The sequence below is a fragment of the Panulirus ornatus genome, chromosome 40, assembly GCF_036320965.1.
Source record: "Panulirus ornatus isolate Po-2019 chromosome 40, ASM3632096v1, whole genome shotgun sequence".
NCBI classification, from domain to species: domain Eukaryota; kingdom Metazoa; phylum Arthropoda; class Malacostraca; order Decapoda; family Palinuridae; genus Panulirus; species Panulirus ornatus.
This window is the reverse complement of record NC_092263.1, coordinates 15,148,748-15,273,747: the sequence shown is the minus strand read 5'-3', so window position 1 is coordinate 15,273,747 and position 125,000 is coordinate 15,148,748. Positions and strand designations below refer to the sequence as shown.

At 39.3% G+C, this 125,000-nt stretch overlaps 5 protein-coding genes and 11 long non-coding RNA genes across 17 annotated transcripts; 10 read left to right on the top strand and 6 right to left on the bottom strand.

Annotated features, from left to right (window-relative positions):
• The first annotated feature begins 18,673 nt into the window (after positions 1–18,673).
• Positions 18,674–24,085, top strand: LOC139761456 (uncharacterized). Its single transcript, XM_071685683.1, has 2 exons — positions 18,674–18,772; positions 22,589–24,085. The coding sequence occupies exons 1-2, from the start codon at positions 18,770–18,772 to the stop codon at positions 23,951–23,953; spliced, it is 1,368 nt and encodes a 455-aa protein (XP_071541784.1). The 5' UTR covers positions 18,674–18,769; the 3' UTR covers positions 23,954–24,085.
• A 4,581-nt stretch (positions 24,086–28,666) lies between these two features.
• Positions 28,667–29,814, top strand: LOC139761570 (uncharacterized). Its single transcript, XM_071685832.1, has 2 exons — positions 28,667–28,706; positions 28,851–29,814. The coding sequence occupies exons 1-2, from the start codon at positions 28,704–28,706 to the stop codon at positions 29,664–29,666; spliced, it is 819 nt and encodes a 272-aa protein (XP_071541933.1). The 5' UTR covers positions 28,667–28,703; the 3' UTR covers positions 29,667–29,814.
• Positions 29,815–30,474: 660 nt separating this feature from the next.
• On the top strand, positions 30,475–31,202 carry LOC139761569 (uncharacterized). The gene is made up of 2 exons (XR_011715551.1): positions 30,475–30,581; positions 30,743–31,202. It is a non-coding gene; the product is annotated as an uncharacterized lncRNA (long non-coding RNA).
• Positions 31,203–33,586: 2,384 nt separating this feature from the next.
• Positions 33,587–34,309, bottom strand: LOC139761568 (uncharacterized). The gene is made up of 2 exons (XR_011715550.1): positions 34,212–34,309; positions 33,587–34,071 (listed from the first exon to the last, which is right to left on the bottom strand). It is a non-coding gene; the product is annotated as an uncharacterized lncRNA (long non-coding RNA).
• Positions 34,310–36,090: 1,781 nt separating this feature from the next.
• Positions 36,091–36,855, bottom strand: LOC139761567 (uncharacterized). Its single transcript, XR_011715549.1, has 2 exons — positions 36,723–36,855; positions 36,091–36,582 (listed from the first exon to the last, which is right to left on the bottom strand). It is a non-coding gene; the product is annotated as an uncharacterized lncRNA (long non-coding RNA).
• Positions 36,856–38,602: 1,747 nt separating this feature from the next.
• LOC139761566 (uncharacterized) lies at positions 38,603–39,361 on the bottom strand. Its single transcript, XR_011715548.1, has 2 exons — positions 39,235–39,361; positions 38,603–39,094 (listed from the first exon to the last, which is right to left on the bottom strand). It is a non-coding gene; the product is annotated as an uncharacterized lncRNA (long non-coding RNA).
• Positions 39,362–39,364: 3 nt separating this feature from the next.
• LOC139761565 (uncharacterized) lies at positions 39,365–40,136 on the top strand. Its single transcript, XR_011715547.1, has 2 exons — positions 39,365–39,512; positions 39,653–40,136. It is a non-coding gene; the product is annotated as an uncharacterized lncRNA (long non-coding RNA).
• Positions 40,137–41,991: 1,855 nt separating this feature from the next.
• LOC139761564 (uncharacterized) lies at positions 41,992–42,749 on the top strand. Its single transcript, XR_011715546.1, has 2 exons — positions 41,992–42,117; positions 42,258–42,749. It is a non-coding gene; the product is annotated as an uncharacterized lncRNA (long non-coding RNA).
• Positions 42,750–44,591: 1,842 nt separating this feature from the next.
• Positions 44,592–45,321, top strand: LOC139761563 (uncharacterized). Its single transcript, XR_011715545.1, has 2 exons — positions 44,592–44,689; positions 44,830–45,321. It is a non-coding gene; the product is annotated as an uncharacterized lncRNA (long non-coding RNA).
• Positions 45,322–47,077: 1,756 nt separating this feature from the next.
• LOC139761562 (uncharacterized) lies at positions 47,078–47,826 on the top strand. Its single transcript, XR_011715544.1, has 2 exons — positions 47,078–47,201; positions 47,342–47,826. It is a non-coding gene; the product is annotated as an uncharacterized lncRNA (long non-coding RNA).
• A 1,687-nt stretch (positions 47,827–49,513) lies between these two features.
• LOC139761561 (uncharacterized) lies at positions 49,514–50,269 on the bottom strand. The gene is made up of 2 exons (XR_011715543.1): positions 50,136–50,269; positions 49,514–50,005 (listed from the first exon to the last, which is right to left on the bottom strand). It is a non-coding gene; the product is annotated as an uncharacterized lncRNA (long non-coding RNA).
• Positions 50,270–58,216: 7,947 nt separating this feature from the next.
• Positions 58,217–67,848, bottom strand: LOC139761513 (uncharacterized). Its single transcript, XM_071685778.1, has 4 exons — positions 67,802–67,848; positions 66,022–67,604; positions 65,246–65,342; positions 58,217–58,973 (listed from the first exon to the last, which is right to left on the bottom strand). The coding sequence occupies exons 1-4, from the start codon at positions 67,802–67,804 to the stop codon at positions 58,359–58,361; spliced, it is 2,298 nt and encodes a 765-aa protein (XP_071541879.1). The 5' UTR covers positions 67,805–67,848; the 3' UTR covers positions 58,217–58,358.
• Positions 67,849–69,812: 1,964 nt separating this feature from the next.
• On the bottom strand, positions 69,813–72,288 carry LOC139761560 (uncharacterized). Its single transcript, XM_071685830.1, has 2 exons — positions 72,185–72,288; positions 69,813–71,698 (listed from the first exon to the last, which is right to left on the bottom strand). Exons 1-2 carry the CDS (start codon positions 72,242–72,244, stop codon positions 70,205–70,207), a joined length of 1,554 nt encoding a protein of 517 aa, XP_071541931.1. The 5' UTR covers positions 72,245–72,288; the 3' UTR covers positions 69,813–70,204.
• Positions 72,289–102,351: 30,063 nt separating this feature from the next.
• Positions 102,352–106,475, top strand: LOC139761559 (uncharacterized). Of its 2 annotated transcripts, none has more exons than XM_071685828.1 (3): positions 102,352–102,628; positions 103,702–103,798; positions 104,363–106,475. In XM_071685828.1, exons 2-3 carry the CDS (start codon positions 103,739–103,741, stop codon positions 106,016–106,018), a joined length of 1,716 nt encoding a protein of 571 aa, XP_071541929.1. In that variant the 5' UTR covers positions 102,352–102,628; positions 103,702–103,738; the 3' UTR covers positions 106,019–106,475. The 2 variants fall into 2 exon arrangements, with proteins under 2 accessions (XP_071541929.1, XP_071541930.1); XM_071685829.1 differs by having other exon boundaries at positions 102,353–102,628; positions 103,702–103,780; positions 104,363–106,474.
• Positions 106,476–109,228: 2,753 nt separating this feature from the next.
• On the top strand, positions 109,229–110,217 carry LOC139761558 (uncharacterized). Its single transcript, XR_011715542.1, has 3 exons — positions 109,229–109,271; positions 109,671–109,758; positions 109,789–110,217. It is a non-coding gene; the product is annotated as an uncharacterized lncRNA (long non-coding RNA).
• Positions 110,218–112,496: 2,279 nt separating this feature from the next.
• LOC139761557 (uncharacterized) lies at positions 112,497–113,531 on the top strand. Its single transcript, XR_011715541.1, has 2 exons — positions 112,497–112,619; positions 113,019–113,531. It is a non-coding gene; the product is annotated as an uncharacterized lncRNA (long non-coding RNA).
• Positions 113,532–125,000: the final 11,469 nt, after the last annotated feature.

Below are 125,000 nucleotides of genomic sequence, written 5' to 3'. Positions count from 1 at the left end.
ATTATCATTATTATTACTACTACTACTTTATCACCAACATTACTTTAACTACCAAACTTATTATACTTTATGATACAACCATAATTTCAAGTTCTTCTGACACATTTTTTTTTTCTTCTCTGGAATACTCGTTCAGTGTGATTAGGGCCTTCACTAGGTGTGGTAAGATCCGATGTTTTGCATGTGTAAGAATGAAATCATAATAACTTATATTTCTTCTCAAAGATTTATATTGTTGTGAGTCATTTCTGATCTTGCACAGAAAACTTGGTGTTGAAACTCCACAATATACTATTCAAGTGACTTGTATAACTATCTGTCATGCTTCCAACCTGTACACAGATTCTTTCTACATTTAATATCTGGTGTTAGAGTCTAACTGACAGCATTGTTAGTTACATTGAGAGTATGGAAGGAGCAGGGACGAACACGTCAGGCGAAGATTGCGATTCTCAAGACGGCATAATACGTCACAGGTACATTCATCCTTTGATAAGTAGGGAGAAGAAATATAATTTCTCTTGAGAAACCATAATATGTAAGCACTTCTAGCTGGTGAACTCGACGAGGTTTGAATCATTCTACCTTTACCTTCGCAAATGCCGTGTTTATGTTTATCTAAAAGAGATATATCAGAACCACCAATAAAGCAACATCGTCATAAGATATCTAAATATTCACGAATATCCATCATTTATTGAGGGTTTGAATAAACAAGGAAAACTTTTCGAGTGATTTCCATTAAGACATTGTTTTGATAGCTATTGCACAGTTCTCTTCCTTTTCCACATTATCAAGTGGGATACACATCTATATCTATAGCTGTTCCTTAAAGTCTATTAGCAAGTTTTCAAGTTGACAATCATAGATTGTGAAATTGCTTAAGCTATTACGAGATCAAGGAAACTGTTCAAGACTATAGTTCCTGAAATATGCATACTTCTGCTTTTTTTTTTTTAGTAATTAGACTTTACGAAACATAAGTGCATCACTCAGAAAAGTAAACAATAGTACATACAAGGAAGCGACATTCTTTGTAGTATTAACCAACTCAAAGCGTCATAGAGAAAGGGAGAAAATCTAAAGATCTCTTTACTCCCTAATGTTCCAGTTTCCAGGAAAATTTTAGACTTGGAGCTTTTCCAGCCACGATAGAAGGAAGATGATGTGACACTTCTCCAGCTACGGCGGAAGGAAGATCACGTGACATTTAATGAATCACAACATAATTAAAGATTCTGAGTGAGTGGTGTCCCAAGAATGTGGTACGAGAAGAAAGATTTTGATCCTCTTGTGTCAGGTCACTATGCCAGTTGTTGACAAACACATACCAGGACAAGAAGGAGTTAATGTCTAGTTCTTATACTTAGCCTAAAGTTAGAAACCCGAAGGAAGGAATTAAGGAAGAGAATATAGTCATAAATGAATATCAAACTGTTACATATGTTAGATTTTCAGTCATTCTAATAACGAGTAATCCGTCATCAAATACAAAGATTTAAAGAGCTTTTAGTCATATACATGGCTAGAGAATTTGGTAAAAAGATCAGTTTCCAAGCATGAATCACAAACAAGTGCTGATCTATTGTTTTCCTGTGAGTCTTTTCATCTATTACATCAATTCATAACTTGTAAACTGTTAGGTATAGCATCTGACATATATTGATCTCCATCAGTCTATTCGGTCTATTCTTCAACAATCTTTTTAAAGTCATATTTTGCATAGTTTTCGTATTTCTTATATATCTTGAACCATTTCCTCATATCTTGCAATATTGTCAATGACTATATCTGATATTATATACATATATATCGTACAGATTCGTCACTATGTTTTTCTATGTTCTGATGTTCTTCATACATATGTTACACTGGTTTTCGATCGATGTTTTTACCCCTGTACACCGTTCTAGCAGGGAAGCAACTCTACCTTTTGGAATTTAGCGTAATTGCTCTTTGCCAGGCCACGAGATGTGAAGTTTGCCAATCGGGAGATCTTTACAGACGAGACATTGATCGTTTGATTAAGTCCATTGGTGACGAGAGGGCAGACACAAGACCATATACCTTGGCCTGATTAGTATTCATATGGTTGACTTCTCATCTGACGGTGATTTAATTGCGCCTTACGTGATGTACTTACATAACCAGGTAGCTTCAGCTATCATCTTGGTCGTGTATATAAAGAGAACAAAGCGATGAATAATATAGAATTTTCGACAGGCAGAAAACCAAAACTAAATTCAAAGAAAGAAATGACGATGAAGTATTAAGGATCTGTAGGCTGAAGCTGCAGAATCACTTTCATGAGCTGCAAGGAGTTGCAGAGGAGGAAAAGATGAAGGAAGACTGAGTGAATAACTATAAGTGAATGAAGTGACAGGATATGTGAAACAAAGACTTGAGTGCATGATATTCGTATCGTGTTATGGGAGCCATCGAGAACATACGACTATAAATTTTGACAACAACTAGATCAAGAAGGAAATTAATTCTATCTAAGAGACAGCTGAGCAACTCGACCTGGGTGTGACACAGAGGTGAGCCAGTTTCTGGTCAGTGTGCAATGTGCGAGAATTAACAAAGCAGTCCATATTACGATCATTGCTAAGTCATGTAACCACGGACCTCATGTCACCTGATCGGAAGGACGTAACAAAAGTGTAGCCTACTTGAGTGAAGAAAAATGGAGTGCGGGGAAGAGTGAAGGGGAAACGTCCCTCTTGGAGACCTGGATAAAAGTTGATAGACAGCATTAATGAAGTCAGGCACCTGGAGGCTGGAAGTCTCTATAGACAGATGAAGTGAACAACACGTAGGGAGACGAGAAGCTGCGCCTTCAGGACGAAGATGAACCCCTTCGGCCACCACAGTGAACGTAAGTGTTGTGAAAATGACCAACAGTTCAATACATTCATACCTTCAGACTGGATGTGGACCTTGGACATCACTGACAGTAACTTGTACCTTACGGTCACTAATGTGAATCTGTCTTTTGGGATAGTCTGAAACGGTTTTATGTTATGCTTGCATACTGATGTATTTTGTATATTAGAGTCTGCCGCAGTGCTAAGTAGTAGATCTTACGTCGAGCAATTGGGTCATTTAGTCTGTCTCGAGAGTCGGGAGTGATGGGTTGAATTCATCATTTAACTTTAGTCTTACAGATGTTCACACTCCACACTTTGAACTTCCATTGCCATACCCATAAGTAAAGAGAGCTCTTGGGTATGTGGATTAAATTTATGGTGTGGAATTGGGACATTTGTCAGTGTAAATAGAAGAGGTAAACTCCACCTTTTTGAGTACGAACTTTTAAGATACTCTATGTAGTAACAATAGTCATGTGCGTGTCTGATAATCAATAAACTACACTACTCCGAATATCTGATCACTTCCTTATCAATGCAACACACATGAAATACCAGCATATAAACTACAACACTCTCTGAATTACGGTATATACGCCAACTCGAAATCTGTAGGTGAACTTAATCAAATCAACATAAAACGATACTATATGTGGCCTCCATCCCTACCATAGGCATATACGATACAATCAATCTGGTGCTGATATATATCTTACATTAGGCGTTGCTACGCAGATATTATGTACAACGGTATGATTGCATTGGGAATCTACTTTCTCCTTGCTCGTCAAGATCTGTATAAGTTCAGAAAGAGATGATAATAAGATGAACAATAATCCAAACTGCCTCACAGAAGAACTGAAGAAATCGAGATTTTACAGAAGAAATTAAACAGAATCTACACGTAGCAGATTTTCATCTTTCTGTTGCAAAATCTAACTGGTCACCTATTCAATGTGCTGAGTTACTGGATATTTGTTTTTCAAAGAAACTATTAGACAGCTTCTTCGTCTGCCATAGCCCATCTTCGGGCAATGTGGGTCGAGTGGTTATAACACTCGCCTTCGAAACTTTTGGTCACTGCTTCGAGCTTACATCCCAGTATAATCATTCAGGACTTACTGCCACAGCTGCTCCCATCAACACTACACCTTGTCGACCGAGCTTTGAGAGGATGATAATGACCAGATAGGGAGGTGTCACCTGTATCACGACCCAATATTGTTGGCAACACACTGTTGAAGACAGATGTTCGGAGCTTGAGAGGTTAAAGTGACAATGACCTTGAGAAATGGAGGTTATTGACGAGATCATTCCACCTGATGAACGTCACAAGTAGTGCTATGTTAGGAGTAAAGTATTTCAGAATGATAACTTGATAACCAAGAACCGAAGAAGCAATGCTAAAGAGTCTGGCAATCGTTAACCTTCCATTTAATATCATGCCAATAGATTACAGATAAATTCTACTTTGATAAATGTAGCAGAGAACTATATTAGAATAATGATAATGATAGAAAAATAATGATAATGATAAAGAAATAATGATAATGATGAAAATAATTAAGGTGTAAGTCAGATGCCAAACAGTGGTGAGGAGTGTGGATGCTATCTATATAAACATCTGGTGATGATGATCAGCATTACATGACGAGAATTTCCATTGTTCTAAGCACGGCTCATTCTACCTACGTCTGCCCACAGCAAGTACCACAGTGAAGCTGGGGGGGAGCTCTAAGGGTGTCTATCCAGCGAGAACAAAGGCAGACTCCAGAGCAACACTTCCAGCTTGGCTGCGTGAAGTAAGCAGTATCTGCAGCAAGGTCACAGTGATGATGACGACAAAAGGCAGCCGGGTAACTGAGGGTGGAGGAAACGAGATAGTATGTGTGAGTTTGTGTGTGGTGAGCAACATGCCTTGTGGTCTTATTGATGGTGCGATCTTTCGAGCCGATATGCAGCTAAGGACGGTGTAGGGGGTCAAAGCTGTCGGTATGCAAGACAGTAGAGGTATTGCTCCAGGGTGGAAACTGGAAGGACCAGGGAGTTCTACATTCTCACGTCCGGAATCAAATTGGAGTTTCAAATTCGCGTTGAGAGGACAAAGTAAATCAGGTAAGGAGTCCTGTTCCTGTGAATAGACCTTCGTCTTGACGCAGCTGGAGTGGAAGTCGAGTGATTGTATCTGGTTCTCGAAGCTCCACATTGTAGATCCAGCATCGACCAATATCTCTCCGAACAGAGATACGCTATCGGCGTCTTCTACAACTATGGAAACATGCTGGAGTAAACTCCTCACTTAATCTCGAAGAGAAATAGAGTCGGAACTAAATAGCAGCCTTGCATCACACCATCGCAGGACTCCTAGAAGAACCTCGATCTTAGCCTTCTCATATTTACTGAGCTTGGGTTACAGAGCTTTGACAAGTTATGTCACATGCCAACTGGGGTAGTTAGAAGGGTATGAGGGTGTGAATCATATGCCACTTATATTGACTAATCCACAAATGTTCATACTCAGTGAGGAAAAATATTCACCTTTCTTCAGATTGCATCAGCGTCATAAATCCCCTTAGGAATGGAGCGCGAGGACTGTCTCAGGTGGGAATCATTAGCAATCATGAAACACCTGAGAAAGGTACAAGATTATCATGCTGAAGATTCAGTAAACGATTCATCTGACATCTAAAAAAAATTAGACTCGAGTAGAAAGAGATGATCGATTTATCATAAATTCAAGAACACTTGGAAAAAATATAGACTGAACTGTCTTCGTCGTTGGAAATAATATAGATAAATGAATCTGAATCTTTAGTTGTCTAAAGTGGTTAAGAGCTAGAATGTATAAGTCTACATTACCAGAGAGATCTCTGTATTGTATTACAATGAATGACAGAAACTGATACAATAATCCCTTCAAATAGTTACATTTTGTATACACTCTGATCACTTCCCAAACAAAAAGAAGTTGAACGTGTTGTCGATATTAATGGCAGAGGGTTAGACAAAGTCCTCCTACATCAGAGACCATAATTGCTCATGACAAGGAACTTTTAAGTCAATAATTGATGTATATATTTTTTTTTCATATTCTAGTTTAACATTATGGTGAAACAGTGAAATTTACGAGGCTGTGAACAGCGGCATAGAAACTGGGACTACTTGTTCCTATGAACCAAAATCTTGCATCCATAATTTATCAGTAACTTCAAAAGGTTCGCTGCTGTGTTATCAGCCACGTATGATATGCAGTTCAGGTAATGGTTACTCTCTAGTGTTACCTGGTGTGATCTATGATAGTAGCACTGGCTCTTAAAACTCCAGATGAGTGAGCTAAACTTGCTGTGAGGCAGGTAGGTACACAGCTTCAGTGGTATAGTATTATTTTTCGTATCAAAATAAAGTGTGTGACTGTCAGAAGTCACCCTCTATATCATCATTGTTATTGAGTCTTAATTGTTTAAGTGGACGCTGAAATTTCTCGCTAATTCAAAGCTTGTCTGTGGTGCTTTTAATCGATTAACTCACTGACATGAGATTTAGTGCGTTTCTTCATTAATAAATATCTTGATATTTTTGATATTCTTGAGGACTTTCTTAAAATGAAGCTCGAGACCATTTCTCTCAATATCCTAACCATTTGTAAACCAGTTTTGATCTTAAGGTTTGCATGACTGGCAGGTGGTGTGAGTTTGGTTTCACAAAATCTAATTACAGCAAGTGAAGGCAACGTTTCTAGACATGTACACAAAAACTGATCGAATCTCTTCCGCAAATTGTAATTGCTAACGCCTAATACAGTCACGTGATTTGCACCGGAGTCGTTTTCGAACACAGCAAACGAGGTGTTTGGCTGTTAACTCAGACACCATAAAAACATGAACCTGAGTGGAAAATATAATATATGAATCAAATCTACATCATCTTATGAGAGGTTAGGAAAGTTTGTGATGAAATTCCTATCCTCCAGATGGGAAAGACAATTCATTATCTCTCGAATTACATCCACTGCAAGCTTTTAGTCGGATGGGGAAAGTACAAGTCATTATGTATGTATAAGGACTCGAATCCATATTGGTTGTCAAGTGGGTAGACTTACACAAACTAACACGTCATATTTCATTGATAGATCGACGCGCCATTCCTTTTTCTGACCGCATTTTGGGTATATGGGAGACGTAGTGTGGGAGACGTGGTGTGGGAGACATGGTGTGGGAGACGTCGTGTGTGAGACGTCGTGAGGGAGACGTCGTGTGTGAGACGTCGTGAGGGAGACGTCGTGAGGGAGACGTCGTGAGGGAGACGTCGTGTGGGAGACGTCGTGTAGGTGACGTCGTGTGGGAGACGTCGTGTAGGAGACGTCGTGAGGGAGACGTCGTGAGGGAGACGTCGTGTTGTGGGAGACGTGGTATAGGAGACGTCGTGTGTGAGACGTCGTGTGTGAGACGTCGTGTGGGTGTGAGACGAGACCTTTGTTTCCTCATGAACAAGAAGGAAGGAGACGCTTCGCTGTCGTGACCTTCACCTGTTGTTGAGGATGGAGTCACAGGCTGACCTCGATACTGACAGAGGTAGAGCAAGAACTGGAGCGATCTGTCAGGAGGGAGAGTCAATAGCGTCGCCCATGTTAGGGTAGAAGTTGGGGAAAGCTGGTTCAGACTGTGTGGGATGCCTGAGACATCTGTCTTGATTAGTCTGTGGTCATAAAAAAAAAAAGAAAACTGCATCCATTTTTTTTTTTTTTCCAGATTGTCTGAGTTCCGTCTGTTGTTGCTGAGTGTGGATGCCTTCATGACAGAGGTCCTTGTTTAGGAACATTTGCTTCCCCCCCCTCTCTCTCTCTCTCTCTCTCTCTCTCTCTCTCTCTCTCTCTCTCTCTCTCTCTCTCTCTAACAGTCTCTCCATCCTGAAAATGAGTCTATCTGGGGAACGCTGGGTTGAAGACCATGCTGACTTCATATGAACCGAAGGTGATCAATCAGGCGTATCTCATCTTTCTGACGTGCATATTCTTAAGACTTTCCTGTCTTCTCATCCATGATATTTGGTTACACTGCTGAGCTTCATGAAGGATTACCATAACTGGTGTATGTTTCTGCTCGATTCGTCGTTCTCCGATGCAGGGTCAACGTCCAAGTTTACTCAGGGACTTCTCATTTCCTTCCTTTTCGCAAGATTTCACTTAATACTTTAGTTTGCCGAGTCAAACTGTTTATGTGGTCCTTTAAGTCTACTTGTCATTCCTCTGAGATAATGAGACAAAAATACGTAGGTCATAAACTATTTTCCTTATCAATAGATTAGCTGTGTTCACTCACAAGGATACTGAACACTATCTTTAAAGCTGTTTCTTTCATTTCTGAGGCTGAGGACATACTGAAGGTCAGAACCTTGGGCTGAGGACATAGCGAAGGTCAGTATCTGTGGCTTAGGATGCACTGAAGGTCAGTTTCTTAGGGTGAGGACATAATGAAGGTCAGTATCTGGGGCTGGGAGCGTAGTGAAGGTCATAGTTTTGCTGCGTCATCGTTAAAAAGGAGTCAGTGGGCCTGACCTCAAAGGCTATACCCAGAGGTGGGGGCTCTGGCGAAGGAGGAGTGGGGTGGGAAGTCCTCGAGGCCAGAGGCAGTGATTATGTAAGGCTGGCTGTGCCTCGCTCCTCCTCAGGATTTACACCTGTATAGGTGGACACGCTCGCGCTTGCACACAAACACATACACGCAGACATACAAACTCATACACACACAAACACAGACATACGATGATGATCATATACACAAACACAGACATACGATGATGATCATATACACAAACACAGACATACGATGATGATCATATACACAAACACAGACATACGATGATGATCATATACACAAACACAGACATACGATGATGATCATATACACAGACTCACAAGCAAGAACATGAAAGCAGACAGAAAAGGAGAGAGAGAGAGAGAGAGAGAGAGAGAGAGAGAGAGAGAGAGAGAGAGAGAGAGAGAGAGAGAGAGAGAGAGAGAGAGAGAGAGAGAGAGAGAGAGAACGTACAATCTTATCTGATTCTCATTTTTCCTATGATTGAAACTCAATCATCTTCATGTTTAGAAGTGAAAAATCACCTCACTGACTTACCATTACCCTGCCAACACCTTAATCCACACTGGAGACCATCCCAGTACATTTTCTCGCGGGTCGTTACTCAGCAAACTACTATTCTCTGGCAGTAGTCATTATACAATAAGCTAACAGGTTATATTGAAGAGATTCATGCGCTTGATAAAGGCTTTTATGTGGGCTAATTGAATTCAGGAAGTTCAGAAAAATCATTCTAATTTCTGAATTTTCATGCATGATGATTTTTGCTACTATTTGTTAGCTCTTTGCTTTAGGCTTCAGCAACATGTAAGTGAAAGCACTCAATACAACGCTTGCTTCTGGGATGGTGAAATCAAAGTTTGGTTCCAGTTTCGAGATTTAGATTATTCATTTTTCTTTTGTTTTTCTTTGTGAACTGATAATTGCTTTTGGGGAAATGATCATAGAGAACAGATTGGTGTTGTCCCATTCCTCCTCGTTATGATTTCTGGCAATATATCTTCTTAACCCTTAGAAGTTTTCATCAGCTTTCTAGACGTTCACTCAGCTGTTTAGATATTTCCTCAGCCTTTTGGATGATTCTTCAGTCCTTTGAATATTCCATCAGCATTTTGTGGGTATTCCTCGGCTCTTTAAATGTCCCTTTAGCCCTATGGATGTTCAGCCATTCCTCTGGATGTTCATCCAATCCTGTGGATACTGTCTCATTCGACTCTGAAGTGTCTTGTGGATGACCACCCAGATCTGCTTCATAAGTTATCTGTTTCTTCTTCAGTAATCATCATTATCGTAATGTCAGCATAGCAGTTCCTTCCTCATGCCGCAGCCGAAGAAGAGGCGTCGCCAGCATTGACCTTGCGGATGTAAACACCACAGCTCATTGACCTCCTAACAACACTGTTTGATACCATGATTGGCCATCTTCCTGCGCAATGCCGGGACGAGATACCAGATAGTTTGTGAGGAGTACCAGTCCTTCATGGTATGTGATTACTTGAGGCTATATTCATTTTTGAACTGGGAGGCTCCACCGACATGAAAGTACAGGGACAGACTTGGTATCAAGTGAGGATATTCCCTCTAAGGCTCAGTCCTCTGTTCTTAACGCTACCTCGCTAACGCGGGAAATGGTGAATATATATGGGGGAAAAAGAGAGAGAAAAAAATATATAGATAGATAGATAGATAGATAGATAGATAGTGTGATAGTGTGTGTGTGTGTGTGTGTGTGTGTGTGTGTGTGTGTGTGTGTGGAGCAGGTAATTGTAAACAGCTTGACTAGTAAGGTGATCATCTAGTTCGTGTATGATGACATCCTGGACAGCACAGCAGGATTCCTGTGTTGCTGCTTTCGGTCGTAAGAACGAGACAGGTGAATCGTGGAATCGTTCTCTTAAACCTACGTATGCAAGATCATTATATCCACCCAAGAGATTGTCGACAGCTGATCTACAATGATGCCAGGTACTTGCTACTACTTTCACTAGGAAGAAAACTCTCTGACTGGTGTACCCACGCGTTCCAGGACCATTGTTATCAACGCATTGTTATCATTCTACATGATATGGTGGAAGAACCAAAAAAGATGTGAAGATAGAATGAACACCACAAGTGTCCTTCTCCTTTTTAAGTGTGGTTTAACCTCACCTTCTACCCACTTCCTCACGACTTCACCTTTCAGCACTGAAAGGCTCAGGCGTATTGGAAGTTCAGGAAGCCCTTGAACCTTCGTTTCAATAAATCCCAGTCGAGACAACCAATTCCCTCTGTTCGAGTAGACGGTACTGGGATCCACATTGCCTCCTAAATATCTATTCTCTCTTCTCCCACAACAGCATCCGGCAAACCAGTGTCTAACATGCCACCAGAAGCACTGCCGAACTCCGTAGATGAATATAATCGTGATGTCTTCTGTGCAGCCGAGGCTTGGCATAACTCAGCGGATGAATGAGCCAGAAGCACTTTTCCGTGGACTCACAAGGGATAGACTCATCCTGAATATACGGCCTCAGCCATGATGAAGAAAACCTCAGCCGTGTTGGACCCGACTTCTACTCGCATGAAAGACTGGCTCACAAACCATTAAGTAAGTACCTCTTCTTGACGGAGTTTCTACTCGATCTCCCACGCTCTTCCCTTGGTACTCTCTTGACCCATAGGCTTTTCGTATTTGGATAATCCAGCCGCCTCTGTCGACTCTCAATATCAATGCATATGCGGCAGTTTAATGGCCGAACTATGATATGACCGACATGCTCAGAGTTGTCATAGTCTGCATAAACAATCAGGATCATTTTCACTCGATCCTTTCATCTCCAAATCGGCTTCTCCAACTTCTCCTTGTTCTCTCTCCACATCTAACATATATAGATCCTCTTTCTCAAACGTTTCCCACTCATTCTGTCCATAAGGCTATACCACTGCAGCACACCCTCTTTAACTCCCTCAACCATACTCTTCTCGTTACCTCACTTCCCTCTTACACAATCATTTCCTACTCCATCAACGCTCATAAGACCACATATTGTCCTCAATCATTTCATTTCAGTCACATTCACGCCTCGCACTTTGATATCGAAATGTTCACTCCTCGCATCCACACAACACCGTTGGTACTATTATAATTTCAAACAAGTATACCGTTGCCTTCGCAAACAGTGACTTCTTCCTCCACGCATTTCTCAGTACGCTCAGTTTCTCACTCGCTCTGCTGTCGCGTCATCAGCAAACAGTGAATCACCTCCTAGTTCCCCCAACCCGTGACAGACTACAGACCTGCTCCTCTCTCAAAGACCCTCACATTCACCTCCTCCACGCCGTAGACCCACCCACCTTCACCTGAAACCACTTGTCATCCTCTTTTGCTATTTTAGCACACACCTTACTCTCTGGGTATAAACTCCTCACTGTTCGTGATAACTTTCCTCACACAACAAACACACACACATATATATATATATATATATATATATATATATATATATATATATATATATATATATATATATATATATATACATATATATATATATATATATATATATATATATATATATATATATATATATATATATATATATATATATATATATATATATATATAAGTGAATGAAGGGGTAATCGCACTTCAGCAGGGGTTCTAAGAGTTTACTGTAATTACACTACACGTTTCATGGAAAAATAAATCGTCTAAAGTATTAAGAAAAGTACATGACTCGTGTTTAAAAGGACAAACTTTTCTTCAAAAAGTAAACCATGCACTTTTGGACTACCTGACCGCCCTCGGAACCTCATTTAGTCTACATAAAAACTCATCCAGTTGATTTCTTTTACATTAATAGCATTGTTCTACAGACAACTATCGAGGCGTAATTTACGTCGAAAGATATTTATTTTCTCTAAGAATAAAGATTTGAATATCAGTTTATCTAACTTTTTGGTAAAGATATGATTTAGAAGACTTTTTTTTTTCTTTCTAAACGAGTTACGAAAATATTGACACCTCTTCGTTTCGTTAGTGACGAGTGATCGGTGTACTGACATCAGTGAACGGGTTTATTGGCTGAGTCATGAGTGAAACTTGCGTTTTGCTCTAAATAAATGTTAACAAGTACTAGCAGATTCTGGCCCTCCAGGCCCCAGTCAGATCGCTCCTGCGGACCGACTTATCATAGATGAAATATATCATGATATTTTCCCTGAAATACACCCTAGCAGTCAGAGATTCCAATACTGCTAAGTAAAGGGATGAATTATTGATAAAACTGTATGGGGGTTAGTCATCGTGTCTAGCACCTTCCTCGGCTCATATTACCTGTTCCTTGATTCATATGCCGACCCCGCCCGGTGGCGGATGGTGAATTATATACTGGTTCTTCCTACCTGAACTCCTCTAGTGATGCCACTCAACATAAAAGAAACAAGTGTGCATCAACACATAGATTACGAGCCACGAGCAAGATAATCTGATAGGCTGTCAGGAATATACTGCGTCAGCATCATCAACGAATCAGCAATAACCGTACTTAGACATGACGATGTATTCGTACCGACACGCTTGACACTTCGCATTTTCCGTTTCATGTGGTTTTGCACATACTGCGTAATTGGGTAGCAAGTGTAGCCAAGGGAACCGGATGACCTGCCCTTTACCAACTTGTGGAATTGAGGTTGTGGGTCTCACTGTTAGCAAGATTTGATCTTCACAAAGGTTCATGTCTCTATACCCTTGAACCACAATATGTATACATATTTGTATATATATATATATATATATATATATATATATATATATATATATATATATATTCATGAGTTGGGGTATGATGTGGAAAATATAGCAGCTACGATTATCAAAAGATTCATACGCATTTCTTTCATTGGCAGAAGTTTCAGGAATTTACAAAATCAATTATCAGTATATCAGCAAATATATATATACATGTGTGCAGATAAAACGTAATCAATACATAACTTATACGAGATATCAATCATATGAAATAAACGAAAGTAATCTAAAGATGCATTAAATTCAGTGTGTAAAATGATGAACGTGGAAAATGCAACATACACATCTGACTTCATACGAAAGTAATAACTGCTTTTGTTCATACAACGAAAAATAGTGAACCCAGAACAGTCAGTTGCTGCTGCTGCCTGGCAACTACAGAAACCTAACAATTTCGCATTGAAACATAAATCCTCACTGTACATTCCCACCTCAACACGCTAGGCACTCATTTCCACACAACAGCACCAGGCAACTCCCACCCAAACCACTCTATAAACGAATCAACAAGTAGCTATAAAGATCTTACTCACACGTCTGAATCCTCTACTCACATCTCCCACCCCACACCCAACATGTACATACTACTGACACAATACATACACACTAGAATAACCAAACAACTACTAAACGACCGACTTCCCAGTTCAGTCTGAAAGCTCCAGCTAACCAGACATCCACCCACCACATACTCCCCAGTTAAACAAGAGTGAAAATGTCCCGTCTATGCTCTGGATCATCGACCAACGCTGCAACTCCACAAAACACTGTTTTAACATATCACATGACCCTTCATGCCCACGATGTGACTGCTACAAAGAAGACACCGAACGCGTGTTCCTCAACTGCCCTACACTCAGTCTCATACACATAGACGCACACACATCACAGCACTCTATGGCCTGAGAGACAGACAGACCGACACAATTGTATATTGGCAAGAAATACGTGGCAGCGCATTGATACATTGCCCTATATAGTGGCCTCTTGGAGCTGCGTGGGGGCGACAGGAACACAGAGCGTCCTAGGAGAAAATCTTGCTCGGCTGCTTCTCCTGTTTCTATTTGCAGGAAGGTATTCTCCAGGAAGACAGATTGGCTTTCCAGACCTCAGGTTTTGCCTTTCTCTTTGTCGCTTTCTGAGACACACGGTAAAGACATGGATAGTGTTTCCTTATTTCTTAACCGGTCTCCAAAATTATACACACACTCACACACACACACACACACATATATATATATATATATATATATATATATATATATATATATATATATATATATATATATATATATATATACCAGCAGTTAATGTCGGATTTGGGAGGCGTATCTTAGATATACATAGCACGACCAAGGATAAATTACCATAGGTATATAAATCATTCATTAAATCTAGCTATGCGTTTCAAACATCTTCAAGAATCTGCCGAAAACAAAATTTTCATATAGTGAAAACTACATATAGAACTATACGTTATAGCTGAGTAAAAGTATTCTAAAACGTAGTTGAATGACATGAGGTTATACGATACAGAGTGAATTAGACTTAGAAATTTCTAAGTGGATTCAAGTAACACAGAATACGACACGTTCGCTAGGATTTGAAGGGAATCCTCTCAATTATATATAGAATATGATTAAAAGTTTTCTATACCTTATCTAAATGAACTACGATGAAAAGATTACGAGAAAAATTCACTTACAAACCTCCAAAATAGGACAAGACAATTATAATTTGTGTAAGTCTTGAGAGAAGAGATGTGTTCGCTCACCCTGGCGTCTGTTTCAGTACTGCTTCATATTTCTTGGTCATTATTTGAAACTGAGATTCGTTAAGATGTTTCGCTAAAATTTTGCAGGGCTGGTAAAAAAAATCACAGATACACTTCAGATTTCGTAAAAGAGATTTACTAATAACAACAAATTGGTATTTATCTGTAAAGAATAAATTTAGTTAGAAGTGGATTAGCTTTTATGTTAGAATGATAGGAAACGCTCTGTTGCCATGGGAAATCTAATGTAACTCAGGGTAATCTTATTGTGTATAAAAGTAAGGCAATGTTACTTCTATTTAGCACAGATGGAAATTGTTTTATACGTAATGATTGAAAGTAATCAGGTTTGAGATTAATTGTTACCATGACCAAAGTGCTCAATAAATGCAAAGTGCCTAACTACCCTTCCAATATTTCCTACATTGCAGTCATGTTATGAGAATCTATACTAAATATTATAGTATTACATCCTTGTAAGGATAATTCATATATCTTTGTATAACCTTAGTTGGTTTAGAAAATATTTCATCAACTTTGGTATATGATTATATATTTCTATCATACTATACAGATTTTTTTTAATAAACTCCTGAAGATGTCAGAAAGATAGAGGTGAATAAAATGAATCATTCATACATCTATATCACTTTGGCCTGTGTGTGGTGTGTGCGTGTGTATGTGTGTGTGTGTGTGTGTGTGTGGTGTGTGTATGTGTGTGTGTGTGTGTGTGTGTGTGTGTGTGTGTGTGTGTGTGTCCAGTCCGTGCAAAATGGTAATAAATGGGGTTCTGATCACCTCGCCATATTTCCTTCCTTTTTTTCATAACTGTATGACAAATATTCGTGTCATAATGACACTGGTTAGACCACGCCCCTCTAACTCCGTCTCCAGCACTTGACCATACATGACCTCACTGTCGTGTGTGTCAACACTACCTCTCCTACAGCGTTCCCTTCCGTAGCTACTGGTACGAACAACTTTGCACGACACATCGCTCCATATAAAGTACCCTGTTAACACCTCCTCTGGCTGTGTTCCTTCTCCTTTTGCTTCCTGTACAGTGTTGACCTTCTATCAGTACTATATCCGCTCCTGACCCTTGTGCTGTCGGGGATAATAGTATCTAAACTATCACAACTACCTCCCATGGTCTATGCCTCCACTACTCGTGGAAGTATGGTGTTAGCTCTAACCTATTTTATTTAAGTTCTGTCCAATGATATTCTACTTGCGGGAGACTAAACCTCCGGTTGTTGCGACCTGTATCGGGCCTACAGCTGCCAGAACAATTCCTCTTCCTTGTATTGCCTTGTGAAACACCAATATCACATCTACATTTTAAACTAGTTACGTTACAGTATGATACGCTCAGGATATCGTTGTCCTGATGACCCTCTCTCTCTCTCTCTCTCTCTCTCTCTCTCTCTCTCTCTCTCTCTCTCTCTCTCTCTCTCTCTCTCTCTCTCTCTCTCTCTCTCTCTCTCTCTCTCTCTCTCTCTCTCTCTAACCCTCCACTTGTGTTAGAACTATACAACCACTAATCCCCCCCCCACATACTCAGACGATCGCGTACCCTAGCGACCATCAACAGCACCCCAAACCCATCTTCCTGACACTGCCATCATCCCTGACTCTCCTAATACCCACTGTGATATATCCTGTCAACTCCTCTTCATTCATCTTCCGTCATTTACCCTTTGATTTGGTTCTTATTTCACCCCTAAACTCCATAAACATTTAAGCCAAAGCCTTGACTATATCTCCCATGTTAAAGTTGTAGCGTAAAAATTACATTGATCTATGTATTTATATTTTTCTTTCATACTATTCGCCATTTCCCGCATTAGCGACGTAGCGTTAAGAACAGAGGACCTTTGAGGGAATATCCTCACCTGGCCCCCTTCTCTGTTCCTTTTTTTTGGAAGAAAAAAAAAATGAGAGGGGAGGATTTCCAGCCCCCCGCTCCCTTCCCTTTCAGTCGCCTTCTACGACACGCAGGGAATACGTGGGAAGTATTCTTTCTCCCCTATCCCCAGGGATAATATATATATATATATATATATATATATATATATATATATATATATATATATGTATATATATTGTGTGTTGTAAGTAGTGTGTATAGTGTCTCCTGCTCTCGTCTCTCCCGCTCTCAGGAAAGGCGCGGGAAAGATCTTGCTTTTACTTTCAAACAGGTTTTCTTTCTCCACCTTTCCCTGAGGGTGTGGGCCGGCCTTCTCCTCCGTGCACCTCACCCTTGACTGGCGTAACCCACACACACACACTACATAGTTTTCTTCCTCTTTTTTCCCCCCTTCTTCCATATAAGTCGCTCATGGAAGATTCGAAACCAGTTTATATTAATCCTTCCTCCGGGCACTGACTCCAGGTGTCAGCATTTGCTATGAGTCCAGAGTTGCTAAGCATTTCTGAAATGAAAGTTTAGACTACTTTTGTTAATTCTTAGATATCACGTAATAAATTCAGAAGTCATTACACATAGTCCTCAAATGAGAATAAAAAAGGAACTATTTCTTACAGTGAAAGGATAACCTAATGAATATCTCACAACGGTATCACATTACAGATATGATCACATAAAAGAATAACCTACTGTGCAAAATATGAGACAACGTAGCGTGAGGTAAAGCAAGATATATTTGCGTCAGATTCGCGAGGAAGTTATTGAGGCAAATGCTTCAGTCATGAGGCAACAAGAGATCGTCCACAGGCTAAGAACATTGGTTAACCCAGGGTCAGGCACATCGCCAAACCTCACCCAGATGGTGGATGCTGAAGCGATCCTCTCGTCTAAGCATCTTAGCATCGACCTTCGTTTAATATCATTTGTATTCATATCTAGTCCTACATAAGGTAGGTATTTCATGTCAACTTTTTTCCAGCAAGCACACAATCGAACCGTCTTTTTTGGGGGGCGGGCACTTTCCCTCTCACCAAGTGGACAGTCATCATGAAAGCAAAAAAAGAAAAAAGGAAAAAAAAAGAAAGAGAAAAAGAAGACCTGTTTGCTTGCTTCCACGTAAGCCCAAATACCCAGACCAGGTTTGCAAGGGGTAACTACACTAATCTAGTTCACTCACTATGAAATAACTCGATGAAATTTCCACATGTCAAATACCCGATAGTCACTAATGGATCGTCGTCTGCAATCATCATATCAACTCAGGTGGGAAGCCTTAAGAAAGGAGTAAGATTAATGTGCCAGGAACTTTCTCAAGTGATCGAACGCTTGAGCAGCGCAATGTCATATTACAACTCTCTCTCTCTCCTCTTCCTACCTTTGCCCCTAACCATATCACCCTTATACAACCATTTGCCTCTAGTTGGTCGGAATAGTGCAGATCTGACGAATGAGATACGATGGTCCTTGTCTGATGCAAAGAGTCATTAAGAATAGGATGATCAAGGACAACTGAACTCATCTGCAATCATCATTCCTCCAATAACAATAAAAAGATAATTGTATTGATGATCGTAATATTAATCTTCAGGTCTATGTAATGAAAAAAAAAAGGCGGTGTTGTGTGGGGGCCTCGCCACTTTCTAAAAACATGGAAAATATCAAATTAAAGAGACAGAAATGACTAATTGTCATCTCGCGCTGTTCTACATTCGACATCCCCGAGAAGCGAGTCGTGGCGTCTACAGGTTCGCGCGATATATATATGAGAGGGTGTTCGGGTGTTGAGCAGTGAGAAGTTCTGCAGACATCGCCATGGTAAGGATCTTGGTGGCTGCAGTATTATTGTTGAGACAACACTTACATTACGGTGTTTCGTCCGCTGGGATTAACATACAATTCCCTATGCACATGAGGAACTCTTCTTAGAACGTAGTAAAGCTTATTATTATGATTCTCAATTCGGTTGTAATGTATCCAGTTTATCTTTAGAAATGTTTTCGTAATGATTTTCATTTGCAGGTCAAAAAATTACCTGTAATCTAAGGGTTTCTGAATATGAGTACATGCTTGTCTTTCCACATACTTATTTTGTACGTATGTATGTGTCCGTTTGTTTCCATATACTGATTAACTTCAGCGTTTGGTTTTCTGTGTATCTGATTAAATTTCCAGTTATTTGCTCTTTCCAAGTTTCTCTAACTAAACTTGCAAAGTCTGGTGCCCAAGTTCAGCGTTGGCTTTCCAATTTATCATCGTGTTCATGATATATTTATATATATACTGAAGACATCAAACAAACATGAAGGTGCATTGATGTGTGACAATATTAAGTGAACGTATTCAATATGTATGATATAGTTTCTGATGATCTTTTTACTTTTAGAAAACTTAGAATATACTTTCATGCTTTTTATCCTGCACTATATCTCTATCATGTTCCATGCATGCTAATAATTCCCTCCTTCCCCCAACCCATCTATCTTTTTACGAATATGTTTTTGAACATGGCACTGAACTCAGTCAGTGCCACACACCAGCATTAGTTTGCAAAGAAAGGTATCATTACGAACTTGGAGGTCCATGAGAGACGAGCTCGTCTCCATAAACAGAAAAAGATTTTTATTTGCAGAATTCTTTTTTCCTTTCTGTAATGCATATTATCACCAGATTATCGTCACTCCAGCTAATAGATTCTTAGGGCAGGATTATTACTCAAGAAGATGGTAAGGAATCAAATTCTATTTGGACCATCATTACAAAATACGGTGTATATTCTAATGTGGTTTATCATGAGAACCAGATATGTCTTTAAGCTTATCACAAGGGATTACGTCTGCTTAAGAGCATTTACAGATAATGCAAATCAGTGTTGTTAATACCTGGAGAAAAAGAAAAGGTCAGAATTTTCAGTACCTTCTGGGAATGAAATGCCAGGATGACAACATAGTTTTCATCTTTCAAGATAAACCTATTGTTCTTTTAAATATTTGTACTGCTTGCTTGCTGATCCTTGGCTAATCTGATTTGTCTGATGCTTGCATTTATATTCTTCCTCTCTGATTCAAGTATGATTTAATTCATCTCTCGATCTCCCATTAAGTCAAATCACATCAAACATGAGAGAAGAGCGAAGGAAAATCGCAATGATATTGTATTCCAAAGAGATGATCGGAAACTCTTCATCATATTCGCCTTTGCAATGTCGTGAGGTTTATCTTCGAAGCGGCTTTTTGTGTCATCATCTTCAGAACTGTGGTGGTGTTTGAGAGAAATCGGAGACGGCGTTCACAATGATGGCTATTATTTTACTAATTCGTCTTGCAAGCTCAGTAAACTTTTACTTTCAGAATCTTCGTTTTTCAATTAGAAAAAAAAAGGGAACAGGAAAATCTCGAGGTTTACCTTTCCAATACATGTCAAAATGACGTTAATTGGTAAATTAAGTTATCTATTGGCAGTTGCTTTATAAACAGATACCCAAAGCTTTAATATACTTTTGTTTCACAGTTCTGATGAGACATATTGTTGCTCATCACTGTTACAAAACGACTAACGACTCGGTGAAATACGTTTTTAGTCTCCTCTGGTCAGCGTGGGTGTGCGCTCCGGAAGGGGGGGCAATAGAAATGGCCTCTGTTCCTTCATCTGCAAGTCCGTGACTACATAGACTCGTAATTCCGTGACCACGTAATTTATTTTTTCGCATCCGAAACAGGTTTGAGGGGCTGTCGAGCACGACTGCATCATGATCTCTTTGCAATGATATATATCTCTTTGACATTTTGGGCCAACGAAGCCACTTTCATTATGAACATTGACGATGGTAGTCCATATATATATATATATATATATATATATATATATATATATATATATATATATATATATATATATATATATATATATATATACGTGATGTCTATCAAAGTTGTAAAAGTAATCTAATCATTATATACTCAATGATCGTCTCTTCACTCTAGTGATACCACAAAAACATGCCATTTAATCTTGTTACCAGGCAGGGTGGTGATCCATACGGAGGTAGGAACGTTACATAATGGCTTGAAAGTAAGGAACTCGCCAACTGTGGAGCGAAGGTGTCGTTTTTCGAAAGGTCATATGACCCTCACTCAACACTGTGTGTGTGTGTGTGTGTGTGTGTGTGTGTGTGTACCTGTCGTGTTCTGAGAAAGTCAAGTCGTTGCGCCAATGAGAATATGGCAAGTACAAGCAGATGTTCTGGGTTCCTAGCCAGTCGACCTGTGGACAGTTGGGAACGAGAACACTGGATGTTATGTCGACAGTTGTTCACTGTCTTGCTACTGAACCCCCCCCCCTCATTTTACAGACAGAGGTGGGTCTTTCCTGTGTGTGTGTGTATGTGTGTGTGTGTGTGGCGCGGTTCCAAGATCATGAAAGTGAAAATTCTTGTCGACCGGGAATGTCCTCCTGGCTGTTAACTGCCTAAAAAGATTCTCAGAGTAGGTAAAGCTCAAAGAGCCCTTGGTAAAGCCATCTTTGTATCACTCCATCTCTTCGCTAGAGATCATGACGACATTCAGAGAGAGAGAGAGAGAGAGAGAGTCTTGATAATGATTCATTTTCTCACTTATCACCTGTCATTAAGAGCTGAAGCAGTGTCTCACACAGGCTAACTGCACAAGTTCCCACGATCATACTTCCTCTCGAATGCATTGTGACATTTCGATCTTTTCATCTACCTTACAATTGATCATACTCAGCGACGCGTGTCAAGCTCTTCATCCTGTTCCACATATCAAAATACTTTTTGACTTTACCATCCAGTATTCTTTATGTTCTGCTTTTATGCCTCATCTAACTTTCCTCCCGGGCAAGTATTTCAAAAGGAAAAGCACGTTATATCTTATCTAGTGAAGATGCTTGTGATTTGACCTGTAAGGGCCTAGTTGATGTCTACTTGTGTCAAGAGTACAGTGAAGACGTCTACTTGTGTCAAGAGTATAGTGAAGATGTCTAGTTGTGTCAAGAGTATAGTGAAGATGTCTAGTTGTGTCAAGAGTATAGCGGAGATAAGGGTACAATGAAGGTAGCTTTTCATATGACCCACAGGGATAAGGTCAAATGCAATTAATGAGGAGGTAGTGAAGATGCATTTAACCTGGCCCAGAAGGGGTATGTCAATGACCAGTAATGCTGTTTATATCGAGATGAAAACGATGTAAAGATGACTTCAAACCTTACCCATACAGGATAGGTCATTGACAAGTGGGGTTGAAGATGGAATTCGGAAACATTTGACTTATCCTCTAAAAATCAGATGAAAGGCCGAGTGTAGTAAAGATGAGACCACAGTTCAGATGAAGGTGCATTGAAAATAAGTGTATTATATGAATAGTTCTTGATAGTAGCTACAAGGATGTACTGTTATAAGGTTGCTCTGAGATTATTGTCACTAAACGAGAGGATAGATCAAAACTCTTACTACACAAAGTCCGAGAATACCGAATACTTGACATGAAACAACTTAGTGAGGAAATAGGAAACGCACGAATTCTGGAGACATTCTGTAGGAACTAATTCTGAATACTTTAAACCGTATATTTTTGTGGTCACTCAATCACTAACCACTGTTTATCTTCCTGCATACAGATGTCCGTCACTCACATAGTGAGCTTCACTTTGCTACTCGCCGTCACCTCTGCCCAATTCCAGTCAATAGAATTCCAGTCATTGGAGTTCTATGATCAAGACACCGATTCATTTGAGAATAGTGGACATGGCGGCAGCAGTGGACTCAGCAGCGGGATCTTCCGTGATCATGACTCAGTCTTTAGCAGCAGCCTCACCGGTGGACAAGGTGGACTCGTCTCTGTAGGACGTTCTGGAGGATATGGTGCTTTGGTCAGCGGAGGAGGAGGAGGAGGAGGAGGCGCCGGCGGCAGCATATTCACTGCTGGTGGTAGCGGTGGAGGACTTGGCGGCGGTGTCGGTGGAGGAATAAACGGCGGTGGATACGGCGGTGGCTTCGGCGGTGGCTCCGCCGGTGGCTCCAGCGCTGGATTAGGTGCCGTTGTCAGCAGCCTAATCCACGGAGGTGGAGCTGGTGGAGCTGGTGGAGCAGTTGGCGGAGGTGGATACGGTGGTGGCTTCAGCGGTGGCTTCGGCGGTGGCTTCGGCGGTGGCCACAGCGGTGGCTCCGGCGGTGCCGTTGTCAGCAGCATAATCCAAGGAGGCGGAGGTGGTGGAGCAGTTGGCGGAGGTGCTGGTGGATATGGTGGGGGTTTCGGCGGTGGGGCGGGTGCCCACGGCGGTGGGGCGGGTGCCCTTGGTGGTAACGGAGGTGGCGCGGCCACTGCCTCGTTGAACCACGGACTTTATCCTGATGAATTCGTGACAGGTATTTCCTCCGCCTACCTAGTGAATGCCTACCACGATGACAACCCCGGGTATGGACCGGATAATGGCTTCCTTCTCTCCCAACTGGGTGGGGGCTTCAGTTCTCTTGGTGCAGGAGGCGCAGCTGCTGTGGGTGGTGGTGGTGCTGCCGCAGGAGGTGCTGGAATATACGGGGGTGGCCCCGTTGGAGGAGTTGTAGTCGGCGGTGGTCCTGTGATAGGCGGTGGCTCTGCTGTAGCAGGAGGCTTCGGCGCTGGGGGTGGTGGTGGCTCTGGACTGTACGGTGGCCCTGCTGGAGGAGGTATTTCCTCAGGAGGTGGTGGCCTTGTGATACACGGTGGTTCTAGTGGAGGATCCTTCAACGCAGGGGGTGGTGGAGCTTCCTTCGGTGGCGGCGCAGGGAGTGGTGCCTCTGGACTGTACTTAGGCCCCAGTGGAGGAGCCGCTAGCTCAGTATCGGTCGGCGGTCCTGTACTGAACGGTGGAGTAATTGGAGGCAACGGTGGTGCTGCCAGCGGAGGATTTAGTGTTGGGCCATCACTCTCTACGACTTACGGAGCCCCTACCCTGAGCGTTGGAGGCGGAGGAGCTCCCGGTGGTGTAACCTACCTCAAGTGAAGATGTTGTAAAGTATAAAACAGATGAAGTCTCTACGAATAAAGAATTTACGAATAGTATTTCAACTGCAGTTATAGTTATCTGCAATATTTTTATGAAAAAGTTGTTCCATAATAAATATTTTGTTGTGTACCTCATTTGTATATATTTACTTTGACCTTTGACTTGCATTAGCTAGTTCATCAGAATAAAACACTTGCATACTAGTCAATAAAGATGTGGAAAATAGATCTGGACTTTCTTATCAATTGATAACAAATAGAATATATATATATATATATATATATATATATATATATATATATATATATATATATATATATATATATATATATATATATATTGAAGATCTAATAGGTATTTGGAGAATTATATCCTGAGTAAAGCATGGTTATTTATAATGTTCATTGTCACTTGTTAACAAAGACTATGTTTATGAACATATGCAAGAAGAGACTTATATATGGTGGAGGTACAAAGCTGAAACAAAGGAAATAATGATTGCTATTCTTTTTTGATAAGGTTCTCAATTGGCATCTTACTTCAGCATATCCAATCAAAATGGTCAGATGAATCATGATAGATAAATAGTCGCTGGTATGGTATAACTAGAAGGATGGTACATCTAGATACTCAATCTAGAAGAATACCCCTTTCTTCCACTCACCGTAATCAGCAATTTCGTTCATCGTATATTAAATGATACTACTCTTAGCTTGCCCGCATTCATCCATGGTAAAATAGGCAAGTTTCTCCCAAATCACATGTTTTCCTAGTATAAGTTATAGAAAACAGTAAGCTGGGAGGTTGTAGTATCAGGTAGACTATATCAAACAACAGTTTTCATTTGTGAGATTTACTTAACCTTTGATTCTCGAATATACATATGTATTTACGTTTGAATACATCGTCTTCCTTTCCCTTTACCTATATACATGTCTGTTAGGTCATCAGTATCTGTATACATACATATTTATTCGTCTATTGTGCGTGTATTTGTTATTTTTAAGGAAGAGAGAATGTTTACTTGTGTTTATTAGTGGATGTACCTTAAGGTTGGTGGCCTTAATGACCCTGGCAGTTAATAAGCCTGGAATCTAATAATGGAACTTAGATTAGTGGCGGATGAGCAAGACACCATAGCAGGCATTGCCTCCATCATGCCATCTCAATGTTTTCCTTTACGATGAAGTACTCTGAGTTCCAGGGATCTCGGTATTTTCCATGCAGTTTCATGCGTTGAGTACCTGGCTGTTTGGGGGATCTTGAGGAATAAGACGAAAACGTCGTTAGTGATCTTCTGTTAGAGTATATGACGTATGTTCTTCGGTAGTTCTAAGTGGCGTCCATAATCACCATGGCCCAGATGATGCCTACATCCCTCACAATTCTCCTGTGTTTATTTCCGCTAGCCAAGACTATCCCTCAGTGGCGGCGTTCCTTACGTTACGGTACAATGTAATCATCGTTAAAGCAACATGACGTAGTGAGGACTAGGTTCTCTCACTCAATACATCATGTAATAGTTCCCAGTAATATGAGACCGTCATGTCTCCTTAGGACTTAATATAGATGACATGGGCGTTGTCTGACTACGCATGCTTGTAGTTATGCCACAAGGTTGTATTCTGATTGTAGTGCAGTCCTTGGAGATGAAGGAATGCCTGGAGCGTGAGCCCCGGTGTTACACAGTAATAATGATGATAATAATAATGATAATAATGATAATGATAATAATGATAATGATAATGATAATAATAATAATAATAATAATAATAATAATAATAATAATAATTATAATGATAATAATAATACTAATAATGATTATAATAATAATAATAATAATAATAATAATAATAATAATAATAATAATAATAATGATGATAATAATAATAACAATAATAATAATAATGATAATAATAATAATAATAATAGTAATAATGATCATAATAATAATAATGATAATAATAATAATAATAATAATAATGATAATGATAATAATAATAATAATAATAATAATAATAATAATAATAATAATAATAATAATAATAGTAATAACAATAATGATAATTATAATGATAATGATGATAATGATAATGATAATAACAATGACAGTAATGATAGTGATTATAATGAAAATAATAAAAATGATAAATAATGATAATAATAATGATAAAACTACTACTACTACTAATACTAATAATTATAATGATAATGATAATAATCGCTGACATATACATTTACGTATCATTCTTCAAATGATAAATAAAGGCTGAAATGGAATTGAAAGATTTTGATTACCTTTACCAAGCTTGGGGCTAAATGCCACATTTTTCCTATATTAATGGTTCAGCAGAAACCAAAAATAGCATCACTCTCAGTTGTAGACACAGTCAAATGATCTGAATGCTATTAAAAAGAGTCTTGTTGTCAATGACGTATAACATTTCCCTTTTGATTTTTCTTAATACAAAGAAAGCGTTATTATATACGATTACAAAGTTATCATTATCACATACTGATGCAAAGTAATCATTACCACATGCTGATGCAAAGTAATCATTATCACTCACTGATGCAAGATAATCATTAGTATAATTAAGTGTTCCTACAAATTATTTAGATCTCGCTCCTACAGCTGCATAAGATTTTCCATATAAACTCCACTTGTCAATCCCATTGTAGTCATGATGACACTGATGATGACCGTCGAGGAAATAGCATAAACAAAAAGAGAAGCGAGGAGTGTAGTAGAGTCAAACACCTTAACATTAAGAACCTGATACACTTACGAGTCCTTTTACGCAGAACTACGCGAGTTATGGAATACCTTTCTCTATGCCTAGCATGTCGTCGGATGTGGTTATTACTTTATCGGTATTTTTTTATTTGAAAGATATCAAGCCTTTGTTATGTCTACATTTTAGGTGAGAACCAAGGGATGACATGTTAGTGTTTGAGAATGTTTAGTTAATGATGTTTCTGAAGTGTGTGTGTGTGTGTGTGTGTGTGTGTGTGTGTGTGTGTGTGTGTGTGTGTGTGCGTGTGTGTGTGTGTATGTGTAGGGTTAATAATGAACGTGAATCATAATATATATGAATGATTATTACATGCAGTTAAACTATATCGGGATCCCAGCCTGATCTCTCAAAAGTATTCTATTTATCCTTATGATTCATGGCTGGGTTATGTTATGTCTCCTAATTTCTCGGAGCGTTGAACCAAGACGAGACTTGAACCCCAGTCTGGTCTGGAGAGACAATATCCTGGTATGGTGAAGCCTTGGAAAATCTGAATCCGAGACCATGAAACCACAGCTCGAGCCGCCGCCACCTAACTCACCTCTATCTTGGCCAGATTCTTATCGTGTGAGTATTGTTAGATAATATCCAACCTCTCCTCTAACGCCCTGTGCTTAATGGTGTTTATGTGAAGATTATAATCCGTATAGGAGAACGTCCGCATGTTGACAGCTTTACTTCTGCGTGTCTGTGTCCTTGGATCTGAAACGTGTCAGAGTCGAAATTACAACAGGGATTCATTTTTTCCTTTTCCACCCAAACATCACCGGTGCTAACTCTTCGGTGTCAGAAAATAAAGAAATGTTGTAAAGGCAATGCAAGACCGGAAAACGTCCTCTTTGACAAGACGCAAATGAACAAGTACTTAATGAGACGACACCTCGTGCAATGATGATGAGGTTTCGAACGAAAATGATACGGAACACTGAGCACTAAACATAAGGTAAGTGCTGTGGTCTCATCGTGTGACTATTTGAACTGATTCAAGTAGTAAGTGACTTTGTGGCTTGAGTGAAATGAATGTATGAGTGCTGATAGTGATGAAGAGATCAATATATGGTTGGTAGTGGAAGTAGGCACGTTATGTAATGAACAACCAGCATTCTGGATAAAGAAATAATAAAAAGCCTCTTCCCGTAGTTTGTGTGGGAAGACTTACCAGACGAAGAATGACCTTTATAATGCTTTTTTCTTCCACCGAACAGGGAAGCTGTGGAACTCTCTTCTTTCTTATATCTTCTTCTCTTCCTATATATCATAACCTCTCCAACCTCACTTGGCAAGTGCCCATGCAAGTGAGATCAAATCTTCTTCTTGGAATCATATATTTCTTCTCATTTAAGATGGCCACAATTGCGTTACGTTTTGACGAGTGTTATGTAGGTTACAACCTTTCTCTCTCCCTGTCTATATATATATATATATATATATATATATATATATATATATATATATATATATATATATATATATATATATATATATATATATATATATATATGTATATATATATATATATATATATATATATATATATATATATATATATATATATATATATATATATATATATATATATAATATATATATATATAAATTTTGTATACATCCCTTCATCCACTTCTTCATTCAAATCATTATCAACACCTGAGCAACACACAAGGTGAAAAATTAACGTGAATGATGGAATGGCAATCATCATTTTCAAGTGGCGTAAATAATAACAGGAGAAAGAGAATTACGATCTGGTTATTATTTGCTGTAAGTTACTCATATTCATTTCGGCAAAAGATATGAGTAGGGACAAAGCAACTGAGACTTGAGAGATGATTACTGTATCCTTGAGAGTACTTTGAGCCTCATTATGAACAATGCAGGTTGTCATATAAATGGCTGGTTGCAGAACCCTTAAAGGTAGTCGGTGTTTAGCCTCCCTTATTGCATGAGCCATGGTCAGCTCCTGTCGTCTGACTGACTGTTCTATACACTGACCAATATCAACATGGAACATTCATTATGTACGTGTTACATTATACGTGAGAAGTCATACCCTGGTAAAATGTATATAGCAAGTCGATCTTTTTCTCTCTTTCCAGAGTCTGCTGCTGGTGAGGTTAGGTGCTGTTCTAGTGGTCTCCTGTACGACTGCTCGTATTCTCAGCCAAGGTACACCTGGCGGCGACCTTCACCAACCTGTCTCCGGTGAGCCGGATCGAGTACACGGAGGATCCTCAAACATCATAGATCATGGCGGTTTCGATGCTTCGTTTGCAGGATCTGAAGCTTTTTCCAGTGGATTCTATGATGATCATAGTGGCACCTCTACCGTCTACTCTGGTTATTTACCCCCGAAAAGAAGTCCAGATCATCAGTTCAATGAGGACGCAGGTGGGGACGATCAAGACCTAGGGGCTGGTGTTTTAATTGCCTCGTCAAGTACTGGATCACCTGGCGATGGGAGTGGCCAGGGTAAAGGCATAGCGGGGGATGATGAGGACTCCGTGCATGAACATCCCGAGGGTGTCAGCGATCTACCGAGCAGTTCAAGCTTTGGTGATGGTACTCTCTTTCGTGGCGACACGGATTCCTTCGATATCCGCAGCATCGCCTTCCCAGACCAAGGTGATCCATTTGATGTCCGTGGCAAATCCCTTGATCAACCTGAGGACTCCTTCAGCGAGGATCGTGCCTCCTCCGGTGGACGGGATGGGTCCTTAGGCCTCCGGAACACCACCGTTCATGGCGAGGGGGAAGTCTCCGGCAGCAGCGGCGGCGACGGATTCCTCTTCGTCCGTGATAGGTATCCTGGTATCTATGGTGGCTTCCTCAGTGGCCGTGCCCTCCCTCTGTGGTACGGGTCTTCCTGGGTACTAACCGCACCAGCTGTAACTACGGCAGATACGTACGCGTAGGGCAAGCGGCTGCAATCCACTCAACCACCTGGACATTCCCCCCTCACCATCTCCTCCCTCATGCAAGAGAGAAGAGATGGTGTTGATAGTGACACTGTAACAACTGTACGAGTGACTGAATGTTATCTTTTATCAGAAATAAATCAGCATTCCAAACTTACCTTCTTCCTGCTCCATATCCAGCATCATGTTTGATTTGTTTACCTGTTTTCCAATGTGCTTTCTAAAGAGTAATATATATATATATATATATATATATATATATATATATATATATATATATATATATATATATATATATATATATATGTATATATATATATTTATATATATTTATATATATATATATATATATATATATATATATATATATGTATATATATATATATATATATATATATATATATATATATATATATATATATATATATATATATATATATATATATATATATATATATATGTGTGTGTGCGTGTGTGTGTGTACTGATTACCAAGTAGTTGAGACGTAAAAGAATTTTCCACATGGATTATCGTATTCAAAAATGATACGGAAAACGCTATTAGTCACTGATGAACAAATACAGTTCAGAACGACATTCAACTTTACTGTTACAATGTCTCATTGTAACCCTTGCCTTCATTTCTACATACATACTCAAGTGCATGAAAGATACGTAGAGACTTTGTTTCTGCTAGTGTAGGGGAACTGCACCGAATACTTTTTACTACAGTTCTTGAAGAAGGGAAATGATGATTTGTACCACACCCAGCTCACGGTCAACAGGTGGGTTACCATCTAACCTTGGTATGGTAGAGGTAGAAGTGATGGGGACGCTCAGCAGTATATAAGGCAACTGCAACACCTCAGTGGCAGTCCAGCCCCCTGACTACAATCCTTCTGAACCAACCATGGTAAATCATAATGGCAACACTATCAGTGAAGTAACTGGTATTGAAGTACAACAAAGTACAATGTTATACAGTAGCAAATACTTCGTAAATCCTATGTGGTACATATATTTGACGGTTCAGAATGTATGTGAATGGGATTTAATATTTTTCTTTACTTTCAGAAGCTGTTGCTGATCACCGTAAGCGTCGCCCTCCTGGTGGGTTCCTGCACAGGAGGTTTTTTGCCACACCATCACTCCCTTGACGGAGATTTCTCAGGCGAGGTTCATGGTGTTTCTGGTGGCTACGTGTCATCAGGAATCGCTCACGGTCACGTTGGCGGAGGACACGGATCTGTCATTGTTCCTGGTCAGGGTCGGTTTATTGGCTCACGCACCATCTCAGGTGGCTACAGCTCCGGCCATCACCACGGCAGTGTCCATCATGGCCGCGTCAACAGGCCAGTCGTCTCTGTCACCAGCCATGGACGTGGTTATGGATATGGGAAATAAGTTCACCAATAAGTTCTTCAAGGTCATCCTATGAAGATTAGAGTTTTGGATTAGAATCTCATTCCTGTTCAGTTTGAAAACTTTGGTTTCAGAGACTAAAGTATTAGATGAATAAAGTTTGGAATGCATACATAGGACCTATCATTATCCCTTGATAACTTTTAGCTATGCCTATATAGAAATGTGTAAACTTTCAGATACCCTTTGGATGAAAACAGATTAATTTCTGTTGTAAACAGGATTTTCGTATATGCATTTGGTGAATACATAATGCAGTAACTTTGCAACCTTTTTTTTAGAACGATGTCATGATAAACTTTGCTTTCATGATCACCATTCCATCAATGTTCAACCAGCAAAATTCTTGTGTAAACATCCAAAGAAAAAAAAAAGTCAATAAAACTTGGATTACTAAGAGAAAATGTTGCAATATTCCTCTTCGATCGTCCTAGGTGGATTACCTCATACTCTAGGCAATGGTAGAAAGCTCGTGAACACTGATCTCCTCCACTACGGTTATGACCATCTTCATGAGTGTAATCAGACGACACACACACCTTCTCTAGAAACATGACTGGTGATCTTTCCGTTCCGTTGAGTAACGAGGTTAGGATTAGAAATGTTTTCGTCTAATTTTCATTCACTGCGTTCGAGTCTGGCATCAAGCGTATCATAAATATATTACGTGGACAAGAAGGGAAATTGTTAACAAATCTTATTAACAATAAAGCTATCCAATTGTACAGACATTCATTAATATTAGTGTTACAATTCTTTGTGTATTTGATGATAAAAGATTCAATGATATTTCTCGTGGTACTTGAGTTAGAGTCAATACATAATACGGCATCACTCCAGTCAGTACAATAGTCATCATTTTTAACATGATTAAACAAGGCATTCGATTCTTGCCCTGTTCTTATACTATATTCTTTTAGCTTAAATCTAACAAAAAGATCCTCATCAGTCCGTCCAACATATAACTTATCACAATTTCTACATGGTACTCTATAGATGAATCCTGCAGAACTTTCTAACGAGTTCTTGATTGAGATATTCGTGATAGTATTGTAGTTGCTAAAGGCAACATTTACATTATATGATTTAAGCAACATAGGAAATAAACCAAATTATTATCAAAAGGGAGAACTAAAAGAGCATTTTGGTTGTCCAGTTTAATAATAATTTTACTTTACTTCCTATGTAGCTTAAATCATTCAATGAAGATGCTGAATTCAGCAACAACAATAATATAAAGAATATCTTAAATAGGAATTCCCCTATCCCTGGGGATAGGGGAGAAAGAATACTTCCCATGTATTCCCTGCATTTCGTAGAAGGCGACTAAAAGGGGAGGGACCGGGGGGCTAGGAATCCTCCCATCAGAGGCCAAGTAATGTTATTCCCTCTAAGGCTCAGTCCTCTCTTCTTAACGCTATCTCGTTAACGCGGGAATTGACGAATATGTGGAAGGGGAGCTGTGTTTTCGGGCATTATTGCATGACAGCTAGAGACTGAGTGTGAACAAATGGTGCCTTTGTTGTCTTTTCCAAGCGCTAGGCTATGGGACTGTAGCGGTTAGCATGCCTGCCTCTTGCACAGGGGGTCTCGGGTTCGATCCTGGCTGTTGGAGGTTTGTATGTTCTATAAAGGTGCGCGTTCATATGCACTTTATTCGTATTCATATACCTCCGCGTTGTACAGTTAGGTTTGGTAAAACGCTATCAGCTGGCTATGTGCGTCTGTTCGGAAATAACCGGTATAGACCCCGTTGCTCACCATTGTGAGACGAAGGGTATTCGAGTACTTAGTATTTCGAATAGTTGTTTCCTATTATACAGTCCCATAGCCTAGCGGTTACATGCCTGCCTCTTGCACAGGGGTCCCGGGTTCGATAGTGGCTGTTGGAGGTTTGTATGTTCTATGAAGGTGCGCGTTCATATGCACTTTATTCGTATATATATATATATATATGTGTGTGTGTGTGTGTATACGAGTAAATAAGAACTTTTGGCAAAAGAAATACTTATTTCTCGAAGCATATGGCCAATTCTTTATAGAATTCATGTAACTGAGTAATGTTTTCAGACAGTTCCATTTTATTCTTATTCAGAAATCATAACTACTTATGTTATTTGTGTTTCTTGCGTCAAAATACGTAACTAGCTCAGTAAACCTGTACGTGGACATGGGAGCAACATTGTCTTCGATATGGACAGATCTTACCTACATTTGACGTCTCTCCTCAGATTTAATGTCACTTCAGATACCTTTATGAAGATTTGTTTATGTTTTCTCTATTTGACTGACAACCATAGTTTTACCAAAGCAATATCTAACACATACGCTGAGCTTGAATTGTTTCGTAGGAATAGAAAGTAATGTAAAATCTATATAACATTTACCGTTTTCGAAGAGAGAATTTGCTGTCCTAAAAGGACAGATATGTGTTTGCTTAAGAACTTTCAGTATTACACAAGGAAAAAGTATTAAGGTTTATTAATAGTTTTTGAATATGATTTCAAGTTTATTGATATGGGAATTTTTACTTTCATACAAAGATCTTGTATTTTTTATATTTTTTTCAGAAAAGGAATTCAATATCTTATTAAGAAATTCAACTCCTTTTCATATGCAACGCGAAGGTGGTAAAGTTAGTGCCCATATCCGTAGCTAACTTGAGGATGGCTGACGATGTTACGATGGCCAACAATGGGGACACGGTTGGATCCGTAACCACCGCCTGAGACTACGTGTGAAGCAACAAGCCCACCCCTGGCGGGAGTAATGATGGTTCCTTGACCATAGCTCGAGTGACCATGACCAGATGAGTGGATGCCCGATGAAACGACACCAAGAGATGAGCCAGCCCCGATACCACCAGAAACACCATGGACGTTTCCTGCGAAACCTCCGCCATAAGACTGATGACGATTGATGAATCCTGCTCTGCAAGAACCCACCAAGAGGAGAGCACTTACGGCGATCAACAGCAGCTTCTGTAGGGAAAAATTAACATTATGATACATTTTGAATTATGTAGTGATTCACCTTCTCATACAAAACATTCAAATTATCATAATGCAAAATTTTATACTAAACAACTTATTTCATTTAAGTAGAATAGAGGATAACTTACCATGGTTGATTCAGGAGGATTGTAGTCAGGGACTGGACTGCCACTGAGTTGTTGCCGCTGCCTTATATACTGCCCTGCTTCCTCGTCACCTCTACTCTCCACCACAAGGCCACAGTGTTACCCACTTGTTAACCATGAAAAACATGTAATACAGATCACTATGTGTCTACTTCATGTTTCAGGTAATGCCATGAATATTTGTGTTTCTCCCTACACATGCACAAGCACTGCATATACATACCCCTCAGGGAGGTGATAATGCAGCCATAATTAACTGATCTAAAATGAAACGTTATAAATGGAAACTTTAAGGTCAATGTGAATATTACACACCAAGGAGAATAGACTCTTTCGGTAAAACTACTTCTAAATTCGACAGTATGACTAAGTCAAAACATAATTGTCATTCAATTTTTATACAGAGCTTTGTAAACTAATTATTTCATTTTTCCTTTTACTTAGATCTACTTAAGTGAGTCAATGAAAACTGAATCTGGCAAGAGAATGTATCAAATTTCCTATGAGAGAAATACGATATATATGTTCAGCTCTATTCTGTTCATTTCTGTGTAAAAGAAACAATCATGTAAAATGCTCGTTCTTCTTCTTTGACTGCTAAACAGGAATTATATACTGATATTTACAAACAGCGACAATAAACCTTAGATTTTGCAATGGTTAAAGTTACGACTTCCATATGGGAATGGGAACTTCCACACTCTTCTGAAACATACACTTAAATACCACAAAGTTCCCTCCTGCAACAAAGACGTAATTGGCAAACGACTTTCACACTGACATGATTCGAAGAGCAAATTACCTTTTATCATTTATGACTGCATAAAGAAGGAAACCTTCGCCGTATTCTAAAGTATTATTTTCATATTAGAATACATGAGAAATACAAAGCTAAGTACATACACCACGGGTCGGATTCGAACCCTAAACTGTGCGCCTCGGGCACACTGAAGTTTGATGACTTACCTCCGCGTGACCAAGGTATATAAGATATGTAGGCCACTGGATCTACTGCAAACTGTTTGTTGTAGTAGATGAGCTTCCAGTCACATATCTTAGTATGGAGAGAGAATCAAAGCCTAAAAGTAACCTATATTCTTCCACAATAAGCAAGTGTTAAACGGTTGGCAGTCTTCCTTCGCTCTCACCTGACACACAGTAACTTTAAAAAGATATGTTTCTTGAGTGTAAGGTGATCAGAAACAAGTGGCATCACTATGAACCAACGCGTAACCCAGACGTTGACAAAAAGTCATGACACTGACCTACTTCACCTGGGCAAACTTATCATGATGAGCGTGACTGGACACAGCATCTCCAGATGTTTGACTGATGGCCTTTATTCTACATACATATATATATGTATATATCATGAGTATACAGATAATTTCTTTCAAAATTCATGTGACGAAGTAATGTTCTCAGGCAATTTCATTTTATTCTTATTCAGAAATCATAACTACTTGTGTTATTTATGTTTCTTGCGTCAAAGTACGTAACTAGCTCAGTAAACCTGTACGTGGACATGGGAGCAACATTGTCTTCGATATGGACAGATTTTACCTACATTTGACGTCTCTCCTCAGACTTAATGTCACTTCAGATACCTTTATGAAGATTTGTTTATGTTTCTCACATTTGGTAGACAACCATAGCTTCACCAAAGCAATATCAAGCATGTATGCTGAGTTTGAGATTTTTTTTTAGGATTAAAAAATAATTTAGAATTAATATAACATTCACAGCTTTTGAAGAAAGAACAGTGTATAAGAAAGGATGTGCTGTCCTAAAAGGACAGATATGTGTTTGCTTAAGCACTTTCAGTATTACACAAGGAAAAAATATCAAGGTTTATTGACAGTTTTTAGATATGATTTCAAGTTTATTGATATGGGAATTTTTAGTTTTGTAGAAAGATCTTGTATTTTCTATATTTTTTCAGAAAAGGAATTCAATATCTTATTAAGAAATTCAACTCCTTTTCATATGCAACGCGAAGGTGGTAAAGTTAGTGCCCATATCCGTAGCTAACTTGAGGATGGCTGACGATGTTACGATGGCCAACAATGGGGACACGGTTGGATCCGTAACCACCGCCTGAGACTACGTGTGAAGCAACAAGCCCACCCCTGGCGGGAGTAATGATGGTTCCTTGACCATAGCTCGAGTGACCATGACCAGATGAGTGGATGCCCGATGAAACGACACCAAGAGATGAGCCAGCCCCGATACCACCAGAAACACCATGGACGTTTCCTGCGAAACCTCCGCCATAAGACTGATGACGATTGATGAATCCTGCTCTGCAAGAACCCACCAAGAGGAGAGCACTTACGGCGATCAACAGCAGCTTCTGTAGGGAAAAATTAACATTATGATACATTTTGAATTATGTAGTGATTCACCTTCTCATACAAAACATTCAAATTATCATATTAGGAAATCTTATACTAAACAACTTATTTCATTTAAGTAGAATAGAGGATAACTTACCATGGTTGATTCAGGAGGATTGTAGTCAGGGACTGGACTGCCACTGAGGTGTTGCCGCTGCCTTATATACTGCCCTGCTTCCTCGTCACCTCTGCTCTCCACCACAAGGTCACAGTGTTACCCACTTGTTAACCATGAAAAACATGTAATACAGATCACTATGTGTCTACTTCATGTTTCAGGTAATGCCATGAATATTTGTGGTTCTCCCTACACTTGCACAAGCACTGCATATACATACCTCTCAGGGAGGTGATAATGCAGCCATCATTAACTCATCTAAAATGAAACGTTATAAATGGAAACTTTAAGGTCATGTGAATATTACACACCAAGGAGAATAGACTCTTTCGGTAAAACTACTTCTAAATTCGACAGTATGACTAAGTCAAAACATAATTGTCATTCAATTTTTATACAGAGCTTTGTAAACTAATTATTTCATTTTTTCTTTTTCTTAGATGTACTTAAGTGAGTCAATGAAAACTGGATCTAGCAAGAGAATGTATCAAATTTCCTATGAGAGAAATACGATATATACGTTCAGCTCTGTTGTGTTCATTTCTGTGTTAAAGAAACAATCATGTAAAATGCTCGTTCTTCTTCTTTGACTGCTAAACAGGAATTATATACTGATATCTACAAACAGCGGACAATAAACCTTAGATTTTGCAATGGTTAAAGTTACGACTTACATATGGGAATGGGAACTTCCACACTCTTCTGAAACATACACTTAAATACCACAAAGTTCCCTCCTGCAACAAAGACCTAATTGGAAAACGACTTTCACACTGACATGATTCGAAGAGCAAATTACCTTTTATGATTTATGACTGCATAAAGAAGGAAACCTTCGCCGTATTCTAAAGTCTTATTTTCATATTAGAATACATGAGAAATACAATGCTAAGTACATACACCACGGGTCGGATTCGAACCCTAAACTGTGCGCCTCGGGCACACTGAAGTTTGATGACTTACCTCCGCGTGACCAAGGTATATAAGATATGTAGGCCACTGGATCTACTGCAAACTGTTTGTTGTAGTAGATGAGCTTCCAGTCACATATCTTAGTATGGAGAAAGAATTAAAGCCTAAAAGTAACCTATATTCTTCCACAATAAGCAAGTGTTAAACGGTTGGCATTCTTCCTTTGCTCTCACCTGACACACAGTAACTTTAAAAAGGATATGTTTCTTGAGTGTAAGGTGATCAGAAACAAGTGGCATCACTATGAACCAACGCGTAACCCAGACGTTGACAAAAAGTCATGACACTGACCTACTTCACCTGGGCAAACTTATCATGATGAGCGTGACTGGACACAGCATCTCCAGATGTTTGACTGATGGCCTTTATTCTACATACATATATATATGTATATATCATGAGTATACAGATAATTTCTTTCAAAATTCATGTGACGAAGTAATGTTCTCAGGCAATTTCATTTTATTCTTATTCAGAAATCATAACTACTTGTGTTATTTGTGTTTCTTGCGTCAAAGTACGTAACTAGCTCAGTAAACCTGTACGTGGACATGGGAGCAACATTGTCTTCGATATGGACAGATTTTACCTACATTTGACGTCTCTCCTCAGATTTAATGTCACTTCAGATACCTTTATGAAGATTTGTTTATGTTTCTCACATTTGGTAGACAACCATAGCTTTACCAAAGCAATATCAAGCATGTATGCTGAGTTTGAGATTTTTTTTTAGGATTAAAAAATAATTTAGAATTAATATAACATTCACAGCTTTTGAAGAAAGAACAGTGTATAAGAAAGGATGTGCTGTCCTAAAAGGACAGATATGTGTTTGCTTAAGCACTTTCAGTATTACACAAGGAAAAAATATCAAGGTTTATTGACAGTTTTTAGATATGATTTCAAGTTTATTGATATGGGAATTTTTAGTTTTGTACAAAGATCTTGTATCTTTTATATTTTTTCAGAAAAGGAATTCAATATCTTATTAAGAAATTCAACTCCTTTTCATATGCAACACGAAGGTGGTAAAGTTAGTGCCCATATCCGTAGCTAACTTGAGGATGGCTGACGATGTTACGATGGCCAACACTGGGGACACGGTTGGATCCGTAACCACCGCCTGAGACTACGTGTGAAGCAACAAGCCCACCCCTGGCGGGAGTAATGATGGTTCCTTGACCATAGCTCGAGTGACCATGACCAGATGAGTGGATGCCCGATGAAACGACACCAAGAGATGAGCCAGCCCCGATACCACCAGAAACACCATGGACGTTTCCTGCGAAACCTCCGCCATAAGACTGATGACGATTGATGAATCCTGCTCTGCAAGAACCCACCAAGAGGAGAGCACTTACGGCGATCAACAGCAGCTTCTGTAGGGAAAAATTAACATTATGATACATTTTGAATTATGTAGTGATTCACCTTCTCATACAAAACATTCAAATTATCATATTAGGAAATCTTATACTAAACAACTTATTTCATTTAAGTAGAATAGAGGATAACTTACCATGGTTGATTCAGGAGGATTGTAGTCAGGGACTGGACTGCCACTAAGGTGTTGCCGCTGCCTTATATACTGCCCTGCTTCCTCGTCACCTCTGCTCTCCACCAACACAAGGCCACAGTGTTACCCACTTGCTGACCATGAATAACATGTAATACAGATCACTATCCTTTGTGTTGGTGGAGAGCAGAGGTAACGAGGAAGCAGGGCAGTATATAAGGCAGCGGCAACACCTTAGTGGCAGTCCAGTCCCTGACTACAATCCTCCTGAATCAACCATGGTAAGTTATCCTCTATTCTACTTAAATGAAATAAGTTGTTTAGTATAAAATTTTGCATTATGATAATTTGAATGTTTTGTATGAGAAGGTGAATCACTACATAATTCAAAATCTATCATAATGTTAATTTTTCCCTACAGAAGCTGCTGTTGATCGCCGTAAGTGCTCTCCTCTTGGTGGGTTCTTGCAGAGCAGGATTCATCAATCGTCATCAGTCTTATGGCGGAGGTTTCGCAGGAAACGTCCATGGTGTTTCTGGTGGTATCGGGGCTGGCTCATCTCTTGGTGTCGTTTCATCGGGCATCCACTCATCTGGTCATGGTCACTCGAGCTATGGTCAAGGAACCATCATTACTCCCGCCAGGGGTGGGCTTGTTGCTTCACACGTAGTCTCAGGCGGTGGTTACGGATCCAACCGTGTCCCCATTGTTGGCCATCGTAACATCGTCAGCCATCCTCAAGTTAGCTACGGATATGGGCACTAACTTTACCACCTTCGTGTTGGATATGAGAAGGAGTTGAATTTCTTAATAAGATATTGAATTCCTTTTCTGAAAAAATATAAAAAATACAAGATCTTTGTACAAAACTAAAAATTCCCATATCAATAAACTTGAAATCATATCTAAAAACTGTCAATAAACCTTGATATTTTTTCCTTGTGTAATACTGAAAGTGCTTAAGCAAACACATATCTGTCCTTTTAGGACAGCACATCCTTTCTTATACACTGTTCTTTCTTCAAAAGCTGTGAATGTTATATTAATTCTAAATTATTTTTTAATCCTAAAAAAAAATCTCAAACTCAGCATACATGCTTGATATTGCTTTGGTAAAGCTATGATTGTCTACCAAATGTGAGAAACATAAACAAATCTTCATAAAGGTATCTGAAGTGACATTAAGTCTGAGGAGAGACGTCAAATGTAGGTAAAATCTGTCCATATCGAAGACAATGTTGCTCCCATGTCCACGTACAGGTTTACTGAGCTAGTTACGTACTTTGACGCAAGAAACATAAATAACACAAGTAGTTATGATTTCTGAATAAGAATAAAATGAAATTGCCTGAGAACATTACTTCGTCACATGAATTTTGAAAGAGATTATCTGTATACTCATGATACATATATATATATATATATATATATATATATATATATATATATATATATATATATATATATATATATATATATATATATATATATATATATATATATATATATCGTAAGTATGTAGAATAAAGGCCATCAGTCAAACATCTGGAGATGCTGTGTCCAGTCACGCTCATCATGATAAGGTTGCCCAGGTGAAGTAGGTCAGTGTCATGACTTTTTGTCAACGTCTGGGTTACGCGTTGGTTCATAGTGATGCCACTTGTTTCTGATCACCTTACACTCAAGAAACATATCCCTTTTAAAGTTACTGTGTGTCAGGTGAGAGCGAAGGAAGAATGCCAACCGTTTAACACTTGCTTAATGTGGAAGAATATAGGTTACTTTTAGGCTTTGATTCTTTCTCCATACTAAGATATGTGACTGGAAGCTCATCTACTACAACAAACAGTTTGCAGTAGATCCAGTGACCTACATATCTTATATACCTTGGTCACGCGGAGGTAAGTCATCTAACTTCAGTGTGCCCGAGGCGCACAGTTTAGGGTTCGAATCCGACCCGTGGTGTATGTACTTAGCTTTGTATTTCTCATGTATTCTAATATGAAAATAATACTTTAGAATACGGCGAAGGTTTCCTTCTTTATGCAGTCATAAATCATAAAAGGTAATTTGCTCTTCGAATCATGTCAGTGTGAAAGTCGTTTGCCAGTTACGTCTTTGATGCAGGAGGGAACTTTGTGGTATTTAAGTGTATGTTTCAGAAGAGTGTGGAAGTTCCCATTCCCATATGTAAGTCGTAACTTTAACCATTGCAAAATCTAAGGTCTATTGTCCGCTGTTTGTAAATATCAGTATATAATTCCTGTTTAGCAGTCAAAGAAGAAGAACGAGCATTTTACATGATTGTTTCTTTAACACAGAAATGAACACAACAGAGCTGAACGTATATATCGTATTTCTCTCATAGGAAATTTGATACATTCTCTTGCCAGAACCAGTTTTCATTGACTCACTTAAGTACATCTAAGAAAAAGAAAAAATGAAATAATTAGTTTACAAAGCTCTGTATAAAAATTGAATGACAATTATGTTTTGACTTAGTCATACTGTCGAATTTAGAAGTAGTTTTCCCGAAAGAGTCTATTCTCCTTGGTGTGTAATATTCACATGACCTTAAAGTTTCCATTTATAACGTTTCATTTTAGATCAGTTAATGATGGCTGCATTATCACCTCCCTGAGAGGTTTGTATATGCAGTGCTTGTGCATGTGCAGGGAGAACCACAAATATTCATGGCATTACCTGAAATATGAAGTAGAGACATAGAGATCTGTATTACATGTTTTTCATGGTTAACAAGTGGGTAACACTGTGGCCTTGTGGTGGAGAGTAGAGGTGACGAGGAAGCAGGGCAGTATATAAGGCAGCGGCAACACCCCTGTGGCAGTCCAGTCCCTGACTACAATCCTCCTGAATCAACCATGGTAAGTTATCCTGTATTCTACTTAAATGAAATAAGTTGTTTAGTATAAAATTTTGAATTATGATAATTTGAATGTTTTGTATGAGAAGGTGAATCACTACATAATTCAAAATCTATCATAATGTTAATTTTTCCCTACAGAAGCTGCTGTTGATCGCCGTAAGTGCTCTCCTCTTGGTGGGTTCTTGCAGAGCAGGATTCATCAATCGTCATCAGTCTTATGGCGGAGGTTTCGCAGGAAACGTCCATGGTGTTTCTGGTGGTATCGGGGCTGGCTCATCTCTTGGTGTCGTTTCATCGGGCATCCACTCATCTGGTCATGGTCACTCGAGCTATGGTCAAGGAACCATCATTACTCCCGCCAGGGGTGGGCTTGTTGCTTCACACGTAGTCTCAGGCGGTGGTTACGGATCCAACCGTGTCCCCATTGTTGGCCATCGTAACATCGTCAGCCATCCTCAAGTTAGCTACGGATATGGGCACTAACTTTACCACCTTCGTGTTGGATATGAGAAGGAGTTGAATTTCTTAATAAGATATTGAATTCCTTTTCTGAAAAAATATAAATAATACAAGATCTTTGTACAAAACTAAAAATTCCCATATCAATAAACTTGAAATCATATCTAAAAACTGTCAATAAACCTTGATATTTTTTCCTTGTGTAATACTGAAAGTGCTTAAGCAAACACATATCTGTCCTTTTAGGACAGCACATCCTTTCTTATACACTGTTCTTTCTTCAAAAGCTGTGAATGTTATATTAATTCTAAATTATTTTTTAATCCTAAAAAAAAATCTCAAACTCAGCATACATGCTTGATATTGCTTTGGTAAAGCTATGGTTGTCTACCAAATGTGAGAAACATAAACAAATCTTCATAAAGGTATCTGAAGTGACATTAAATCTGAGGAGAGACGTCAAATGTAGGTAAAATCTGTCCATATCGAAGACAATGTTGCTCCCATGTCCACGTACAGGTTTACTGAGCTAGTTACGTACTTTGACGCAAGAAACATAAATAACACAAGTAGTTATGATTTCTGAATAAGAATAAAATGAAATTGCCTGAGAACATTACTTCGTCACATGAATTTTGAAAGAAATTATCTGTATACTCATGATATATATATATATATATATATATATATATATATATATATATATATATATATATATATATATATATATATATATCGTAAGTATGTAGAATAAAGGCCACCAGTCAAACATCTGGAGATGCTGTGTCCAGTCACGCTCATCATGATAAGGTTGCCCAGGTGAAGTAGGTCAGTGTCATGACTTTTTGTCAACGTTTGGGTTACGCGTTGGTTCATAGTGATGCCACTTGTTTCTGATCACCTTACACTCAAGAAACATATCCTTTTTAAAGTTAATGTGTGTCAGGTGAGAGCGAAGGAAGAATGCCAACCGTTTAACACTTGCTTATTGTGGAAGAATATAGGTTACTTTAGGCTTTGATTCTTTCTCCATACTAAGATATGTGACTGGAAGCTCATCTACTACAACAAACAGTTTGCAGTAGATCCAGTGGCCTACATATCTTATATACCTTGGTCACGCGGAGGTAAGTCATCTAACTTCAGTGTGCCCGAGGCGCACAGTTTAGGGTTCGAATCCGACCCGTGGTGTATGTACTTAGCTTTGTATTTCTCATGTATTCTAATATGAAAATAATACTTTAGAATACGGCGAAGGTTTCCTTCTTTATGCAGTCATAAATCATAAAAGGTAATTTGCTCTTCGAATCATGTCAGTGTGAAAGTCGTTTGCCAATTACGTCTTTGTTGCAGGAGGGAACTTTGTGGTATTTAAGTGTATGTTTCAGAAGAGTATGGAAGTTCCCATTCCCATATGGAAGTCGTAACTTTAACCATTGCAAAATCTAAGGTTTATTGTCCGCTGTTTGTAAATATCAGTATATAATTCCTGTTTAGCAGTCAAAGAAGAAGAACGAGCATTTTACATGATTGTTTCTTTAACACAGAAATGAACACAACAGAGCTGAACGTATATATCGTATTTCTCTCATAGGAAATTTGATACATTCTCTTGCCAGATCCAGTTTTCATTGACTCACTTAAGTACATCTAAGAAAAAGAAAAAATGAAATAATTAGTTTACAAAGCTCTGTATAAAAATTGAATGACAATTATGTTTTGACTTAGTCATACTGTCGAATTTAGAAGTAGTTTTACCGAAAGAGTCTATTCTCCTTGGTGTGTAATATACACATGACCTTAAAGTTTCCATTTATAACGTTTAATTTTAGATCAGTTAATGATGGCTGCATTATCACTTCCCTGAGAGGTATGTATATGCAGTGCTTGTGCATGTGCAGGGGGAACCACAAATATTCATGGCATTACCTGAAACATGAAGTAGAGACATAGTGATCTGTATTACATGTTTTTCATGGTCAACAAGTGGGTAACACTGTGGCCTTGTGGTGGAGAGTAGAGGTGACGAGGAAGCAGGGCAGTATATAAGGCAGCGGCAACAACTCAGTGGCAGTCCAGTCCCTGACTACAATCCTCCTGAATCAACCATGGTAAGTTATCCTCTATTCTACTTAAATGAAATAAGTTGTTTAGTATCAGATTTCCTAATATAATAATTTGAATGTTTTGTATGAGGAGGTGAATCACTACATAATTCAAAATGTATCATAATGTTAATTTTTCCCTACAGAAGCTGCTGTTGATCGCCGTAAGTGCTCTCCTCTTGGTGGGTTCTTGCAGAGCAGGATTCATCAATCGTCATCAGTCTTATGGCGGAGGTTTCGCAGGAAACGTCCATGGTGTTTCTGGTGGTATCGGGGCTGGCTCATCTCTTGGTGTCGTTTCATCGGGCATCCACTCATCTGGTCATGGTCACTCGAGCTATGGTCAAGGAACCATCATTACTCCCGCCAGGGGTGGGCTTGTTGCTTCACACGTAGTCTCAGGCGGTGGTTACGGATCCAACCGTGTCCCCATTGTTGGCCATCGTAACATCGTCAGCCATCCTCAAGTTAGCTACGGATATGGGCACTAACTTTACCACCTTCGTGTTGGATATGAAAAGGAGTTGAATTTCTTAATAAGATATTGAATTCCTTTTCTGAAAAAATATAAAAAATACAAGATCTTTGTACAAAACTAAAAATTCCCATATCAATAAACTTGAAATCATATCTAAAAACTGTCAATAAACCTTGATATTTTTTCCTTGTGTAATACTGAAAGTGCTTAAGCAAACACATATCTGTCCTTTTAGGACAGCACATCCTTTCTTATACACTGTTCTTTCTTCAAAAGCTGTGAATGTTATATTAATTCTAAATTATTTTTTAATCCTAAAAAAAAATCTCAAACTCAGCATACATGCTTGATATTGCTTTGGTAAAGCTATGGTTGTCTACCAAATGTGAGAAACATAAATAAATCTTCATAAAGGTATCTGAAGTGACATTAAATCTGAGGAGAGACGTCAAATGTAGGTAAAATCTGTCCATATCGACGACACTGTTGCTCCCATGTCCACGTACAGGTTTGCTGAGCTAGTTACGTACTTTGACGCAAGAAACATAAATAACACAAGTAGTTATGATTTCTGAATAAGAATAAAATGAAATTGCCTGAGAACATTACTTCGTCACATGAATTTTGAAAGAAATTATCTGTATACTCATGATATATACATATATATATGTATGTAGAATAAAGGCCATCAGTCAAACATCTGGAGATGCTGTGTCCAGTCACGCTCATCATGATAAGTTTGCCCAGGTGAAGTAGGTCAGTGTCATGACTTTTTGTCAACGTCTGGGTTACGCGTTGGTTCATAGTGATGCCACTTGTTTCTGATCGCCTTACACTCAAGAAACATATCCTTTTTAAAGTTACTGTGTGTCAAGTGAGAGCGAAGGAAGAATGCCAACCGTTTAACACTTGCTTATTGTGGAAGAATATAGGTTACTTTTAGGCTTTGATTCTTTCTCCATACTAAGATATGTGACTGGAAGCTCATCTACTACAACAAACAGTTTGCAGTAGATCCAGTGGCCTACATATCTTATTTACCTTGGTCACGCGGAGGTAAGTCATCTAACTTCAGTGTGCCCGAGGCGCACAGTTTAGGGTTCGAATCCGACCCGTGGTGTATGTACTTAGCTTTGTATTTCTCATGTATTCTAATATGAAAATAATACTTTAGAATACGGCGAAGGTTTCCTTCTTTATGCAGTCATAAATCATAAAAGGTAATTTGCTCTTCGAATCATGTCAGTGTGAAAGTCGTTTGCCAATTACGTCTTTGTTGCAGGAGGGAACTTTGTGGTATTTAAGTGTATGTTTCAGAAGAGTGTGGAAGTTCCCATTCCCATATGTAAGTTGTAACTTTAACCATTGCAAAATCTAAGGTTTATTGTCCGCTGTTTGTAAATATCAGTATATAATTCCTGTTTAGCAGTCAAAGAAGAAGAACGAGCATTTTACATGATTGTTTCTTTAACACAGAAATGAACACAACAGAGCTGAACGTATATATCGTATTTCTCTCATAGGAAATTTGATACATTCTCTTGCCAGATCCAGTTTTCATTGACTCACTTAAGTACATCTAAGAAAAAGAAAAAATGAAATAATTAGTTTACAAAGCTCTGTATAAAAATTGAATGACAATTATGTTTTGACTTAGTCATACTGTCGAATTTAGAAGTAGTTTTACCGAAAGAGTCTATTCTCCTTGGTGTGTAATATTCACATGACCTTAAAGTTTCCATTTATAACGTTTCATTTTAGATCAGTTAATGATGGCTGCATTATCACCTCCCTGAGAGGTATGTATATGCAGTGCTTGTGCATGTGCAGGGAGAACCACAAATATTCATGGCATTACCTGAAACATGAAGTATAGACATAGAGATCTGTATTACATGTTTTTCATGGTCAACAAGTGGGTAACACTGTGGCCTTGTGGTGGAGAGTAGAGGTGACGAGGAAGCAGGGCAGTATATAAGGCAGCGGCAACACCTCAGTGGCAGTCCAGTCCCTGACTACAATCCTCCTGAATCAACCATGGTAAGTTATCCTCTATTCTACTCAAATGAAATAAGTTGTTTAGTATAAGATTTCCTAATATGATAATTTGAATGTTTTGTATGAGAAGGTGAATCACTACATAATTCAAAATGTATCATAATGTTAATTTTTCCCTACAGAAGCTGCTGTTGATCGCCGTAAGTGCTCTCCTCTTGGTGGGTTCTTGCAGAGCAGGATTCATCAATCGTCATCAGTCTTATGGCGGAGGTTTCGCAGGAAACGTCCATGGTGTTTCTGGTGGTATCGGGGCTGGCTCATCTCTTGGTGTCGTTTCATCGGGCATCCACTCATCTGGTCATGGTCACTCGAGCTATGGTCAAGGAACCATCATTACTCCCGCCAGGGGTGGGCTTGTTGCTTCACACGTAGTCTCAGGCGGTGGTTACGGATCCAACCGTGTCCCCATTGTTGGCCATCGTAACATCGTCAGCCATCCTCAAGTTAGCTACGGATATGGGCACTAACTTTACCACCTTCGCGTTGCATATGAAAAGGAGTTGAATTTCTTAATAAGATATTGAATTCCTTTTCTGAAAAAATATACAAAATACAAGATTTTTGTATAAAAGTAAAAATTCCTATATCAATAAATTTTGAAATCATATCTACAAATTATCAATAAACCTAAGTCATCTTTAATTGTGTAATACTGAAAATGCTTAAGCTTACACATACCTGTCCATTTTGGACAGTAAACCTACCTGGTATGATTATCGAGATTTGAAAATTATATTTTGAATGAATTTTCATATTCTTTTATTCCTAAGAAACCTTTGAAACTTTACAGTCATACTAGATATTGATTTGGTAATGCTATGGTTGTTTATCATGTATGGGAAAGAGATAACGAAATCCTTATAAAAATATCTGAAGTGACATGAAATCTGACTATAGACGGTAAATTTGGGCAAGATATGTCGATATCGGAGACAATGTCGCTCCCAGGTCCACGTACTGGTTTACTACGCTAATTAAGTGTTTTTTTTTTTTTTCGCAGGGAACACAACACACGTAGTTATGATTTCTGAATAGGAATGAAATGAAATTGTCTGAGAACATTATTCAGTCACAGACCTTTCCCTAGTATATCCTACGCTTTTCATATGCCCTTGTACAGTCCATTGACGCTATGTTTACCAGAGTATACAACATTGTTCCAATTAACTCTTTTCTGTGCGCGCCTTTCCCCCTCCTGCATGTTCAGGCTCCGATCTCTCAGAGTCTGTTTCAATCCATCCGTTCAACTCCAATTTGGTCTCCCGCTTTTCTTTGTTCTCTCCACTTCTGACACATATATACTCTTTGTCAACCTTTCCTCACTCAGTCTCTTCATATGTCGAAACCATTTCAACACATACCTTGAGCTCTGTCAATCAAACTCTTTTTGTCACCACATATCTCTTTTACCAATTACCTCTTAACTCAATGAAACCACTTCACGCCACATATTGTCATCAGACATTTCATTTCCAACACATCCAGTCTTCTACGAACACCCTCATCCATAGCCCATGCCTTGCAGCCGTATACTACCGTTGGAACTACTATTTATTCAATATACCCATTTTTGCTCACCTAGACAACGTTTCTTTTTGCAGATATTCTTCATCACTCTCAGAACTTTCGCATCCTCCCCTACTTTATGACTCCTAGATATCTAAAACACTTCGCCTCCTCCAGTTTTTCTCCATTCAATCTTGCATTCCAGCTAACTTATCTTCCAAGTTTATATCTATATATGATAGCATGTGTGAAGATAACTTTCTTTAAGCAATGTATTAACCTGTGTCCATTTAAGAAGTATATTATTTCTCAGTATCATTAATAGATAATACAGGTAATTTCACTTACTCTCTATTACAGAACTATCAGTTTATTTGATTCAGTGTTTGTTGTTCCTTGTGTCAAACCATTTCCCAAGCTTAGCTGACCCAGTACCAGGACTTAGGGACACCTTCATACCTGAGGTTAATACCAGGTCACTTCTCACATATATTTGAGGTCTCTCCTCCCATTCATTATGTTTCTGATCTTTCTCTAAAGTTCTGGAAAGTTATGTTTCTTTCTCTTTGCACCATTGAAAAAAAAATCCTTTTCTTTTCCCATTTGAAAAATTCATGAATGTCATATGGAAATACGTTTAGAAAAGTTTCATTATAATAATAATATAAAAAAGAGCAGTTGCCCTTATGACAATTCATCATATATTCTCTGCCTGTGCACAGGAAAACGTTATATATGTAGTACTCGATTACATTTATCATTCATTTACAGGATCTTAAAAATTCTAGTCATGGAATTCAAATTTTTATTGGTCTTTTATTCTCGACTTTTCACAAAGATTCTCTCAAATAAAAGTCTGATATAAAAGATCTAATTTCCAATTAATATCATTAATGGTGATGTTGAAATTACTTCCCATATCCATAACGAACTCCTTGGTTATTGGTGGTCACAACAGGGCTGCTGAAGGAGACACGGCGACCGCCGGAGTAACCATTGTATGCGTCGTGGGATCCATAGCCATTGGTGAAGGTGTTTGTACTGACAAGCCCACCACTTGCCGGAACGATGACTGCTCCCTGGCCATAGGCAGAGTTGTCGAGACCAAAGGACTGGATGCCCTGTGACACGACACCAATAGATGAGCCAGCCCCGTGAGCACCAGAAACGCTATGAACGGCTCTTGAGAAACCTCCGTTATAAGTTGGACGAGGGTGGATATATCCTGCTGTGCAGGAACCCACCATCAGGGCAACACTTACGGTCATCAACAGCATATTCTGAGGGCAAAGTATCTTGCATTATGATAGACACAAAATCATGTGATTCATAAATAATACTTTCAGCATGATACTCTCGAGATAATTATATTTGAAGTCCTTATGCCTAGGAAACAGTGAAGTAGCTTACCATGGTTGCTTTAAGTAGTCAGGGAGTGGACTGCTACAGTTGTGCAGCCTCTGCCTTATATACTGCTATGCTTGCTCCTCACCTCCGGCCTCCATGAAAATGAAACCTCAACGTTGGTCACTCGTTGACCATGAGGAGGGTATAATATACTTCTAGGCTTTCCTGTTTGTCAATGATATCACTTTTTCATGAAGTTATCTTACGCCTACTGTAATATCACTTGTACGTAAAGAGCATATATATATATATATATATATATATATATATATATATATATATATATATATATGTATATATATATATATATATATATATATATATATATATATATATATATATATATGAATTAAGTAGACAATGATCTCTTAATGTAATGGACTAAAACGGTATGGAAACAGCCCCAGGTCATCAGATCCCTTGGGGTCTCTTTGTTGTAGAAGGTGAGCTTCCAGTCATACATACCAGTGTTGAGAGGGTATTAAACCTTATGAAGATGTCATGTTTTTCTATAACACGCAAGAGTTAAGTGGATGGTACCTCTCCTATCTCCAGAGGTACTTTCAAACTCAAGAGAATGATATGCTTTCTCGTGTGTAAGACAACTCAAACTTTGTGACACCCTCTTTCAACCCAAGTGTATTGATGATTCATAACTCAGACATTAATAGAAAACTATAACACTGACCTACTTCACCTGGGGCAGACTATCATCATGAGCATGACTGGACGACACTACTTCTCCAGGTGTTTGACTGGTGACCTTTGATCTGTGTAGCCACACGCTAAGAAACCTTATACAAGGAGACCTACTGTGGAGTTTTCCCTCTTAGGCTCTGTCATCTGTTCTTGATGGCACCTTGCTAGCGTGGTAAATGGCGAATATATATATATATATATATATATATATATATATATATATATATATATATATATATATATATATATATATATATATATATATATATATATATATATATATATATATATATATATATATATATATATATATATATATATATATATATATATTTTTAATTTTCCAAAAGAAGGGACAGAGAAGGGGGCCATTTGAGGATATTCCCTCAAAGGTCCAGTCCTTTGTTCTTAACGCAACCTCGCTAATGCGGGAAATGGCGAATAGTATGAAAGAAAGAGAGAAATATATATATATATATATATATATATATATATATATATATATATATATATATATATATATATATATATATATATATATATATATATATATATGTAGATAGATAGATAGATAGATAGATAGATAGATAGATAGATAGATAGATATTACTCAAAAACATTTTCAATAAGTCTTGAATGTTAAGGGATACTAACATAATGTTACATTTCATGGAAATCTTAATTGCCACCGTTGAGAGTCTGTATTTCCTTTGGTGGGTTTAAAAAAAAAAAAAAGATAGATATAAACGCCTGCATCATTCTTTCACAATCAGTTGCGTTCATTAGTTTGTTTCCAGAGACCGTAGTAAGTCCTCCCTAAGGACGGTTGAGCCAACATGACTACCGAAAGAGCGTCTCTGGTCTTTGAAAGAGGATCGAAAAACAGCCGAAAGACGCGGATGCACCGACCCTACAGCTTGTTGAAGACGATGAGTGAGTGAAGTGATTCATGAACCCATAAAAGGCTTGAGTGGGTCGATAGTCTGTGATGATCTCAGAGGAAAACCCCTTTAAGGATTCTCTCGAGTTCCCGCCACCACACAGATAAAGACAACGCTATAAGTATCAAAAATAGCAAGGGATCCTTCGCCTAAGAGACTCCACAATTTGACCTCCATGATAGCTGAATTTATTTTCTATTTTCATTAGCTGAGACGGCACGGGCAGCTGAGGCCCTAATCAAGGCCATCCCATTATCGCATTACTATATATATATATATATATATATACCCTACCCTGACACAGGTGCCCATTCTATTGACCAACTCCTAGGGGTGGATGAACGACGGGGGTTGACAGTGGACCAACTTCCACAACCAGGATTCGAACCTGCAAGCTCGACCCTGGGCGGCCCGTGAATGCGTCACGGTTAGCAACGCTAACTGCCAACTCCACACGAACCCACAAGGATAGCGAGACACGTATGGTAATCATTAGCAGTCATCTGATGAAAGTAACTTGAGTTTCTCAGTATAACGCAATCACTCAAGATATTCATATGACATCAAGTTTATCTTACATATGTAAATTACATCAGTAATAAAACGAAAGTTCATGTGACCTTGGCTCTTATCGCTCTGCCACAGAATCATACTCATCTAAGATGTTGACCCTAATGGTGGTGTTTAACATGGTACGTAGATATTCTATTCTTATATATATATGTTTTTTGTTTCAAATTCAGTGCGGTGGATTTCCTTGTTCTACATAATCGTAGATACTTGTCAGGTTTTCTCTTAACCTTCGAAAACATTATACGACAAATGCAATGATTTCGGACTTCATATCGGGTGATTCTCTCTACACTGAGGAACATCTACATATCATTATATACATAATTCAGTATCTGATACGCAGAAAAGAAATATGAGATGGCCTCCCTCCATTGTTGGTGCCTAATGGTAAAGACGTCTGCTTTATTCCGTAAAACTATGTACATATATTCCTAAATGCTGTAGAAAGTCTGTAGATTTCTTGCTTTATTAAGTTACAAGATAATGATATCACATATTATATGAGTTCCTACTCTCGATTATATGTTTACATATATATATATATATATATATATATATATATATATATATATATATATATATATATATATATATATATATATATATATATATATATATATATATATATATAATCATCAAGACTCGAGGTAATTTAGGTAAAACATGAAACAATAATAAAGATAGAATCACTTCCATGAGATTTATTCAGACACGGACATTACCGAACATTTTGATAGCCAATTGTGAACACGTTGTGAAGAAAATATAAATATAACACAGCCCTGTGTAGTATTGCCTAGTGGTGTCCACATACCTCTCTCCAATTTTGATGTCATCATGTACAGATGGCAATGGTAATACTGTATTTGGGTGCTCTCATGTCTGGATTATCTTGACTGGCTCTGTTGTTGTCATTAAGGATCCTCTGCTTTATTTCCCGTAGGAGATGCTGCGAACACCCTGACTAGCGAATGGCTGGAAACTCTGTTGACTACTAAAGCCTTGGTTTACTCCAAAGCCACGGAAATTCCTTCCGGAACCGCCCCTGCTGAAGGTACTTCGCGATCCATGACTCACTGGTCCATGAGAGGATGAAACTGAATGGCCACTTACACCTTGGAAACCTGATGAACCAAAACTATTTCCAAAAGAGTTTCCAGAAAGTGTCCCATAGGAGGTCCTGCCTCCACCTACAGAGAGCCCAGATGGCTGGTGGAATGTAGACGAAGAGGTGAAACCGCTGGTGAAAGGTCCCCTTGAAAATCCACTTGTAAAGGATTGGCCAGACGAGCCTCCGTGGAACCCTCCACTACTGAACCCACCGTGGTGATGTCCCCCATCTGCACTGCAGTAACCCACAAGAAGGGCAGCACTCACGGTGATCAACAGCTTCTGGAAATTTTGAGAAATTGTATCTTAAAAATCATGTTAAAGGCTACGACCAACAACCTCTGGAAATTAAAACAGGAAAAGAAAGATGTATAGTAAGATGTGCAAGTCACATTTTGCCATTTCTATGATATCATCGTAATACGATGGGAGCAAAGCTGACCATTGTTGGCGGATGGAACTTGTGGCAAGCACTGAATTGTCAGTGAGGAGCCTCTGCCACTTTATATACTTCCAGGCTTTCTTATTTCTCACACAAGGACACCATTTTCTTCCCTAGTCGTTAGCCATGAACTCCGTCCAGTTACTGCCTATTTCATTCGTGCAAGAAAATGACTTTTCCAAATTAACGTAATTTTCCTGACGCTTTTTTGTAAGACCCTTTTTTTTCAGTGGGGGTTTGTACCTTCTTGTGTCGATTATATATCTTTTCGTGAAGTTTGATGTGATATTGTAATGAAAACATAAATATTTTGAACATAAACATACAAATACATATAAAATGTCCCAAAAATTAGGTGCATCCCGAAACAATCCCTGTATGAGTATGCAATTATATATTTCTGTCTGGATTTCACTGCGTGTGGAGTAAGGGAAAATCAGTTGAGTAAGTTGCAAGTCTAATAAGAAAAAATAATTTGTTCGTCTGTTTCGCTACATTGTGATACCGATCAGACACAGATGGTTGTGGACAGATTCTCAATAACGTGAATTTGATCATCTCATATCGTCAAAGTATCAGTTCATTGAAGTTTTATTACTTTAATCTGTTCATGACTATTACGTTCAAAATACATAGTATCTTACCCTAGCCCTTATAAGAAGGCTTTATGGTTCTGTACTTTCGCTGATTCCATTCCAAAGGTAAATAAAACGCTATAGTTAGAGGGAAGCATTAAGCGTCTGTGCTGGTAAAACGTTCATAAAATCATAGCTTCGGAGAGTGAATGTGTCAATACCTATTTTGTGCTGTTTGAGGAGAGAGTATGACTACACACGTGTGGGTACCCTCAACTCTTGAACTACTACTTTAACTACAGTTCGTGTGACCCGTCGGTGGAAACATGAAGTCATGTCTTGTCGAAAACGGAACACAGTTTTCTGCCCGAGGTGAATCGGGTTCGTCGTTCTTTGCTTCGCCACAAGTCGTTTCATCACATAAACGGCAAACGTAATGAGATAAAAATTTGGAAAGTTGTATCCAGCTGCACGCAAGTTTGCCAGCTCAAGGACACCTCTGACCAGCAGGTTACTCGCTAATATTTTTATATATTTTTTTTTCGGGAAAGAATTTCTTGATATATCTTTGAGAGTCAAATGGTTTCTGCAATGAAACGCTTCGAAGTGTCATTACGTCCCATACAACGCTGTTTTCTCGTGCCTCTAACATATGAAGTATAACATTATTCACATTTCGTAGCAGCCTATTCCATACACAGATCTGTGGTTTATGTTAGAACATTATATTACGTTACACACACACATACACATACTTTTATCATTATTATTATTATCATCATCATTATCATTATTATCATGATCATTATTATTATTGTTATTATTATAATTATTGATATCATCGTTATCATTATTATCATTATTGTCATTATCATTGTTATTATCATGATTATCATTATCATTGTTACTATAATCATTATTATTATTATTATCATTGTTATTAGCATTATTATTATTGTTAAGGAAGAGAAGAAGAGCCAAGCGAGGATCGATCTTGAGAGACTCAGGCTAAGGTGTCTGAATGTACGTAGACGTAGCCATGATAAGAGGAAAGAGATGTACATGATACGTTTGGAGAGAGAAAACTGGAGTATTCTGCCACTAGCTGAATGTTAGGTGGTGAGGGAAAGAGGCAGGAAAGCTCCTGGGTGTTCGGATGGTAAAGTACATTGCTATTGAGAAAGAAAAAAGATCGCAGTAGGAGATGGCATTTATGATGGAGAAGAAGGCGTGGGGTTGTGTTGAAGGGTGGGGAATTAACAGAAAACGACGAGAGGTGGGTGACTTGTTGATACTTAGGCTTATGAGTGGGGAGAAGGAATGTGGCTTCAGGAGAGGTAGAGAATGTATAGACCAAGTGTTTGCTATGGAAAATTTTGTTTGAGAAATGATTAAAGAGAGAAAGAGAGCCGTATGTGCCATTACTAGATCTTGAGAAAGTATATGACGTACAGACCTTGAGGAAAGGGCCAAGCACATATAGGATAAACCATAGAAATACCAAGCGCAATGGCAATTTTCCATCAGAAGCATATGGCATGTATGCAAGTGGGAAGAGAGTAGGGCGAGTGGTTCCCAGTGGAGGTGGCGCATATCCCAAGAATATGAGATGACACTCGGGTTGTTCAGTCTGTGTATGGATGAGATGGTCAAGGAGGTAAATGCTAGGGTATATTGTGTGAGGAGCGGGTATATAATATACTGAAGGTGGGAAAGCATGAGAGGTGAATCAGTCATTACCCCCAGATGAAAACGACTCTGGTGTCGACATTATTTTACCTACGTTTGCTTCCTCAATTGTGTATGATGAAAAAAAAATGCTATCCCAAATAGTTTAGAGAGGCTATAAAATGCCCTGAGAACAATTTGGGCCGACACGCGTGTAAAACTCTCTCCCTAATGACATACAAGTAGTGATCACACATAGTAAGTACACCACCCTACACGTTACGCTCACAGGCAAAGGATGAAACTTGCGTTATATTCATATTGGTTGAATGATAAATCAACGCGATCACACCTTTGCAAGATAACAGGTTCTCACTAGATTGGTCGCTTCGTATGTCTCTCCTCTTCACTTCCCAAGGCCGGTGGTAGAAAGTTTGACTCTTGTCTTTCAACACCTTCGACCCCATGTCCCCTGCTGGTTAAGCTATACCCACATCATGTGTTTGATGGCTGTTTTTTCCCTTTTTTCTTTTTCCTTAGGAACAGTGTCTGTGATAGTACACCATGTACCATGAATTAGTGTTCGGTTTACAAGAGACTGAATTGTACATAATTACCTGACTAGGCCTCTTTTCTCTTTTTTGCTGAACCCAGCTGAACAGGTCAGGTTGGGTGAATGAAACTATCAATACAGGATTGCAATTATGTAACCCTCTTACACTGTATTCTTAAATTTAGATAAAAGGAAATAATTTTATATATATATGAAAACTCATAAAAAAAATCGGTACAACAATACTGAAGACGAAAAGTCATATATGATATAATTTGAATGTAGTAAATCCTCAAATCAGTTACGAAAGAGCTTTAATAAAGTATTCACACACACACACACACACACACACACACAGACACACACACACACACACACACACACATTCTCGGTCTCCCTGACTAGAGGAAGTACAATCTTGTCGAGGAATTGTCTTCCCAATGGAGTCCATAACTCACATAATGCTGATTGCAGCGCAGCCTCGAAGCTACGTGTGTGTGTGTGTGTGTGTGTCTGTGTGTGTGTGTGTGTGTGTGTGTGTAAGGCCATGTGTCATATGACCGTATAAGGAAGATTAAGCCCCGATAGTAAATCAATTATTGCCATTAAGACCTACGGTCTCGTCACCCTACGTATGTTGCCACAGTCACCAGAACCACAGGGGAACACACGAGGTGTGAAGATGTGCACATGAATGTGCGCATTACCCTTGGTGACCAGCGGTAGAAAACGTAACAACCGGCCAATCTTAACATGAAAAAATCTTACCACAGAATATAATCTTTAGAAAAATATCTTGTTACAAAATAGAATCTTATTAAAAAAGATTTTATTACTGAATGGGATCTTATTTAAAAAATCTTATTACCAAATGGAATCTTAATAGAAAATCTTATTACTGAATAGAATCTTATTAAGAGATCTTATTGCTGAAAAGAATCTTATTCAAAGAAATCTTTTCTATTGAGAAGAATCTTATAAAAAAAAATCTTATTACGAATAACGATATCAAGAAAAAGAATCTTACTACGTAAAAATCTTACTACGAAAAGATTTCATTACAAAAATATAATCTTATTACTCAAAATAGGGAAACTCACTGGGAACAAAATTAAAATCTTTGATACTTATGTTAGAAATCAGACGCTTAACTTCAGATGCTGAACTTACATTTCATAGAGTCTTAGAAATACGCAATCGTGTTACGAGATGGAAAGTAGAGATGGCATCAGAAACTCCCTCTATATTCCTGTACCACTGTGTTCTGAGAATCCATTATAGATGAACATTCAAAGCTTCTCTTCCACCCGGGTTAACCAGGTTCTGTCACTCATTTGTTTAACAAATAATCGAAAAGTGAAATCTCTGACCTTGAAGCCCAAACAAATTATTAATTTCATTTTTTTCTTCCACGCATCACTTACATGAGGCTAGTTCCTATATTCTTTTGGACAGTACTAGCCTAAAATTTCATGCAACGCGAATATAAGACACTGGGTAATTGCAGGGTAACTAACACCATGTTTGAGTTAATCCTCTTTATTTTGCAAATAAGGAAATATTTCTATAAAGTATCATCTTTTTTTCTCTCTCAGTGTAAAACTATGGTGAGTGTACCATAGTTCTCACGAGAAAAATCCTCACTGGTCACCATCACTGCTTGGACTAATGTCTCCTTCCACCGTAGGAACTACTGAAAGAACTACCTCCGTTGCCGCCAAAGAAACCACTGTTGCCACCGAAGGAAACGCTGCGGCCACCGAAGGAACCACTGCGGCCACCGAAGGAACCACTGCGGCCACCATAGGAACCACTGCGGCCACCGAAGGAACCACTGTGGCCACCGAAGGAAACACTGCGGCCACCAAATGAACCACTGCCGCCACCAAAGGAACCACCGTGGCTGCCGACGAAGCCGCCCTGGCCTCCGATGGAGCCATAGCCGCCTGATCCACCGCCGAAGGAAGTGATGCCACTGCTGACAAAATTTCCACGGCCTCCAGCACTGTGGAAGCCTCCGGAGGAGCCACCGCCGTAGGACCTGCCTCCGCCACTACCAACCAGAAGTCCGCCAGACACGTGACCAATGGAGGAGCCGCCACCGCCGATGAAGCCTTGTCCACCACCGATACCGCCGCCGGAGTACGACCCGCTGGTGAAGCTACGGCCACCGCCGCTACCAAAAGATGAAAAGCTACTCCCGCCGGAGCCATGGTGACCGAAATCCCCCCTGGAGGAGGCCACCAACAGACCAGCACTCACGGCAAGCAACAACAGCTTCTGCCGACAGACAAAATAAATGAATTAGTAAATAAATAGAAAATTTTTTGAAGCTTCTAATACAAAGTAATATCTCCAATACACACACACACACACACACACACACACACACACACACACACACACACACACACACACACATATATATATATATATATATATATATATATATATATATATATATATATATATATATAGTTACGAGAAATCTTCTTTCGTTTGAGTTGCTTTTCGTGTAAGTTAGAACTACAAGAGAGAAGCCCCTTACCATGTTAACAGTTGGCTAGTCTTCTGCGTCTGACTTGCTGCTGTGTTGGTGAGGCCCCCTAATATACCTGGCAAAGCCTCCTGCGTGATGCTGGTGTCAAGGTTAGAAAACAGGTTCTGCTATAAATGAACGGCTGAGAAACATGTTTGTTTAACTTTTTTTTTATAATCTATATTTGGTCTGTGTATCTATGTAACTCTGTGTAGCTCTCTCTCTCTCTCTCTCTCTCTCTCTCTCTCTCTCTCTCTCTCTCTCTCTCTCTCTCTCTCTCTCTCTCTCTCTCTCTCTCTCTCTCTCTCTCTCTCTCTCTCTAGTTGTATATGTATGTACTTACAACAATATAAGACCCACTTATCATTCAGCTATATCAGAGCTGGACGAGAAATTCAAAGCTATCACAAGCTGCTTCACATCTCCAAAATCCATTCTGTTTGGAGTCTTGTCAGGAAACAATCATGTGTAGTCTAGCCATTTTCCAACCTGCTTCTCGTATTACAGTCGTCTATGTCACACTGACGACCAGATATGGTAAGATGGGAAGCGAGACGTCTTCTTCTGAGAGATGGAAAGTGATGAGTAATGTACCGGAATGTAAACACGCAGGCTAAGGGTACCAGGGATGAGGGAGGAGGAGGACTCACACTACCAGGGATGAGGGAGGAGGAGGACTCACACTACCAGGGATGAGGGAGGAGGAGGACTCACACTACCAGGGATGAGGGAGGAGGAGGAGGAGGACTCACACTACCAGGGATGAGGGAGGAGGAGGACTCACACTACCAGGGATGAGGGAGGAGGAGGACTCACACTACCAGGGATGAGGGAGGAGGAGGAGGAGGACTCACACTACCAGGGATGAGGGAGGAGGAGGACTCACATTACCAGGGATGAGGGAGGAAGAGGACTCACACTACCAGGGATGAGGGAGGAGGGGACCCCCAGGGATGAGGGAGGAGGAGGACTCACACTACCAGGGATGAGGGAGGAGGAGGACTCACACTACCAGGGATGAGGGAGGAGGAGGACTCACACTACCAGGGATGAGGGAGGAGGAGGACTCACACTACCAGGGATGAGGGAGGAGGAGGACTCACACTACCAGGGATGAGGGAGGAGGAGGAGGACTCACACTACCAGGGATGAGGGAGGAGGAGGACTCACACTACCAGGGATGAGGGAGGAGGAGGAGGAGGACTCACACTACCAGGGATGAGGGAGGAGGAGGAGGACACACGTCCGAGGATGAGGAAGGTGGAGGAGGGACGCATATTACTCATGGTGATTCATGAAAGACCAGGTTCCCTCATTTTCTTCCTCATGATATAAACTGCAATGACGTAACTAGACTGATGAGGCTCATAGGAAAATCACCAATGTCGTTATTATTTGGTCATTTTATGCAAATTACGTCATCTTGATGAAGGAATCATTTAGTGGTTGTTGGTATGATCCCGGGAAGTAGTTTAATCTCGATGACCTCCATGTCCAAGTTATATAGATGAGGTAATTTGCATATGGCCGACTAACACAGACATCAGTGATTTTCTCCTCAGACTCAACAGGTTTGGTTACGTCAGTAAAGTTTGTCTGTGAAGAAGAAAATTGAGGAAATCTTTCCTTTCTTGGATGTCAGTCATGGTACACGGACACCTAGACCAGCTCACGTTTAGAGTTTATAGAAAACCTATGGAATTCTGCCCGTACATACACTTCTGCTCAGCTTACTAGAATGAATTCAAACAATATATATATATGTATATATATATATATATATATATATATATATATATATATATATATATATATATATATATATATATATATATATATATATATATATATATATATATATATATATATATGTATATATGGATCGTCTCCAGTTGACGAAGCAGAATAGACTCGTCAATATATTAATCCCTGCAGTGGACTCCGTCCTGTCTCTCCTACAGGCTTTAGCGCATCCTTGACTCTGCAGGAAGTCTTACAGAACACTGAGCCTCAGAGACTCTACAGCAACAGGGCAATGAGAAGAGATGGCAGGTGAATATCTATTTATTTAATCTTTAATTCTGATACATGCATGTACGTAATCTTTACTACCAGCGTAATAACTTTCCTCTCTGTCATTCTTAATCAACATTTCAGCCTCCGTATGAGCCAATGGAACCACCAGTCTGGCCACGGAAGGAACCACCTTGGCTAAACGAGTTAGGACGACGACCACTAGACGCACCACCTGGGACGCTGACAAAACCTCCCTGACCACCGAGGGAAGACGACCTATGGCCACCGTTCAAGCCAATATGGCTCGCGGTACCAACACTGTTGCCTAAACTTCCTCCGCGGCCTCCGGCGTTGAAGCCTCCAACAGAACCTCTGTTGTAGGATCCACCACCATTGGATGGGAAGCCATTAGACCCCGCACCCACAAAGGAGCTGCCGCCACTGAAGCGATGACCACCACTGGAACTGCCACCGCGATGGACACCACCGGCAGCGCAGAAGCTCACCAGAAGAGCAGCACTCACTGTGATAAGCAGCACCTTCTGAGGAATGAACAGGATCGTTATCAATTGAAAAGATAATCCAGATAATGTAACATATCATACCTAAATTGTAACCACAAATTGGAAGCTTATTTCATGGTGTCTTATCGGATAATGACGGTACAAGCGAGAGGTCTTACCATGTTTACAGCTGGCTGGTGTTTGAGACAGAGGTACTGGTGTGTGGGTGATGACGACTTATATACCTCCCACATCCTGCTGGGTGATATCTGCCCCGAGGTCATAACATTGAGTTCACGTAAAGGAAATATTCCTGTATGACAGTTATGGTGACTTTAACTTTTAGTATCATTTTAAGTAAAAAGTAAGGAATGTTGTACAATACGTATCTTTAAGAATATCTATAAGAAAATCATTGAAAATTAAGAGAATATAGATCTCTTGTATCATGCGAAGATTGTAACTGTATCGAGTTCATCTTTTCTAATGGTAAAACTAATTTCCATCCAACACATACGCATACTTACACATTTATTACTAATGTATATATAAGGAATAGGAATGAAATCTATTAATACACATATGACTTCCTATCTTTCTTTCAGTTGCCCCTTACGTGCTATATCTCCTGTTATCAATTAGTTTTACCAATTATATATTTCATTTCCATTCCGGTCATTATACATGATTTATTTTCATATTTGAATGCCGTTTCCTGCGTGAGCGAGGTAGCAAATGTCGCATCCGCAACGCATCATATATATGCACAGTAAGTTATTTCGTGCTGAAGAATATCCCTTGGGAAATATAAGCTCAAGATATATTTCTCGTCTTCACTGACGACCATTAAGGAATCTTGGAATCTTTCAGAAACTACAAGACAGAGATCATAGGCCAGAGTATGAGAGAATATCGAAGCCAACAGAGCTACTTAGGTGTGTAGATATCTTGAATGGTTCCAAATGAAATCACATCCTCTTATGCTTTCTGCTGGTCACAGTTCAGACATACGTACAATGAAACTGCGTTGGTACAACAAGAGTGACTTGAATTGATTTGCATCTTGACACGCCAGAGATGGTGTTGTATGACATCAATTGCTCGTAAGTCACCTTCTCAAATACCTTTAAGGAATGGAGAACATTTGATCTTCTAATGATAATCCTCTAAAACTCATTTTCATTGCCATACATTGGGAAAGTTCAAATGGTGTACGATGTCTGATATAAGAAGTTTTACCGCTCTATCATGATCACTCTGTAATACAGTACGTAGTGTTCAGCATGGTTTATATTGTCTAACATGTTCGTACAAAATGATACACTAACACAAGAGCCGCGATACTTTAGGTAATTCAAAGTAGGTTGGATGTAGAATCATGAATATATAATTGATTTTGGAGAAAAAGAAATATTGCTAACGGATGTGAAATTATCTATCTGAGAATGTTGATTTTACTTCAAATGTAACATATTTTTCGCCTCCACATCCAAAAGGTAAGAGGTGAACATTAAACCAGGGCATTGTTGAGTGTGTGTTCTCGTATTTAGATCATCCAGAAGGGTCTCCTTCGTTTCTTATCTCATGGGATTCAGGTCTCTACTGCTGAACTTTCATAAAGCCAAGAATTAAAGCGAAGTCATGGATAATGATGCAAGCTTGCCTTGAAAGAAGGATATCAATGATAGAGGCCATTCATAATGATATACAGTAACATCCCTACAGTTAGGAGTGTGAAAGAACAACTTTTAAGGTGAACTTCCCTATTCCCACAGCTGTTTACTAGGCAAGAGTCGTATCAAAAGAAAAATGATAATAACCAATTGGTGCCAATTCATTGCATTTGTAGCTCCAAACTTGCCCTATCAGTTCCTGCCAATTGACTCCTTAATACACAAAGAACTTACTGGGAATTAATGTCACACAACACCATTTCTGGCGTGTCAGGATGCAGATTAATTCAAGTCACGCTTGTTGTGCATACGCAGTTTCATTGTACGTATGTCTGAACTGTGACCAGCAGAAAACATAAACATATGTGATGTCATACCCATTGAAGATATCTACACACCTAAGTAGTTCTGTTGGCTTCGATATTCTCTCATACTCTGGTCTATGATCTCTGTCTTGTAGTTTCTGAAAGACTCCAAGATTCCTTAATGGTCGTCAGTGAAGATGAGAAATATATCTTGAGTTTATATTTCCTAAGGGATATTCTTCAGCACGAAATAACTTACTGTGTATATATATAATGCGTTGCGGATGCGACATTTGCTACCTCGCTCACACAGGAAACGGCATTCAAATATGAAGATAAATCATGTATAATTACCGGAATGGAAATGAAATATATAATTGGTAAAACTAATTGATAACAGCAGATATAACACATAAGGGGCAACTGAAAGAAAGATAGGAAGTCATATGTGTATTAATAGATTTCATTCCTATTCCTTATATATACATTAGTAATAAATGTGTAAGTATGCATATGTGTTGGGTGGAAATTAGTTATTACCATTAGAAAAGATAAACTCGATACAGTTACAATCATCGCAAGATACAAGAGATCTATATTTTCTTAATTTTCAATGATTTTCTTATAGATATTCTTAAAGATACGTATTGTACAACATTCCTTACTTTTTACTTAAAGTGATACTAAAAGTTAAAGTCACCATAACTGTCATACAGGAATATTTCCTTTACGTGAACTCAATGTTATGACCTCGGGGCAGATATCACCCAGCAGGATGTGGGAGGTATATAAGTCGTCATCACCCACACACCAGTACCTCTGTCTCAAACACCAGCCAGCTGTAAACATGGTAAGACCTCTCGCTTGTACCGTCATTATCCGATAAGACACCATGAAATAAGCTTCCAATTTGTGGTTACAATTTAGGTATGATATGTTACATTATCTGGATTATCTTTTCAATTGATAACGATCCTGTTCATTCCTCAGAAGGTGCTGCTTATCACAGTGAGTGCTGCTCTTCTGGTGAGCTTCTGCGCTGCCGGTGGTGTCCATCGCGGTGGCAGTTCCAGTGGTGGTCATCGCTTCAGTGGCGGCAGCTCCTTTGTGGGTGCGGGGTCTAATGGCTTCCCATCCAATGGTGGTGGATCCTACAACAGAGGTTCTGTTGGAGGCTTCAACGCCGGAGGCCGCGGAGGAAGTTTAGGCAACAGTGTTGGTACCGCGAGCCATATTGGCTTGAACGGTGGCCATAGGTCGTCTTCCCTCGGTGGTCAGGGAGGTTTTGTCAGCGTCCCAGGTGGTGCGTCTAGTGGTCGTCGTCCTAACTCGTTTAGCCAAGGTGGTTCCTTCCGTGGCCAGACTGGTGGTTCCATTGGCTCATACGGAGGCTGAAATGTTGATTAAGAATGACAGAGAGGAAAGTTATTACACTGGTAGTAAAGATTACGTACATTCATGTATCAGAATTAAAGATTAAATAAATAGATATTCACCTGCCATCTCTTCTCATTGCCCTGTTGCTGTAGAGTCTCTGAGGCTCAGTGTTCTGTAAGACTTCCTGCAGAGTCAAGGATGCGCTAAAGCCTGTAGGAGAGACAGGACGGAGTCCACTGCAGGGATGAATATATTGACGAGTCTATTCTGCTTCGTCAACTGGAGACGATGCAACCTCGCCACCCCCCACTCCCCTCCCACACAGACAGACAGACAGACACACATACACACACAAACATATATATATATATATATATATATATATATATATATATATATATATATATATATATATATATTTTTAAGGATCTGCCTTGCCCTTGGTGCCGTTATGATATGTTCACAGGAAAGCTCCTGCAGTTTCCTTTGATTGGGAAGTTCGAGAAAGTTATTCTCAGCAGAACCAAACAGCCAGCGAAACGTAAAAGTACAAAGATCATATCTTTGCATTTTCTTTGTCTTTTTTGACACTGTTTTCTATCATATCTTGGAGGATTCTCATGAAAACATAAGTGTCTAATTGCTTTATATTTAGAATACAATTATTAGTCAATAAATAAGATGTTATGTGTTAAGTAGAATCTATAACATAGGTTGTATTCAGTTCGCTGACATATCAACAGCCTTAAGTTATAAAATGCAACAGAAAGTATCAGAAAAAAGTTAGAAGAAGGAAGGCAATTTGCATCCTATCTGGAAATGTTAATAAGCGTTTCAGGGAAAGTTTATATCATCATTTTAATAAATACAGTCGTGTATGGAGCAATCGGTCGTTGTAAACATCAGCATTATTACTGATAGCCGCCACTAAGGCCAGGGATGTGGACGCGGCCACCAATAGAGCTGAGTATCTGAAGGTTCGACGATGAGCCATTTTGGCCACCGGTAAGCCCACTACGACGACCATAGGAACCGCCTGCCGCAGAAGTTGAAGACAGAACCCCCTGCCTGCCGGTAGAGTGCCCCTGGCCCACAGCAGATTGGCCAGAGAGAAACCCACGTTGTCCAGAGGTGGGGACGAGACGTCCAAGAGAGGCGACGGATTGTTCATTGGATCCAGAGGACGAACTGAGGCTGGGTGCAGAATACCTTGAGGCAGGAGTGGACTGTCCGCGGGCAGCATTAGCAAAACCAGCAGTTCCGCGAGCACTTTGAGTTCCACTAGTGAAACTGGCGCTGGAAGATTGTGCCTGGCTATATCGAGCCAAAGAACCACCTCCCCTAGAGCCAGCACCGGTGCCAAAACCACCCTGGAAGCCTCCAGCAGACTGACTAGATGATACGAATCTGTTACTGAATCCTGATCCAGAAGATTGACCCTGAAGACCGGACTGAGAACTGCCAGATGCCCGCCCTTGATACGATCCTCTCCCTGAGGTAGACCTCGAGAGACCAGCGTTATTACCCAAAGCGAATGAACCCAAGGATTGCTGAGAGGAACCAACGACACCATTAGAAGACTGTCTTAGGGGTGTGCTACTGACTAAGATGCCATTCAATATTCCTGAAGAATATCGGTTAGAAGATCCTCGTTCTCTTGACGAGTCACTGTCAAACTGTGTCCCACTTAAAGACCCACGTAACGCGTTCTGGCTGCTGGTCAAGAAGCTTGTTGGAGTGCCAGACGAAGATCCCTGAGCACTGAATGAGGCCCCATGGAATGACCCTCCTGATAGCCTTGATCCTCCTCTCTGGAAACCTGGCGAGACTTCAAGACTATCTGACGAAAAGACGTTGGAACTTCCAGTGGAACCAAAAATCGGGCGAGTGTAAGAACTGGAGCTCAACCCTCCTGTAAGTCCTCCGCCATTGTTCCCTGATGAGCCAGAGACGCTGCCAAAACTACCGGAAGAAAATCCACCTGACTGTCTTTGACTCGAGGATGAGGCGCCGTTGTACTGTCTACCTCCAGTCCTTCCTGAAGACACTCCCTGAACTTCATTTGAGGAGCCTGATGACCCGATATGGCCGAAATTGGAAAACCCATTTGCATTTCCTTGAGGAAGAGATGGAGCGCCATTGTATAAGTTATTACTCGAACCGCTGACAGAATTAGTCTGACCAAACTGAGATACTCCTGATGTCCTACGAGTTAAATCTGATCTACTGTGGAAAAATCCGTTGTTCCCTCCTGCGAGTCTCTCGTTCGAATTCACGCCGAAGGATTCCCTCGATGAATCGCCACTGAAGCCGACCTGCTCGTTTGTGAAGCTCTCGAAGCTTCCACGTCCTGCCGATGAGACGCTGAAAGAACTGCCGATATTTTCTCCAGAGAAGCCGCCAGGTAACGGAGCAGGAGGTCCGTAGCTGGCCGATAAACCAGTGTGCAGTTCAGCCCAGGAGGAGCTGGCAAGAAGAGTCGTCAGCAGCAGTACACTCTGTGAAAAAGGATAGCCAGATAATATGATCAAACCAGTGGCAACGTTCACAACATTTATGAAATACATATCAACTGGATAAACTTAAAGAAATTGTATAACTAAGCCAAAAGCTGTCCTGCACCAATTCTCATCACAAATATGAAGTAGGTATCAGTATGATAAGAACATATCAACTCTCTTTCATCTGTGCTCACCATAGTTGTGGCTACAAGCTGGTGACCTGAGATTGGACTGGTGAAAGGTTGGCTGTGCTGCTTTTATATATACCCCGGGAACCATCATCCTACTGCCCGGACAATATAACTACGCCACGCCCATTTCAATTCATGTCACTCTCACTTGTTTCTAAAGCCAGACCATCACCAGCGCTTTACCACGAATGATTCCCCGTATGTTTTAAGGCCTCACGTTGAGACCTAATCACCTTAAAGTCTACTTCAATCACTTTTGCGAAGAATCGACATCATCATATCCGCTTGCCTTAGAAAATGCAAAGGAGAAAGCAGTTTTCTTCGTGGGCCGTCCAGGATCATTGTAAATCAATTAAGAGACTGGAATTCCATTCCAGGGAAGGGGAATGGTATGAAGCAACGCTAATACAACAGAAACAAAGGAACTGAGGGTCTTATCTTTCACGCACACACACACACACACACACACACACACACACACACACACACACGCCAACGCACATACAAGCACACTAAAATCCACCAGATCAATGTAAGTCATGGTTTGTGAACGTAATGGCAAGAAATATATCATTCTGAAACACTTGAGAACGGGTGTTCTCTGAAGTTCAGCATCAAGGTTCCTTGAGTGTACTTGTTAATGTATATTACAAGCCTTGTATTTCCGTGTCCACACTGTAAAAGATCCGTGCTGTAAAAATTGTGAAAATTGAGTAAAATATTTGTATATTCTCCGTTGAACATTGGGGTGAACTCGTTCCCAAATCATCCTCTCCCTGTTTCCTCAGTATTCGTGTCTACCTCACATTAATAGAAATGGATATGATACTTCAAATTTCCATCTCGAAATCAAAATGCTTGTCATTACGATAAAATCTAGAGTGGGTTTAACCCAGCGTCAGAGAACTCTTGCTGTGGCTTCACTATGGTCAGGGGGAATATTCGACCCTTTTGTATATTCACTTTCTTCCTATCAAATATTTGAAGTAAAGAGATATATCTCATTTCCTCATCTAAATCCAGAATCGTAATGCAAATATAGATGGTGTTAAGGAACAGTTATCAATAATTTGTTTTTGTTAATGTTCTATTTTTTCTCTGAAACTTCACTACTAGAGCCTTTCAAATTTTCTTGTGTATCCATAAAATGACATTTTTCACGCTTTCTAGACATAGCAATAGTTTGCATACGTTCGAGGGACCAAGAATGCTCATTCTCTGCCGAGCATGACGTTGTGAAAGGACATTGAAAAACGAGAAGCGCAGTTCACAAACTCCCTGACTCATGGTTTTCCACTGCCCCCTGACTACTGATGAGCTGTTTTACAAAAGGAAAGAAAAAAAAAGAAAAAAGAAAATGTAATATCGAGTGTTCTTTCAAGTCAACCAAACCCCCTTCCAATTCCATCCCACATCCCTCAACCCACCCCTCTAACATCACCCACCACCCACCCCCAACCCACCCCAGGAGAACATAAAGCTTTGACGTCATAAAAGCAGAAACCCTTTCCCATGTACAGTGTTGACGCCACCCGGAATGGCCAGGTATGTAAATTGCGCCTGGTGATTCAAGAAAGATTAAGTTGTGCATCAAGACAAATGTGACACGTAGTTATTTCTGAATCAAACTTGATATTTTTCGCCTATAAAGCTTTGTAAAGCACGAATGATATGTGTGTGTGTATATATATATATATACATTGCTATGTATATTTTGATACATTGTAATAATGGTTTTTGCTGCTTCACATTGTACACAGCCACCCATGGATGTGAACATAGCTTGCTCTCTCTCAAAATGCCGTAGTCGGAGTAGTTTCTGAATGACTACAATCAACTGGCATGAAATTCTGCATCTGTATATTGAAAACTATGATGACACACGTGACAAGACAAATTCATCATTTATGACATTACCTGACATTATCCCTCTATCAATTTCATTTACGGTAAATGTAATTCAGTAGTATCGTATTATATTCCCAATTGAAAACGTTGGTAATAAAGCAGGATCATATTATTTATTAGCTTGTCATTCAATATCATCATATATTTATCCTAGAGCACACTGTTGACTTCAACACTTTGAATGACGCATGACTCAAGATTCATGGAAGATTCGTCAGAATTCATGGGAAGATGTTTGTGGCATAAGTAAAGAGAAAGTTGGTGTAGGAACATGTTTTACAAAAATCCATTTATCATTTTGATATCTCGATCTGTCAGTTGTAAAGCCAATACACTTTCTATCCTTTCAGTTCAGCAAGAACAGTGTAACAAAAGAAAAAGGTATATATTTTTTCCAGTAGGCAGAAAACTGCATTAAGGTGTCGGGGAAATAAGGAATCGAGAAAAAAAATATATATATATGGCTGGTGGATGATGTAGCATTGCTAGGACTGAAGGTTACTTCCCATAGCTATAGATATAGCGATGGCCAGAGAAACCTCGGAGGACATGCTTGTCTGTGGAGCCAAGAATTCCATGACCCCTCGTGAAGTCTAAGTATCCATGTAAACCACTTGATTCATGGGTCTTCTCTTCACCAACCGAGCCTGGGATCCCTTGCATGGCAGGGGATCCTAGGCTATATATGTCCCCAGCGGCTGGTCCATTGTAGTGGTGAGATCCTTCAGGGGGACGCACGGAACCTCCGCCACTGATGCTGGTCATATCACGTCTACAGAGCAAGCATCCGTCTCCACTGTGAGGGAGACTTGGCCATCGGTTGTATCCACCCAGATCACCGTCATCCCCACTGGTAAAGCCACGCGATCCATACCTCCCACCTGAGAGGCGGTGACCTCCACTGATGAGAGTAAAGCCTGGTGACCCACTGGCTAAACGTAGTGAGCCATGACCTTGAGTTGAGACACGGTGACCTCCACTAATGAGAGTAAAGGCTGGTGAACCACGACCTCCTGTGGAATCCCCGTGGCCTCCACTGGTAAAGCCTCGTGACCCATGACCTAAAACTGAATCCTTGTGACCTCCAGTGGTAGATGTTGGTGCCCCAACACTTCCAATTGAGGCGCTGTGATTTCTGCTCGTTATTCCCGGAAAACTTCCAGCTGAGGCAACGCGAATCCCGTTATTTGAATTCGTTGACTGTGTAACTTCAGACGAAGCGCCACGACCTCCAGGGATCAAGACTGGTGGACCATGACCTTCCCCTGAGCCACCTTGACCTCTGTTGATTAACCCCGGCGACCCAGGAGCACCAAGCGAATCACTCTGACCCTCACTGGGAAAGCCTGATGATCTTTGACCCACAGCTGAACTATCATTTGCAATTCCTCCCGACACCCCCGGGAGAGAGCTATTATCTCCATCGATAACGATGCCATTCGAACTGCCGTCAACTGCTGGTGATTCCGCACTGTAGGATGTGTCAACAGTTTGGCTGAAGGTACGACCACTTTCGTCTGCCAGTCGATCGCTTCGTCCTTCTCTGATGACCCCAGCAGTAATGTTCCCACTGTACGCGGGACCTGAAGCTAAGATGAATGATCTATTGTCTTCGTTGCCCTCAAGAAACTCACCCGAAATACCAACTGTATCCGAGATACGAAGTAAACCATCATGTCTGGTCACTCGTGGAGCCCCGCTCTTACTCGGAAGACCTTGTGAAGCAATGAGCTCCCTTGGAAAGCTCCTTGAAGCGTTGGATCTAGTTGAGAAGATGTTCGAAGCACTGTGTTGAACTTGGAAATCCTCTGAAATACCATATCCAGCCGGGGAGGGTCTGGAAGTCCTTTGTCCTTCATATGACCGTACCTGGTCCTCTGGAACCTTTAGGCTGACGTAGGACACAGGGGTCGAGTCGTGGCCACCTGTAGGATGAGTGGCAGTGGCAGGGATGCAGGACCCAAGCGAGACAGCCACAACCAACGCAAGCCTCTAGCTCCACCGAACAACACAGCGGTAGGAAAAGAGAAACACATAGTATTATAAAGCAACATAGTCATTAACCCAGTTATTATAGAACAGACGATTAACGCCATAGTTTGATGCCTGTGGTGAGCAATTCCCTTAAATATATCACTTTAACAAAAGTTAATGAGCAGAACTGGATGTATATCAAATCATTCTTTCTTTCGCATTGTACTTTTAAATCCAAAATCACTCCATGTACAATATCTTTATGTTTATTTTGTTCGGAAATATTAAAGAAATACGATTTATATCATGAAAACCGTAACAGTCTCCAGTACAACAATAAGCTGGAAGTGCAAATTAAAAGAACAATTGAATGCGTAATGAAGTCCATTGTATGAAAAGTGGTTATGTATAATATAGAGGTAGATTCACAGTTATCAACTGAGTGAATTATTCATTATAACGTGATAAATACGTAAATTTTTTCTGGCTCTGGTGTTAAATTACCCAAAGTTCCTGATGTGCGGATATTAAGGGAGTCGAACCTGGAGTAATGCGACGCACCATGATGGCTAAGAACGAGTATATGTGTGTGTGTGTGAGTGTGTGTGTGTGCTGAGGGGTGGGTGGTGGTTCACCATTATATACAGACACAGGTCTTGGTGATATACACGCATTAGTAACCAAGCCTTAGACACGTACGTATGTCACATTTGCTCTCTCAGTCGACCAGTCAAGGTCACAGGTGAGGCAAGGAATCGTACTGTTCTTTTTTTTCTACGTTCATACGAGGCGCTGGATCTTAGTTCTTTTGTTTATGGCATGTGATTGTAAGAGCTGTGGTGCATCATGTCTGGCTCGTCTGGGAATAGGATCAAGGACTCGCCATTAAGTGGAAAAGAGGTTTTTTTTTCCAGAACTGTGTGTGTGTGTGTGTGTCTGTGTGTGTGTGTGTGTGTGTGTGTGTGTGTGTGTGTCTGTGTGTGTGTGGATAATTTTTCAGAGTAAGCGTTCTCACTATGAATTAGAATACATGAGATTCTTTCTGGAAGTTAGATAGTATTTCTTGCTTTCTTACTTCCTTTCTGAAGGAAAATATCCAAATAGGGACGACCTACGAGATATACAGTCATCGTAATCAAAGGTCGTAGGGAAGGAATTCAAACATTTTGCAACAACACATAGAGAGCTATAATGAATGAAGCTTGATCAAGCGAGACTACCAATTAACCCGTTCGTGATTACGATCACTTCGAAATGACTTCGAGATCAAATGTAGTCAATAAGGTAACGAATTCGAAGCTTATCTGGTACACTAACGAATACCATGGGAAACAGAGGAGCCCAAATGCGCTTTCTGTTCTCTTATGGAGGTTGGGTTAAGTAAGAAATGAGGGCAACATTGCGCCAGTAAGGGATAGGCTAGGGCAAGAAGAGGTGTCGATAGAACGAGAAACAGACCCCCACTTATGTATATATCAGCAGTTGTTGATGGTACCCATTTCTCCAGCATCCAAGCCTCCAACACCCACGTCTCCGGGTGTCTCCAGCACCCGAACCTCCAACACCCACGTCTCCGGGTGTCTCCAGCACCCGAACCTCCAACACCCACGTCTTCAGCATCTACATTTCCAACCCATGTTTCCAGCACTTCAGCTCCCATACCTCCACAACTCACTCCTCCAACGCCCTCGTCTCCAGCTCACACACCTCCAAAATCCATTCCTCCGACGCCCACGTCTCTATAGCACCAACGCCCGTAGCACCTGGAGGTGACAAACCCCCCACCCTCACATACGTTCTCCTCGGTGGCTGAGCATGGACTGCCGTTGGGACACGGAAGAGCAGGTTTCACTTCGTCGAGAAAGTAGTGTAATGTCCTTGTGTAAGTTAAAGTTATCATGATATACAACGAACGAGTTGTTCTATCATAGATATAGAACGAAAGTCGCAATTTGCATGTGAAAATTAGTAATTTTTGTCAGTGTCTTTAAAGTAGCATTCAGATCTTGCAAGACCCTCAACATAGAGGCGGTAAGAAGCATTCTTATCTATTTTCACACTACTGGAAAAAGGTTCAGAGAAAAACGAATAATGTAGCGACGCAAAGAGATCTGTCTAGGACTGCGAAGCTGTCGGTATTCATGTTTACCATGGATGTAGGAATGGAAACTGCAAGTTGTGGTGAGGTTATGAATGTTGTGCTCTATCAGGGTCAATCTCCTTCTGTGTCTAGGGAAAACATTCATGATATTAGACCGCTGGAGAGTAGAGTGTGGTCCTACCACAGCTCCTCTACTCATCTTATATGGACAGGTGATGCTCCAGCCACCACAGACCTGTGGTAATGGGACGCGAGAGTACTGGAATTACCTGCCTGTCGTCCATGACGATAAATGGTTTGGTTCATGGAAGATCTCTCTCTCTCTCTCTCTCTCTCTCTCTCTCTCTCTCTCTCTCTCTCTCTCTCTCTCTCTCTCTCTCTCTCTCTCTCTCTCTCTCTCTCTCTCTCTCTCTCTCTCTCTCTCTCTCTCTCTCTCTCTCTCTCTCTCTCGTACAAATAGGTAGTTACAAACTTACATAAAATCAGTCAGTTATTCAGTACCGGGACGCCTTTTATAGTGTTCCTGCAGCTTCAAGGCTGTGCCCCAGTCATGATGGATTCTCTTGGACTCGGAAGTTCCTCGATGAATTTGATGTAACGTCGCTAAGGGTGACCCTTTGCTCGAGTTATAACTATATATATAAAGTATCTGTTAACAGAAGCAGAATGGAAAGTTTCTCTTCCAACAGAGCGTCTAAACTGTCTGACTGTCTCTGTCAAATCCGGAAACAAAACACATCCAGGATACTGTCATGTGGTCAGAGGGTGAGGATGATAGTCATCATGTGTGTGTGTGTGTGTGTGTGTGTGTGTGTGTGTGTGTGTGTAGACTTTCCAACCACTTTCTAAAGCCCTGGCAGATAATACCGTGAAACATGACTCTTTCGCTGAGATGAAGAGCCAAAGCGAACCAGTTCTCCTTTCCAGATGGATGAAGAATATACAGGAAAGCGACCATGATTACAAAATACAATTCATGTGAATATTCTTCGAATGATCACACTATCCTCATCTCTCTCAGGCGATCTCGTAAGTAATATCTTCATGATCTAGCAGCAGTTTGTATTCATGAAGGAAAACCATATCTTTCCTCAGAAGATGGGATTTCTGACTTCTTATCTACTTACACAATACCTAAGTCATAATTATGTGAACCATTTGTTTGGATAACATAATTACTCCACCATGTTTCCCCATTGTGTACAGTCATGCCTCCAAAACACACATTCTCGTATGGAGAAATCCATTTTCACTTCTTCTCTCACACTGACTCTTGCTTATCACTATGGTATTAATTTCAGTTCGTTACCTGGGATTTTCTGTATCAGTCACGGTCATACGTGTTTACGCGAGCCTCTCTATGGCTTATCATACATCTTTGGACGTCAGCTGTCTGTATTCCTTATAGATACCTTATCTCTACATGCGCCAAGTAACAACACATGAAATAGTCCATTTATATTCAGCTAAATAATGCCTCACTTTCTGGCAGTCGCCTGAATCCCATTCCCTCTCAACACATGCCAAACCCCGTCTTAGACAACAGATGAATGTAATCGTTATTGTACATACATCCCCAATGTTCCAGATGTTAAGTGGACCATTGAAAATACTGCGTCACCTCAGCTGTGAACTCTGCACCAATATTTGACCATAACCCATCAGTCTGTATTCCCTGGAAGTTGCTTTTTTCACATGGGCCACATCCATGATGTAAGTGTATGTGCACTTACGAGTGTCCTTAACACCTGAAGAAAGTATTAAAGGTTTTTCTGTTTATGGTTGTGGCTTGACCTTGTCGGTCTTGGAGACTCTGGCACTTGATTGGCCTTAAACCAAACGAACCAACCAGCCAATAAAGCATGTGTTTCACCTCGTAGTGTACACACAGACAACCTGAGAGTTATAACACATCTAAGTCATGTTAGCTGGAACACTAATCCACTTGGCTGAAATGTTTTTACTTCCTACGTACTTTTGTGTTCGCGGTGAAATCATATATCTACGTGTAACACAGGTCCTTCGAGTTCTACGTGTGATATTCCATACTTTTTGAGTACTTTCCATGTTGTATGCTTTTCTATCCTTTACGAATGTTAAGCACTAGTTTATATCAATCTCAAAGTGTTTGTTCTGATGTTCTTCAGCCACCAGAAGCTGTTAAAGTCTACCCCTGAGTCCATAGATATTTCCTTTTTGACTAGAATGCAACTCCAGTCTCCTTCTGAATACCACTTCACAAGCTCGTTCTTCACTTGTTTAACCAGATCCCCCTTGTGTTTACATTCCCCAGCAATCTTCAGTGGTATCGAGAACACAACTTCTCGGGACAGCATCGAACACCTTTCTCCTCTAAGGCTGCATGAGATTTCGAAACTCTAAATCAATACACCGATGATCCCTTACGGTAGGGAATATAAGACGATAATTATACTACTGAAGATCAAAGTTAGAACGAAATGTTGAAATAGCAGACGCCATTTACCTTGGAACAAAATATGTAGAAACCAGAAATACTTCTCCATTTGACTAAGAGACTCTCTTAAAATCGAGAGAAAAAAAACAAAAGTATCTTTAACACTAAATGTTGAACACTCTTCCCGGGTAATTTGAAACTATTTCAAAACGCAGCATCGAAGCTCCAAGGCATAAAAAAAAAACATAAGGAAATACTTTTTTTCTCAAGAGTGAACGTGCAAAGTCATATATCAAGCTGCAGAAAAACAAAAACAAAAACGTAGAGCTAACGTTAGCTGCATTTAGATCAGGTTTAAACCTTCAGGAAGGCAGTATATACATGAGGACCTCGTCCATGACATATTTAGAAATAAACAGCAGACGGAGAAGGAAGATATACAAGCGGTCTTTCAAGGACTCTGGGCTTATGGCGTGTAGAATTCTACAATGGATGTCTGAAACGAAACGATTAACTTCCTCATTGAAAAACAAGATTTCATATATATATATATATATATATATATATATATATATATATATATATATATATATATATATATATATATATATATATATATATATATATATATATATATATATATATATATATATATATATATATATATATATATATATATATATATATATATATATATATATATATATATATATATATATATATATATATATATATATATATATATATATATATATATATATATTCTATAAGATAAAGTCACGCTTCAAGACTTCATACCTTCGCTTATGGCGATTTGACTTTCGCGCTGATGAAATGGTTCTGTTTCAAGGAAAGTGAAATGTTTCCAGTCAGTTTGAGAGAGAAACTGTTTAGTGAGTCATGCATTAGATGGCTGAGACTCGCCTTTGTTTAAGCTATATAAATGGTGCCGATCTGGCAACACATCTTTCACAATATGTCTTAAAAACGTTGATTGATTTTTTGGGGGATCTTAGAATCTGTCACTTCATTTCTTATATAAATTTCTACGTAAATATACGTGACATTACATAGGTGTACGATACGAGGAGAGAATTTTGCACTCATGGAGCCTCCTTTTCATGAATTTTCAACGTTATCATGTATCCCTTTTAACATATGTTTGTGTGTGTGTGTGTGTGTGTGTGTGTGTGTGTGTGTGTGTGTGTGTGTGACAACTAGTATTTGTAGTTGCCTAACTTTACTGTACGGAGAGGGAGGTCCACAGACCTGGGGGCCCCGTCTCTTGTGTTTATATGTAGTGTTGTGTATTCAGACAAGTGCGTGTTTGTGTATTTATGTATGTGTATGCGTTTGTATTATAAATGTGTGTTTTCGTATCTATTTGTACGTATGAGTTTGTACAGTTGCCTATTTGTGACATCCTGCTTGTTTGTACATGAAGGACATTGTACACTTATACATCACCATGTTTAATCGCCTCATTTCTACTGTTCGCTGAAGTTTTTCATTGGTCGCGGAATTTATCCCTTTCTTTCACTTGGCTTTTTCAACATGTCCACTAACCTGGGCTTAAACCAGCGGGGTTTAACATCTTCTATAATTAATCTTAGTGTCCTGTTGTGCTGTTTATTTTCCTGTTGTGGCATTTATTTTCCTGTTGTGCCGTTGCTTCCTGTTGTGCTGCATTGCTGAGGATAATTTGCCTGTGCCAAGGAATTGCTCTATACCAGAATCATTAATTCCCTTTAAAGGACTCAGAGGTCGTTCTCTCCTTCTCTTGTCCTTCTCGCCTCATAAACTGGGTGTGCTCAAGACCAGCTCTGCTCCCTTCGCAGTTCAGCTTCCTCGATCAAGACGCTGTTTTTGCCAGGTGGTGTTGGATGCGCTCCAGCAATCCTGGCTGCTCACGTGAGGAGATGAAGCAGGTTGTTCACACTCAAGTCTGGGTCTGAAATATGTTGGAAAGGATCTAAAGTGTGTGTTTGTGCATGTGTGTGTGTGTGTGTGTGTGTGTGTGTGTGTGTGTGTAATCACGTACCTACAGTTCAATTAATTGCACTGTACGGGGAGGGAGGGAGTTTTACACTCGTGTGGCTCCGTCTCTTGATCTCTCCTCAAAATGATTGTACAGTCTCCTGTATTCTGTCAACCTTCACACAATCATTATGTGGTTTAATCCTTTGATTCACTAGTCTTATCCAACAAGAAAATTTCTTTATATCTTTTCTGCCAATCGTCTCGTTTGATATTAAGTTATGACCTCTGATTGTTCACTCTGCTTCTTTCGAAGACTTGGTTCAGTGCAGACATCATCAAATTGGTACAGATTGACTGAGGGCCGCGGTATAGTCACCCCTTACTCGTTTCTCTTCCATGACTGACGGAGTCCTGGTCGTGGGAGCCGGTCGTTCAGCGAGAAAGCCAGAAGAGGTCATGACCTCATCACAAGACTTAACGAGGCATGACCTTAGGAACCAGATAAATCTAGTCTTCCATCAACAGTCGTACCTCATTAGATACATAGCTAATTAGTTTCGATGATTATTGATTAACTATTCCCTATAACAAGAGAGCCATTCAACCTCAGAAAATATAGAGAGTCCATGTTATCGATCGAACCAAGCAACAGAAACCAGTAGCAAGACTTGTGATAACAGCTCCCGGGCGAGAGAAATTCATCTTCACAATCTTGAAGAAGAACCTGCATGAAAATGGATCGACCCCACTTCCCAGATCGTGGTTAAGATGAAGGGGAAATGAGGATAGTGACATAAAAGAATATGAAACAAGTATTCACCGATGTACATTGTAAGGCAAGAAGAGACTGCGTTGCTTGTAAGCCCCCCGAGCCGTGTGGGCAGGCGTAATGACGGGTCTGCGTATATGACAAAAGAGTGGAAAAGTGGTTTCTTGCACAACCGGTGGTTAGACTGAACATACTACATGGCATGGGCTTTCCTCTGACGTACGGCAGACGTGTGTGTGAATAACGGGAACCTGATACAGACGCAGTGCAAAAGGTAATAAAATAACGATATGAATATTGGTCGAGGCAGTCAGCCCACAACCAGACCAGGTGTTCAGCCTCCTACTTGGGACTGGTCGATGAATGGATACCTGGCTTAGGCGTGTGTGTGTGTGTGTGTGTGTGTGTGTGTGTGTGTGTGTGTGTGCATACACACATAAGAGTAAAGACGTGGTACATATACAGAAGGCTCTTATTATTATCATTATCATTATCATTATCATTTCTTCATACTTCTCCCCCGTTTCCCTCTTTAGAGAGGTAGAGCCAGGAACAGACGAAGAAAAAAAAGCCTCATTTACAGACCCAGTAATTAAAGTTATTATTATAATTTTCAGTCCCTGGGTTAAGTAGGATCCAATACATTTACATTTGCTGCGTGTCATATAAAGCATATGAGAGGGATAGGAGAGTTGGAAATCCTTCCCTCCTATATTATCACTTTCTAAAAACAGGAAAAGGAGAAGCATAGAGAGGATGTTTTTTCTCAAAACCTCAGTTCCTAATTACTATCATCATTAGTTGTGGCATGATTGTAATTATGATCAGTATGAACTTTGTTAATATTTTTAACAATGATCACATTCTTCTTACTAAAAGAAGATATAGAATTTCTATACAGTCATATCATCAGAGCGAACAGCTCACGTCTAACCTCTGAGCTGGCAAACCCCCAGCGTTCAGAAATAAGAAGGATGTTAAACGCATGTGCGCTTCTCGTCTGGCTATGATGGAGGGAGACACAACACTGCAGTCTAAGAAAGAGAGGAGTTAGGAAGCAAAAGCTAACTGAAAAGGGAGGATGAAATGAATGACGAAAGGAGGAAGATAGAAGCTTGGTTGATGAAAGGGGAGAAAACATGTTACGACGATGTGTTTGGGGACGAACACTTTTCGTCTGGGGAGAGAGACCTTCAGGTTTCTAGGCCTTCACACCCCATGTCACCCACGCCACTCGATACCCACAACTGCGTCACTCGAACCCAGCAGCGCCTCCTACAGACGTACCCCTGAAGGGCATCCTGCACTTCCGGGGTTCTTCTAAATCAACATAATTACTGGTTGGCTCTACGTCAGACATACATCTGCTCTTTTAGTGGCTTTCGAGTTCCATCGACCATAATATTCTTGATATGAAATAGGATTAAATGCCACTCGTAGTTCTACCAATAGCGAATCTTCCTGTTTACATATATATATATATATATATATATATATATATATATATATATATATATATATATATATATATATATATATATATATATATATATATATATATATATATATATATATATATATATATATATATATATACAAAGAGGAATTAGACAAACACACTCACACAACATCATACCTGTTCATTATATGCTACCACAACACAAATTCAAATGCATAATCACTGGTTATTATTGTACCCTGTCAGTTCACCTTGAGTTTATGGAAAGTAGTCAACAAGTCTAATTCATCATGTGATCCACAGACTCGTTCTAATTAGCAACTTCAATAATCTCGTCTCCCAGGATCACTTTCACGAAAATATGGGAAGCTGTGATATTCCTCTCTTCATTTGGATTTAGGATATAGCAGGTAGTGGTGTCTTCACCTTGATAATGATGTCACGGCAGCATCATTCTAGGAAGACAGAATGTAGTTCCTTGAACGTCTGTAGACGATCAATGTTGATCGTGGAGACAAAACAAGGAAGCAATAACTTACCACATGTGGAGGTCAACAGTAGTAGTTTTACTATTTCATTAATGCAAGTTTTGTAAACAGGTTTGTGGAGTGGAAGTGCCAGGGATGTCTTTCTGCGGATAGTACAATATATACACACACGTATATATATATATATATATATATATATATATATATATATATATATATATATATATATATATATATATATATATATATATATATATATATATATATATATATATATATATATATATATATATATATATATATATATATATATATATATATATACGTGTGTGTATATATTTTACTATCCGCAGAAAGACATCCCTGGCACTTCCACTCCACAAACCTGTTTACAAAACTTGCATTAATGAAATATATATATATATATATATATATAAATATATATATATATATATATATATATATATATATATATATATTTCATATGAGAATTTCCTAAGGTAGTGCAACCCTTTCTTATCTGAGGCTTATTACATATATTCAATGCTTATCTTATACAATATACAGTATCTTTTTCACCGAAACTTGTGATTGCATTAGTCACCACAACGCATCGCTTCTGTCTGAACCACCAGCTTCCATAATGACGTCCTGGTCAGTGGGAGGCTGCGGTGTGCACAAGAATATAGATGAATTAAATGCCACACAGCAGCCCAAGTGAAGCCGATGACCGCAGTTCACATCTGAAAGATTTTGTGCTGAAAGGAATGGAAACTCATTGATCAGTGCCTCTTAGCAGTGATCTTAAGTGGATCAATATTAGCAAAGAAAAGCTGTAAGGAAAAAAAAGAGAAATAGAATAGCAATTGCCAGAACTCTGTAAGGGGACTATACTGGACGAAGGAAATTTTTAAGAAGACATAGTGTGAACTGCAAGACGCCTGGTTCGTCCATGTCTGGAAACCACCTCACCTGACCTAGGGTCTGTTAACAGTTTTCTTTTCTGCTACATCGTATATCTATTGACATTTAGGAAAAAAAAACTATCAATGTGTAAAGTCACTGAAGGTTCACAGCTTGTAATCAGAAAAAATATATATGTCAGAAAAAAAGAATGGTGTGTTGGACTTGTCTGTGAGATATATATATTTATTTGACAGTGAAATACGAGAAGAATGATCTGCTTATCTTTACCTCCTCGTGTTCATATGACATTATCGAAGTCTCATAATCCTGGTCACCTTGGATTACTCTACAATTATCTTCGATCTGTTATCCCTCACATTTTTCGAAAATCCTTTTGGGGACGATGTGGGAAAAATGAACAGCGGAAAGCAAACATTGTAGGTCTTAAATGGTCAGGAGTGGACAGCATATAACTCGCCAACACTTATTCCCATCTAGGAACTCCTGTGCTTTTGTATAGCCATAATACCCTAATATCATTGTCTCCGTATTATTGCTCTTGCCATCTTCACATCAGCAAAAGTCTGACGATAGTTATTTCTTCACTTCTACCATTCTCACATCAGACGTGTGTGTGTGTGTGTGTGTGTGTGTGTGTGTGTGTGTGTGTGTGTTTATGTATGTCTCTCAGCTTATAACCTCGTCAACATGCAAACCATCGTTTCCATCTTAATAGGACCATTTTCTTCAATTTGCTGTTGAGTAGTTGATCCTTCTACCCTCTCATCATCCACTGCCATTGCCCGAAGAGCGGCACAGCATTCATGACTGTCTCTATTCCATAGCTTTCATATGAGGAAGACGTGAACGTTCAAGTCGTGTCTGACATAACATGGACCCCTACTTTTGCCCAAGCGAGACTACAACGTCAGGAGGAGATGCAGCATCACTTCCTATCACTTTCACGCCGCGTTCACTTTCTTTTGCCAGTAAGCAGTGCAGAAGACTGCCAAGGCATCCACCCAAGACCTAATCTTCCTGATTTCACTGTCTCTCTCTCTCCTCTCTGATCATCGTGTACAACCAGCCTGTTCTCTCTGAGTTTTGTAAAATTCCTGTTCTGTCTGTGTCTATACTGCTTTACTTTCACAACACATTTCGTGCGGGGTCTCGTCGTGTGTAAGTGGCTGAGGCTTGATGGATACAGACCCGTCGATTAGGTCCAGCTTGGATGAACTCATCTCCACCATGGCTGGAAAAACACAGAGACACACAAGGAAGCAGACATGCACAGACAGAAACAAACATTAAAAAAAAGGGGGTAAGAGCAAGAAAAATAAAAGAAAACTGTTATTGAGGAAAGGAATAAAGTAACAGAGAGAGAGAGAGAGAGAGAGAGAGAGAGAGAGAGAGAGACAGACAGACAGACAGACACAAAGACAGACAGAGAGACTACCTACAAACGAAATGTTGCCATGACGGGAAGGGGGGATTAGATAGCAGGCAATACAAAGACAGACTTTAAAAGTATTGCCTCTCCAACAGCCTCCCTTAACCACACACACACACACACACACACACACACACACACACACACACACACCTGCACTACCTGCTAGCAACACTGCCTTACGTCATCATATGCGTCATGACGTGGACGACGTTCAAAACTACCCCAGTGAAGATAACCATCTAACTGACAGTAGACAGAGGTCATAGCAACAGTGTTACTGCGTGACCCAATATGTGACGCTCATGTCCGTTCGTTAAATGATATGATACGTTTTTATTCTATAAGAAAACATATACAGAATTAGTATTAATTCAAACAAGCATATAGCAATACAATAGACTAATTTCTTGAGTCAAAGGACCTTAAAATGGACATTTGGATCTTTCTATATCTCGTTTGAGGAGAGAAAAACATAAGGTTGAATCTAAAATTGCCTGGAACTTCTCTGTTGATTATCAACGTTGCAAACTACAAAACTTGTTGTTTATAAGGTTCTAATAGATATGTATGTCAATAGATGTGGGTCATAGAACATCCAGGTACTCTTGCCTTAGAATCACTCATGACTGCTCTATATACAGCAGGACTGTAAAATCGAGAGTAGAGGTAGTCTGATGGTAAAAACCAGTTGAGACAAGTTCTGGTGGCAATCAGGTTTAAGGAAATGATGGGTACAAAGAACATAGCAACCCAGTGACGTGTATCATCATCGATTCAGAAGATAATCACTGAGCACTGTTATACTGAGGTATGGTCACACATCATACAAGCATCATGTGATCAGTGATAAGATAACATGTGCCTGATAAGGGACATGTGAGATAAAGTTAGTCTTCACGTCAGTACTTCCACTCTCTCTCTCTCTCTCTCTCTCTCTCTCTCTCTCTCTCTCTCTCTCTCTCTCTCTCTCTCTCTCTCTCTCTTGCAGCCTATATTTCCAGATATCTCTCAAAACGTGAGAACTTTTCCCCCCCAGTGCTTTCACTTCACATCATATTTCCGTTTTCCATGGATCTTATTTCTAGCTTTCTTATCGTGTCTTATGTTTCATGACACCTCCAGCGAGTTCTCTGCTTACAGACACGTCCCTCCACGGCAGCCGCTAGATACACCAATCAGACATAATATCACCCAGTTATCTGATGACCTTACTTCTTCAACATGATGACTATCTCGTTCATCGTAGTTTCACCCAGGCGTGTCCTCAAGGCTTCGTATTCCATCGTATTCGAAACGTACTCCTCCTCGTCTGTCGAGTTTTACTCCATAGGTCACACTAAGATAAACCTAATCTGTCTTTGACCACCAGTAGCATGTCTTGTCATCACCAGCTGACAGTTAATCATTTCCATTCAGCTAACACTCCTATCATAAGGCAATCTCGACACATTGCACCTTTTTCATTTGTTTTTTTCTTTCTCTCTTATCATAGATTCCTCTTACTGTGTCCATCAACTTATCTTGAAACTAAACCTACAATCCAGTAGCTTTTTTGACAGTTTATCAACTTTGGAACAATAATTCAACTTTCAACTTACTGACTTGGCGTGTTTTAAGTCATCACCCCTAACTCTACACTTCTGTTTACAGACTAGATTATATTTTGCAGTGAGTTTTTTACTTTCGAGACTATGAACTATGCACAGATGTCTTTACGTTCTGTTTGATGTATGACAACCTCATGATGTCCTGTCAAAACGCTAAGTGTTTGTTACACATTCTTCGTCAATTCACATTTAGTGAATCCAAATGCAACAGAAGTTTGTCTTCCCCTACTGCACCATGTTCATGTGTTATTAAGTGAGTTTATGATTTGTAATTCAACACGGAGGAGCCTGAGAGAAAATGTCTTCGCTTTTCCTACATCGAAGCATTAAAGAAATTAAGAATTATCCACCCAATCATCAAGCTACCCAGAGTTACTATAAGAATCCATTTTCCTAAGATCTCGTAGTTGACTACAACACTGAAGAGTAAGCACCCCAACATGACCTCGTATATCATAACAACCCAGTTCCTGAAACTTCTAATTCATGCCCACAATGACCAATTCCTGATCTTCAAACTTGTAGGTTTACATCTGTTCCTTTGTCTCCCACTCCTCTGTGAACCCCATCTCTCAACTCGCACTCATCTTTAACAAAATATCTGTTTCACTGACATTAACAGTAAATGTGATCTAAATGTTACTAAATCAATTACGGATATTTGAGTGTCTCTTGTTCATCTTAAGGATCATCCTCTGGTCATCAGGCTGAGAGGTCAAGTTGTGGTTGTAAGTCATCATGTTCTTTACATATTACTTCACAAACCTCCTCCTCCTCCTCCTCCTTCTCCTTCTCCTCTTCTTTCCTTTCCGTCGTTTTCTGTCATATCAACGCTGCTGATTTCCTTGGATTTTCTTGCATCCCACCAGACCCTGTCCTTTATACAGTCGTCTTATTCCCTTCCCATAAAGCAACCTTCCTCCCACACACGCCTCCTCCTCCTCCTCCTCCTCCTCTCACACAACACACCCTCTCATAGATAGTCGTCGTCTGTTACATACCTTAATCTCCACCTCTCTCTCTCTCTCTCTCTCTCTCTCTCTCTCTCTCTCTCTCTCTCTCTCTCTCTCTCTCTCTCTCTCTCTCTCTCTGGCCTACATAGTCACATGACTCTGTTACATTTGTCTCACAACACTTCTGCCAGCACTGGACTTTCTAACTCTTTCACACCACTTACCACCTCTCACCGTTTACATCCATTACTTCCTCATGTTCCCTTCCACACACACACACACACACACACACACACACACACACACACACACACACACACACACACACACACACACATTTAGTTGTGGATCAACTACGTGTAGAGAACACCCAGGACCTCGTCCTTCTGGAGGTTTATCATCCAAGATACTTTGTCGTAGGATCCTATGCTCCAAGGACATCACTCCTACAACCATTCCTTGTCATTACTGTTCCTCAAGTGATGACTATATGTCTGATAACGTCCAGGTGAGCCATGTCTATTGTCTTAAGCACGAGGATATATCCACGTACAATTAGGATTTTCGAATACATACAATTGGATCAAATTCTATTAGGACTTAGATATCTAAAGAATTTAGCTATTTCGTCAAAAGGATAAACCCCAAAAAACTTTTTGTTATCAGGAATAGATCTGTGCCTTTGTTATTCTGGAATAACAAACATTTATACCAAATGCTTCTTGATCCCGTTACTAGCTGCCCCACAGACCTGCTACTAAATTATGGCTTAATGACGAAAACGAATTTCATGGGCTAAGAAGACGTTTAGCATCGTGTTGCATCGAGGGAGATGTACATTTATTCTCTTTTTTTTCTCAAGATTTCAAAACATTGCAAAATGAACAGAATCACAGTTGTTCAGTGTTTCAAAGCAGCTTCGGAGTAGGTGAAGCAATGATCCTTTCACTGTCCCACCAAATTTGCTTTATAGTCACCATTTGAAAAGGACGTCTATATGGTGATCCTGCAGTGCTTTGTTGATAAGTATAGGGGATTTACATAATGGGACAGAAGACGTAGAACTGTTAGTTGATATATGATAAAGAGACGTAGCCAAGACGTCATTGGTAAACTAGCACCACCGGATAGTGGTCTGTGTGTGTGTGTGTGTGTATATATATATACCCAAGAACCATCCAAAATCTAACAGCAAGAATCAGCCAAATCCTTTTAAAGACATTGCTAAACTGTCGACCCAGTTTGACAGGCACACGGAAATAGAGACGATGGCTGAGTTACAATGGTCCCTCCCTCCAGGCAAGTCCAGCTGGGGAGTAAAAACCAGCGTTCGCTGGAAGTGGTTAGGTAGGTGTCATGTGTACCAGTCTGGAAGATAGCATGAAGTAGCGTGTTGGATATAAGTGTGTTGAACGCAAAGGCATTTCAAGGATCAATTGACGAGACTTTTTTGTTCTGTGTCATTTCTGTTGGTAAATGTAAGTTTCTCTCTCTCTCTCTCTCTCTCTCTCTCTCTCTCTCTCTCTCTCTCTCTCTCTCTCTCTCTCTCTCTCTCTCTCTCTCTCTCTCTCTCTCTCTCTCTCTCCCAAGTATTGGCTGAGTCAGGGGAACACATTCACCAGACGGTGTGTTATCAGGAGATGAATTCGACTTATTCCTACGCTGTTCACTCGGTTTCTTTTCCCTCCTCCTCCTCTTCCTCCTCCTCCTCCTCTTCTTCCTCCTCCTCCTCCTCCTCCCCCTCCTCTTCCTCCTCCTCCTCCTCTTCCTCCTCTCTAGCTCCTCCCCAAAAGACTCCCACGTAACTTCCACTTTTACCTTCAATCTGATATGTACCCAAGGAGGATGTGTTCAGCGGTCACTACAGCTTTCGCAAGTAATTTCCGCTTCTTTTTTTTTTCTTTTTCTTTTTCCAACCTTTTAGAAATAGGTAAAAGTAGGACGGTGTAATTTCCATGTCCTTCGACTTGCACAGGACTGAATCTTGCTAAGATGGTCAAGATTTAGAGTAAAGTAAGGACTTCCCTGATACATTGATATAAAAGTTAGGTTAGGTTAGGTCAGGTTAGGTTACTCTGACTTGCTTATTACGACTTTCAATGTGACCCTGAACTTTGAACAGTAATGATATGTTGGCGAATTCGACTGAAGACATTCTACGTACATCAGGACGAACATGCGTGCGACAAGAATATTCCACAGACCTAAGTCTCTTAACATTTAGGCATATACATTATTTTCATCTGAGTTCCTTTACAGGGTATATGAGTCAACGATTTAACCCACCAGTGATAATGTACATTCAACCATGAGTAAACACATTCTGAGATGATGAATATTGACTTTGAATACAAGTAAAAACAAAGTAGTTATCAAACATGTTTATATATATATATATATATATATATATATATATATATATATATATATATATATATATATATATATATATATATATATATATATATATATATATATATATATCAGATTCCTACAAGTGTTTTAACATCATCTATGAGAATTAATCATGATGATCAACAGTGTATCTTGGGGTAACCTTGCGCGACCAGAGGTCACAAACGTGTCAGGGTGAGCCTTCTTATTAGCAGCTGCTATTTTGCTCGTTTTTATACACAAACTTTTACCGCCGTTGGACGACATGGTACGCGAGTGGGTTTACCCCTCCCCGTTTCTGGATTTTGTATATCTGTGTGTGTGTGTGTGTGTGTGTGTGTGTGTGTGTGTGTGTGTGTGATTACGCGCCCATACACGTCTATAGTTGGTGTCAGTTCGCAATACCAGTGGCATATTCCTCGAGTAAAGAAGAAAGAAAGATGGGGAAAAAAAAAAAAGAGCTTGTTTCTGGATCGCTTTCTCGACTGGAAGCTTCCCAGTGGCCAGCAGGTTACGGACCAGCAAGTCTGGTCTTGGGAAAGAAGCTGTCTGCTCCATCATCGCGCCTGGCGTAAAAAGATGTAAGCCCTGGGCTGACCACAAACCTTCGCGGGGCTGGTAGTGTGTGACGCACACAGACGGCGGCGCCGCGATGCGCAGCAGGATGCGTCGTGGGGAGATGACAAAGAGGTCATGGTCTCAGAAGCCCTTGTCCACAACAGACAGAACCAGTGACTGAGGCATGGCCGCTACATCCACTACGACAACATACACGTCTTCGTTAACACAGGATGCGAACAACACCTCACGAGACAAGGGAGTTCCATATGGACTATGATGATTCAGAGGTGAAGTAATTCCCACAACAAAGCAGAAAGACTTTTCTGGATGTTTCCCAGTCCTTCTGCTTAGAGGTTCTTTGAACCGGTAGCTCTGCCATCTTGGTGACAAAAGAATAGCCTCGTAAACAGGTTGAAATGGTTTCTCAGGCAGAAGAGACAAGACATCTCAGAGTACTTAACAGCTTCCACCTCTCACACACCTACTCTAATTCTTTACGTCTGACTCTACATAGAAGATGTCCTCAGATAAGCTGTAGCTTCCTCCAGCTTATTCAATGATTGCGTCGGTAAAACACTTTCTTCTTTAGAATCTCGAAAACAGAACATTCGCATGAAGCAGAGTGAAACAAACCACAAAGATGAAATTATTGTTCTTTTCTTAGACTTTGAATGAAATAAGTAAAAAAAGAATGTGCCAAAAGTAGCTCGCTTTCCTGGGAATATAGTGTACTAAGATTGATTTATGAGTAGTTCATCAAATCTGACCTCAGTACTCGACCCCAAAGAGAGAGAGAGAGAGAGAGAGAGAGAGAGAGAGAGAGAGAGAGAGAGAGAGAGAGAGAGAGAGAGAGAGAAACCTTAATGGTTTGAAATATTTCCCTTGTTTTCTGATAGGTCGGGACCTCTTATTACCAGATGATGATGGTGATTCTAAAGGAAAATCCCTCTCCTCCTTCGTCAGCGTCTGACAGTGAAGTTCAAACAGCGCGAGAGATCATAGGGAAGATGGTATATACCTACTTGAACACAGGAAAGTAATCATTGTGTACATCAAAACGAAATGGTGTTCCTTTCTTAAGCGAGACCTTCTCCACGGTGAAAGTGAGAACACACACACACACACACACACACACACACACACACACACAAACACAACTTTCTCTGAAATAACAATTATGACAGAGCAGTTGCCAGCTTTACCTGACCACCGATGAATAGATGGGATGGTAAGCTCTACTTGATCACTAAAGTGAGGGGACACCAAACACACACCCTGATGACCATTTGGAATATTAATCATTAATCCTGGTCATTCTTAAAGAGCAGGTCACATCAGCCAACGCACATGGTTTCTGTTAATGAAGTACAAATAATAAATAAGAATTTGAGACATAATATTTAGAACAGCATTTACTAATTGATGATAACCAAAAGGTTACAGCTACCTTATGCATATCAGTATCATTAATGACATATATATATATATATATATATATATATATCATACTTGATCGTCGTTTCCAAAGTTAGCGCCAGAGAGAGACGAAAAAGAAAAGGGTGGAGATAAAATGAAAAAAAAAAATAAAAAAAACGGATAGGTTCTGATCGTTTGATGTAGAATTAACAAGGTTGATAATCAGACACGTCAGACGTTATTTCACGTCATGATTACATAGAATTAGATTTCCTTCTCATCATTTTGTACTGAAGACCTTTAGATATCTCTATGCTATTTGTCTGGTGGATCGTATCCTTGACACAATTTTCAAACACGTTTATAATCAGTTTTTTTTTTTCATTTCTCGTCATAACAGTGTATAAGCTCGGTCTCCAGAAGTTGTATGACGATTTTTCAACATTAAGGAATCTTAGAAATGATTCTAACAAAAAACAGAGACTAAATCATAATAATAAGTTTAGTAAGAGTATCAAAATTTTACCTACCATTCATTATGCCACATAAATCTCTTCCCACAAGATGTTACAAAATTTCTTTTAAAAGAAAATGTTGAAGGAAAGAGACAGCGGAAGCCACATAATAGTTCATTACACAGTTTCTATCATTTTTGTAATATCAACAGTCATATTATCAATAGATGCATGAAGACGTTTAGATAAAGTTACCCACCAAAAATGGACATAAAAGCTAGGTTTTTCAAGGAGATCACCTAGAGACATTTGAATCTTGTAGTTTCCTACATCGTACGTAATGTTCAGCTAATGCCACGGTCATATGCCATGCAGAACATGGACAGCGTAATGCCATGGGTCATGTTTCAAGCAGTACTGGCGGTTCACAGAAACGAAATTGAGAATAATGTTGAGCATTGGGTTTCACATGTCTCCAGGCTTCCTGGTCCTTCAAATACGAAAATCCTTGAAGTTTATTCCTTCCCTGTTCATACTAAAACCATCTTCCGGATACGCCTTTACCTGCCACAACATCTACTAACTAGCCAACATCTTTCTCCAGGAGCGATGAGCGACTGTTATCAGCCATAGATGGGGAGAAACTGTTAGAGATGAGTTAGGGTCAGTCAGCTACAGCTCAAAGCACTGAAATGATCGAGCTGAATCACAGTATATTGTTTACTTCAAATCAAAACAACGTGCCGATGACAAGGTCGTCCAGAATGAGGGAAAATCCTTTGATATGAACCCTGTGGAGAATGCGAGTAGTGTACTTCAATGGCCTGATACAGACACCACCATTCCCGCCCACTGCCCACTTGCAACACGCCGCTCTCCACCAAAGTCTCTAACACACAACTGCAACAGCCAACAATCCTGTTGACCAATCTATTCTCCTCCATTATCCCATCTTACATCGATCTCAGTCCACCAATCACTGCTCACCGCCAATACAACGAACGCATAGTTTGCTACTTACTATCTGTTATCTCCTTATAACATCCTCCACAGCTCTTACTGAGGCCTTCTGGATAACATTCACTATCTGTCGCCCACTACTGACCACGAGTCACCACCACGGGCCAGCTCTGGGTTAGGCCCCCATGAGTTCGAAATCTGGACGTGGCCTACACCCAACCCAGGTGGTGTTTAGCCTTCCCCTTGGGTCTGGTCGATAAGTGGGTACCTGGCTGAGGCTAGCGTGTGTGTGTGTGTGTGTGTGTGTGTGTGTGTGTGTGTGTGTGAATCATAAGTGTAAAGACACAGTACATATATACAAGGCTAGAGAGACGGGGGTCAACACGAGCGTCAAGCTACCTCCCTGCAACACACACGAGCAGTAATCATACACCAGTGTGGTCATCATCCCCCATCATCCCCTACCCCTTTCATCCACCCCTCCCTCCCATCCCCTACCCCTTTCATCCACCCCTTCCCCCCATCCCCTACCCCCTTCATCCAACCCCCCTCCCACCACCACCACCGTCGTCCACATCGACCCTGGGAAATGCCAAGAGAAACATGCCAGTCTCCCAAGGAAGGGAATGAGTTGGAAAAATCTGGCCACGGTTGCTACAGCGAGTCTCCCCCACTTCACAAAAACATCAACTGGGAGGTGAGCGTGAACGCGACGGTCCGCCAGAATAATTCGTCATCGTGAGGGTCACAAGGAAGCCACAGTAACTAGATCAACGTGAATGAACCATCGGTAAGGACGGCAAAAGGATTTGGATACCATAGATTCAATGTGTATACAAACACCATAACGATGAACTTGATTTAAACGCGACAGAGAAATGACACAAAAAAAAAACACGGGGATTTAAACGCGACGAACGCACGGGGCCTTTAAAATGCTAAGGTTGATTTGAACTCGACAGATCCCTGAAAAGTGTGACAATTTCTAGCTACTGTGGTGCGGGATCAAGAGATATTATGGTGTCTTTTTACTGCAGAATGTGACGGGCGTAGATTTGATAAATCATAGAGAGAGGTGCGTATAGATATGTAGATGTAGAACTGTTAATGAAGAGAATAAAACAGAATAAATTGCTCTTGAAACTACACCACAAAACCTGGGAACACCAGCACAACACAGAGAAACACCAACACATCACACAGAGACACCAACACATCACAGGGGAGACAGGAAAATAACTTACTTTATTAACATTTAATTAGGGTCTTTATTGATTTAGCACAACTCTGCTTAACAAAAAGAAGTTCTTCGTTTATCAAGTTTTCTCTCGACCTTACTGAAAGATAGGTGTATGCAAAGCGATGCAAATAACACAGTAAAAACCGTATTTCCATTTTCCAATAGTCTCCAACAACAGGTTACACACAGACCCACAATTGTTACAGGAGTATAGGAGAACGTGGACTCAGGTTACAGTTGAGATGCATATCTTTGTTTATAAAGGAATTACAACTTGTACTTGTTATGCTCAGTCAAATGGTATAACAGACATACCCACACATATGGAGGAAGCGAGCAGAAAATACCTTTCGGAAGTTAGAAAACAGAAAAACCGTGTTTGAATGATAATAATAATAATGATAATAATAACAATAATGATGATAATATTAATGATGATAATAATAACAATAATAATGTTAATGATGATAATGATAATGATAATAGTAATAAATGTATAGATATACAGACAGAGTATAGCTATTTAGAATAGCAGTGCTATGCTTGTAAGATGCGGTGTAGCACACAATTCGTCCTTAATGAAAAGTGGTGAAAGTAAGTCCCATCGTTTATACAATCAACGAAGTGAAGATATTACAGTTCAACTACACCAGTGGAATGTCTCTAACGATCATTTATGGTTGATGGAATACAACCCCTGTACACAGAGAGCGAAAGGAGAAAAAGTAGACCTGTGAAAACTCCACCTGTATACATAGTACGAGATAGAGAAGTTAGCCCTGTATAGCTGTAGAAACCCTGCCTGTATAAAGAGAACGAATACCTCCCCTTGTATACAGAGCACGAAACCAAGGCGATAGTCTTACAGAAGCCTTGCCCCTGTGTTGGTTAAGTGATAACACACAGTTGCCTGACATTTAAGTCGTCAAATGAGTGACCTAATTCCTGTCACTGTGGCTGTATTCATCATTATTAGGGTCAACGAGCGTTAAAGGAACTATATTTTATAACAGATCATGAAAGACATGAGCAATGCAGGTAATGGCTCAATGACCTATTTAGAGTCGTTAGGAATCACATTCAACACAATGTATACACACACATCCTCGTTCTGAATGACCCAAAATGATTATTATCAACCCACACACACACACACACACACACACACACATGTATATATATATATATATATATATATATATATATATATATATATGTGATGTCCCTTCTAAGGCTCAGTCCTCTGTTCTTAACGCTACCTCGCTAATGCGGGAAATGCAAATATGTATGAAAAAGATATATATACATAATGCCTTAAGGCTTTTCAAATATTTTGAATTTATGTATATTCTTATTAGTATTGTTTTCATTATAATCATTATTATTATTGCCATCATTATCATAATTATCATTATGGTGATTTGGTTACATATATTTTTCTTGAATATGTGTTGACCAGACCTATGGGGTGTGTGAGGTGTAGTAACAAGTTGGTTTAATGAAGGTCTCTTTCGAGATGACCCGTAAGGTCAAAGGTTAGCCTTATCTAGGGTACAGAGAAGATAAGGTTGATAAGATTACCTTGATGTACCTCGTAAGTGAATATGACAGTGAATGAGAGTGAGGAAGGTGACATAATTCATTCTCTCAAGAATAATGAATTGTCATTTATTATCCTTTTTTATACTTGATCGCCGTTTCCCGCGTTAGCGAAGTGTTATCATTATCATCGTTATAATTATCATTATTGTTATTATAATTATTATTATCATTATCATTATCATTATAATTTATCATTATTATTATCATTATTATCATTAGTATTATCATTATTATCATTATTATTATCATTATCATTATCATTATTGTCATTACTATTATTTTTATCATTATTATTTTCATATTCATCATCATGATTATCATTACTATCATTATCACTATCATTATCGTCATTATTGCTGGGCAACTCGTGGGACAGATGACGTGCGAAACATGGTGCCACTACAACCATCATTATATAGATAATTAGACATATATCGTCATGTAATGAGAGGTAATCACTGTGAACAAGGTCATGCCCTATTAATGAGTCATTCTCCGTGACGCAGCAACAATAAGACTGAAGAAACTGTTCTGGACGGACGACACATGGATGAATTGGATCCAGTTACAACTGGAAATATATATATATATATATATATATATATATATATATATATATATATATATATATATATATATATATATATATATATATATATATATATATGCTGGCTCCAGTCGCCTGGACGACTATGTTTTTAAACTGGACGACCCCTGTCTCGTACCACCAGAGACCATCAACCCAGCCAGCTCGGCCATCAGACAAGGCTGGAACTGGAGACGCTAAAACTTTCCAACTGCTAACGTCCCTAGAAGAAAAAAAAAAAAAGAAGAAATCTGGAAAAGCAAGTACTGAAGGCCAGGTGTGGGTTAACCTTTGACACTTAGTGTTGCAGACCTTCACACTGTGGTCGAAAATACACCTTTTTCCTTATTCTCTAAATGAGCCACTCCCTTATAAATAAAGAATTTATCAACGTTATCGTATACGGTCATACTATGTGTATCCTCTCTCTCTCTCTCTCTCTCTCTCTCTCTCTCTCTCTCTCTCTCTCTCTCTCTCTCTCTCTCTCTCTCTCTCTCTCTCTCTCTCTCGTCAAATGCACACCTGTCCAGACAGGTATTTGGATGGCGATGTGACCAGACCCCCAAAATATGACGAAAACAACCGTAATTGGTCGTAATGGACCAGAACATCATAACGTATGCCATCCAAATTGCCTAAGTTGTGTTCAGATGAGGTGGTACGACCAATCAAAGCAAAGATGATCACTTCACCTTCATCCTCTTACCATATCTGTCTCGCTACCGCTGATACACATCTTAAATAACGAAATGATTACATTAAACAACTTTCTATCACTCATGAAATGAAAGAACACCATGTTCTATTAAGCAAACCACCAAATAACAAGTGATGAAGACCCCAACTTACCCAGCAAGAAATATAAGACGTCTGGTGTGTGTGTGTGTGTGTGTGTGTGTGTGTGCAATTGACATATTTCCAACAAGAGGGTGGTGTCGTCTGTTTGTTTATATAGTGTTGTGGTGTCCTAGCTTCTTCGATAAAGTTCACTTGGTTCCACATGTCTGCACTGCTTGTTAAGCTGTTCATGTAGTTTTCATAATATGTTGTGATATCAGAATCATGTATTTGTCAGTTTATTATTAATGGTGTCGGACCATCATTATTATCATTATTGCTATAGTTATTGTAGAGTGATAATGGAACAATTGATAGATTGTCCGATTACCTAATCTACTTCAAAACACACACACACACACACACACACACACAACAACAACAACGACAAAATTGGCAACAGATGTCAACCGAGCTGAACTCGACCCAGTTATGATGACTGGATGTTTGACAATTCTATTGATGATTTATTCAACTTAATTTATCAGCACAATATGTTCTGTATATATCTTTCTCTCCACAACACAGGGATAGAAGTTATAATGTTACTCGTGAATCATATTCTAAATATGTTTTTTTGTATTCCCGTTTTCGTGAGTATATTTCGAGATGGAAAAGTTTTGTTGAATCATAGATTCCTTATTATATTCTCTCATGATAACCCTATCATTGTAAGCATCGCCACGATTGAGTACCTCACCGGTTCTGTCCTTTGCGGTCAACAGTTCCTGGTTAAGTAAGGTCAACATGACGAACTGAAATGACAAATTATATTCACAGTTTCATTTTATCTTTTTAACTTTCGTACATTCCTAATTTTCTTTCTCAGTGTTTGCTAGTATCATACTACGTCTGCTGGACAGCTGAATCATTATAATAACAGTTACAACTGTTACCTAGTTACAGTAATGTCAGCTTGTTGGAGGCGTGTGTGGATGGTATTTGTGTTACGGGAGAAGGTTTTACACTCGTGTTACCCGTCTCTTAACCTTGTATATATATATTCTATATATCAACTCCTATATATGGATGCACACACACACACACACACACACACACACACAACACACACACAGACAGACTGACACGGACACACACACACACACCGTAGCCTATGCCACTTCATTAACCACGCCAGTGACGTCCCTCTGTCCGTGTGTCCGTGTGTGTGTGTGTGTTTTATAAGCATTTCATATAGTGTACCACAAAGAATAAAGAGAATGGACGTGAGGTGTCCAGTAGAGAAAACTCGTATGAGTTAGGTATATCTTGAGTATCACTCAGTGATCTTGTCTTTGAGCAAATTTTTGACATCTGGAAACGTAAATTTGATATCTAATCAGGCGACTCGTGTAATCATGTCATCAATTTACTTGTTAAGTGTTCTCCATTATAGATGGATGACAATGAAATTCATAGAATCTAATTAAGTGAACGAGACACACTTATAAAGTTCATCATGACGCACTCATGGTTGTTCATTGACTCTACCTTAAAAGTGGTTATAGAGCAATAGAGTCCAGAGACTAATACGTTTCTAATCTATAGGATTTAACCTTCTCGCTATATAAGAATCACCTCGTCAAGTAATTGGCTTTAGATCTTATTCTTGATATATACCCCAACTCCTTATACATCATCATTTCTTTCATCTATATTTTGATCGATGAAGTTCATCAGAACTCCAAGGATGTCACATAGTGTGCAAGTTTAGCAAATATTAACTATTTCGATTCTATAGGAATCAAATCAAGGAATTGATGAAAAAGAGTTTCTTGAATATATGAAGCTCTTCTCTTTAGAAAAATGTATTAGTCTATTATCGAATACTATTCATTCTCATACATCAGATTGTGTATAGGAAAATCTATTATTTGGTATACTATTCTAAATTTTATATTCACTGCTTGGCTTCTGTAGTATGTTTAATACTAATCTGTAAAGAGCTATTACAGAATCATTGATAGAAATATAGCACTAATGACGTTCATTGATAGATTCACAAGGGTTATCTATAACATTTTTGACTAGTGTCTGTTGTGAATAGCTTGTAGGGTGGAATGTAAGACTTAAATGAGCATAATCGTAGATCATACAATAAGGAAGGCATGATTTAGTAACATCATGAAGACAAAGGTAGAACTCATTACCTACTTGTCAACATCACAAAGGTCTTCATTCAACTGCAATAATGGAATGTTCTTGTGTTCCTTCATGTGTTGTTCGTTGAGAACAATGAATTTTGCATGTTCTCCTTCACAACCCACGGAAATTACTCGTCTTTGTGCAACAATTTCGGTTTCCTGACGATATATATATTTTTTTTAACAGAATATTTTCCATAAAATGAATCAAAACGAGATGTTTGTCTAGGACTGAAATCTACGTATAGTGGTCATGTAACATGGAGTAAAGACGATGAATATCATCTGAGAAATGATGACTTTAGGCAATGAAGTCTTGAGATATGCTTGAAGATGAGCGTCATCAGGAGTGTGAGTCAAGTCCACAACATTATTCATATGTGTTATAATATTCACATGGGCTCCAAAAAAAGTTTCCAGTGTGTTCCTTTATCCAGAATGGTGCAAAAGCTTTCTCAAACTGTCAATTCTACCCTTTATTCCCACAAGATCAAACATAATGAAAGTACACATTAGAGAAATACATGGGAGTGGGAAAAATTTGATGATAAGGTAGTTTGTGAAATCACATTATTTGTATGTGATTCTGTACCAAGAGTAGCTGTAAGTCAGGTCATGATGGTCAATAGATATGAAAAGCAAATGGTAAGTCGACCCACTTTGAAGGAGTAACATGTCACCCAAAATTCATTCTCTATAAGGTGATATATCATAAGTGATATCTTATGTTTAGGATGGAGTAGATATACTATGAACACACACACACATACACACACACACACACACACACACACACACACACACACACACACACACACAATCATGTGGAGCTCTACACAAACATATGGTGTAGTGTCACTACATTCCTATAGACTTCACATGAGTCCCTGTACATTATTCAGGAGTGGCGACTGCTATATGGAGGAGAATAACAGGAGTGCAACAGTAAGGTAAACAGAAGCACGAATGAAGGAAGCGAAATAGGTGAATAGGTCATGGGAAGAATGAGGAAGCCAATGAGTGAGAGTTGAAAGCAAACATATCATAAGGAAGGAGGCACTGCTGACCAATGATGATGACACAGAACTAGGAAACACCAGTAGTTTCTGTCGTGGAAAAAAAAAAAAGAATGATAATAATGCTTGTTTAATCTTGGTTACCTCGCTGGTCATGGTTGCCAGGTTGTTGACATGAAGAGAAAGTGCTTGTAATGCAGTTGTTATTAGGCAACGCCAGTGATGGAGTTGCTTGTCTTGTGTGCATGTGTTCCCTCATGGTCGTCCATTGTGTATAGCAGGTTGTAGACGTCAACTACCCAGGGAAAGACGGTTATCTTGTGACAGTATTGAGTTACTGAGGTGCCCGGACGCATCTCATGCCTTTCATATTAGGTTTGCTCGTCCTAATGTCTGTGTCCCCTCAACATTATGTTTCATGTTGTTTTCCTTCTATATAACATACACCTATACCCCACCCCCACTCTCTCATCTTCGATTCTTCGCAGTTTCCCTCATCCATTCTCTTTCCTTTTGTCTAATCATACTCCTTCCTTTCATCACTGGTCATGGCGAAGGCTTCCTCTGAGATAGAGACTCATGATATATAAATGATACACACAAATAGTGCTATCATCCCTCACCTTCTGCAAAGACAAAATTGTTACAAGAAAGTGAGTACAAATCCCTCCAGTAACATACATTTCATAATAGATTAAAATCGTTTCATTCAGTTCAAGATACAGAACATCCCTACTTAAGATATACCTGGATCTCTCTCCAGTTGTGAATATATATATATATATATATATATATATATATATATATATATATATATATATATATATATATATATATATATATATATATATATATATATTTATTGTATGTACTGTAGAAAATGTGCTTGTGTGATCAGTACTTGTGTGTAACAAGGAGAGAGTTCTACATTTGCAGGGACCTCTGAACTTTCTATGTCAAGTAAAACCTTGTCTAAGCATCTGTAAACAGCCAACATTACTGCCTCACCATTTAGTTATCTCCCTCAAGCGTCCACCAAGTCAACACTGAAGCAGCGCTTCAGATTTTTTGTTGTGGCGTTCAGTTACACTTGGCGCTACACCACTTGAAGGACTGTTCAGTATCATTATTCTTCACCTGATGTAAAAACTTGAAGGGTTTTATCTGGTCCCTTCTTATCTCTACTCTTCTCCATGGCGTGTGGACAGCAATGTAGGCTTCAGCCTCTCGTTGTCGCTCAGTTCCTCTAAATTCAGTGTGTGTGTGTGTGTGTGTGTGTGTGTGTGTGTGTGTGTGTGTGTGTGTGTGTGTGTGTGGGTGTGTCTGTCTGTCTGTATATATGTGTGTGTGTGTGTGTGTGTGTCTGTGTGTGTTGTTGATACAATGTTTGCATTACCCTGCACGAATGCCACCTGTCCTAGTATTTATTCATCTTCCCTTCTCTTCTACGTCTGTTCCAGCCTCTTTGAAAAATGCATTTTCAACAACTTCTCATTTTTCTTTTGACTTCCTTCCGTGTATCTCTGTTCCCTCACATCTCGCTCGAGTCTACAGCAGTTTAAGTTGTCATCAGCTATCCCAGTCTACCCTCACAACTTGATCCATTTACCCTCTCACGTAAAGATTGTTCTTTTTCTGTCTTGCATAGGCATTACTTTGGTTTATGCTCATGTGTGCTGGCTGCTTGTATTTCCCCACCATTAGCCAGAGAACCATGTATCACTCGGCACAGCGCTCCATTACGTAATTACATGTGCCTCTTGGCAACTCAAGGGTGGGTCATTTTGAAACAAAATTCTTTCACTATACTTCAACACCATCATGTCTCATCCAACCATTATGACTCGACCCTTTCTAAATGTGCAGGTTATCTTTTTTTCCCATATCCTACTGAAGATTTCGTAAAGTATTTTTCATCTATTCCTATATTTCTCTCTCCTTAACCCTCTTCATATTCTAGTTAAGGCCAGGCATTGCTGACGACTTTCTTTCGTAATGCTTAATCTATTCTCTCCTCTTCATCATCTCATTTTTCCTATTGCTTCATCATCTGTCTTCTCGTCATACATTTACCTCCGTCTGTTCTACTTGACATAAGCTTACTTCTGTCGCCTATGACATCTCGTATCTTCTGCCGGCCTCAAGGGTCACCACAACAGACAGATATCTGTTGTGGTGCATGTGGGACTCCCAACTGCTTCGCCCTTGAGGATGAGAGGGATATTACGTGTGCATGTCAGACCTTGAAATGTAATCTTCTTGTTTATGAAAGTCGCAAACTGTTTACTGAGCATATCATCAAACACACACACACACACACACACACACACACACACACACACACACACACACACACACATATGTATATATACATATATATATATATATATATATATATATATATATATATATATATATATATATATAGATATAGATATAGATAGATAGATAGATAGAGAGAGAGAGAGAGAGAGAGAGAGAGAGAGAGAGAGAGAGAGAGAGAGAGAGAGAGAGAGAGAGAGAGAGAGAGAGAGAGAGAGAGATGTTAATCCTCAGAGAATCTAGATATTGTATGCCAAGGTCATCACCCAGTGTTGCCAGACCCAACCCGTACTGCGGAATGCCACATTTCGGGTCGACATCAGTTTCATTTCTTGTTCTCTTTCGTCGTGGATATCAAGAAACATTTTAATGGCCTGCTATTTTCAATTTGCAGAAAGGATATCAGTAACTCCACCTCCACCGTCTAGTAAGTTATAGGAAAACTAAGATTCCCTTTGGGTTGGACTGCATTCCTCTTCTTGCTTGACCTGTTCATAGTGAAATTCTACAAGAGCATATAGCAGGCACTAGCCAAACCCACTGCTCTTATTTTTCGGTCATCGAATCTTCAAGTGTTTTCCACGATTCGTTATCGACTTTGCTGATAAGAGAGGAGAGAGAGAGAGAGAGAGAGAGAGAGAGAGAGAGAGAGAGAGAGAGAGAGAGAGAGAGAGAGAGAGACGGTGTTAATTCCACCGACACAGATCTCCATGAAATGCTCCGATACGTCACCACATTTGACGCCTGGACCCACGAAAGTCACGGAGGGGGACTGTAGTCAAGGTCTGAATGACTTGTAGGAAGAGTTGAAGGGGAAAAAAAAAAGGAAAGAAATACGAGATCCTTCACTGTCTCCAATGTCTTTCTTGAGATTAGGCATTTGTTTATCTTCGCTGTCTACTTTAACACTAGATCCTTGTTGGTTTTGAGACAGAGATGTCGATGATTTCCTTCAATAGAGGACGTTTTGTAGTTCTTTTATCCACACACACACACACACACACACACACACACACACCTTGGCTTGTGCGTTGAGCCGCGCACATCTTTGCACGCCAGCCACCTGGGCCAACACTCACCATGGAATGATTCGCTCTACATATCTTGACATGATGCAAGGAACACCCAGTCGTGTCCTACCTTCGTTGCAGAGTGGATGTTTTGCACACGTCTCGTCCACAGCCATCAGAAGAGAGAGACAGAGAGGGAGAAAGAAAGAGAGAGAGCGAGAGCGAGAGAGAGAGAGAGAGAGAGAGAGATAGCCGCTAACATTGCTCCTCATGGTAAGCGCATTACTGTTGACTAGTCTGTCTTGACCACCATCTTTGCTTCGCTTCAATATCAAGGGATGATAGATACTTTAGGGCTTATTCTACGAGGCTATACAGTCTAAAATTCCATTTGACTGGAAGTTTGGTTACCACAGACACCGCTGTCCTATCATGTCCCTCATTAAACCAAAAACATTTAAGTGACGAATGTTCAAGAATATCCAAATCCTGACGTGTTCATGTTCATGGTGAGCTGCTTCGGATGTTCACTGGAGAAGATAAAAAAAGCAGTCTCGTAAGTTCGCTTTCCGGATGATCAAACATTGATTCATGAGCATCAGTGACACACAGTGAATCATTGCGTATCTGTAAAGTGAATAAACGAAGCATTGTCTTAAGTCTACACAGAACACGAGTGATTCCAGGAGACTGTATTAGTAAGAAATACTGGTTGAGGTTTGCAAGATAACTGTCATTGTTCTCATAATTCTGCTGAAAATCAATTATTTCGAGAAGTGTGGTGAGGTGAGAGAAACTGAGAGGCATACATAAGTTTCAAACCTGTGAAAGGAAATTATAAGATCAGGGAATGCATGAGTGACTAGATTAGAAGAAATATAAAGCAATGATACTTTCCATCTTTAAGACTAAAAGCTTCGTAAATCAATAAATTCTTTATTTAACTACTCGGAGATTCGAAGAATTCATTGTGTAACTGTATCATAATTACCTCGATAACCATCATGAAAATAGCATGTCTCTGCTATCGACTGTTGTACACATATCCTTAGAAATTTCGGTATCTATATTTGTATGTGATATATCGGTATCTATATTTGTATGGGCTATATCGGTATCTATATTTGTATGGGACATATCAGCTATGAATAGATAAAGATGCGTACGATATCATGACAGAAAGATAAATGTTTGTTCTTCATTTAGCTGTCGCGCATCGCAACTTCAAGGCAGCTATGTCTCTGACAACAAGTTATATAGGGACGGTAGAGCGCTTCCTTAGAAAGGTATTCATTGCCATTTGCTTCTCATTTGCTTTGATGTATTCAAAGACTGACCTTCAACAGACTACTTGGTGATGGCTGATGATGAGGCAATGATGAGATGAGGTCCTCCACGCTCGCCTCTCACAATCTCTGGCTACAGGTACAGCTAAGTAGAAAGGTACAATTGATTTCACTAATTCTACAATTCATTCATGCTGTTTCTCAAGATAACCTCTTTACTTTTGATGGACAAAGATATCATGTGTGGGATTAAATGATTGTCATTTATATCGACGCTTCTTGTGTACTTTCTTAAGCAAAAGTTTTGATATCTTTTTATTTACATTATTCTCGAAATTCAGTTCTACATTATCTTTAATCTCGCTTTTTACAGTGTATGTGTGTGTGTGTATGTGTGTGTGTGTGTGTGTGTGTGTGTGTGTGTGTGTGTGTGTGTGTGTTATACGTCTATCTCTGCGCCTTTTTACGTTTCTTGATCATCATTGTGTCACTTGATTACTTTTCTACGCTGTTTTCCTGAGCTTTTTCTACTGTGATTCTTAAATCCTTATTCTTTTTTTTCATGTTTTAACCCAACTTTTTACAACGTTAAAGATTTTTTTTACAACTCTTTCCCTCAACCTCTTACAACGTTAAAACTTTTCGTGTTCTGAATTTTGCCCCCATGTATTTACAATTTCATTTTTCTTTTTGTATTTTTCTTTCACATTTTCCTTTACAGATCCTCTTCATTGTTGTGATTTGTGTATTTCTGGACCTCTGGGTTTCCATCGTTGCCGAACCTGTCGGACGTTTGAGAACGGACAACCCCGTCACTTCTTTCCCAGGGAAGGCGACATGGGGTTACAGCTCAGACGTGAGTGGCCCCATCTCCATCAGCGGGGGGGCGACCGAAGGCGTCGCCAGGTCCTTCGACACGTCTTCGGGAGCGACCATCCGTGGAGGGACGACGTATGGCACTACCCTCGGCCGATGGATCGGGAAAGCCACGCCGATCGTGAGGACAGCTTCGACGAAAGTCGTCTCCTCTGCCGTCTCAGTCGTGGACGAGGAGCCAGGGAGTGGAATTGACGTCCCTTATGAAACGACGACTCGTACACCATCGTCTCCGCTACCTCCGACTCGTCAACCGCCTCCGTTGCCTCCGACTCGTCAACCGCCTCCGTTGCCTCCGACTCGTCAACCGCCTCCGTTGCCTCCGACTCGTTTCGTTCCATTTGACTTTAGAAGGAGGAGGATATACCCTTTTCTACCCTATACGCCCTTCTACTTTCCACAACTTGATCCATACTTCCGCGGCGGAGGAGTTCAAGGAAACGTTGGCCCACTAACACTGGTGTATGGGAGGCTTCAGAGCGATCCTGCTTACGTTCACCCACAAAGTTCAAGCATAAAAGCGAGCAAGTTAACCAGCGATGAAGAGGTTAAACCACTAGGACACAATGAATCACAAGGAGAACTTCTAAGCGAATCATTACCTTTGGAAAATGGGCAACAATTGCAAAAATTAGGTTCTGATGATAACGTGCCAGTTGCAGTTAGAGAACAACATTTAACAGAGGATAATGACAGCGTCTCTCAAGAGCTCGCTGGCGTATCTGGGAGGAACTTGAATCTAGATGAATATTTATTGAGCGACGGGATAGCCTCATCTAATGATCTGTACCTGTCAGATGAATTCAACTCTACAGATAAAATGGATGCAGTGGATATGACGCTTTCAAGTGAGCAAGTACATTCAGTGCATGAACGTAATGTAGAGAATGAGTATATCTTCTTTAACCAAACCGCATCATATACAGGAGATGGTACACCAGAGGAATTTGACCCATACCAGGCAGCTTCACTCACACAGACTGGCGTAGCTGAGGGCGCCCGACATGACCAAATGGTTATGGCTTCCATCTTCCTAAAACCTGCTTTGGGAGGTAGCATCTTGCCATACTTCGAGGAAGAAGATATGTCTTCCTCTCCTTCCCATCAGAGTGCATCACCAGGTAATTTTGTCGACCTGCTTACTACGGGATACGGTTCGAACCCTACGAGGACGAGGCAGCCTATACCGAGGTATATCATCGTGAAAGACCAGAATCTCGGTCGTGTGACGGTTTTGGGTTCTGATCACGAAGCTTCCTCTGGTGGTTCGGGAACATCCCCCTCGGGAAGTGAATCCTCTACCAGTACTGTTCTTGAAACCATTGACACCAAAGGAGAAAATGTAACAGAAGGAGATCGTAAAGAGTTCGAATCCCCGTCGGCTTGTATTCGCGAAGGCGGAACATCCAGAGGAGTGGCGCTGCAATCTCCCTTCAATCTTGGTGATCCTCTGGCCATTCTTCTCGTTATGCTCTGCCTCAGGTACCTATTACCCGAATGAGACAATGACTCAAAACAGTGAATCATCCATATAACAAGAACTGATATTTTGCCATGTAATTGTATAAAAAGTAATAGTTTTCTGAAGGGCACAGTTGTATAAACACTTCACAAACAGGATTAAAAAAGATAATCTTGAAGACTGAGATTTATTTCAGACATTGGACACCTAAGCTTTACGATGATTACCAACGAGAGGTAGAGTTGGTCATGATCTTACACCAGGGAATGCTATAAATACTTCCATGATGTTTGAGTGGAGTTTGAATGCTTACAAAGTAGATGATGCGCGGCTATTCACCATCGGCCTTAGGGAGCAGGTCTTGAATCCATAAAAAAATGATATACGTAAGATCATGGCAGATCTACTCTGGACCAAAACTCGTCAGCTTGGAAATTACCTCACACTTGCACGATAATATCTCATGCAAGGAGACAAAGTGTCTACCATTTGAAATGGAAGTGAATTTTGGATCTCTTGTTCATTAGTCATGTAGATATTCTTTTACAGGATTGCACATTCATCACTAAATGCAATAAGAGTATGATTATAGAAGTGAACTTCAATATTAGTTTCAAGTACCCAGTATGGGACTAACATACTATGTACACACACACACACACACACACACACACGCACATATATATATATATATATATATATATATATATATATATATATATATATATATATATATATATATATATATATATATATATATATATATATATATAGTATCGTTTTCTTATCATACTTGCCTCATTATTATCGTAATACAGCCACTGTGAAGCAGGTTTCCATTCAACACAATCTCTCCCTTTACCCAGGAATGTTCCACAGTCTCGAATGAAATGAAAAGCGAACGGTAGCCAAGATGCGATCGAGCGAGAAGATATATATGATGCCTGTAAATGTGTGTGACCTGTTACTAACACCTACACAGTAACACATCTCCTCTCACCGCATAGAGGATAAGTAAGCAAGAGGTTAAAGCAGATGCAGAAGAAGTAACAGTTATGAGAATATAACCTTCTGGAGTACAGTGTGTAACTAGGAGGCATTCAATACATTAGAAAAAAAAAAAGAGCATCTTATATATTCTTAAAGTCTTTTATGTTCTTGAAGATAAGCGTATTCTCGTTCCCAGTCTTTCAAAACTGCTTCAGTAGAGAGTTCCATTGCTTGGATATATACGTATACCTTCACGTTATGGCTGGGTGACTATACAGAACAGCGACATGGTGAGCGAGAAAGGTAAGGAGACCATTTTCCGCACACTGAGCGACTTCTGTGTCTTCAAGGTCAGACCTCACACAGAGTTGCCATATTACTGCAACTTCCGCCACATCTGGGGGACGATGTGGTGTAGAGCCACAGTCTTGACCTTATTATCAGCCGTGTATTATTTGTGTTAGTCTAACTCCACTACGGCTCACGCCTGGCATAATAAACCTTTAGGTTTTGGTCGACGAAAGACTTTTGCTATCGGTCAGTCTGTGTGACCTACCGTGCGTGAGACACGGAGTGCGACAGCGCGCACAGTGCAGGATGCAGGAACATTTGTAATTGCTGACTTCAAATGGCGTGTGTGCTGCAGTTTCCATGCGAGTTTTCCCTGATTTATTTATTTTCAGCCCTGAAGCCAGTCATCTGTCACACGGAACTCGCCATTATTATATGACAACACAACGTTGGATACAGAAGTGCTGCTGGAGAGAGCTGGCCTTTGATGTCTCTTGAGATGAGACATAATTTCAACTACGAACCGTGCCTCAGTCGCTAGTTAGGATGACACAAAGTGTATGATCATCAGTATACGTGTAACAGTTAGTATAAAAATAACATGACATCTGCGTTCCCATAGTTTCTCCACTAGAAACATCAAAAGGCTTATTTTAGAAAGCTTCGTCATCTCGTTATTGCTGGAGCTATAGCACTAACCTTAACAGGAAAAAAAAGAAAAAAAAACCAATCTCAGACATGTCATTTATTCCCCCAAATATCTTATGGCAACCTGTACATCACTTATCTTTGAACTCCTTTGCCCTTTTAGTTTGTTATCTAACTGACAGATAGATAAATATGTTCATGTACTTATTGATTCATTAGATGATTTATCTGTTCAGTCTTGATATACAAATGAATCACTAATCATGACCTTCTGTTAGGTTGCACATCTTACCATGGTTATAAAGTTGGAGTTTTTAATGACACGTGAAATCTAGCATTCGTCTGTAAGGGCAGTTTCCCTTATGTCCTCGTCTTTAGTGACGATGACGGTGTTCGTCTGTAAGGGCAGTTTCCCTTCGTCTTTAGTGGTGATGACGGTGTAAGGTTTCCGTTAATTTTGACCAACGGCCAAGAGCAGTAATTCATAATGAAGGCACATCACATGGGCTAAAGTTTAATTATGTCAGCATACATTACTCAAGAAGCTGTGAAATTAGCATGGCCTCCTTTTCGTCGAAAGTGTGCAATACCGCAGGCTGGTCACTGCAATTCTCTCACCACATCTATGTTGGTCTATCAAACATTTTGCCAAGAAGAAAAGAATGTTTCGTAATTCTGTAGCAATAACACCAACAAAGTAAAACATCATTTCTTTCTATAAACTGATGCCAAGACATAAAAATCACATCGTTTGACTTTCACAAGTTTCCAATAGATGGCACTGAGGTGAATTACATTATGTTTATACATTTCCTTAAACTTATAGATCAGATACATGTGTATGTGGGTAGGCTGGGCCATTCTTTCGTCTGTTTCCTTACGCTACCTCACTAACGCGGGAGACAGCGGCAAAACAAAATAAACAAATAATATATATATATATATATATATATATATATATATATATATATATATATATATATATATATATATATATATATATATATCAGGATAAAAATGAATTAGAAATGAAGCAAACTAACATATGGAGTATTATAACTTATCCGGCATTAAGGATATTAGCTCTGACGCTTTTATTTCAACTTCAGATGGTTCGTCTCTCCACTTGCTGTTTGTAGGTTTATAATGGGGTTTCTTGGTCAGTATTGAGGACACTGTTATTACTTCCTTATGACCAACCTTTGATGATACAAATATTGATCAGGGTTGAGGTTTGTGGTGTTGCTGAGTGCTTTCTTCGTCAACACTACTCCGGCCTTGGACGCATTCGAAACTGGTATAAAAGCCTCGCTTCACACACTGCAAAAGCAAGAGCTGTTCCAGTCACCACACAGTCAACATGGTAAGCTGCACAACATGTTGTTACGATGAATTGTATATTCTTTTGATATATTTCCTACAATCTAAATACATTTAGAAACTTATAATTATCACATGACACCAGAATCGCTAAAGCATATCACATGGTTTACAAACTATTGCTTCATGACTTATGAACTACTGAAGTATTCATTATATAAATTCAAAGAATAATATTTCATTATTCTTTCATTTATGTAAATCAATATTCTAATCATATATAGGGGTGTGGAAGCAACATGTAAAATGTTTTCTTTATCAAATTATCACACTAGAAACTGAATTTAGAAAATTAACAAATGTGGGGAAATTTGATCTATAAACTTATATGTGAACGAAAGTAAAGGAAATAATAACAAATGATGCATTCTTGTAATTCCAGTATCGCACCACCATCGCCCTCTGCCTAGTGCTGCTGGTTGCTTCCAGCCTCGCTACACCTTCCTCTGGTACACATAGTGGTGGCGGAGGTTCCTCTGGTACACATAGTGGTGGCGGAGGTTCCTATGGTAGACATAGTGGTGGCGGAGGTTCCTCTGGTAACGGTGGAAACGGACATGGAAGTTCCTATGGCAACGGTGGAAATGGTAATGGTAATGGCAGAGGTTCCTCTGGTAACGATGGAAACGGACATGGAAGTTCCTATGGCAACGGTGGAAATGTTAATGGCGGTTCCACTCACAATGGTCAGAGTGGAAATGGCGGATATCCACCTTATTATGGATAGTAAACAAGCAGTATACTGGCATTCACTTGAAAAATGAATTCTTGTACATATATATAACATCAGAATTGCTTGGCATCCACCTAGATTTCCGTCACTGTTTTTTTTTCAAAGTAATTCTTTACGACTTTTCAAGATGTATTGTGATCTTGCCCCTGTATTTCCTGACATTTTGTAACAGCAGTGAATAAAACCAGGTACAATGTTTGTTGGTTTTTTTGAGTATTGTGTTGAATCAACATGGAATTCCTGACCTGATCTTCAGTCAATTACAAATTAGACAAGACTATATTTTTGGTTAAGCATTAGTTAAGTTGCATTTACCTGATGAGTATCATTTACCTGATGATTAGCACTTACCTGATGAGTAACGCTTGTCTGATGAGTAATTCTTGCTTGATGAGTAGCACTTATTTGATGAGAAGCACTCGTTTGATAAGTTGCATTTGTTTAATGAGTAGCTCTTGTTTCATAAGTAGCACTTCTCTGATAAGTAATACAATTAGATGAGTAGATCTATGGTGAAGAAAACAATAGAGCTGATTAGATATACTTTAACAGAAGACTCTGTAATCAAATATGACGAGCAAACTTCAGTGTAGAAAGCTCTCAACCAAAATTATATTTCGCTTTTTACTGTTCTAAGGATCTCACATGACATAATGATAAGAGTAAATCATACTTCATCAAGAGATCAGTTTTCTGTTTTACGTTTAACACCTCTTTACATAAACAATATTTTCATCATATATCAGTGTTTATGACTTACAACCATAAGACCTATAGAAAGGGTTGACGACAAAGTTATCGATCTATATGTTTATAAGGGACTGAAATTTGTTTATTGTTGACGTTCATAAGCTCTGTATGATGCAGACAGTCCTGACACACATTTCTTAACGTGATAACATTGTATCGTCTGTTCAAAACATTCTTATTCAATGTAAATTATACTTGTAAATCAATGGTGATGCAATGGCTTAGAAATCCCCGTTGTATGCAGGAGGGAACAGCATCTACCAAACTGGCATAGGAGAATTATACAACATACGTATCATAGGCTAAAAATTTTTAAACACATTCCCACTGTGCGGTGAACAAAATATAACAAACATCTATTTTAATCTTTCACAACTTTCCCTATAACAGGTCTACGTAATTTCAGTGGACATCTATTTTTTTCAAGGAGGTTTGAAAAATGCTGAAATGTTTTTTTAAGGTGCACGTAACATATGAAAACTTTTCATGCAGCTAAGTAGAGGCAAATATGGTCAGTCAATACACATCGTACCATCAGGAGGGTCACTTGGATCATCATCTTCGCCAAAACTTACCAACATTCACACACCTGAGTGATAATTGCTCCATACAAATTTCAATACGTTGAGTTAGGGCTACTACTTCCCCATTGTAACTTTCATTGGCTGCAACCTCCGTTGTGTCGACAAGAAATATGATCATCCTGCATGAGAAATATAGTGATAGCATATTGATAACATATCTTTACGCTCCGTATTCTCTTGATATCAATCATATGATAATCTATTAAGCTTACGCAACTGAAATCAACTATCATGTAGTGATTTACACCTTACGACATGTGTATTCTGTCAATAACGCAGCCTCTAAAGCAATATTCGGTTTAGTCAAGAATGATTTATTAGCTTGAAGACAACATATGCTATCAATGTAGATGGAAAACAGTAATGCAATTATCTATAACATATAATTCACTATACATTTGACATTTGAAATAATTATCTACTCTAAATTTGAAAGAGAGTATTCCATCTTGATAGTCAAACCTTTAATACTATAAATCCGATGGTTCTATAGATATTCATATGGCAACAATGAGAAAGGAGCAAAGAAAATCTGCAATGAAGCTACGATGTTGAACTCACTCCTCTGAATAACCAAGAAACTTTTAACTAGAAAACTGGGAGCATGAACGTGCTACCCCCTGGCGGAAGTACGAAGACCATCACGTAGAACTCGACTCTCCTGTTTCTTGTGGAAGGCGATAAGGAGGAACATGATTGAGGTGATGGAAATTTTCCCGTTCTGTATTTTCACTTTGTAAAAGAAAAATTCTTTCTCTTTTGATTGGGGTGGGGGGGTGGGGGTTGGAAAAAAGATAAAGGCGAGGCTCTTTCCTGGAAGTCTCAAATCCTAGCACTATCGGACTAGGGAAGGAGAGAAGAGTACGTATAAAAGATATGTATTTACCTACTCATTTCTATACATATATCAGAATAGATATATACTCAAAAATGAGCAAACCAAAATATAGAGTATAACAAGTTCTCCGACACTGAGGATATTGGTTCTGACGCTTCTATTTCAACTTCAGATGGTTCGTCTCTCCACTTGCTGTTTGTAAGTTTATAATGGGGTTTCTTGGTCAGTATTGAGGACACTGTTATTACTTCCTTATGACCAACCTTTGATGATACAAATATTGATCAGGGTTGAGGTTTGTGGTGTTGCTGAGTGCTTTCTTCGTCGACACTACTCCGGCCTTGGACATATTCGAAGCTGGTATAAAAGCCTCGCTTCACACACTGCAAAAGCAAGAGCTGTTCCAGTCACCACACAGTCAACATGGTAAGCTGCACAACATGTTCTGATATTGAATTGTATATTCTTTTGATATATTTCCTACAATCTAAATACATTTACAAACTTATAATTATCGCATGACTCCTGAATCGCTAAAGCATATCACATGGTTTACAAACTATTGCTTCATGACTTATGAACTACTTAAGTATTCATTATATAAATTCGAAGAATAATATTTCTTTATTCTTTCATTTATGTGAATCAATATTCTAATCATATATAGGGGTGTGGAAGCAACATGTGAAATGTTTTCTTTATCAAATCATCACACTAGAAACTGAATTTAGAAAATTAACAAATTTGGTGAAATTTGATCTATAAACTTATATGTGAACGAATGTAATGGAAATAATAACAAATGATGCATTCTTGTAATTCCAGTATCGCACCACCATCGCCCTCTGCCTAGTGCTGCTGGTTGCTTCCAGCCTCGCTACACCTTCCTCTGGTACACATAGCGGTGGCGGAGGTTCCTCTGGTAGACATAGTGGTGGCGGAGGTTCCTCTGGTAACGGTGGAAACGGACATGGAAGTTCCTATGGCAACGGTGGAAATGGTAATGGTAATGGCAGAGGTTCCTCTGGTAACGGTGGAAACGGACATGGAAGTTCCTATGGCAACGGTGGAAATGGTAATGGCGGTTCCTCTCACAATGGTCAGAATGGAAATGGCGGATATCCACCTTATTATGGATAGTAAACAAGCAGTATACTGGCATTCACTTGAAAAATGAATTCTTGTACATATATATAACATCAGAATTGCTTGGCATCCACCTAGATTTCCGTCACTTTTTTTTTCAAAGTAATTCTTTACAACTTTTCAAGATGTATTGTGATCTTGCCTCTATATTTCCTGACATTTTGTAACAGCAGTGAATAAAACCAGGTACAATGTTTGTTGGTTTTTTTGAGTATTGTGTTGAATCAACATGGACTTCCTGACCTGATCTTCAGTCAATTACAAATTAGACAAGACTATATTTTTGGTTAAGCATTAGTTGAGTTGCATTTACCTGATGAGTATCATTTACCTGATGATTAGCACTTACCTGATGAGTAGCGTTTGTCTGATGAGTAATTCTTGCTTGATGAGTAGCATTTTTGGTTAAGCATTAGTTGAGTTGCGTTTACCTGATGAGTATCATTTACCTGATGATTAGCACTTACCTGATGAGTAGCGCTTGTCTGATGAGTAATTCTTGCTTGATGAGTAGCACTTATTTGATGAGAAGCACTCGTTTGATAAGTTGCGTTTGTTTAATGAGTAGCTCTTGTTTCATAAGTAGCACTTCTCTGATAAGTAATACTATTAGATGAGTAGGTCTATGGTGAATAAAACAATAGAGCTGTGTAAATATTGTTTAACAGAATACTCTGTAATCAAATATGACGAGCAAACTTCAGTGTAGAAAGATCTCAACCAAAAATATATTTCGCTTTTTACTGTACTAAGGATCTCACATGACATAATGACAAGAGTAAATCATACTTCATCAAGAGATCAGTTTTCTGTTTTACGTTTAGCACCTCTTTACATAAACAATATTTTCATCATATATCAGTGTTTATGACTTACAACCATAAGACCTACAGAAAGGGTTGACGACAAAGTTATCGATCAGTATGTTTATAAAAGACTGAAATTTGTTTATTGTTGACGCTCATAAGCTCTGTATGATTCAGACAGTCCTGACGCATATTTCTTAACGTGATAACACTGTATCGTCTGTTCAAAACATTCTTATTCAATGTAAATTATACTTGTAAATCAATACTGATGCAATGGCTTAGAAATCCCCGTTGTACGCAGGAGGGAACAGCATCTACCAAACTGGCATAGGAGAATTATACAACATACGTATCATAGGCTAAAAATTTTTAAACACATTCCCACTGTACGGTGAACAAAATATAACAAACATCTATTTTAATCTTTCAAAACTTTCCCTATAACAGGTCTATGTAATTTCAGTGAACATCTATTTTTTTCAAGGAGGTTTGAAAAATGCTGAAATGTTTTTTTAAGGTGCACGTAACATATGAAAACTTTTCATGCAGCTAAGTAGAGGCAAATATGGTCAGTCCATACACATGGTACCATCAGGAGGGTCACTTGGATCATCATCTTCGCCAAAACTTACCAACATTCACACACCTGAGTGATAATTGCTCAATACAAATTTCAATATGTTGCGTTAGGGCTACTACTTCCCCATTGTAACTTTCATTGGCTGCAACCTCCGTTGTGTCGACAAGAAATATGATCATCCTGCATGAGAAATATAGTGATAGCATATTGATAACATATTTTTACGTTCCGTATTCTCTTGATATCAATCATATGATAATCTATTAAGCTTACGCAACTGAAATCAACTATCATGTAGTGATTTACATGTTACGACATGTGTATTCTGTCAATAACACAGCCTCTAAATCAATATTCGTTTTAGTCAAGAATGATTTATTAGCTTGAAGACAACATATGCTATCAATGTAGATGGAAAACAGTAATGCAATTATCTATAACATATAATTCACAAAACATTTGACTTTGGAAATAATTATTTACCCTAAATTTGAAAGAGAGTATTCCATCTTGTTAGTCAAACCTTTAATACTATAAATCCGATGGTTCTATAGATATTCATATGGCAACAATGAGAAAGGAGCAAAGAAAATCTGCAATGAAGCTACGATGTTGAACTCACTCCTCTGAATAAACAAGAAACTTTTATCTAGAAAACTGGCAGCATGAACGTGCTACCCCCTGGCGGAAGTACGAAGACCATCACGTAGAACTCGACTCTCCTGTTTCTTGTGGAAGGCGATAAGGAGGAACATGATTGAGGTGCTGGAAATTTTCCCGTTCTGTATTTTCACTTTGTAAAAAAAAATTCTTTCTCTTTTGATTGGGGTGGGGGGGTGGGGGGGGGGGGTTGGAAAAAAGATAAAGGCGAGGTTCTTTCCTGGAAGTCTCAAATCCTAACGCTATCGGACTAAGGAAGGAGAGAACAGCACGTATAAAAGATATGTATTTACCTACTCATTTCTATACATATATCAGGATAGATATATACTCGAAAATGAGCAAACCAAAATATAGAGTATAACAATTTCTCCGACACTGAGGATATTGGTTCTGACGCTTCTATTTCAACTTCAGATGGTTCGTCTCTCCACTTGCTGTTTGTAGGTTTATAATACAGTTTCTCGGTTAGTAACAAGGACACTGTTTTTACTTCCTTATGACCAACCTTTGATGATACAAATATTGATCAGGGTTGAGGTTTGTGGTGTTGCTGAGTGCTTTCTTCGTCAACACTACTCCGGCCTTGGACGCATTCGAAACTGGTATAAAAGCCTCGCTTCACACACTGCAAAAGCAAGAGCTGTTCCAGTCACCACACAGTCAACATGGTAAGCTGCACAACATGTTGTTACGATGAATTGTATATTCTTTTGATATATTTCCTACATTCTAAATACATTTAGAAACTTATAATTATCACATGACACCTGAATCGCTAAAGCATATCACATGGTTTACAAACTATTGCTTCATGACTTATGAACTACTGAAGTATTCATTATATAAATTCAAAGAATAATATTTCTTTATTCTTTCATTTATGTGAATCAATATTCTAATCATATATAGGGGTGTGAAAGCAACATGTAAAATGTTTTTATTATCAAATTATCATACTTGAAACTGAATTTAGAAAATTAACAGATGTGGTGAAATTTGATCTATAAACTTATATGTGAACGAAAGTAAAGGAAAAAATAACAAATGATGCATTCTTGTAATTCCAGTATCGCACCACCATCGCCCTCTGCCTAGTGCTGCTGGTTGCTTCCAGCCTCGCTACACCTTCCTCTGGTACACATAGTGGTGGCGGAGGTTCCTATGGTAAACATAGCGGTGGCGGAGGTTCCTCTGGTAACGGTGGAAACGGACATGGAAGTTCCTATGGCAACGGTGGAAATGGTAATGGTAATGGCAGAGGTTCCTCTGGTAACGGTGGAAACGGACATGGAAGTTCCTATGGCAACGGTGGAAATGTTAATGGCGGTTCCTCTCACAATGGGCAGAGTGGAAATGGCGGATATCCACCTTATTATGGATAGTAAACAAGCAGTATACTGGCATTCACTTGAAAAATGAATTCTTGTACATATATATAACATCAGAATTGCTTGGCATCCACCTAGATTTCCGTCACTGTTTTTTTCAAGATGTATTGTGATATTGCCTCTATATTTCCTGACATTTTGTAACAGCAGTGAATAAAACCAGGTACAATGTTTGTTGGTTTTTTTGAGTATTGTGTTGAACCAACTTGGAATTCCTGACCTGATCTTCAGTGCATTTTACAGTGAACCCGGTTGCATATTTTATTGAGCGTTTAATGAGTTGTATTTACCTGATGAATATCAATTACCTGATGAGCAGCACTTGTTTGAATTGTGGCTCCTTTTTGATATATGATAATTGCTTGATGAGTTGCATTTGTTTAATGAAAATCACTTGTTTGATAAGTAGAACTTTTCTGATATTTAATACTTGTTAGATAAGTAACACAATTAGGCTAGGAAAACAATAGAACTGTATAACTAAGCTTGACGGAATAGTTTGTAAACAACTAAGACGAGAAAGCTTCACAGTGGAAGTATCTTAATCAACAATACATTTCACTTCTCACCGATTCTCATGATCTTACGCGACTTATTAAGACAAAACGGTAGTTCATTAAGATACAAGGTTTCTCTTTTGCGTTAATTCCCTGTTCATGTAAAATAGAAAATATATTCAACATATATCAGCTTTTTTTTTCTGACAGCCATTAAACGTAGAGAAAAGGTTGAAAGCAAAGTTATCTTTTATTATAAGAGACGAAAATCTATATTTTCGTCCATGTCTGGCAAAAAAAAAGTTCAGTTAAATGAAAGCAGAGCTGACATCCGTACTTCAGCGTGATAACACTGCATCGTCAATTCATAATATTTTTATTTAACTTATACTTGTAAATCGATGCTGATATAACGGCATAGAAACGCTCCACTGTTTACATGTGGATAGATAATCTACCAAATTGGCAATTTAAAGGAGAATTATATAACATACATATCACAGGCTATGTGTCTATAGGTAAATGCCCACTGTGTGCTGGACAAAATATAACGAATACATTTATTGTTCAAAAATTTCTGTATAATAAGTATATGTAAATTTCAGCGTACGCCTATTTTTCCCACGTAGATTTGAAAGATATTGAAATTTTCTTATAGACACATCACAAATAGCATGAATCACACACACACACACACACACACACACACATATACATATATATATGACTGCAGTATGGGTTGGACTATCAAGGTTCGCGAAGGGAGAGTTTGAGGAATCCGTAACGGGTAACAACCAACAGAAGTGGTGATACTCACACAAACCACAAATGGAGGAGGTTAAACACACCTACACACACACACACACACACACACACACACACACATATATATATATATATATATATATATATATATATATATATATATATATATATATATATATATTATCCCTGGGGATAGGGGATTAAGAATACTTCCCACGTATTCCCTGCGTGTCGTAGAAGGCGACTAAAAGGGGAGGGAGCGGGGGGCTGGAAATCCTCCCCTCTCTTTTTTTTTTTTAATTTTTCAAAAGAAGGAACTGAGGGGGCCAGGTGAGGATATTCCAAAAAAGGCCCAGTCCTCTGTTCTTAACGCTACCTCGCTAACGCGGGAAATGGCGAATAGTTTAAAAGAAAAAAAAGAATATATATATGTATATATATATATATATATATATATATATATATATATATATATATATATATATATATATATATATATATATATATTATTCCAAGTAACATCTAGCAGACTATAACGGAAAGAATTTCCAGAACTTTAGTGTGGAAGCTACATGAAAGTAACTCATAGTTTAAGACTTTAACTGGGGATTCCATCAACTAGGGATGTATGCGATGATTGATAATTTTGTTACAGATGAAATTAGCGACAGAGAAATTCTCAATACATGACAGAGAACGGGGATTTCTCTGGTATCTGTAGACGCAGAGACGGGGGTACCCTAAACTCCAGAAGGGAACTAAACTCTACGTTATGAAATGAATCCATATGACGCATGACAGAGTTTGAAACTAACTTTATATATTCCAAACTTAGTAAACGGTCAGAATAACCCCGTCCAGGAAACATTCCAGCCAAAATAAATAATATCTACCAAAGGTTATCATGATTTTCAAAGAAAGAGCAATTAGAGTTTTGTCTTTCATCTTCACTTTTACAATGTCATCATTTTTCTTTAAGAGGATAGGCCACGCTCCTATGTGTTCTCTATTCCAAGAGGCATCCTAATTCCTAGAAAATGCTACTCATATTCAGCACGTTACTACCCCAGCATCTAAAGTATCAGGATAGTGCTTCAAGAACGTTGGCGAAGCTGGTTGACTTTGTAGGATCGGATTCGCTGATCTACCTCAGAGTTACAGACACTATAAGGCTGGCTCAAGGCCCTCTGAATAATCCTAGAGTGAACACAGAAAGGAAAATAAGTCAGCAAATGTTTTGATAACTTTTTATTCACTAGTCCAAAGTAATACTTCCTGTGAAGATCTCTGATCTACTTAGCAGGAAGTGATGAGTGGATTTCCAGTATAAGAAATTTGATTACTTTCCATAACTATTCCCGCCATTGTGGCCTCCCGAATTGCCACGATATCCGCCTCCATTGCCGCCACCGCCAAAGTTGCCACCACCACCATATCCGCCTCCATTGCCGCCACCGCCAAAGTTGCCACCATTATATCCACCGTACATAGCAGCGGCGGAGGCCACCACCAGGACGAGGCAAAGGGCGGTAATGGCTTGACGCTGGAGATAATTAGGGAACAGTGCTGTCGTTTAAGCTTCAATAGATTTCTATTTCCCTAACTCGCCTACATTTCTATTTCATTTAATCATTACTGTGATGGAGGAGACCCTTTGACAACGGCAAAGTTTCCCTTCACCTTAGCAGTGAATGGCTGTCCTCATATATACGTCGTCGGGCCAAAGGTAATGTGTGGCCACAATGCTCAAAGAGGCATTCACATCTAGTTAACACTTTACTAGTTTTAAGCAAGTTAAAAACTGAAGAAAGAAAATAACATATCGTTAAAGATTAGCAGACAGATAAACAATTAGTTGCACATTTTCTAAAGGTGACTGCTTACATTTTCACAATTTCTATAGACATATGACTCATAAGATATATATATATATATATATATATATATATATATATATATATATATATATATATATATATATATATATATATATATATTTGATGTCACAGTAATTTCCACAACTTACCATGTTGACTGTATGAAGTCTGATTCTTCTGTAGCTTGGGGTGAGGTTTTTGATATAACAGACTTGGTCGTATTCATCCAAGGCCTGAGTGGTGATGACGGTGTAAGGTCACCTTTACTCTCAAGCATCAAAAGCAGGAAACTGTTTAAAAGGTGATTCGTAAATACGTCATAAGCGTGTTCGCAATGCTTAGCAGGAAACGGAGAAAGTTACTTTATTTCTGCAGTCATAAATCATGAATACGCCAAATGCTTCACTCTGTCTATGAAGTCTGGAACAGATGATATGAAGAGTTTTCGTTTATGTTATCTTAAAAGCAATTTCTATCTTAATCCATTCAACTTTTTCTACATCTATACTGTACTGTGTCGTTGTTACCAATTGACATATCACCTCGGCCTCTAAGTCATCTCACTTTACGTCCAATTTTCCTTGTATTTGAAACAATCACTGTGGAAATATTTTGATGAATTTTGATAAATGAAAATCAGTGATAGAATCTAATTAACAACCTTACTTACATAAGATAATCTCAGAGCTTTTTAAAGTTAAAAACACTCACCCATGTTGCAGGACTCAACTCAACCTTGGACCCACGGGAGGCAAGGCAACAATATATTGTATGTAACTAATAAGCAAAACAAGGCTTCCATCGCCATCAGCTCCTGCCTTGTGGTTTAGAAAACCACAAGGATTTCAGCTTCTGACGCTGAGTTTCCTAACAGAAGGGCAGTTATCATAGTGTAATAAAATTTCATCCTTGATATTAAGGCTGCGCGTGTATCACATTAACATTAACTATCTTTGTAGGTAGACTGAATAGTCAAAGGTGGACTACTCTGGCGGTAGTTTGAACGCTATCATGAGTACTCAGGCCTCGAACGGATATAAGATTCGTACAAGATCCTCACTACAAATTATGGGAGAGAATAAGATGCACAATCGGTCCCACGCTCAAAATGGGAGGTGCTTAAAACTAACTCACCATCCAACAAATTGTAATGGAGAAGTTTTGTCCAAAATTGAAGTATAGAGCTTTGTTTATAACCGCATTCATAATTTGTAATTCTTTTACACTTTTATCTACATAACCAGATACCTACATTAAAAGAATAATAAGATAAAGACAGATTAGTCTGTACAGAATATATATATATATATATATATATATATATATATATATATATATATATATATATATATATATATATATATATATATATATATATATATATATGTTTAATTTGTTTATGGATGGGGTTGTTAGGGAGGTGCATGCAAGAGTTTTGGATAGAGGGGCAAGTATGCAGTCTGTTGTGGATGAGAGTGCTTGGGAAGTGAGTCAGTTGTTGTTCGCTGATGATACAGCGCTGGTGGCTGATTCGTGCGAGAAACTGCAGAAGCTGGTGACTGAGTTTGGTAAAGTGTGTGAAAGAAGAAAGATGAGAGTAAATGTGAATAAGAGCAAGGTTATTAGGTACAGTAGGGTTGAGGGACAAGTCAATTGGGAGGTAAGTTTGAATGGAGAAAAACTGGAGGAAGTGAAGTGTTTTAGATATCGGGGAGTGGTTTTGGCAGCGGATGGAACCATGGAAGCGGAAGTGAATCATAGGGTGGGGAAGGGGGCGAAAGTTCTGTGAGCGTTGAAGAATGTGTGGAAGTCGAGAACATTATCTCCGAAAGCAAAATTGGGTATGTTTGAAGGAACATTGGTTCCAACAATGTTATATGGTTGCGAGGCGTGGGCTGTGAATAGAGTTGTGCGCAGGAGGGTGGATGTGCTGGAAATGAGATGTTTGAGGACAATATGTGGTGTGAGGTGGTTTGATCGAGTAAGTAATAACAGGGTAAGAGAGATGTGTGGAAATAAAAAGAGCGTGGTTGAGAGAGCAGAAGAGGGTGTTTTGAAATGGTTTGGGCACATGGAGAGAATGAGTGAGGAAAGATTGACCAAGAGGATATATGTGTCGGAGGTGGAGGGAACGAGGAGAAGAGGGAGACCAAATTGGAGGTGGAAAGATGGAGTGAAAAAGATTTTGTGTGATCGGGGCCTGAACATGCAGGAGGGTGAAAGGAGGGCAAGGAATAGAGTGAATTGGAGCGATTTGGTATACCGGGGTTGACGTGCTGTCAGTGGATTGAATCAAGGCATGTGAAGCGTCTGGGGTAAACCATGGAAAGCTGTGTAGGTATGTATATTTGCGTGTGTGGACGTATGTATATACATGTGTATGGGGGTGGGTTGAGTCATTTCTTTCGTCTGTTTCCTTGCGCTACCTCGCAAACGCGGGAGACAGCGACAAGCAAAAAAAAGAAAAAAAAAAGGTTAAAGTTACATTCCCTGTAATCAAACTCCAGTATGAACTGAATGCTGAGTATTAGATGAACATGTGAAATCTAACATCACAATAACAGGTACGAAGCTTCCTTGTAAAGTGCGCTTATCAACGGCTTGAAACAATGATCTAATTAACGTTTGTCTCTCAAACACAAGAGAGACGAACCATAAAATAAAGCAGGTTGTCAGAAGCGTTATCAGTTCATCCTTATCAACCATTAGGTTCCCTGGAGAACGTAGGAGAGAATTTAGATAAAGAAAAGTTATAAATACCGTTTGCGACAGAAATATTTTCAGCATACGAGAAGTACATATGATATACCTTTAATTTTCGAAAGGTCTATAGTACAAAAACAAAACATATTCATCAAAATCTTAAAATGATTATGACTACTCTCTAAATTCATTAACGTAGGTCAAACTCTGGGAAATGATGCAATGTGTCCCTAATCTCTACATCTTATCAGGACAAGTAGACTTGGCTTTTTGAATGTCAGTTATCCCGGCAGAAACCCACATCATTATCAGAATGTATACGTGGAACTATATAAAAAAATAAAGTCGATGTATTCATATACTTTTATTGACATTTGATCCAAAATAGTAGATCAGATACAGGCAACCACATGAATTATCAAATGATGAGGGATATATGTTTTGAATTCAGGCAGCTTTATGAAGGTGAGACAACTTCTGCTTCACCGTCTAGGTGTTTGACAACCGTATGAGAATGTGTGCTGTAGTGATCTTGTTTATTTCCCATAGTGTCCACCTCGAAAACCGCCATTCCCATCTCCATTGCTGCCATATCCAGCTCCATTTCCGCCATCACCACCTCCATTTCTGCCATATCCAGCTCCATTGCCGCCATTACCACCTCCATTGCCATTTCCATTACCACCACCACCGCCATAGGGGCCATATCCAGCTCCATTGCCGCCATTACCACCTCCATTGCCATTTCCATTACCACCACCACCGCCATAGGGGCCATATCCATTTCCATTTCCATTTCCACCGTCGGAGTAGTCACCATTACTGCCACCATACATAGCGACAGCAGAGGCCACCAGCAGCACTAGGCAGAAACAGGTAATGGATCGACGCTGGAACTGGAAATAACAGTTGTTGATATTCACATTGCAGATCATGTTTACAGAAGATATCTAATCTATCAATCACCTTCTTCAAAAGCCATATTTTTCACATTCCTACGCCAAGAATGGGGAAAAAAAGAGTTTAAATCTTCAAAAGCCATATTTTTTACATTCCTACACCAAGAATGGGGGAAGAAAAGAGTATAAAGAGAGAGTTACATGATTTTGGATAAAACTCTTAGATGATATATTCACACATCATGCTTCTAAATTCCAACGATTACGCTATGATGATGATTTTATTATGCTTTTCTTTATTTTACCTTTCTAATGAAACACTTTAGTATTCTATAACAATTTTGAACTAACAAGTTCTAGGACTAACATCGGTGGAGATAATCAATTGAAAAAAAAGTTTTTCAGAACACTGCTCAGTGTTATATACTACACATGTTTGAATTCCCACAACCTACCATGTTGAGTGTGAGGTAGCTGGAACACTTCTTGCGCTCATGTCGTGTGCAATAATGCTTTTATACCACCCTCATAGACGTCCAAGGCCTGAATGGTGATGACAGCGTTAATTACCTCAGTGCCATGAGAAATATCCCTGAGTAAACATTTAGAAATTGATGTTACAAATAGTTTGGTCATGATGTAGCAAAAGTGTATTACTTATAGTGAGCAGGGAACATATCCGGATCTGTTCGACCTCAATTATAACTATGAAGGCTCGTTACCGGTGATCAACTACATCGGGAATGACCTTCCCCATCCCGGAACCATCACTGAGGTGTGTAATTTGTGCTTGTATGTGTGCACACTACTGATCATCCAGCAGTGCATTATAGACGTGCCTTAAGTGTACAATATCGATCAGTAGGTAGTGTATTGTGCTTATGTGCACAATCATGATGACTTAGCAATGTATGATGGGTTCATTTCATGGATAACTGTGGTATTCATTCTAAATCCTTTGTTACCTAGACGATGATGCTATACCTATCCAGTGTATCTTCAGTCATGCCTCAGACACAACTTACATTGAGGATCTTTGGAAACTTTCTTCTCAGAAACCACTTCTACTGCATTATTGAGGAGTGGAGAGTAAAGAGATATGCCTTAAGAACATCGGTTAAATAAAATAAGCTAATCATAAATAGCATGACTGCTGTCCTGGGAGACTTGATATCAACACACCATATGTAAACTCGTATATACATGTGCACATAACCGCAGGGAAGACTGAAAAACAATACGTCCCACTTGCACTTTCATGTATCATATATCTGTTTGTTTTCCCTTGAAGATATGATATACAAAAGCGCACTTGTGACTTACCGAGTTTAATTTTTCATGCGGTTATCAGCAAGTACTTAGATCATGCACATCTCTATGATATATCTACACACACACACACACACACACACACACACACACACACACACACACACACACACACACACACACACACACACACATACACACAGGATTATCT

Coding starts and splice junctions, on each gene's coding strand:
- LOC139761513 (XM_071685778.1), bottom strand. Junction 65,343..66,021: donor GGCCTTAGTGGCGGCTATCA/GTAATAATGCTG, acceptor TCATCCCTGCAG/TGGACTCCGTCCTGTCTCTC. Junction 58,974..65,245: donor AGAGACTCTACAGCAACAGG/GCAATGAGAAGA, acceptor GTCTGTCGGCAG/AAGCTGTTGTTGCTTGCCGT.
- LOC139761560 (XM_071685830.1), bottom strand. CDS start 72,244: ATGGTGCGTCGCATTACTCCAGGTTCGACTCCCTTAATATCCGCACAT. Junction 71,699..72,184: donor CCGCACATCAGGAACTTTGG/GTAATTTAACAC, acceptor CGGTGGAGCTAG/AGGCTTGCGTTGGTTGTGGC.
- LOC139761559 (XM_071685828.1), top strand. CDS start 103,739: ATGAGGTCCTCCACGCTCGCCTCTCACAATCTCTGGCTACAGGTACAG. Junction 103,799..104,362: donor AGGTACAGCTAAGTAGAAAG/GTACAATTGATT, acceptor TTTCCTTTACAG/ATCCTCTTCATTGTTGTGAT.